General features: G+C 56.0%; 8 protein-coding genes and 2 long non-coding RNA genes across 28 annotated transcripts; 5 read left to right on the top strand and 5 right to left on the bottom strand.

The window, feature by feature from the left end:
• Positions 1–7,588: 7,588 nt before the first annotated feature.
• Positions 7,589–12,266, bottom strand: LOC311581527 (H-2 class I histocompatibility antigen, L-D alpha chain-like). Of its 2 annotated transcripts, XM_084753894.1 has the most exons (8): positions 12,131–12,266; positions 11,655–11,924; positions 11,056–11,331; positions 8,995–9,270; positions 8,751–8,867; positions 8,539–8,571; positions 8,153–8,200; positions 7,589–8,012 (listed from the first exon to the last, which is right to left on the bottom strand). In XM_084753894.1, the coding sequence occupies exons 1-8, from the start codon at positions 12,201–12,203 to the stop codon at positions 8,008–8,010; spliced, it is 1,098 nt and encodes a 365-aa protein (XP_084610020.1). In that variant the 5' UTR covers positions 12,204–12,266; the 3' UTR covers positions 7,589–8,007. The 2 variants fall into 2 exon arrangements, with proteins under 2 accessions (XP_084610020.1, XP_084610021.1); XM_084753895.1 differs by lacking the exon at positions 8,153–8,200.
• LOC311581556 lies at positions 11,863–15,513 on the top strand. Of its 2 annotated transcripts, none has more exons than XR_014773794.1 (4): positions 11,863–11,975; positions 12,101–12,356; positions 12,509–12,663; positions 12,749–15,513. It is a non-coding gene; the product is annotated as an uncharacterized lncRNA (long non-coding RNA). The 2 variants fall into 2 exon arrangements; XR_014773795.1 differs by having other exon boundaries at positions 11,871–11,975; positions 12,586–12,663; positions 12,874–15,513.
• Positions 15,514–18,724: 3,211 nt separating this feature from the next.
• LOC311582059 lies at positions 18,725–21,283 on the top strand. Of its 3 annotated transcripts, XR_014773991.1 has the most exons (5): positions 18,725–19,418; positions 19,829–20,144; positions 20,431–20,586; positions 20,986–21,057; positions 21,231–21,283. It is a non-coding gene; the product is annotated as an uncharacterized lncRNA (long non-coding RNA). The 3 variants fall into 3 exon arrangements; XR_014773992.1 differs by lacking the exon at positions 21,231–21,283 and having other exon boundaries at positions 20,431–20,497; positions 20,986–21,142; XR_014773993.1 differs by lacking the exon at positions 21,231–21,283 and having other exon boundaries at positions 20,986–21,142.
• On the bottom strand, positions 21,254–25,187 carry RING1 (ring finger protein 1). Its single transcript, XM_084754770.1, has 7 exons — positions 25,017–25,187; positions 24,790–24,917; positions 23,599–23,759; positions 23,285–23,500; positions 22,643–23,032; positions 22,025–22,298; positions 21,254–21,641 (listed from the first exon to the last, which is right to left on the bottom strand). The coding sequence occupies exons 2-7, from the start codon at positions 24,865–24,867 to the stop codon at positions 21,540–21,542; spliced, it is 1,221 nt and encodes a 406-aa protein (XP_084610896.1). The 5' UTR covers positions 24,868–24,917; positions 25,017–25,187; the 3' UTR covers positions 21,254–21,539.
• A 1,323-nt stretch (positions 25,188–26,510) lies between these two features.
• On the bottom strand, positions 26,511–28,625 carry HSD17B8 (hydroxysteroid 17-beta dehydrogenase 8). Of its 2 annotated transcripts, none has more exons than XM_084754771.1 (9): positions 28,449–28,625; positions 28,097–28,314; positions 27,896–28,012; positions 27,690–27,782; positions 27,506–27,591; positions 27,333–27,420; positions 27,104–27,146; positions 26,856–26,930; positions 26,511–26,703 (listed from the first exon to the last, which is right to left on the bottom strand). In XM_084754771.1, exons 1-9 carry the CDS (start codon positions 28,618–28,620, stop codon positions 26,687–26,689), a joined length of 909 nt encoding a protein of 302 aa, XP_084610897.1. In that variant the 5' UTR covers positions 28,621–28,625; the 3' UTR covers positions 26,511–26,686. The 2 variants fall into 2 exon arrangements, with proteins under 2 accessions (XP_084610897.1, XP_084610898.1); XM_084754772.1 differs by having other exon boundaries at positions 27,333–27,417; positions 28,449–28,580.
• An 89-nt stretch (positions 28,626–28,714) lies between these two features.
• Positions 28,715–31,691, bottom strand: SLC39A7 (solute carrier family 39 member 7). The gene is made up of 7 exons (XM_084754769.1): positions 31,024–31,691; positions 30,770–30,938; positions 30,576–30,629; positions 30,326–30,466; positions 30,073–30,216; positions 29,741–29,937; positions 28,715–29,390 (listed from the first exon to the last, which is right to left on the bottom strand). Exons 1-7 carry the CDS (start codon positions 31,426–31,428, stop codon positions 29,118–29,120), a joined length of 1,383 nt encoding a protein of 460 aa, XP_084610895.1. The 5' UTR covers positions 31,429–31,691; the 3' UTR covers positions 28,715–29,117.
• Positions 31,692–32,012: 321 nt separating this feature from the next.
• Positions 32,013–38,243, top strand: RXRB (retinoid X receptor beta). Of its 3 annotated transcripts, none has more exons than XM_084754767.1 (10): positions 32,013–32,402; positions 33,021–33,238; positions 33,735–33,891; positions 34,201–34,380; positions 35,542–35,714; positions 36,170–36,299; positions 36,440–36,572; positions 36,688–36,779; positions 37,013–37,118; positions 37,217–38,243. In XM_084754767.1, exons 1-10 carry the CDS (start codon positions 32,162–32,164, stop codon positions 37,362–37,364), a joined length of 1,578 nt encoding a protein of 525 aa, XP_084610893.1. In that variant the 5' UTR covers positions 32,013–32,161; the 3' UTR covers positions 37,365–38,243. The 3 variants fall into 3 exon arrangements, with proteins under 3 accessions (XP_084610893.1, XP_084610892.1, XP_084610894.1); XM_084754766.1 differs by having other exon boundaries at positions 36,676–36,779; XM_084754768.1 differs by lacking the exon at positions 32,013–32,402 and adding an exon at positions 32,441–32,685 and having other exon boundaries at positions 36,676–36,779.
• A 792-nt stretch (positions 38,244–39,035) lies between these two features.
• COL11A2 (collagen type XI alpha 2 chain) lies at positions 39,036–70,033 on the top strand. 10 transcript variants are annotated; one of them, XM_084754753.1, is made up of 68 exons: positions 39,036–39,163; positions 39,437–39,552; positions 41,866–42,015; positions 42,108–42,318; positions 43,277–43,439; positions 45,781–45,972; positions 46,713–46,790; positions 46,935–47,186; positions 47,395–47,457; positions 48,018–48,197; positions 50,557–50,616; positions 50,706–50,747; positions 51,887–51,949; positions 52,253–52,327; positions 52,723–52,809; positions 53,040–53,096; positions 53,235–53,288; positions 53,369–53,422; positions 53,507–53,560; positions 53,701–53,754; positions 53,922–53,975; positions 54,059–54,103; positions 54,694–54,747; positions 55,133–55,177; positions 55,377–55,430; positions 55,591–55,635; positions 55,753–55,806; positions 56,026–56,070; positions 56,264–56,317; positions 56,399–56,443; positions 56,852–56,905; positions 57,224–57,331; positions 58,200–58,253; positions 58,509–58,562; positions 58,667–58,711; positions 59,063–59,116; positions 59,207–59,251; positions 59,353–59,406; positions 59,510–59,563; positions 60,239–60,292; positions 60,635–60,742; positions 60,874–60,963; positions 61,120–61,173; positions 61,357–61,464; positions 61,588–61,695; positions 61,792–61,845; positions 61,933–61,986; positions 62,142–62,249; positions 62,625–62,678; positions 63,258–63,311; positions 63,467–63,520; positions 63,642–63,695; positions 63,959–64,066; positions 64,396–64,449; positions 64,597–64,650; positions 64,759–64,812; positions 65,258–65,311; positions 65,457–65,564; positions 65,662–65,715; positions 65,827–65,880; positions 66,064–66,171; positions 66,310–66,363; positions 66,536–66,571; positions 66,781–66,834; positions 66,947–67,214; positions 67,677–67,789; positions 67,980–68,186; positions 68,608–70,033. In XM_084754753.1, the coding sequence occupies exons 2-68, from the start codon at positions 39,471–39,473 to the stop codon at positions 68,746–68,748; spliced, it is 5,463 nt and encodes a 1,820-aa protein (XP_084610879.1). In that variant the 5' UTR covers positions 39,036–39,163; positions 39,437–39,470; the 3' UTR covers positions 68,749–70,033. The 10 variants fall into 10 exon arrangements, with proteins under 10 accessions (XP_084610879.1, XP_084610880.1, XP_084610877.1 ...); XM_084754754.1 differs by lacking the exon at positions 39,036–39,163 and having other exon boundaries at positions 39,250–39,552; positions 48,024–48,197; XM_084754751.1 differs by lacking the exon at positions 39,036–39,163 and having other exon boundaries at positions 39,250–39,552.
• Positions 70,034–95,802: 25,769 nt separating this feature from the next.
• On the top strand, positions 95,803–100,973 carry LOC311580823 (HLA class II histocompatibility antigen, DO alpha chain). Its single transcript, XM_084752525.1, has 6 exons — positions 95,803–95,924; positions 97,970–98,073; positions 99,464–99,712; positions 99,940–100,221; positions 100,304–100,439; positions 100,717–100,973. The coding sequence occupies exons 2-6, from the start codon at positions 97,992–97,994 to the stop codon at positions 100,718–100,720; spliced, it is 753 nt and encodes a 250-aa protein (XP_084608651.1). The 5' UTR covers positions 95,803–95,924; positions 97,970–97,991; the 3' UTR covers positions 100,721–100,973.
• Positions 100,974–114,035: 13,062 nt separating this feature from the next.
• On the bottom strand, positions 114,036–123,741 carry BRD2 (bromodomain containing 2). Of its 3 annotated transcripts, none has more exons than XM_084753379.1 (13): positions 123,336–123,741; positions 120,085–121,190; positions 118,813–119,116; positions 118,116–118,253; positions 117,610–117,748; positions 117,297–117,511; positions 116,830–117,204; positions 116,302–116,430; positions 115,894–116,133; positions 115,516–115,781; positions 115,125–115,429; positions 114,858–114,980; positions 114,036–114,733 (listed from the first exon to the last, which is right to left on the bottom strand). In XM_084753379.1, the coding sequence occupies exons 2-13, from the start codon at positions 120,108–120,110 to the stop codon at positions 114,597–114,599; spliced, it is 2,397 nt and encodes a 798-aa protein (XP_084609505.1). In that variant the 5' UTR covers positions 120,111–121,190; positions 123,336–123,741; the 3' UTR covers positions 114,036–114,596. The 3 variants fall into 3 exon arrangements, with proteins under 3 accessions (XP_084609505.1, XP_084609506.1, XP_084609507.1); XM_084753380.1 differs by lacking the exon at positions 123,336–123,741 and adding an exon at positions 122,065–122,221; XM_084753381.1 differs by lacking the exons at positions 120,085–121,190; positions 123,336–123,741 and adding an exon at positions 118,503–118,593 and having other exon boundaries at positions 118,813–118,951.
• Positions 123,742–124,456: the final 715 nt, after the last annotated feature.

The following is a 124,456-nucleotide window of genomic DNA, read 5'->3' as shown; positions in this document are numbered from 1 at the left end:
CCCAGCACAATTAAAAAATTAATTATAAGGTAAACCAGGGAGCTGGAGAGCTGGCTCAGCAGTTAAGAGCACTGGATGCTCTTCCTGAGGACCCGCGTTCAATCCCCAGCAACCACATGGCACCTTATGCCTGTCTGTAGCTCCCATTTCAGGGCATGAGACAGCCTCACACATGAAGCAAAGCACCAATGTACATTAAGTAAATAAACGATCTTAAAAGAAAAACCAAAGTGAGTGAAACTGGGAACATTAGCACCTCACAAGCAGAAATGTCTCCTACCATTTTGATAGTTTGTTGTTGTTGTTGTTTTGAGATAGGGTCTCTCTGTGTAGCCTTGTCTGTCCTGGACTCGCTTTATAGACCAAGCTGGCCTCGAACTCACAGCGATCCACCTGCTTCTGACTCCCAAATGCTGGGATTATAGGCGTGCACCACTACACGTGGCTTTTTTATTTTAATTTTTTAAAAAAGATTTATTTATTTGGAGCTGGAGAGATGGCTCAGAGGTTAAGAGCACTATCTGTTCTTCCAGAGGTCCTGAGCTCAATTCCCAGTCACCACATGGTGGCTCACAGCCATCTACAATAAGATCCGGTGCCCTCTTCTGGTGTGCAGGCACACATTTGGGCAGAATATTGTATAAAAAATAAATATATATCCAGCACTCGGGAGGCAGAGGCGGGCGAATCTTTGTGAGTTCGAGGCCAGCCTGGTCTACAAAGTGAGTCCAGGACAGCCAAGGCTACACAGAGAGACCCTGTCTCAAAAAACCAAAAACAAAGAAAGGAAGAAAACATAAGGGTTAGAGAGATGGATGGCTCTGTGGTTTAGAGCACCTGCTGCTTTCCCAGAGGACCCGGGTCTGCAATCCAGTTCTAGAGATCCCATTGTGGCTTCCCAGGAGCACCAGACACAGGGGGAAAAAAAAAAAAAAAAAAAAGGCAAAATACCCATACTCATAAAGCAGTAAAATAAATTTAAAAAGAAAGCATAAGCTAATTGTCATAGCCGGGTGTGGTGGTGCACACCTTTAATCCCAGCACTCCAGAGGCAGAGGCAGGTGGATCGCTGTGAGTTCGAGGCCAGCCTGGTCTACAAAGGGAATCCAGGACAGCCAAGGCTACACAGAGAAACCCCTGCTCCTGTCTCGAAAAACAAAACAAAGCAAAACAAACCCCAAAAGGTAATTGTCATGATAAATTCAGTTTGGCAGTCTCGCCTGTAAATGTTCCGGGTGGCTGCGGCGTCCGCGCGCTCAGAGCGCCCTCTAGTGCCCCCTCGGCTCCAGCACGCCACGGGTAGAAAATGCTGACTGCGCTTTGGCACACCTGGTTCCAGGATCCCTCACCGCCTTCTGCTAACCCTGTAAATGGCTCAGACCCCTCAAGCTATATTACCACACCCGAGGGTGAGAGGCTCCCGGAGCCCCTCCTGTTACATCATACCCTGACAGGAGCGACGGTTCGAGGCCAGCCCCGAGGTACAGCAGTACAGCGCCCTGCGTGGGCCCTGGGCTGTGTGGGAAGCCTTTGCCTCAGGTTTAACTCCGACCCACGCTGCTCCTTCCCCAAGTGTCTGCCTTTGCTGGGGAACACCGTAGGATGGACGGGGTGTGGCTTGCTTTGGTGTATATCCCGCCTCAGTGCCCTCTCTCCACACCCCAGGCTAGTTGGCTTGAGAAAGAGGCTCAACTGCAGAATTCGGGTGGGGTGTGTACCCCTTTAATCCCAGCACTAGGGAAGCAGAGGCTGGAGGATCGCTGTGAGTTCGAAGCCAGCCTGGTCTACAAAGAGAGGCCAGGACAGCTAAGGCTACACAGAGCGACCCTGTCTCAAAAAACCAAAACCAAAACCAAAACAAACAAACAAACAAAGAAAAAGAGAAAAGAAAAGAAAGGGGGGGGGGACGGGCTGGAGAGATGGCTCAGAGGTTGAGAGCACTGATTGCTTTTTCAGAGGTCCTGAGTTCAATTCCCAGCAACCACATGGTGGCTCACAACCATCTATAATATGATTTGATGCCCTTTTCAGCACTGTATGCATAATAATAAATAAATATTTTAAAACATAAATATATTTTTTAAAAGATTTATTTATATATATATAGTACTCTGCCTGCATGTGTGCCAGAAGGCCAGAAGAGGGCACCAGATTTCATTATAAATGGTTATGAGCCACCGTGTGGTTGCTGGGAATTTGCCCCATTCCAAGGGGCAAGTTGAAGAGGGTCCCTGAAAAAGGGGAGTGGGGAGTCGGGGGACAGAGACATGAAGAATGGAGCCAAGGCAACTCCTGATCAAGGCTCTACTTAATTTTTTTTTTTTTGAGACAGGGTTTTTCTGTGTAGCGTTGACTGTCCTGGATTCACTTTGTAGACCAGGCTGGCCTCGAACTCACAGCGATCCACCAGTCTCTGCCTCCCGAGTGCTGGGATTATAGGCGTGTGCCACCACGCCTGGCTCTAAGGCTCTACTTTATTTTAAGCAAGCAAAGACACCACAAGCTCTTGTACAAACTCCCTTCTCCCAGCGCCCTAGGCTGGCTGAAAAGAACTCACTCCCCTGAATGGTTCTCTGTCAGAATTTCCTTGTTCCTGATGCTCTACCGACTGAGGTACACAGTTCAAAGGTCAACAACTCAAAGGTCACAGCATGCAGATTAAGCACAGGATTTCTTCTAGCATGGCTCCCCACATTATTGAACTCAGGACCTCTGGAGGATGAGCCAGTGCTCTTAACCTCTGAGCCACCTCTCCAGCCCTTATTCTGAGGTTTTATTTTTAGGGCACCATGATGCAACTGTTCTCCTGACTTCTTTCTCAGTATAGCTTTTTGGTAAAACAATCAGGCTACTCATTTTGTGACCTGCCACTTTGCTCAAGGGGTCATCAGCTGTGGAGTTTTCTTTTCTTTTTTCTTTAAGATTTATTTACTTATTATGTATACAAGGTTTTGCCCACATGTACACCTGCCCACCAGAAGAGGGCACCAGATCTCATTATAGAAGGCTGTGAACAGTCAGGAGGGAGCTAGCAAATGGACCCAGGACCTTTGGAAGAGCAGCCAGTGCTTGTTCTCTCTCTCTTTCTCTCTCTGTCTGTCTCTGTCTCTCTGTCTCTAGTTTTTGGAGACAGGGTTTCTCTGTGTCATCTTGACTTTGCTGTGGACTCACTTTGTAGACCAGGCTGGCCTTGAACTCACAGCGATCCATCTGCCTCTGCCTCCCGAGTGCTGGGATGACAGACGTAGTGTCCTTTAACCACTGGGCCATCTCTCTAGCCCCTCTTCCAACCTGCTGTTCTCACAGACACCTGACCTTTCCTTACTTCCTGATCTCAGGGGCCCCCTGTCCCTCCTAGAGGGAAAGTCCCAACTCAGAAGAAACTGCTCTAGAACAGCTGGACGCTTCCAGCATTCTCTAGGCCTCGTGGTGTGGACAGACCCTGACTCTGCTCCAGGCACCTGTTCCTTATTCTTTGCAGAACTCAGAGGCATGCTCCTGCCTCAGCGCATCTGCACTGCAGGATCCATGGTCTGGAAGGAACTTGGTTCAGCACCATCGGGAAAGATTTCTTCCCAGCTTCAGATCTTTCCTCAAAGGTCACTCTCTGACTGAGCTGCACTGAGCACCTATTTCAACAGCGCTCCAAGGGCTGGAGAGATGCTGAGACGCCAAGAGCACCTTCTGCTCCTGCTGAGAACCCATTTCAGCTCCTAGCACCACCACACCCAGGGCACCTGACATCTTCTTCATATCCACAAGACTCCTGCAGTCACCTGACCACACCCACACAGATGTGCACACCTGACCACACTCACACAGATGCACACACCTGACCACACCCACACAGATGTGCACACCTGACCACACCCACACAGATGCACTCACCTGACCACACCCACACAGAGGCACACACATGACCACACCCACACAGATGTACACACCTGACCATACCCACACAGAGGCACACACATGACCACACCCACACAGATGTACACACCTGACCACACCCACACAGATGTACACACCTGACCACACCCACACAGAGGCACACACCTGACCACACCCACACAGATGCACACACCTGACCACACCCACACAGATGCACACACCTGACCACACCCACACAGAGGCACACACATGACCACACCCACACAGATGTACACACCTGACCACACCCACACAGATGCACACGCCTGACCACACCCACACAGAGGCACTCACCTGACCACACCCACACAGAGGCACACACATGACCACACCCACACAGAGGCACACACCTGACCACACCCACACAGAGGCACACACCTGACCACACCCACACAGATGTGCACACCTGACCACACCCACACAGAGGCACTCACCTGACCACACCCACACAGATGCACACATCTGACCACACCCACACAGATGCACTCACCTGACCACACCCACACAGATGTACACACCTGACCACACCCACACAGATGTACACACCTGACCACAGCCACACAGGTGTACACACCTGACCACACCCACACAGAGGCACACACACCTGACCACAGCCACACAGATGTACACACCTGACTACACCCACACAGAGGCACACACATGACCACACCCACACAGATGTACACACACCCACTGAGGTGGATTCAGTGAGAAAAGTCCCTCATGGGCTTCGGTAGTTGAACTTTGCTCCTTACTTGGTGGCTCTCTGTGTGTGGGGTGAGGTTTAAGAGTTGTGCCCTTGCTGGAGGAAGTATGTTAAGGGTGGGGTTGTGAGTAAAGATTTCATCTGCTTCCATTGTGGTCGCTCTCCTTCCTGTTTGCCACTGAGGATGTGGCTCTCAGCTTCCTGTTCCTGCCACCATGCCTGTGGCTGGCTGCAATGCTTGTCTGCCATGATGCACTCTTAAAAAAAAAGATTGGCTGGGCGTGGTGGCGCACGCCTTTAATCCCAGCACTTGGGAGGCAGAGGCAAGCGGATGGCTGTGAGTTCGAGGCCAGCCTGGTCCACAAAGGGAGTCCAGGACAGCCAGGACTACACAGAGAAACCCTGTCTCAAAAAACTAAAAAAGAAAAAAAATATTTATTTATTTATCACTTATACAGTGTTCTACTGCACGTACACCTGCAGACCGGAGGAGGGCATCGGTTGTGAGCCACCGTGTGGTTGCTGGGAATTGAACTCAGGACTCAGGAAGAGCAGAGCCATCTATCCAGCCCCATGACACACCCTTGTCCATTGGCACTGTGGTCCCAGAGATCTCTTCTGAGTTGTCTTGGTCATGGTGTCTAATTACAGCAAACTAAAAACAATAAGTACATACACAATTTTTAAAAAGACTTAAAAAAAAAAAGATACATTCTTACTCTTCTTACTGTGTGTAGCCCAGGCTGGGCTGTCTTTGAACTCCCAGAGATCCACATGCCTCTGAATTCAGAGACCTGGCCAAAAAACAAATCAAATCAAAACAAAGAAAACCCACAAAAAAATCTTTTTTTTTTTTTTTTTTTGGTTTTTCGCGGTCTCTCTTGGCTGTCCTGGACTCACTTTGTAGACTAGGCTGGCCTCGAACTCACAGCGATCTGCCTGCCTCTGTCTCCCAAGTGCTGGGATTACAGGCGTGCGCCACCACACCTGGCTCACAAAAAAAATCTTTAAAAAACAATGTTAACTGGCTGTTAGGAGTGTGTGTGAGTCGGGGCATAACCACTGAGCAGCCCTCCCCAGTGTGCGCTGCGCTCACAACAGCCCCGTCCCTGCAGTCCCCGGCACAGCTCCCAGCAGCTCACTCCACCCTCTCCTGTCCCTCAGGCCCTGCTGCTGTTCCACCCTGAGAGGGAGCTGCTCCACTGTGTGAGCTCAGGGAACCTGCAGCTTCCTGTGTGTCCTGAGTCTCACAGCCTCCTCCTGGCTCCCCAGGGAATGACTCCCTCTAGAGGAGAAGCTCCCACAGCCGCCTCCCTCTTCTGCAGAGGCTCCTTCATGAACACAACCTCAGCCAGATGCTGGTGTGCAAGTGCAGCACCCTGTCCCCTGACACTGAGGTCAGAGTCCCCTGGGCCGTCCCCTCAGCACAGCCCTCCCTCCTCTCCCATCTGCCTGTCTGACTTTTTTTTTTTTTTTTTCGAGACAGGGTTTCTCTGTGTAGCCTTGGCTGCCCTGGACTCACTTTGTAGACCAGGCTGGCCTCGAACTCACAGTGATCCACCTGCCTCTGCCTCCCGAGTGCTGGGACTAAAGACGTGCACCACCACGCCTGGCTCCTGTCTATCTTTGACTCATGATACAATTTATGTTTTCATTCATTGACGAAACCTTTATTGTGTTGAATGTTTGCTGGGTCCCCGCACTAGAAGTCCTCGTCACAAGATAAAGATGCTGCAGCATCACAAGATAAAGATGCGCATCCTGGTGATTATGTGAGCGTTACTAGTTTCAGCAAGGGCTGTGGGAACTCCTGACTAGAGGTCACAAACCTTTAAAAGAAAACTGCAGGGCCAGAACATGGAACATGGGATGAAGTAATTTCCATCTCTGTATTCCCAGAATTACTTTTTTTAAAGAAGCATCACTTTTGTGTCTGAGTTTTGCTTGACTGTGTATGGACACCGTGTGTGCGCCTTGTATCCGTGGCCATTGGATCTTTTGGAAAAGGAATCATGGCTGGATGAGATAAACCATGTGGTGCTGGCATAGCAGAGCCATCTCCCCAGCTCCTGAACCATGTATTTTAAAATGAACATCACTTCTAACTAGACCCTACTGCAAAGCCTTGAGTGGCCACTGGGGGGCAGCACCAGGGAGTCCCAGAACCAGGGAGGAAGATGGGGCCTTGGGCACAACACAGATCCAATAGGGCCTGATCCAAGAGGAACCTGTGGATGCCTCCTCTCTGCCATCCCATAATCCACGCTTTGAAACTAAAGATGGAGAGAACCTCCAGGGAGGCTGCAGGAAGGAGGCAGGTCTCAGGAGCCTGAAGTTCATCTCAGCCACAGTGTCCTGAGTGCAGGCCCTGGTTGTACTTTGTGGGGACATGAACAGGAAAACACCTTCTACTGCTGTGACACTAAAGGACCCCAAAGGACAATGGGACAGCCACCACTAGCAGGGACGGGAAAGCCTGGTCTTCCATACAAACTAAAAAGACAAGAAATAACAAAAACGCACCGGCCCTGGCTGCTCATAATCCTGGGGCTAGGACAAGGCACTGGTTACCCCAGTGTCCCTGTGATCACAGATCCCAGCATGTGGTTCACAGTGATGAGGAGAGCAGAGCCAGGAGGTGACAGAGCTAAGGAGAGAACCAGTCATCGATGACAATGGACTGAGCTCCACCTGGGCACAGCCTGTTCACACTCAGCTCCACCTGGGCACAGCCTGTTCACACTCAGCTCCACGTGGGCATAGCCTGTTCACACTCAGCTCCATGTGGGCATAGCCTGTTCACACTCAGCTCCACCTGGACACAGCCTGTTCACACTCAGCTCCACCTGGACACAGCCTGTTCACACTCAGTTCCACCTGGGCACAGCCTGTTCACACTCAGTTCCCACATTCTCATCCTGACCCACCAGATACACACAGCATAGTGACAGATTCTGGAAGGTTCTCTATCATTTATTTCTTTCACAAAACTGTAAGAATTCTCAATCCTTTAATTTACTCACCAATCAACCCTTCAGATCAAGAAAGTTAACAATCAAGTCCACATTCAGCTTTTTATTCTCAGTGGGGACATGAGGAGCTGCAGCTCAGGGCAGCAGGGAGCTGACAGGATGGAGATGTCCCCTCCTGCCTGCTGGACCAGGAAGGTTGGCTGTGGAAGGGAGCACAGGCAGTGCAGGGAGAGGGTCCTGGTGTGCAGGGCTGGGCTGGGCTCCCCACTTCTTCACATGGAGCCCATAGGATCACAGGGAGCATCAGACACTGTTGCTAAGGAGAACTGGGGGCTCTGGACGTCACAGGAGGGACCTGAACACATGGTCTGTCACTCAGTCCACTCCAGGCAGCTGTCTTCACGCTAGAGAAGGAGAGTCAGGAACAACCGCTGTGAGGACAGCATCCCAACAGCCCACCGCTCACTCAAAGGAGATTCTGGGAGTCCCTGAGTCCCAATCATGTCCACTTTGTCCCTCCCCAAATCAGGCCCCAGAGTGTCACCTTTACAATCAGAGAGAGACACATCAGAGCTCCTGCTGCTGTCCTTCCCTAGGGGAAAAAATAATTACAAGGTACAAACAGGGCTCAAAAAACTTTGCTGGGCTTGGAGAGATGGCTCAGAGGTTAAGAGCACTATCTGCTCTTTCAGGGTCCTGAGTTCAATTCCCAGCAACCACATGATGGCTCACAACCATCTGTAATGTGATCTGGCGCCCTCTTCTTGTCTGCATGTGTATATGCAGGCAGAGCACTATATACATAATAATGAATAAGTAAATATTAAAAAAATATTTTCTGGAGGGACTATCATGGGCTGGCTGAGCTCCCCATTATCTCCAGCTTCACCCCAAGAGCCTCAGGGACAAATCTGCTCCCCCAACATTTACCTGGAGCTGGAGCATAGTCCCCCGCTTTTCCACCTGTGAGAAGAGAAGCTGTGAGAGACCAGGGAAGACCCCAACCCTAGGAAGTTTCCAGAACTGACAGCAGCCTCAGTTAGAGACAGGAGCCATGAGGGTGTGCATGTATTTCCCATTAATGAGGCAGAGCACAATTCTTAAAGGGGCTGAGAGAAAACCCAGGCCCTGCCCTCTCCTACCTCTGTTTCTCCTCCTCTTCCTCACAACAGCCACCACAGCCACAATGATGGTCACAGCTCCAAGGACACCCAGAACAGCAATGATTGTCATGATGGAGACCTTGGACTCAGGAGGCTCTGGGAAGGGAAGGGAAAGCAAGGGAAGGTGAGGGTCATGACCCCAGCTCTCAGCCCTGACCTGCTCAGGGGCTGCAGAAGGCTCCAGCTTTCCCTGAGCCCAGCTCTGCACCCACACTCTCCTTACCCCATCTCAGGGTGAGGGGCTCACGCAGACCCTCATGCACCACATGGCATGTGTAATCCTGCTCCTCCCCAGAAGGCACCACCACAGCTGCCCATTTCTGGAAGGTTCCATCCCCTCCAGGCCTGGTCTCCACAAGTTCCATGTCCTGGGTCAGTTCCTCCCCATTCAGCTGCCAGGTCAGGGTGATGTCAGCAGGGTAGAAGTCCAGGGCCCAGCACCTCAGGGTGATGCCACCTTCAGGGCTAGGGTGATGGGTCACATGTGCCTTTGGGGGGTCTGTTGGGAGATTTAAGAAATCCCACGAGTGATGGGTGTGGTGGCACACGCCTTTAATCCCTGCACTCAGGATGCAGAGGCAGGTGGATCACTTTGAGTTTGAGGTCAGCCTCATCTACAAAGTAAGTCCAGGACAGCCAAGGCTACACAGAGAAAGCTCGTCTCAAAAAACAAACACTATAATTAAGGAGATAAACTGAAATCTGCAAAAATAACATTAAATCAGTGACGACACTGGACTACGTGTGTTTGAACACTTGGACCTGTCATCACACTGGTGACCTGCAGGCAGAGCTGGTCCCCTCAGCACAGAACTGCACATTTTCCTGGGGGGACTCAGAAGCTAAGAGAGGATCTAAAGGAACCAGCAGGTCAACATTTTGGTTTGTTTGTTTTGCTTTTTTATGAGATGTTCTGTAGCTTAATATACGTATTAGAAGGATGGAAGAGGAGACAGAAAAAAATTAACTTCATGTGTGTTTGATTTCATATCAAAACAAGAGATTAGTGTCAGGGGCTACATGAAGGGTGCCCCAACTGCTGCTACCACTACTGAGGCACAAACATGTGTTGGGGGATGGTCTGATGTACTTTGATGCTAATTACTGCTTACTGTCTCTGTGACTGACCTTTTGCTCAATAAAAAAATAAAAAGCCATCCCACCTGGACAGGACAGAGGAGATAGGTGGGACTAGGAGAAAGAGAAATTCTTAAAAAAAAAAAGCTGGGCGTGGTGGCGCACACCTTTAATCCCAGCACTCCGTAGGCAGAGGCAGGTGGATCGCTGTGAGTTCGAGGCCAGCTTGGTCTACAAAGTGAGTCCAGGACAGCCAAAGCTACACAGAGAAACCTTGTCTCAAAAAAAAAAAAAAAAAAAAGGCCAGGAGGGAGGAGAGAGACCTAAAGTAAAAAGGCCATGGGTTAACTAAAATAAAACAAACAAACAAACAAACAAACAAAAACCAAACACATGGCTGGGGATATGGATAAAAAATCCGGTCCAAATAAAAAACATTAACAAGCCGGGCGTGGTGGCGCACACGTCTTTAATCCCAGCACTCCAGAGGCAGAGCCAGGTGGATCTCTCTGTGAGTTCCTGGCCTGCCTGGTCTAAGAAAGTCAAGTCTATACAGAAAAACCATGCCTCAAAAAACCAAACCAAGCCGGCCGTGGTGGCGCACGCCTTTTTTTTTTTTTGGTTTTTTTTCGAGATAGGGTTTCTCTGTGTTAGCCTTGGCCATCCTGGATACACAGAGAAACCCTGTCTTGAAAAAAAAAAAAAGCAAAAACAAAAAAACCCAAAATACAAAAACACCCCCAAAACAAACAAACCACAAAACAAAAACAAAACAACAAAAAACTCCTCCCAAAACCCCAACAAACAAAAACCCAACCTGTGTCGAAAAACAAAAAACAGAGAGAGAAAGAGACAGAGAGAAGAAATGAGCCGGGCCACAAGCCTGTAATCTTAGATCTTAGCACTCTGGGAGGCAGAGGCAGGTGGATCACTGTGAGTTCGAGGCCAGGCAGGCCTACAAAGAGAGATCAAGACAGCCAGGGCTACACAGACAAACCGTGTCTTGGAAAGAAAAAGCAAACAAACAAAAACAATAAAGAAAAATAAAAGAAAAAATAAAGAAAAGACAGGAAAAGACCCTGGTGGAGCCTGCGATGCTGGATCAGGACACTGTTTCCCTAGAGACAGGGGCATCATCCCAGCTGAGGTTCTTCTTCCTCAGGACTGAGCTGAGGGCAGAGGGAGGAGGAGCCCGCGGCCCCCGCACCTGTGCGCAGCAGCGTCTCCTTCCCGTTCTCCAGGTATCTGCGGAGCCAGGGCACGCACGTGCCCTCCACGTAGGCCTTGTGCATCTCTGCCTCACCACCCTGCTCCCACTTGCGCTTTGTGATCTGCGCCGCCGCGTCCGCCGCCGTCCAGGATTTCAGGTCTTCGTTCAGGGCGATGTAATCGCGGCCATCGTATGCAGACTGATGGTACCCGCGGAGGAGGCGCCCGTCCGACCCCACGTCACAGCCGTACATCCACTGGATGGTGTGAGAGCCTGCGGGACCCCGCGGTCAGTCCGCCTCACCCGTTCTCACGTAACCACCCACGCCCACGGCCCCGCCCACCTGTTCATACGTCATCACCCACGCCCCGTGGTCAGCCCCGCCCACCTGTTATACGTCATCGCCCCGTCCCCGCCCACCTGTTCACGTCATCGCCCCCGCCCCCGCGGCCCCGCCCACCCGGGACTCCTCAAAACCGAAAGGGAAACCGTCCCGGGTCGCGTTTCTCCTCCCGAACCTCGGACTTGGGACCCGGGCGTCTCGGCCCCGGTGTCGGGACGTGGAGGGGACGTGAGCTCTGACCGCGGTCACTCACCGCCCTCGCTCTGGTTGTAGTAGCCGCGCAGGGTCCTCAGGTTCACTCGGAAAATCTGCTCCCGGCCCTTGGCTCTCTGTGTGTTCCCCTCCCAATACTCCGGCCCCTCCTGCTTTATCCACTGCGCGCGAGGCTCATATCTCGGAGTCTCCGCGTCGCTGTCGTAGCGCATGAACTCCGTGTCGTCCACGTAGCCGACTTCCACGAACCGGGGCTCCCCGAGGCCGGGCCGGGACACGACAGTGTGGAAATACCGCAGCGAGTGTGAGCCTGGGGGCGGCGCGCGGTGAGACCCCGACCTCCTCCCGGGACCCCGGGCAGGTGCGCGGGCCGGGAGGGGAGCAGGGCGCGGGGCTCGGGACGCGGGTGGAGCAGGGGGCGGAGGGTCTGGTGGGCGACGCGGGGACGCGGCTTCCCCGGTGTCCCCCCCCCCATCCTCCCCTCAGAGTCCGTTTCCCTCCCGACCCCGCACTCACCCGCGCGGGTCAGGGTCGGGGCCAGGGCGGCCGCCAGCAGCAGGAGCAGCGTGCGCGGCGCCATCGCCTCCATCTGGGATCCGGGCGCGTCTGAGCCCCGCGGGCTGCGCGGACTTTATAACCGGTGCCCGCGGCGACGCTGGTTGGTTCCCCAGGATCGCGCCGCCCAATGGGGGTGAGAAGCGCGGACTCGTCATCAGTGTCCGGGCAGAGGGAGCTGACACAGGTTAGGAGCAGAAGTGAAACTGGGCAGATGGGGAATCCCCAGCCCTGGGCTTCCCCACCCCGGACCTCAGCGCCTGGCGACTGAGACTTTGCCTGACCTTGTGCTGAGGGACAGAGCGCTGTTTGTCATGGCGTCTCCGCCTTCTCACCCAGAAGCTGTCTGGACACCAGGAGAGACCCGAGGCCAGGCTCATGTCCTTCCCTCCACCCTTCCTCTTCCTTCTCTTCAGAAGTCGGACCCTGGAGTCTTCTAGAAGAAAAACCGCTTCCGGGATCACAGTGGCTACAGCAAGCTGTTGGGGATGCAGGTGAGAGATGCTTCTCCTCAGAGCAGAGGCGCTGGCCTGCAAGCCCCACACAGACCCACAGACACCGGGCTCTGCTCACCTGCAGGGGGCGCTCACACTGCCAAGCCCGACAGCAGGAGCCTCATCTGTGAAGAGGAGACTTTGCCTCTTCCCTCAGGGTCCCTCTTCTCAGCCTCCTGCTGGACTCAGGCTCCTCCTTTGTCTTCCCAGATGATGCATCTGAGGCTCCAGGCGGTTGTGTTTCACAAGGATCTTCACCCCACGTCCTGAGACTGTCCGTGTGGACCTGGGTCACTGTCCCAGCACAGTAGACCCCCTTGTCCGCTGGGCCGAGATCCCTGTGGAGTCAAGTGCAGCTGATCCCTGTCACACTGCACTGTCCCTGTGTCCACACACTTCCCTGGTACACTTGCTCTGGTGAACCCACCACAGTGAGAGAGGAGCTGTAACTAACTGTAAAGGAGAACAGTGATGTAGTGTGGTAGACAGAGGTTATGGAGTCTGTGACCCTCGCACTGTCTCTCTGATCCTCACTCACACTTGTGAGCTGGTGAGCTGTGTGGGACACGGTTTGATAACCAAGTTGGCTCCCGAGTTCCTCAGGCCTGTGCTGTGTGGACACTGGAGAGAGAGCGGTTCTCAGGGCAGAAGGTGCCCACTGGGGATTTGAGGTTTCATCCCTGGTCAGTAGTGTTTAAAATTTAAATTAACAAATTAATAATGTCTTTGTTTCTGGGGATTTTGATTTGATACGTCCACATTGCAGCCACACATAACTGAAGAGAACATTGAGAGCAGAGGTCGGTGGGGACTCCTGCACAGAGTCACACACAAAACTGTGTGTCACCGTGTGCCTGACCAGAGCTCCAACCTGCAGTGACCTCCTCATGCTGCTGTGCACAGCCTCCCTGACGCCACTGTGACGTTTACAGCACCTGTTTCCATGAGCCGTTCATATCAAGCGCTGTGTGGATTTTCCCTGGAAACGCCATCCTCTTGGGTCTCATCCTGACTAACTGAGGAGGCAGCTGGCTTCAGGCTGCTCCCCAGAAAGCATCTCCCTCAGTTGTTCTTAGTTTATCATCTTTTTTTGAGACAAGTTCTGTCTCCCCAGATCTGGGTTTCCTGGAAGTACCTCTGTAGACCAGGCTGGCCTTGAAATAAGGCTTGGGAGTTGGTTCCCTCTTTTAGTCACGTGACTCCATGGATCAGAGTCAGGTCCTCAAGCCTGGTAGCAAGCGCCTTCAGCCTTGAGCCATCTTGATGGTCCCTGGAGAGCAGTGGACTTGACCTTCCCTTTGGAAGGTTCCTTCACTCCTAGGCTTGGCACATAGAGAGCTGGCCACCCTGACGCTAGACACGGCGTTTACTGGCCTGAAAGGTAGCTTGTCTTCTTCCTGTGTCCTTTTCTAAAAGGTTGGAAGAAGCTGAACGATTAGAAAAGTTATGAGTGGATATGAAGGGGTTTGAAAAACAAAGAGTGGGTGAGCTAGGAAACCCGGAAGTGTCGCTCAGTCTCCCTTTGGGAAGGATCGCAGAGCGGGCTGTGCAGCTGGAGGGGTCACTGGTGGAGGCTGAAGCCCTTGGGAAGCAAATAGCGCAGCTGGTAAAGGAGAAATAAAGTGTTCAGACCCGAAACTAAGAGCGGGAGTCCCCTGCTCTTGCCGCCCGCCCTGCTCCACGTACTTTCGCTTTATCACCATGAACTTTCAGTTTACGGTTGAAGGGCAGACAGTCCACCATGTTTGGCAGGCTAACCCTGCAGGAGCTTCTCACCTTGAGCCTGCAGTCAGGGTCAAGGGTCCTGGTGCCCAGCCTGCTTTTCTCCTTTGATTCTGTCCAAGACCCTTGCTCTGGATGGTGCCAACCACAGCCATGGTGAGTCTTTTCTCAGCTGAACCTTCTGGAAATGCGCCCTAGACAGCCCAGAGTGCTGTTTCCATGGAGACACCAAGTCCCACGCAGTTGACATGAAGATGGATTGGCACTCTCCTGTGGCACCTCCAGCTGTGGTCTCGTGTCACCTAACGTCTGGATGTGTTCCAGAAATCACTGTGTAAACACCATACAGTGAACTCATATGAACCTGCACGGTATGTCCTGTGTTACACAGGTGGCTCTGTGATGTATAGAACCTGTATGTCATGTGTGCCGTCAGGAGTCTCAGTAACATGGGTGTGTGAGGGTGTTGTGTATGTCATAGCGGGCGCTCTCGCTCTCTCTCTCCCTCCCTCTCCCTCCCTCTCCCTCCCTTCCTCCCTCCCTCCCTGTGTGTGTACACGCATGTGCGATCTGTGAGACAGGTTCTCACTATGTGACCATCTGACCTGGAACCCACTGTGTGGCGCAGGCTCCTCCCGCCCTCAGCTTCTGGGTTGCTAGGGTCGCACTCAGGCGCCATCATAAAGATATAATAGCCGCTTTTCAGTAAGCAGTGCGCTATAAAATGTTAAGGAAGAATGTTAAATGAGCACACAAATTACTAACAACTGTTGTCACTCTCAAGGATTATGTTCCGTGCATATTACACGTGCTCTACTTCAGTTTCTTATTCTGAATACTGTAGCTATAAGCGTCTGTGTGCGCGTGCCTGCAGTTCCTGTGGCGGCCACAGGAGGGCGCCGCACCCCGCCCACCCCGGAACTAGAGTTAGCAGCAGCTGTGAGCCTCCGCCAGGGCGCTGTCACTGGAACCCGGGTTTTCTGCAAGAGCAGCCAGGGCTCTTAACCTCTGCGCCGTCTCTCCAGCCCCACACACGTGCTGTATTTTTGCCTTGTGTTCTTTTACTTCCTTTTTGCTGTACTGGAGTGTTGCAGAAAATAAAAGGCTATTACTGTTTACTATTAATAACCTATAATTACTGTGGGGTATTTATTTAACCTGCTACCATATCAATAAAAGACACAGACGCCTGTTAGATTTTTAATATCCCTGTGCACTGGGATGGGCAGAGCCCCGCCCCCTAAACTGCCCTCATCTCCCGGCCCCACACCCAGGCCGATTGCTCTAGTGATTCCTAGCTGGGCTCTTCCCGTCCAATAACCCATGAGCACTGCGCGGCTCTGCTCTGCGCTGTTCCTCTCCACCCAGGCCACGCGCTTCTCCCCACGCTGACCCCTGGCGGCCTCTCCTCCTTCCTCCTTCCCTGTCCTGTGTTCTCCTCTCATGTCCCCTTCCCTGACCCTCCTGTCCTCCAACCCTGGACCTTGGCCCCGCCCCCTGACTTCCGCCCTGCTCAGCCAATCAGCGATAACTTGGGGCGAGGTTGCACAGCGTCATCCTGGCACACGGAGGGTTTGCTCACGGAGCAGTAAGGGGGGGGTTAACATGTGAGCACAAAGCGCCAGGCCATGCAGTGTCTCCCGAGAGTGAACCCAGGGTCTCATGCCCTCTAGTCACGTCACACCGAGCCACAAGCACCAGGCCTGGGGTGTGTGTGTGTGTGTGTGTCTGTGTGTGTGTAAATGTATGTATGCATGTGTGAGTATAAGTGTGTATATGAATGTGTGGTTGTATGTGTGTGTGTGTCTGTGTGTGTGTGTGTGTGTGTTTGTGTGTGTGTGTGTCTGTGTGTGTGTGTCGACATGAGTGTATGTGTGTGAATGTGATAGGTGTGTTTGTGTGGTGTGTGTACATGTTAACGTGTGAGACTGTGAGTCTGTGGTGTGTGTATGAGTGTATAAGTGTTGTGTTTGTGACAATATGTATTTGTGAGTGTGTGTGTTGTGTGTGTGTGTCTATGTATGTGATTGTGTGTGATTGTGTGTGTGTTGAGGATGGAGGTTACTGTGGAGTGATCCTCGTGCCTTGAGCCCACCAGGTAAGCATTTTACCACTGAGTCATCATTGCGTTTCATAATTTTTTTTCCTCTTACAACTGAGATTTTATTGGCTGAGGAGCAGAGCACACAGACATTTCAATTCTTTTTTGTAAGATTTATTTATTTAATACACAGTGCTCTGCCTGCATGTACACCTGCTCACCAGAAGAGGGCACCAGATCTCATTACAATGACTGTGAGCCACCATGCGGTTACCGGGAATTGAGCTCAGGACCTTTGGAAGAGCAGTCAGTGCCCTGAACCTCTGAGCCATCTCTCCAGCGCCCGACATTTCAATTCTTAACACAAGCACCCAGACTCTCAAGTCACACACACGCTGTGTTCACCGACCCACATGAAGAGCCGTGTGTTGTCTCTCTTTGAACTTATTCCAGTGACGTTCCAGACTCAGAACTGACAGGTTTTCCTTGAGACCTCACATATCAACCAAAAGCTCACGATCCTCAGTTCCACTGACTCACAGTTTTATGCCACAAACAGTACGTATTCAAAATTTCCTCCTTTCCAGCACATTATCACAGTTATTAGGAAAATGAACTGCCATGACCAGAGACGTTGCAGCTCTGACAGACAAGGGCCAAGGACGCCACTCTGCTAGCACCACGAGACCAGATCTAAGTGAAAATATTAATATTCCAGACACAAATGCACGACCGAGACTCCAGATTACAGTTTAGAACGCTCTGTGCGGTAGGATATAAAACTAGCCCCCTCTACGGAACGTTATGGTGACCCTGAGACAGTCACAGCCTCTCCTGATTCAGTATCCTGCTACTTTCGGGCTGTACCAAAAAAATAAAGAACAAGCAAATGATTTAACCTTTTTTTAAAAAATCATTTACAGCAGGGCATGATGGCACACACCTGTAATCCCAGCACTCGGGAGGCAAAGGCAGGTGGATCTCTGTGAGTTCGAGGCCAGCCTGGTCTACAGAATGAGTCCAGGGCAGCCAAGGCTACACAGAGAAACCCTGTCTCAAAAATCCTAAAAAATAAAGAATAGATATAAATCATAATAATCATTTACACTTTAAAAATGGGATGAAGTAGAATTTCCCCATCTCTTAAAAATGTTTCTAGAGCTACTAAAAAAACTCGCATTTAAAAAATAGTTGAGAGCCGGGCGTGGTGGCGCACGCCTTTAATCCCAGCACTCGGGAGGCAGAGGCAGGCGGATCGCTGTGAGTTCGAGGCCAGCCTGGTCTACAAAGTTAGCCCAGGACAGGCAAAGCTACACAGAGAAACCCTGTCTCAAAAAACAAATAATAATAATAATAATAATAATAATAATAATAATAATAATAATAATAATAAAAATAATAAAAATAAAAATAAAAATAAAAAAAATAAAAAATAGTTGATAAAAATATTCCTCTGGATTGCACAAGTAGCGAGTCAGGGACCACTGACAGACACGATGGATGGTCAATCGGACCTGGCTTCTTTCTCTTCTCCCTCAGAGGCTGGACTCTGGTTTTTTGTCTCTCCATTTTCTACAGGCAGATCTGCAGTTTGCTGTCAGCCACGTCAGCCGGTTTGTCCTTTGCTCCCCTCTCTGCTTTTCCTTGCACTTTCTGTCTGATGGTTCATCCATCCCGGCGGCCGTTTCCGCGTCCGCCTTGGCACGGGCGGCTTGGTCCATGGCCATGCGGGGCAGCGCTTGGCTCCGCCTTCCCCGCTCCGCCCGCGCTCACCTTCCTCCCGGCGCCGCGGGCTGGGAGAGGCGAGCGCTGCAGAGCCAGCCACGGAGCCGCGCTCCTAGCCGATCCACGAACTCTGCTTAAGGGTTTTAACGTAAAGTTTTGTTTTGTTTCTGTGTTTTGCCAGCGTTTACATGTGTGGTGCTGACAGAGGCCAGAAGAGGGCGCTGGATCCTCAGAACTGGAGCCATGGGCGGCTGCGAGCTTCCTCCTGGGTCCTCTGTGAGAGCAGCAAGTGCTCTTAACTGTGGAGTTTTCTCTCCAGCCAGCCCCCGTTTTTCTAATTTTCTCTTGGAGATGAGGTCTCACTGAACTGCGTAAACTGTCCTTGGATTCACTCGGTAGCTCCTCCTGCCTCCGCCTCCCAAGAATTGAAACCACAGCAGCAGAGAGCTCCAGGCCACAGGAGCTTTAGGCTGGGTCGACCCCTCCTCACACCCCAGAGGACCAGGAACTGAGCAGCCTCCGTATTTCATGGCATCCATCACAGAATCAGGGAGGCATCTAGCCTATTTCTACCCAGTTTCCCTCAACAGCAAACACAGGAGCTGGAGCCGGCCTGCTCTCCCACCCACTGCCTCCCCAACACGGTCTCTGTCCCTTCTGCTCCACCACAGCCTGGCCTCCTTCCTCCCTAACCTGCCCTCCTGCCCTCCAGTGAGCTCAGCCCCTCACAGCCCTCACTGGCCTTGGATCCGCCTCTCCCCTGCCTGCCTTCCAGGGAAGTGTGTCCTCTCTGGGACTCCTCCTCCTCCTCTTCTCCCTCCTCCTCTTCTCCCTCCTCCCCCCTCCTCCCTCCATGTGGGGATGCTGGCACCTGCCTGTCCCTGATTGCCCACCTGGCCTCTCTTCAGCTTGGTGACTTTGTGCCCAAGGACCTGCTTCACTCCTCCTCACCCACCGTCCTGTGACCACACCCTGGATCTGTCAATGGAGCCAGTGCTGCGCCTTCCTCTCCCTCTCCCCAGACTCTATGCAGCAGTTTCTTGGTTGCTTCTTTTTCCTTCTTGGTGTGTGTGTGTGTGTGCTTGTTGTTTGCTGAACTTGAACTCATGATTCTCACCCTCAGGAGCTGAGCTGAGGTCACAGGCCTGTCATACCCACTCGTAAAGGGAATTCTGAGTGGATTCACAGGAAGCAGAGCTCTTACTTCCTGTGCCACCTCACCTAGTCTCCCCGTTTTGCAGACAGCTCAGTGGCCTGTGCAGGCAGAGTAAGGATCCTATCATGGTCGCCTCCTCCTTCCCTCCCTCCGTCCTCCAAGGTCAAGCTGCTCTCCTGTAGACTTTCTATCTCTCTCTTTGCTGCCTCCATAGGGGAGGGCGGGGAGCAAACACCCCATGGGGTTGGTGAGCAGAGAACTGCCTCCTCCTCAGCACTGAGGTGAGCATGGATGGCAGAGTCAGGGGACACTTACCTAGGGAGACCTGCTGAGGCCACACATGCTGTCTCCAAAGTAGGGAGCTATTTCTACGAAGCTCACAGTTACACAGGGGCAGAGGAGGCAGGACGTGGGGAGGGAAGCCGGGCAGCAGCAGGATATAAGCCGCTGGGAGGGAGCGCTGGCCTGCTGGTTCCCAGCTTCCACCTCAGCATCTCTCTCCTCCCCACTCTCTACCTCAGATCTCCTGGGGTAAGGGCCCACTGCTCCACAGCCTGTGCACTGCTGGATACAAACTGAGGGAAATGTGCTGGGCGTGGTGACGCACACCTTTAACACTAGCACTCAAGAGGCAGAAGCAGGCAGATCTCTGAGAGTTCAAAGCCAGCCTGGTCTACACAGGAGTGACACAGAGACCCTATCTAAAACACAACAACAACAACAAAAGACGGGGCGCATCCAGGAAAAAGAAAACAAGGATGGACGGTGCAGAACGTCCTGCATCAAAGGGCGAGAGCATCTTAACCTCTGTGGGACCACGCGGCGGCACTTTGCCAGGTCGGCCATACTCATGGGGACTGAGGGATGGGCGGGCCGTAGCTGACAGCACCAGGGATGACAGCAGACCCAGGGAGGGTACCCAGCATCTGAGGGCCTGGTGCTTTACCTCACAGAGCCCAAGGAGGAAGGGAGGCTGGGTGCCAAGGACGGGGGACGGGGTTTGGGGGGCAGAGGGCACATTCATTTTGCTGAAGGCCTGTCCCGGCAACCCTGGGCTTGTCTGGGACTCCAGACTCTGAGCCCACACCTGGTTCCCACAGCCTTCTCCCTCTTTTCACTGCAGACAGCGGCTGTGGGGAGAAATCTTCCCTTCAAACTTCAAGGCTCAGTGGAGACTGCACCCTCCGCAGGTCGGCTGGGTCATGCTTTGGAGGGGGAAAGGATGCCATCCATGGGAGTTAACCTCTGACAGCACCTCACTATCTCAAACACATTTCCTGTGAGTGTTAAGCTTTCCTTCCCAATTGAAAAAAAAAATTTTTTTAGCCGGGCGTGGTGGCGCATGCCTTTAATCCCAGCACTCGGGAGGCAGAGGCAGGAGGGTCACTGTGAGTTCGAGGCCAGCCTGGTCTACAAAGGGAGTCCAGGACAGCCAAGTCTATACAGAGAAACCCTGTCTCAAAAAACCAAAAATAAATAAATAAATAAATAAAAATAAATAAAAAAATTAAAAAAAGAAAAAAGTATTTTTGAGACAGGGCCTCACTATGTAGCCCAGGCTAGTTCTCAAACTTACAACAGAGATCCACCTGCCTTTGCCTCCTGCGTGCCTGACTTAAAGGCATCCGCCACCATGCCTGGCTTACTTTTAATTTTGTGTTTGGGTATTTTGTGTCAGCGCACCACGTGTGTCCCAGTGACTGCAGAGGCCAGAAAAGGGTGCCCGACGCCCCGGAATTAAGAGTTACAGGTAAGCTGGGCGTGGTGGCACCCGCCTTTAACCCCAGCACTTGGGAGGCAGAGGCAGGCAAATCGCTGTGATTTCAGATCAAACTCAGGTCCTTTGGAAAAGCAGCTGGTGCTCTTCACCATGAGCCCCTTCTCCAGAGCCCCTCTTTTTTTCTTATACCCCGCCCCCTCCAGAGACACAACACAGAGAACCGTGGTTTTCAAAGAAATAAGCAAATTTGTTGTTGGTAAGAGAGCGGGGAGGGGGCCTTGCTCACCTTCCCCACCACCTGCACGGTGGGCAGTTAGGGTCAATAGAAAAGGCAGTGTGGACACAGGTCCTGTGCTGTACAACAAAGCGCAACCCAATACAGACTCTGTATAAAGCCGCTGTCCTGGCTCCTGTCCTCTGCTGGCTGGGGCATCGGGAGATGAAGCCAGCAGGGGGAGCCGGGACACAGAGACACCCCGTGGTGCCCATCCTCTGGCTTTCCCCTCATGAAGTCATTTTGGGTCCTTAGTGGGGGCGTAGCAGAGCTCTAACGGCCGGGACACCTTCCAGAACTTCTCATTCACAAGCTCCAAGGTCAGTGAGCCGTTCAGCGTCTAGGGAGGAAGTTGGAGGCGGAAATGGACAATAGAAAAGAATGGGGGGGAACCAAAGGGGTGCTGCCTGGGGAGGGGGGTGCCCACGGAGCGGGGCAGAGCCGGGTGCTGCCCGGGGGGGAGGGGGTGGGAGCCCAGAGAGCGGGCAGAGCCGGGTGCTGCCCGGGGTGGGGGGGCGCCCACGGAGCGGGGCAGAGCCGGGTGCTGCCCGGGGGGGCGGGGGTGGGAGCCCACAGAGTGGGGCAGAGCTGGGTGCTGTTTGGGGGGAGCCCAGAGAGCGGGGCAGAGCCAGGTGCTGCCCGAGGTGGGTGGGTGGGGACCCCACAGAGCGGGGCAGAGCCGGGTGCTGCCCAGGGGGAGCCCACAGAGGGGCCCATGCTCACCGTGAAAGCTCCGCCCCCGGGCGCGATGTAGATGGTGTACTGCTTTTCGCTGACACCCTCCAGGGTGGGCAGGGCAGGCTCCTCAGGACCTTCGCCTCCTGCGGCAACCCCACTCTCCCCACCACCCCCATCAGGTCCGCCCGTGTCCGAGGCGCCCCCACCAGGCCCTCCAGGCTCTGAGCTTTCCTGCTGCTGCCGCCGCTCCAAGGCGATGCGCAGGGCCAAGTACTTGGAGAGGTGATCCACTGTGGCGTTCCCAGTGGTCTTCACGTACCTGGGGCAGGAGGTGGGGGTAAGAGGACGGCAGAGTCCTCGAATGGAGAACTTTCTCCAAAACCCCTAGCTGGGGATTCGGGTAGCCCAGGCTAGCCTCTACCTTACTTGTAGCCTGAAGACCTTCAACTTCTCATCCCCCTGCCCCTGGGATTACACATGTACCCCGCCACCCTTGGTTATGTGTTGCTGGGAAGAGAACGCGGGGCCTCACATCCTTGACAAACACGCCACCAACTGAACTATGCCCCCAGGCCTGACACCCTCTTCTGGAACACGGAAAACTTTCCTTTCTGACCCTCAGATCCCAGGTGGACTAGCAGCAAAAGGCCAGGGGCTCCTCACCTCGTCTGGCAGTATTCTCCCTTCTCCACAAGCAAGGGGTGGGGCCGGAACACAAGCTCAATCTCTCCGCCTGGCTCTGGAGGGCTGGGAGCCCCAGGAGGGCTTGGGGGGCCCAGGGTTCCCCCTCCCAGGGTGCCGCCCCGGTCGCCAGAGTCTTCAGAACCAGCACCCCCGCAAGCCCCACCAGCAGCACCCACCCCTGTCCCTACACTGCTGCCCCCTGCACCCCCTCCACGGGGTCGCTTGGGGGCGGGGCCCGGAGCAGAGTCGGGGGCGGAGTCAGAGCTTACGTCCTCCCCATCCCCTTCCGCCTCCCCAGGCTCTCCTTCCCCCCCACTCATCGTGGTGGTCTGATCCGATCCAGGCATAGGCCGCCTTACACGCTGGGCCCTGCGGAAACGAATGGTCCAGGTTAGGAAGGGCGGAACTCAGGCCCTTTAGCGTTAAACTTCAGAGATGTCGCCTGTTTATCTCTCTTTGATGACTGGACAGGCTTAAAGAAGGCTCACGAGGTTAACTTGTCTGAGAACACAGGCACTCCGCCTCAATCAGGCAGCATGAGGGCAGGCCCCCCCCCTCACCCCCTACCCCCTGCCCCAGACAAGGCCTACATACAGGGAACAGGGCCGCGGGACCTCACACCTGTGCATGGCCTGCATCCGAAGGCCCTCCTCGATGCTGGAACTCAGCGCCTGCTGGTTGTGCAGGCGGCTGAGGCGGATGAGCACCCGGTCCTGATGGGCCTCGTATTCCTCCCGGCTAGGGTAGATTTTGGAGATCAGGGCATCGAAGTTGGGGTCCGGCCGCAGGGACCGCTTGGACACCAGCTTCTTGCGGCAGGTAGGGCACTCCTTGTTCCTGGGATGGGGAGGAAGGGCGCCCTGGCGGGTCAGTCCCCATCACCGATGCGCAGGCCGGCCCGCCATGCCCAGTCGCAGCCATGCCCCTCCTGGTACCCGCTCCGCAGAGCAGTGACGATGCAGTCCGAGCAGAACCGGTGGAGGCATTCCTTGGTGGTCATCGTGTTCTTCAGCATGTCCAGGCAGATGGGGCACATGAGCTCTGAGTGCAGTGACCGCGGCGAGACTGCGATCTCTGTGCCGTCCATGATGGCTTCCTGGGTCAGCAGCAGGCGGCAGTAGATGGGAGGAAAATAAATTATTTACTTACTCTTTTTCTTTCTTTTTTTGTTTGCTTTTTTGGGACAGGATTACTGTGTAGTCCTGGCTATGCTGGACTCTGTAGACCAGGCTGGTCTCGAACTCACAGAGATCGCCTACCTCTGCCTCCTTGAGTGCTGGGATCACAGTTGTGTGCCTATCGCACCGGGCTCAGGGAAAAAGACATTTAAGAATTGAGCCTTGAGAAATGTAAGGTGGCAGAATCCGGACAGCCACGCTGAGCAACCGAGGAAGATGGGAATTCTGGGATGGACGAGACGATGACTTGGGAGTTACCCGGGAACAGAAGGGACGGGTGGCTCATTTACAAGGAGTTTTGAAAGAGGACCAGAGGTTTGGTGAGAGGACCAGGGTTGGGGACGGCACAGACCTACGGCTCGGAGAATGTTTAGTTAACAGACTTCCTTATTTTTGGTTTACTTTTTTCCAGACAGGGTCTCACTATGAGTGTAACCCTGGCGGGCCTCTACAGGCTGACCTCAAACTCACAGAGATCCACCTGCCTCTGCTTCGGGAGTGCTGGGGCTACAGCAGAGCGCCACCGCACCCGGCCTCCACAGGCTCTCTTAAAGACTCTGAGAGCAGGGCTACCTGAATTAGAGTTTCGGGGTGCCTGTTAACACGGGTTCCCAGGCCCCACTGCACTGGAGTCAGAATACTGGAGGAGGGGCGGGCTCTATTAAAACTCGTAGGACGACTGCGTGGACAGTGACGAGCGGATGGCGGCGTGAGCCGGAGAAGGAAACTTCTGGCGTCTGTTTATCGTGCTTCAGTTAGGACAGTAACATCTGCGGTACCTCTCTCTGGCCCGGCTGTTTTGGGGCACTAAATCGGATTAAGCGAGGTAAGTGTAGAAGAAGTGCTTTGAAAAGATAAAAGTTGGATTGAAGGCAGAATAGTGCAGGGGGGAGGGGGGTTGGGGGAGGGCCGGCGGGCGGGCGGACGGAGGCTGGAGGTCCCTGTCACCTGCGGGGTCCGGTGCAGCTCGTAGAGACTCAGTTCCCACGTTTTGCTGGCATTCTGGGCATTCGCCGGCGTCGTCATGGTGACAGGGCGCAGACCCCCCCTCCAAGCCGGGCACGCCGGGGAGAAGTCTGCGGAGGGGAGGGAGGGGAAGGGGGACGCTGTCCGGGCCGCCCCTCTGCAGACCCCGCCCCCGGCCCCCCCTGAGCCCGCGCCCCGCGGCCCCTCACCGGGCTCCGGCCGTCTCGCTGCCCTGCCGCGGGCCTCTCCCCCCGGGGGACACCTGGCCTCGGCCACCCCGGTGCGCTCGGTCCGCAGCTGCCACTCAGGCCGCAACTCTCGCCGCCGCCATGGCCTGGGCGCCGAGGCCCGACGTCACTTCCGCCCTCCTAGCATCCCATCCCGCGACGGAGACGTCACCGCCCTCACGGCGCGGCGCGCGTGGAACCGGGTTCCCCCCTCCCCCGCGGGGCGCGCGCGGAGCCGGCCCGGTGGGTGCCGGTGCACGTGGGGAACCCGAGGGCGGAGCTCCCTCCGCGGCGCGGGCGATGATCTCCCCCACCCCAGCTTCTCTCCAGCCGGGCCTGGGGTCCCCGGCCAGCCAGCCGCGGCTGCACCTAAAAGCTGGGCGCGCGCCCCAGGTCCCGGGTGTGCGGGGACTGTCCCGCGCTCCGCCGGGCCTCTCCCCCTCGAGGTTTGGGGGCAGCGGCTCGGGACGTCCAGACGCAACTCTCGGCCGGAGCCAGAGACTCGAGAATTGCGTTTGGACAATCAGGAGCCGCGGCCCGGGGTAGGGAGGGAGGCGCACCCGAGGCGCCGGGCATGGAGACGCCACGCGGAAGTGGGGACACCAGACGGGGCGGGTCCCCCGTGTGGGAGTCGGGGAACACACGAGTGAATGTCTGGCGTGGGAAAGTGGGCAGAGCCTCTCCAGGACTCGGAGCGAAGGAGGCGGACGGGGAGGAGAGGGAGGAGGAAGGAGCAGGGCCATCCCGGTGGAGGGCAGGGAATAAGGGGCACGGAGGAAGAGACCGTGACGCGCGCCCGACCCCCGCCAGCCTGCGCTGCGGCTGCCAGGGGGTGGCCTGTCTCTGGGACAGGTTAGCAGTGGGTCCCCTCGCCCCCCCCAGGTACCCCCTACTTCCCTGTTCTCTCCTTCAGTCCGTGGCCAGTCCTTATGTGGGCGCCTGAGTCGATTAGCACGGACCCCCTCCCCTTCCTCCTCCTCTTCCCCCAGCCCCCTCCTCTCTGCTCTCCTCCAGCTCCTTTCATCGCTAGTCCATTCCCCTAATCCTGGCCCCCTCCCCTAATCCCCCCCATCCGACCCCAGGCCGGCTGCAGCTATTGTAAGGTGGAGAGAAGGGAGGGGAACAGAGAAAGGCGGGGTGGGGGGAGGGCCACCTGTTCCAAGACCCCCTTCCAAGGCCAGACTGGACACCAGGATGGGGCCAAGAACAAATCACCCTTGGGGGCCATAAGGACCCGGGGGATGGGGGGCATGACTGGTGCTGCAGAACCAATGAGAGGGGTGTGGGGACAGACACCCCCCCTCTGAAAAGACCCAGAGTGTCACGCATACACAGTGACACACGCTCTTTCCTCTCACTCCCGGCGGCGGGGGTTGCCCTGGGAGACCAGGCAGTGAAAGGGAACAATTCTTCGCAAAGGGGAGAGAGGGGGAGGTGGGGAAGGGTCTGAGGCTTGGACACAAGAAGAACCGGAGGTGGCAGGGAAGAGGATTTGGAATTTATTAGGGTCACAAGCACCCCTGCCTTCCACATTCAGCACGCCCGAGCCACACACTGCCATCCCTTTTGTAGCCTGGGAACTTAGCGTCCCCATCAGCAGGAGGCCAGGCAGTGGGGTGGGGGGTGAGCAGAGTCCAGCTTCCACGAGGCATTTACATGAAAAGACCTCCTGAGAGAGAGAGAGAGAGAGACATCGGGACAGGTGCATGGTGGTGAGATGTGTGGCCAGGCACCCACTTCTGTCCCCTTCAGCCTGCAGGGTCCCCTCGCTTTCTCACGCAGTCTGCTTTTCTGCCCGCCCTCCTCGTGAAGGTCTCATACCAGTGACTTCCACCGAGGCCCCTGTGATGTATCCACTGTCTTCAGATGCCAAGAATGCAACCACATCTGCCACATCTACGGGGTGGTGGGGGAGGGGCAGTGTGACTTCCTTAGATCAGGGTGGCTGTGCCCTCCCCTAAGCCCCGAAACCCACACCAATCAGTAATCCCTGTGCGACCTTTTCAGAGGTACTACAGATTTAAGGTTCCGTTCCAGTTCCCTCCTCAGAGGCTTCTCCCAGTGCTCACCCTCAGGGTCCCCCATGTGTCCCAATGGAATCATTGCAGTTACCTGTTAAGGAAACACGTGGGTAAAAGTTTCTTTTATGGACGTTTTTTCCCCCTTGTTTTTTCATCCCTCATTACGTAAATGGTACATGTCTGGTATACTTACTGGTTGCGCTGTGCCCAGCAATCTCCCTCAGAGACCTGCTCTGACAGACAGCCCCCCCCCCCCGCGCCCCCGCCCCCAGCCTACCTTGTCCTTCACTTTCTCTGGCATTTTCTGGGTCATGGGCGTTGCAATGAACCCTGGGAGGACTGAGTTACATCGGATCCCATGACTGCTGGAGGAAGAGTGGATGCTGACCCTGGGAAGGACACTGACCCTCCCCTCAGCAAGGTCCCCAAGGTGCCCCCGCCTTGACCCACCGTCCAAGCTCTCGGGCTGCAGTCTGTGTGAGCCCAATCACTCCCGCTTTAGAGGACGCATAATTTGTTTGTCCAATATTCCCCACCTACGGTGAATCAGAGACCGGGAGTGAGTCAGGAGTCTCTAGGGGAGCCGCTTCCCAGTGCCCATGTGGCTAGCTGGCCCAGCCCAAGTCAACCTGACCTTTCCAATGATGCTACTAATGTTGATGATGGAGCCGCGACCGCCACTGGACACCAAAGCCTGGGCTGCAGCCTGGGTGACTAGGAAAGTGCCCTGGCACGAGAGGATAAGAAGGCTAGCAAGATCAGCTGGGGTGCAGGCAGCCCTCCTCCAAGTCCTATCCTGGGCTGGGGGCGGGTGCAAGTCACAGGTTCAGAGATCACCACCTTGAGGTTGACAGCTATGACTCTGTCCCAGTCTTCTTCTGACATGTGGAGCAGAAACTCATCGCGTGTGATGCCCGCACAGGACACAACGACAGATGGCGGGCGAGCATAGCAGGCCTATGGGAGGGAGGGGGAGGCTGACACCAGAGACCACAAAGGGCCGGCCAGGGGCTCTGCGGGGCGCGCGCGGCGCTGCTTCACCTGCACTTGCTCCAGCAGGCGCCTGGCTGCGGGGCCCTGCGACACGTCGGCCTGGAAGGCAGCGTGCTGCGCGCGCGGCGCCCCGTGCTCGCTCCCCGGGCCGCCCAGCAGCCGCACGGTGTCCTGTGCCGCCGCCGCGTCCAGGTCGCAGGCGGCCACTGCGGCGCCCTCAGCCGCGAGGCGCACGCTGATGGCACGGCCGATGCCGCTACCGGCACCTGAGTGGGAGAGTCCGCGGCAGCGGGAGAACACGGGGCGCAAAGTTACTGAAACTCAGAGAACCGGGACCCCAGAGGTGGCTCTTGCTGACATGGCCGGGGCACCCCAACCCACCCTGGGGGGAACCCTGAACCTGTGACCAGGGCCAGCGCGGAGCAGAGCCGGAGCTGAGACGCCATGACGGCCGTGGGTGGGCGGCCCCGAGCCCAAGCCAATCGGAGCACGGCGGGGCGTGGCCAGCCTCGGTCGGGGTCCAACGGGAACTGCCTCAGCCTCAGGCCTTTGGCAGCGTGTGGACCTCCCATCGCGGGGGGCGTAGCCACCCACCAACCCTCGGGGACCTAGGGAATCCAGGGGACAGGGGGACCCCATTCCCCCCAAAAAGACAAAGGCTGCATGTGGGGCAGGAGATCCAAGTACTTTATTTCTGGTTACTGTTCCTCCACACCCATTTAAACAGTGATATAAAATGAATAGAAACAAAAACAAATCTGGCCCATTAGATTTTACCAAGGAATACTCCCACCCTCTACTTCCAAATCAGGACACACGATTGATGTCTACCCCGATCCAGTGCCTCCTGCGAGGTCTCCGCTGAAGCCATGGAACCAGTCAGAGGGAGACAGGCCGCAGAGCACCCTGTGTGGCATGTTGGTGCTGGCACCACTGGGTAGGCTGCCCTCACCCCAGCCTTCCTCACGGCCCCAATTATACCCCCACACTTGGTGTTGGATAGTGTCCCACACTTGGTCCCGCTGGCTCTCATGCTGTGTGGCTGTCACACCTGAGGCCCACCCCTCCCTCACTCGAGGTGGGCGATCAGCACCATCATGAGGACGCCCCCCAGCAGCCCCAGCACCTCCAGAAGGGACTGCAGTGGGGATGCCTCCCTCAACAGCTCGGGCAGCACAGACACTGTTGCTACGTAGATGAAGCCACCTGCAGTGAAGGGCAGGACCCAGCCAGGCCCCGCGCCACCTGCTGCTTCACTGCCCACTGCCCCTCCCTCGGTGAGAAGAGCACAGGCTGTGCCGGCCAGTGCTCCTACTGCGGTCAGGAGTTGCAGACGCATCGCCTGGTGGGCAGAAGAGAGAGACAAGGTCATCCACAGCTAGAGAGGTTAAGTGTCCATGATTCTGTCATCAGCAACAGGAAGCAGAGGCAGGTGGCTGCCTGGGGCCCCTGGGCAGCTAACAGAGAGTCTCTGCCTCAGGCCCCGGCTCTCCAAAAGAGCCAGGTTCCCCCCCCCCCCCCCCAAAAAAAAAAGGGTTAAGGAGAGAGTACTAGAACAGCTCCTGAGAAAGGAGGTCCTGTCCAGGCTGTCCATACGTGAAGGTCACAGTGCAACCATGCAGAGCCAGAGGCAAAGGAACCACCCCATTTCTAAGGCGAGCTGGGACCTGATGACAGGCAGTTGACACCAACCTGTTTTTTGCTGCAGCCAGACTGGACTAAGATGGCAAAGTCGCCGACCTCATGAGGCACCTCATGTAGCAGGACTGTCATTGTGGTCAGGATCCCGAGCCCTTGGCCCCCACGAAAGGAAGCACCAATGGCCAGTCCGTCTGTGAAGTTGTGTGCCAAGTCAGCAGCCAGATTCAGGTATCCAGACACACGCAGGTCTTTTGCAGAGACAAGACAGAATGGTTGAAGGCGCCATCACCTCCAGTCCCACCTGTGGCCCCGGGACTTTTCCAGGGCTGCAGCGGCACCTACAGCACCCGTCCTGTGAATTCCCTGACCCCACTCACCCTTACCTGAGCCTGGCTTTTCTTCTTCCTCCTCAGGGTTCTGAGGTTTCGCTGGGCCATCTCTGGGCCCTGTGTCTCCTCCTCTCCTTCTCCGCAAGCCCGTGTCCTTTTCTGCTGCCTCTGAGCTGGGCTGCTCCTTTGAAGGAGATCCTGAAGGAGGACGGGATGGATCAGAACACAGCTTGTTGGTGTCCTCCACAGGAGGCCTGCTCCACCACAGGAGCCTGCGTGTGCTCCGTGGCACTCAGTGTGGGCTCACCCTGTCTTCCATGTCCATGGCTCCCGTGTGCGTGACTGTGCCCGTGTCCTCCTTTTACATGTCTCACAAATTTCTCCACCACGAGGAAGGCGACAATCCCACTGAGAACCCACAGCCCCACAGAGAGGATGGGGCCCTGGCCTGGGGACAGACACAGCAAGGCGTGAGGGGATGTGGGTTCTGGACCCATCTCACGTGTGGGAGGTGAAGAGTGGGAGGCAGACCTTTCCCAGCACCCCATCTTTCTCACCACTGTGGGAGTGTCCGTGTCCTGGCTGCTCCTGTGTGTGATGAGAGTGAGGCTCTGTGGGAATAAGGGAAAAGGGCTTGAGAGATGTGCATGTGAGGACAACTGGGAAATCTGGGATCACAAATGAGCAAGAGCTCCCTTTCCTTCCAAAGAACCAAACAGCTTAAGCTTTTGAGTCCAGAGACGTCACTTACCCAGAGCATGAGGGATAAGGTGCAGGAAGGCATCACCCAGGAGGCCGCCGGAAGCAAAGCTGAGCAAGATCTGGAGCAGAGAGCGATGCCTGGGAGAGTTTGACTCCACTGGGATGAGAAAGAGCACGAAGAACGGGGCTGCCGAGATCAGCACGGTGGCCCCCAGCGCCTGTCGTAAGAATCAGAAAGCAAACACGGAGCTCCCCAACAATTCAGAGCCAGTCCCTCCTCCCCACATCCCCTGGGGGACTCACATAGGCCCAGAGCGTGACAGTGTCCAGCTGGTGCTTCATGCCTGGAGCCGCAGCCTCCCTAGAGGCTCCGTGGCCATGTTCGTGGGCATGTCTGTGTCCTCCGTGGTGGTGGCTGTCGTGGGAGTGGCCATGGCTGTGGCCATGGTGCAAATCCCCGTGTGAGTGTCCATGGTCGTGGCTGTGGGCATGCCCGTGCCAGATGCTCTCGTGAGTGTGGCCGTGACCATGGGCATGGCTGTGGCCACGGTGGAAAGCGTCGTGTGAGTGCCCGTGGCCGTGGAAATCCTCTTCCACGTCTCGGTGCGGGTCATCGTGACCCTCGTGTCCGGCCGCCAGCAGCCCCAAAGCCGCCCAGGTCAGCAGTCCCGCAGCCACCCAGTGCGGGGCCCGTGGGCCCCCGGCCATCACGCTGGCCAGAGACGCCGACTCTACTACTTATGGGGGGCGGGCGCCCGCTGTACTCCACTCGCGCCCACGGCTTGCTCAAACCCTCTTACATGGTCTCTTTATCCCCGACACCCTTCGCGGATGCAGGGCCCCCCCACCCCGCCTTCGGACGCCGCTCTAGCCTCGGGTCCGGCACCTCCACGGCCTCTCTGGGCCCTGGTCTCTATGGCCCGCCAGCCGGGGACCGGGCCTGGGAAGCGCCGTAAGGGAGCAGCAGGGAGTTCTCACCGGCTCCGGGGTCCTCTCGGTTCTCGGTTCGCTGGGAGGACGTGGCACTCACGCCTCCAGCTCCCGCGAGACCAGGAAGTCCCCTTCCGCCCGCCCGCGCCCCGCTACCTTTACCAACATGGCGGCGCCCCGGTGGCGGCGCGGCCCCGGCCCCGGCGCGCACGCGCAGAGCCGGGGTTATCTGAGGGGACGGCGGGCGAGGCGGCCGACGGACGGAGACGCCTCCTCCGTTCCCAGCCCAGGCGAGGGGGGGCGGGAGCTCGAGCCCAGACTTCCCGTCTGTACAAAGATGGCGGCCGCGCCGGGGCTGTCACTCGGCCGCCGAGCCGGGCGCGGCGCCTGACGAGCGGCGCTGCCACGGGCCGGAGCCCGCCGTCCTGTCCCCGAGTCTCCCCTCCTCCTCCTCCCCCTGCGCGTCCCCGCCGCCGCCTCTCCGGCTTCCCCGGCCCTCGGCCCCGGCGTCATGTCTTGGGCCGCCCGGCCGCCCTTCCTCCCGCCGCGGCATGCCGCGGGGCAGTGTGGGCCGGTGGGGGTGAGAAAAGAGATGCATTGTGGGGTCGCGTCCCGGTGGCGGCGGCGGCGGCCCTGGCTGGATCCCGCGGCGGCGGCGGCGGGGGCGGCCGGAGAGCAGCACGCGCCGGAGCCGGAGCCGGAGCCGGAGCCGGGGGAGGCTGGCCGGGACGGGATGGGCGACCGCGGGCGGGGTGAGTGTCCCGTGGGCCCGGCCGGCGGCGCCCCCTCCCCTGTCCTCCCCTCCCCGCGCCCCCGCCCCCTTGTTTGTAAACACGCGCCCTCTCCGTCCTGAGGCCCTGCGCCCTCCCCCGGGGCGGGGCGCGGCGGGGGAGCTTCCGCCCTCCAGGTGCGGGCGCGCGGGGCCTGCGTGCGCGTTGGCGGGCGGGCGGGCGGGCGTGGGAAGGACACCTTTCCCGTTGGGCTGGAGGACTCAGGGCGTTCGTTCGAAGGCTGAGCTTGCGCGCCGGCAACCGGGTATTATCTTCTGGGCGGCGTCTGCCCCGATTGTTCTAAGTTGGAGGCGAGGGGGCTCGCTGGTCCACCCCCCTTCCCACGTGCTTCTCCCCCACCCCCTCCCCCAGAGGTCAGCCTGGGATGACCCAGTAGCCTCCGGCTGAACTGCCTCCTCTCGCGGCTGAAATTAGGAGTGAAATTGTTGTTTGGCAACTTGGTGTTTTCTGAACTCTGGGGTTGTCGGGTGTGGTGTGGGTCAGGGAGAATTAAAGTGTCGGTTTGGATGATCAAAAGACTCACTTTCTCTTCTTGTCTTTCCTGTCTGTGTGTCTGCCTGTGTGTGCCTGCCTCTCAAGATTCCCGAAGCCCAGACAGCTCCTCCCCGAATCCCCTTTCCCAGGGGATCCCTCCCCCTTCTCCTCCTGGTCCACCTCCCACCCCTTCAGCACCTCCACCTCCAATGCCACCCCCTCCACTGGGCTCGCCCTTCCCAGTCATCAGTTCTTCCATGGGGTCCCCTGGTCTGCCCCCTCCGGCTCCCCCAGGATTCTCCGGGCCTGTCAGCAGTCCTCAGGTGAGAGGTTGTGACCTATTTATTGCCTCTGCTTCATTTACTTGTCCCCACCTTCTGGCCTCCCCCCCCCCCCAGATCTTTGCGTGAACTTCCCCATGACCCACTGACCTTTCTGGTTCTCCAATCCTAGCAGGCCTGTGGTCTCAGAGCTCTTCCTGAAGTGAACGGTCTTTTGGGGCATGCTTCTCAGCCATATTTTGAAAACAAAAATGTTAAGACCAAAGGGAATATTCTTGATGTCCTTTTCAGCTCACAGTGACTCTCTGCCCTTTTGGTTCTGTGTTCCCTCCCAAGACAACGTGTCCTTCAGGGCCACTGTGTTGTACGAGGTCCTTTCTTGGGGTCCTGCTTCAGGGAAGGAAAGCCCCTTCTGTCAGGCTGCGGTCATCACCAGTGCCCCTGGGATGGGTAGCCCAGAGTCCCGGGGGAAACAGTAGGGATGGCTTCCCTGACATCTGAGAGGTCTCCTGTGACTTCCTTATTTCCCCCACCCCAGATTAACTCTACAGTGTCGCTCCCCGGGGGTGGGTCTGGCCCCCCTGAAGACGTGAAGCCGCCTGTCTTAGGGGTCCGGGGCCTGCACTGTCCACCCCCTCCAGGTGGTCCTGGGGCTGGCAAGCGGCTATGTGCAATCTGCGGGGACCGGAGCTCAGGTATGAGCCTCAGCGCAGGTGCAGAGGAAGAAAGCACCTGGGCTGTTTACCACTGCCTACAAGGTTCCCGCGGCTCCTGAGGCTGGCCAGAGCAAGGAGCCCGGGGCACCTCTACATTCCTGTCAGATGCAGGCAGGGGCAGGAGAGGGGCTGGCACAGGGTTTCTGATCACCAAGGACTGAGTTGTCTGTACCTTTTTGGGTGGAACACAGCAAGGGTTTAGACTTTATTCCCCTGTGAGCAGATTGGCAAGGGACTGAATACGAGGTCTCCGTGAAGCTTGCTCACTGCCGCACTCTCCCCTTGTAGGCAAGCACTACGGGGTGTACAGCTGTGAGGGCTGCAAGGGCTTCTTCAAGCGCACCATTCGCAAGGACCTGACCTACTCCTGCCGCGATAACAAGGACTGCACGGTCGACAAGCGGCAGCGGAACAGGTGCCAGTACTGTCGCTATCAGAAGTGCCTGGCCACCGGCATGAAGCGGGAAGGTGAGGTCCTGCCCGTCAGGCCTCAAGCCCCAGGTCTGCCTCCCACCCTGTGGGAGAGCCTGGAGGAGGCACAGCTCTGGGATGGTTCTTTCTCTCCTCCAGGGGGCGAAGTTTGATTTCTCTTTCCTGTCCTCCTCAGCTTGGTCTTTGGTACCTTGCCCTGCTTCGGTCCTGAGTTTCTTTTTTATTTTATTTTATTTTATTTTTGGTTTTTTGGGACAGTTTTTTTGAGACAGGGTTTCTCTGTGTAGCCTTGGCTGTCCTGGGCTCGCTGTGTAGACCAAGCTGACCTCGAACTCACAGCAATTCACCTGCCTCTCTGTCCTGAGTTTCTATCTTAATGGTTGCTCCTGAGGGTTAGCCCTGTGGTGCTGTGGGCTGGCCAGCATGGTTTAGTCTTAGGGTGAGATGACCTGTCGCCCCGATGGGTCTCTGTCCTGTCCACTTCACACAGCCCCTTCCTCTCTCCGAGGCTGTGTCCGTCCTCTGCCCTCCCAGCCCTTCTTGGGATCCGGAGACTCTAACCGGTTAAGCCACAGAATCTCAGACGAGGTCAGGACTTGGTGCCCTCTTCTCTGTTTCTATCTAAACCCAGTTCCTGGAATTCTAGCAGACATTTTAGGGCTTAATGTGGTCTAATCCCTGCTTTAAAGAAGCCGAATCACAGCTTTCCCAGGGCCACACAGCAGCAGGGCGTAGAGCTTGCCGTCAGGCGAGTCTGGGTCCAGTGTGTACGTGGTCTGCACTGCTTGGGCTGAGGAGGCTATTGAGTGTCGTCAGCCTCAGTTCCTTGTCCCTAAACATGGACGCGGGAACCCTCAAGGCCATTAAGACGCTGCAGGGACTGAGTGTGCTGGCATGTATTTTAGCTCATCGTCGGCCCCATTTAAACATAGATTCTCCCCTGGCTCTTTCACGTTCTGTTGTCAGTCGGAACTGTTATTCTGCCTGTTTAGTTACGCCTGTGGTGATGGGGGAGAGAGCGCCCTGTGTGTGCTGGGCAGGCCGTCTCGCGCTGAGAGCCCTTCTGCTTCGAGTGCGTCCTAGCCTTGCATTTCTAGTCACTTCATCTCCCACGGGACACGGCCCTGAGAAGCCCCAGTGAGATTTAGACCCTTCATAGCTGGCTTCTAATTTTGCATTTCTCTCCCCACCCCACAGCGGTACAGGAGGAGCGACAGCGGGGGAAAGACAAAGATGGGGATGCGGATGGGCCTGGGGGAGCCCCTGAGGAGATGCCTGTGGACAGGATCCTGGAGGCAGAGCTTGCTGTGGAGCAGAAGAGTGACCAAGGCGTGGAGGGCCCTGGGGGAACCGGGGGTGGCGGCAGCAGCGTGAGTGATGGGGTTGACCCCTTCTCCCTCAAGATGGGGGTGGGGGAAAAGAGAGTCCAGTGTGCTTGATCTGTCCTCCTCCCTTCCTTCCACCCCCCTCACCTTGCCCTGAACTGAAAGGCCTTCCAATAACCTGAGGCGAGCCAGGTGTAGTGGCACGTGTCTATAATGTCAGCACTTGGGTGGATCTCCATGAGTTCAAGGCCAGCCTGGTCTACATAGCAAGTTCTGGGCCAGTCAGGACTCCGTAGTGAGACCCTGTCTCAGAAAGTCTTATCCTGATGTGGAGTGAAGGCTCCGTCACCACTGCTCCCATTGGACAGTCCCACATCAATGGTTTCCGTGACTGCCATGGGAGAAGCCTGGACTGCGGTGGCGGGTTTAGACGGGGCGTGAAGGTGTAAAGGCGTATCAAAAGCCCCTCTCCAGGCAGGGGCCTTACCCTCTCTCTGCAGCCAAATGACCCAGTGACTAACATCTGCCAGGCAGCTGACAAACAGCTGTTCACGCTGGTTGAGTGGGCCAAGAGGATCCCGCACTTCTCCTCCCTCCCCCTGGACGACCAGGTCATACTGCTGCGGGCAGGTCGGTGACACGTGGCCCTCCTTAGCCTCCTGGCGCTCAGGGAGCGCAGCTGCGGCCTCTGCCCTGCCCCTGTCTTCTTTGTGTTCTGGCTCCCGTGGCTGGTGTTGGTCTGCTGACCCATCGTGCCCTCTGGCCCGCAGGCTGGAATGAGCTCCTCATTGCGTCCTTCTCCCATCGGTCCATTGATGTCCGAGATGGCATCCTCCTGGCCACAGGTCTTCACGTGCACAGAAACTCAGCCCATTCTGCAGGCGTGGGAGCCATCTTTGATCGGTCAGTGGCCCTCGGTCAGGCTGGCCTGTAGCTAGAAGGGGTGGGGCTATAGGCTGGTCCGTGTCCAAGGCTGGCTGAGCTGTGACCTTTGAGTGACCTGCAGGTCCCTCTCCAGGGTGCTGACAGAGCTAGTGTCCAAAATGCGGGACATGAGGATGGACAAGACAGAGCTTGGCTGCCTGCGGGCAATCATTCTATTTAACCCAGGTAAGGGGAGGCCACCCGCCTCGTAGCCCACGGCAGCCTGGGAGCCTTTCTCTTCCAGTGGTCCCCCTCAGTAAGACCCTCCGCCCAGAAAAGCCACTTCACTGATGCCCTCCCTTCTGACCCTGACCCACAAACCCTCAGGGGCATCCTGAGGGCCGCCGTGTGCATGTCTGTCTGCACTGACTTGATTCACCTGTTGCCTCCCTCTTCCTCTTCCTCCTGTGCTATTCCAGACGCCAAGGGACTGTCCAACCCTGCGGAGGTGGAGGTCCTGCGGGAGAAGGTGTATGCGTCCCTGGAGACCTATTGCAAGCAGAAGTACCCTGAGCAGCAGGGCCGGTGAGCAGGGCTTGGGGCTGTGCGCCCCGCGGAGGGCGAGGCCGGGTGTGTCCAGGGCTTGGGCAGTGCTGGCTCACTCTCTCCCGCCCCCACCTCAGGTTTGCCAAGCTGCTGCTCCGGCTTCCTGCCCTGCGCTCCATTGGCCTCAAGTGTCTGGAGCACCTGTTCTTCTTCAAGCTCATTGGCGACACCCCCATTGACACCTTCCTCATGGAGATGCTCGAGGCTCCCCACCAGCTAGCCTGAACCCAGACGCACATGTGTGCTTCTCAGCAGTGGGGAGAACCGTGGAAGAGGACTGGAGCCTGGGTGGGGTGGGAGGGGCCAAGGGCCCAGCCAGAGCCATGGGCGGGGCGAGTGGTGCAGCGCAGGAGGGACTTCCCTAGCCTGCAAGGGATGTGGCAACACTTAATGGGGTTTCCTTGGTCTCCAAGTCAGAGGGAACCCCAGATCCTGTGAGGACTACATGTCTACCTTCAGTGGCCTTGAGTCTCTGAATTTATTGGGGTCACCTACACCATGGTGTGGGTGATTTCTCATCCTGGCCCTACGCCCTTCTCATCCTGCCTCGGAGAATGGAATGGCGCTCCCCCAGAAAGGGGTGTTGTGGGGCAGGCCCCCCAAGTTAATGGTGTGGGAGCAGGGCTCTGACAGCCTTCATCCTCCCAATCTTGTCAGACGGGGCAGGGGGAGGGGCCTGCCTCTGTCTCGTCAGCCCCTGCAGTCAGACTGAAGTGTAAAGGGGTAGTGGACATGGGGGAACCCACTGCTATTTTTAATCCCCTGCGAGGAGGGGCTGAGAGTTAAACTCAAAGAAGTACTGTACATCCCCAGGGTGGCTTAAATGCCAGGGCTGGAGGTGGCTTTGGGCAAGGAGGCCCCTCAGGTGGCCTGTCCCTGGAGCCCTGCTGCTTCGCCTTCCTCATCCCAAGGTGTCTGCGCTGTGACGGGGGTGGCTGCTTTGGGTGGCCCTTCCCTAGTCCTCAGCTCACTGGCCAGGAACAGGGGGACCTGGGGGGGGCAGCCTGTAGAGACGGTGCTGAGCTGCCTGGATTTTACCATGGATATCTTTGGGGGTTCCCTCCCCCTCTTTCACTCGCACATAAAATCGCTTTCCAGTTAAAATACCTGTGTCCTGGACTGAGGTAACTGTATGGGTAGTGGGCACCATGGTGTCTAGGTGAGGGGATATCGGGTGAGAAACCTCGACGTGCTCCCTGGATACTGCCACAGCCCGAGGTTCCCTAGGGCTGCAGAGGCGGTGCAGGGTGGGGGACAAGGCGAGCTTTGTCGGGAGGGGGAGAGGGTGTGCCAGGTCGGGGGCGGGGCTGCTTTTCAAAGGCGCCTTGTTCGAGGGTGCCCTCCCAGCGCCAGCGGGCGGCGGCGTCTAGCTCACTGCAGCTTTCTCCCGGGCTGCGCCGCAGGCTCCGGGCAGACCCGGCACTGTGCCCGCCTTTGGGGGCGCGCTGGTCTCAGCGTTACCCTCCTAGAGCGGCCAGCCGTCCCTGTGTGACCCCCTTTGGCCAGAGCCTTCCAGCAGCATCTCCTGCCCCTCATCACAGTCCTCTGCCCCCTTTCGCTGTGCTCTACCTAGTCCGGTATTTCTTTTTGGCCCATTAGCCAATATTCCCATCTCTGGCCTCCCTCCGCTCTGCAGGCGACCCCACGTCCCCCACCTTTGAGTCGCTATCTATAGCTGGGTCTATAAACACCCCACCCAGGACTGCTCTGTAATTACACGGGGCGGGATGAGGGAGGTAATTATGGAGACCTGATTACGAGTGGGCGTGGGGCGGTCACCCCGTAGGCCCGCCCCTTCTGTCCCACTGTGCCCTGAGTCCCTCCCTGGACTCTGCAGAGGGGCTCTAGGCCCCCAAGGGCGGACCATGGTGTGACGGGACCATAGGATCCTAAGAAGACATGGGGCTAGAGGTGTATTGTGTTCCCTCAAATTCAACCCAAGGGTGCACATGGGTCACTTAATCCCCCCAGAAGGAGGGCCAGCGAATGAGGAAGGCTTCCTGCCCCCACACTCCCCTGCCCAGGTGCAGATGGGGTGGGGTTTCCCCTTGCTAGCTGTGGGCGGGCAGCTAGAGGCGGGGGCTGGACCTGGGGGCGGGGGCAAGCTGGGGTCTCTGAGCTGCCAGGGTGGCCAGGGGCACACAGTAGCGGCCACCGAGGAGCGAGCAGCAGTGACAAGCAAAAAGAGGTGTCCCTGCCACAGCACCTTGCTGTATGGAGCTGGCTGCCGAAAGCTGCTGACATCCCGGGGTCCTGGTTCCGAGGCTCAGCTGGCTTCTGTCTGCTGTCAACACCAGGGCTGTCTGGAGCTCAGACCTGGCCTTCTGAGCCATGGAGCGGTGCAGCCGCTGCCACCGCCTCCTTCTGTTCCTACCTCTGGTGCTGGGGCTGAGCGCTGCCCCAGGATGGGCAGGTAAGAGGAGTCCTCCCTCCCTCCGTGTTGTAGCGTTTGCCCAGAAGGGACCTCTGATGTCTGGAGTAGGAGCCTCTGAGTCTTAAAAGATTTGGGGTGACCAGGGTTTAGGATAAAAGGCATGACACAGGTTCCTTGGAGCCAGTGTAGGACTGTCTTCTCCCTCCTTGAAATGACTGGCAGAGGTCGGGTAGTGCCAACAGCCCAGAGCTTGACTAGGCTGGATTCTCAGGCTTTGCTGATGTCGGAGTTGTGGGTACCAGGGCCGATGGTTAAAGGAAGCGGGGTGACATCTGTAGGTCAGAGCCTAGAAGGCTAGGAAAGAAGGCTACCTCCACTGTCCCATCCTTTTTAGGTCCCCCAACCCCTCCCAGTGCCCTGGATGCTGCCACGCGGCTGGCTCTAGGGAGCAGCGGGGCTGGCTGCCAACAGGACGGCCGCTGGACAGGCCAGGATCAGGTGTCTGAGGCCAGAGCCAAGTCTTTGCATTCCTGCCCCTCCCCTCCCCCTCTGGCCAGCCGGACTCCCCTGGGACCCTGGTGTCCACGGCCAATCTTTCCCTTTTCCCCCCCCTTCAGAAGGGAAAGGCTCCTCAAAAAGAGGATTTGATAACTGGATCTAAGCAGGACTGAAAGCCAGCTCTACTCTCCTGGAATACGTGTGTGTATGTGTTTGTGTGTGTGTGCGCGCGCGTGCAAATCTCCATTATTCATGTTTTCTCTGCTCAGAGAAAATAGGCAGAATGACGGCACAAAGGATATAGATTAGACCAAAGAAAAAACAGAAAAACGGAGCTCATGGTGTTTACAGAGTCTAGGCAGGGGGCTGACCAAGGTAACTGTCTCTTATTTGGGAGCTGACTGGATGGAGGAGGGACTCACTCTAGGGAGATGGGGAACGAAGAATTCCTGAGAACAGAAGACAGGGCATTCGGAGGCTCAGGGCACTAGATGGGGTGCCAGTGGGTCTAAGACAGTGGGGTTAGTATGTGGCTTGAGGTGGGCGGGCCTGTGGGCAATGAGCGTGGGGGGGGGGGGACTGTCCTCCATCGGGCTTTGGTAGAGGGTGGGGGCCTTGAGGTCTCCTTGGCCTGGGGTCTCTGTGAGTCTCTCTGTCTCTGTCTCCCGTACCACGGTCTCTCAAAGCTGCCCTTGTGTGTCAGTGTTTGTGGGGCTGCCACACTTTGGGGCCAGGCTCCTCAGGGGCGGGGGTAGGGGGGGTGGGGAGAAGGTCGCGGTTTCCTCAGCTCCGGGACTCAAAGGGCCTTTTCTCTCCTGCCGGCCCCACCTCATCCACCCCACCAGGCTCTGCTCTCCCAACCGCCCTGGCCTCTGCCCCGCCCCACACCTCTACCGACACTTTGCAAGCACTCTCCGTGGGAGTTCTCCACTGTGGAGACAGTGTGAGAAATGTGTGCTTTAGGGGGGGCCAGGCTTCGCTTTCTAGAGTTTGGGCCCAGGAAACTGAACCCTAAGGCGACCTGGCTGGTGGCCTGCAACTTGAATCTTTGGATTCAGGTGGTGGGGGACGGGGTTCCAGGTGTGGGGGGGCTTGGGCAAGAACTCGATGGCACCTACAGATGTGTGGCGTGGAGCCCTGGACCTGCTCCTGTTCCATGTGGCTGCAGCAGCTTCCCCTTCCCCCCTCCCCAAACCCATTGGCCAAGCCTTGGGGCCCAGGCGTCTGGGCCACCTTGTTCAAGTATCTCCCCCCTTAGCAACAGGCAGAGTTGCCCCTGCCCCCACCTCAACCCTCTGTCTGTAGCCACTGGAAGACCTCTCTTGTACAGCCGCCTCTGCCTCCCTGTGCCCGGGGTGATCGATTGTCCAGATGTTGTTTGTGCTAGAAACCGAGCAGATGCCAGGAAGACGGAGACTGGCAGATAGGGAAAGAGAGGGAGGAGGAGAAGAGGAAAGAGGGAAAGAAAAGGATGAGTGGTGTGAGGGAGCCAGGGAGAGCGGGTGGGAGGGTCCGACAGGTGCAGACAGGAGCCGAGGCAGAGACCGGAGCGGGGAGAGGTGGAGGAAGGAAGGAGGAATCTTAGTTGTGTTCCCAGCTGGGAGGCAGAGCCGGTGAGTTTGAGAAGCAGCTATGAGGGGGCGGGGGGAGGGGAGCAGCGGGGTGAGGGCTGAGAGGGCGTGGCAGACCTGCGTGCCAGCCCGGCTAGCCGCGTTTCCCCTCTGGGTCACTGCTTCCCATCACATAGGTCCTTTCAGGAGAATACGGGAGACCGAGTTGGAGAGCTGGGTGTTTCCTATTCAGACCCTCCCTGGGGCATGTCCTGTCCCCTGACTCTAACCTTGCCTCTCCCAGGTGCACCCTCCGTGGACGTGCTACGAGCCCTGAGGTTCCCCTCCCTTCCTGATGGCGTCCGGAAATCAAAAGGGGCCTGTCCAAATGATGTGGCTTACCGTGTCTCACGACCTGCCCAGCTCAGCGCGCCAACCCGACAGCTCTTCCCAGGTCTGGGCAGTGAGATGGGGAGGTGGTGGCAGGAGGCTTGGGATCTCTCTGTCTCTCACTCTGTCTGTGGATCTCTTTCTCTGGGGTACCAGGAGGCTTTCCCAAAGACTTCTCTCTGCTGACGGTCGTCCGGACCCGCCCTGGCCTTCAGGCTCCCCTCCTCACTCTATACAGTGCCCAGGGAGTCCAACAACTGGGCCTGGAGCTCGGACGCCCTGTCCGCTTCCTGTATGAGGATCAGAGGGGGCAGCCACAAGCTCCAGCTCAGCCGGTCTTCCGAGGCCTCAGCCTAGCAGACGGCAAGTAAGTCAGTTTGTTCTCTGTCCTGCCTGACCCACGTTGTCAGCAGAAAGTGCCTCAGAACTCCCAGTCTCTAAACTGAGGACTCTACTGGCCCTTTGGGGACACTTGGCCAATGCCTGAACTTGTCACTTCTTGACCGGGGTTTGGGTCTCAGAGTCTGTCTGCCGCTCGCACATTGAGAAAGTTACTTGACTTTTTTGAGCCTCAGTTTCTATGTCTGTGAGACAAAGACCATCACATATGACACCCCAACTAGAGAAAGCCTACAGGTGCCTGCACTATATGCACCTGGTCAGCGGGAACTGTTGCCATTCTTTCAAATTTTTAATTTAGTCTGTGTGTGGGCGGGGGGGGGGGGTGCTTTGTCTGCACATATGTCTATGTACTGTGTGTGTGCCCGGTACCCGTAACATGCCAGAAGAGGATGTCAGAACTCCAGAGACTAGAGTTACAGGTGGTTGTGAACCACCCTATGGGTGCTGGGAATTGAACCTAGGTCGTCTGGAAAAGCAGCAAGTGCTTGTAACAACCCTTCAGCCATTTCTCCTGCTTTATCCTTGTAATTTGGCTGTCCTGGACTCACTCTGTAGACCAGGCTGGCCTTGAACTCACAGCGATGCCCTTGCCTCTGCCTCCCAAGTGCTGGGATTAAAGGCCTGCGCCACCACAACCAGCTATCCTTGTAATTATTATTATTATTTTTTTTTTTGGTTTTTCGAGTCAGGGTCTCTCTGTGTAGCCTTGACTGTCCTGGACTTGCTTTGTAGACCAGGCTGGCCTCGAACTCACAGGGATCCGCCTGCCTCTGCCTCCCGAGTGCTGGGATTAAAGGCGTGCACCACCACGCCCGGCTCTTATCCTCGTTAGCATCGTCAACTCCTGCTGGCTGTGTCCCAGCCCTGTTGACCCCTGCTTTCCCTAGTCAGTCACACGAACGAATGTCTCACCCCACGATTAGGTGGCACCGGGTGGCGGTGGCTGTGAAGAGTCAGTCCGTCACCCTCATCGTGGACTGTAAGAAGCGTGTTACCCGGCCCCTTCCCCGGAGTGCGCATCCGGTGCTGGACGCCAACGGCGTGGTGATCTTCGGTGCCCACATCCTAGATGACGAAGTCTTTGAGGTAAGGGCAGCAGCTGGCGGGGAGGGTGAGTCTGGCCCACACTTCCGGCTCCAGCCGTCCATCTTCCTATGCTTAGGCCTTCATTTCTTCCCGTGATTTATTTTATTTTCTTTTTTATTTTTATCTTTTTATTTTTTCCCCATTATTTTTGGTTTCCTTTTCCTGTTTTCAGGGCCGATTTTTCTCAGTGGCCCTCAGGAGGCCCCTCATGTACATATGGCTCATGACGGTTCATTCAGTCATTCATTTGTCCCCTCTTCACCAACTCAGTCGATTCCTTCAGCCGATGGACTTGTTTATTCACCTGCCCAGTCACCCACAGGCCACCCCTCATGCGTGCGTCCACCACCCACTCATCCGCCCACCCAGCTGCACATTCACCCGGACACCTGTCACTTACCTGCCTGACCCGCTACCCAGCCACCTGTGTGTATATTCACCCACTCACCAGCTTCCCCTGCGCGACTCCTCCTCCTCCTTCAAGCCACCCGTCCGTCCATCTACCTGCCCTCTTAAACCTTCCCATCCATCTACCCACTCATCCACTCTTCTACGCACACGGACACACGCAGCAGTCCACACACCCGCATAACCACAGATCCTCCACAGACTGCACTGCTGCTCCTCTGCCCATTCACCAGCCCCCCAGCCAGCAAGCCCTTTGCCCACACATTAACCCATCCTTAGAGCTAGGCAGCAGTGGGTAACCTTTACTCTGTGCCTCTCATTCATTAGCCTGCGAGTCTGCCAGTCCACCCATCCACCCACCCATCTATTCACCCACCCATCCACCCACCCATCTATCCATCCACCCACCCACCCATCCATCCATCCACCCATCCACCCACCCACCCACCCATCTACCCACCCATCCACCCACCCATCCATCCACCCACCCATCCACCCACCCACCCACCCATCCATTCATCCACCCATCCACCCACCCATCCACCCACCCACCCATCCACCCACCCATCCATCCATCTCCACCCACCCACCCATCCACCCATCCACCCATCCACCCACCCACCCATCCATCCACCCACCCACCCATCCACCCACCCACCCACCCACCCACCCATCCACCCATCCACCCATCCACCCACCCATCCACCCACCCATCCACCCATCCATCCACCCACCCACCCATCCACCCACCCATCCACCCATCCACCCACCCACCCATCCACCCATCCACCCACCCACCCATCCACCCATCCATCCACCCACCTACCCATCCACCCATCCATCCACCCATCCACCCATCCACCCACCCATCCATCTACCCATCCATCCACCCACCCACCCATCCACCCACCCATCCACCCACCCATCCACCCATCCACCCACCCATCCATCTACCCACCTATCCACCCACCCATCCATCCATCCATCCACCCATCCACCCACCCATCCACCCATCCACCCACCCACCCATCCACCCACCCATCCATCCATCTCCACCCACCCACCCATCCACCCATCCACCCATCCACCCACCCACCCATCCATCCACCCACCCACCCATCCACCCACCCACCCACCCACCCACCCATCCACCCATCCACCCATCCACCCACCCATCCACCCACCCACCCACCCACCCACCCATCCACCCATCCACCCATCCACCCACCCATCCACCCACCCACCCACCCATCCATCCACCCACCCACCCATCCACCCACCCATCCACCCACCCATCCACCCATCCACCCACCCACCCATCCACCCATCCACCCACCCACCCATCCACCCATCCATCCACCCACCTACCCATCCACCCATCCATCCACCCATCCACCCATCCACCCACCCATCCATCTACCCATCCATCCACCCACCCACCCATCCACCCACCCATCCACCCACCCATCCACCCACCCATCCATCTACCCACCTATCCACCCACCCATCCATCCATCCATCCACCCATCCACCCACCCATCCACCCATCCACCCACCCATCCATCCATCCACCCATCCACCCACCCACCCATCCACCCATCCACCCACCCAGCCACCCATCCACCCACTCATCCACTCATCCACCCACCCACCCATCCACCCACCCACCCATCCACCCACCCACCCACCCACCCACCCATCCATCCACCCACCCACCCACCCACCCATCCACCCATCCACCCATTCGTCCACCCACCCAGCTGCACATTCACCCAGATGCCCCCGAGCTACCTCTGGATGCATGCATTGTCTTACCTGCTCGCCCATTGACTTGCCGGACCATCTGCCAGGTCACCTTGGCCTAGACTGTTCCCTCTGCCTCTGAGTTCCTCTGTCCATCTTACATCTTTTTCCCTACCTCATGTCCTTGCAGGGTGATGTTCAGGAGCTCGTAATTGTCCCAGGCGTCCAAGCTGCCTATCAATCTTGTGGACAGAAGGATCTGGAGTGTGAGAAGGCACAGGGCGATGGACCTCAGATTCAGAAGCCTCACAGAGCCCAGAGATCTCCAAAGAAGCAGCCAGCAAGACTTCATAAGCCACAGAGCCAGGAGCCCCAGCGGCAGGTGAGGGAGTCGGGCAAACTGAAACCGCAGTGTCATGGGGTGGACACTGGGCTTCTCCAGGGCAGTTCCCACAGCGTTCCATGCTGCTCCATCCCATCCTTTCCTCAGTTCCCAGTCATAACTCCCTCCTCCCAGTCATCATCCTTTTTATTTTCATTTAAAAATAAAAAGAGTCATTATGGAGAAGGCCTGGCGGGAGCCGCGTGCCGCCATGTGGTATCTTCTGCCTGTCTGCCCCGGGCTTCCCATCGCTTTCTTGAATTAAGAGATTGGGAGTCAGTAGGGAGCAGGGGAGCCCCAGGAGGAGGGGGCAGGAGAATGAAGCTGAGGTGTGGTACCCAGCGGGAGTGGTAGGGAGGGCCTAGGGGTAGAGGGGGTGGCAAAGGTGGGCGGTCTGTGGAGGTCTGTGGAGGTCTCTGGCTCACCAGGTGGGAGGGAAGCGGGTTGAAAACCTGGGCTGGGGGACCTGGGTGTCGGGGTGACAGATGTGTCCTTGGGACAGTCTGGAGACAGGAGGCTCAATCTCTTAATCATGTCTGCTTCTATCCACATGGGGAACCCACCCCCTCTTTTCTCACCCCGCCCACTCTCTCCTTCCTCACTGCCCACCTTTCCGTTCTCAACTTCACACCTGTTTCCCACCCCCCACACACTGTCTCCTTCTGCCCTCCTTCCTGAACCTCCCGCCTTCAATTCTCCCGTTGCTGCCCTGCCCCGGCTGTCCCCCTCCCTGCTCCCAGCCCACTGAGCCTCTCTACTATGACTACGAGCCCCCCTATTACGATGTGATGACTACAGGGACGGCCCCTTACTATCAGGTAACCTGAGGGCCCCTCCTCCTCTGCCTTTTCTCCCATCACTGTCTCCTGTGTTAAGCCCCCATCACACCCTAATTTCTGGGAGAGACACTAGACTATGGAGGTTCACTTGCTCACTGCCTGCCCCCTATTTCTCCACTGCAGCGTCCTCAAAGCTCCAACCGCAGGGTTCCCCCTTCCCCTAGGAGGCGTCGGACCCCTCCCCGAAAGTCTAACCCTCCTGCCAAGAGGTCAGCAGCCAGGCAGGCGCCCCTCTCACCAGCCGGGAGACCCTCTCCAGCTGGAGGCTCTGGCAAAGCCCTCCACCAGCCTCCCCCCTCCCGACACCCAGCTCGACGGGCAGCTTCCCCCACTGCCCGGGCCCCCCCCAGGACCAGAGGCAGCGGTTATCGGCAGGTAGAGCGGGGCATCTAGATCTTTGCCCCCAACTTATAGACACGGGAGACTGACTCTCCTTAAACTGTCTTCCTCAAAGGGGCCGCAAGATCTGAGATCTCCCCACCCCTCATCCCAGATCCTGGTGGGGATAGGTCGCAGCTTTGCTTTCTTTCCTGCTAAACTCTCATGGCCACCCCTACTCCTTTCCTCCTCCCCTTGGGGCTAGTACCCCACTCCAGGTGAAGAGGAAGGCGCCCTGGAGCCCAGCCCCTTGCCATTCCTTGCAGAGGTAACTTCGCCCCCAGCCTCATCCCAGCCGAGCCCCCACCCTCACAGCATCTCGACGAGCCACCCCTCCCTGGCTGGAGGGCTCTTTGTATACCCACTTAAGCCTCTTCTGGTCACTCCGGACCTGCCACCTGCTTGTCTAAATGTGGCCGTTTCTTCTGGTGTCACTGCCTCCTCACTGTATTTTGACTAGAGTGGAGTCTCCGTGTTGCGTTCAGTGGGCTTCTTTCTGTGCCATGATGCCATTCTCAGACCCGCACTCTGTCCGACCAACGCTCTCTCTTTTTTCTTCTCTCTCTGTCTTTGGTCTTGGATTCTTCACCATCATTACTGTCCTGCGTCCAGCCCTCCGGCCACCCTCCCTGTCCTCCACTGTTTCCCCCGACCACAGTCACTCCTTCCCATTCAGCCCCTCCCCTCCCCACTTGAGGGAGGAAACTTCAGTTCCAGTCACCCTCAGATCCTTTGGGCTAGAAGTCATCAAACCCTGGGGTCCAGAGGACATCTCCTCTTAGGCCTAATACCCTCATCTACCCCTTCTCCCTCCCTGTCCTTGGGAAGGAACAGACAGATCTTCAGGTCCCCCCAACAGCTGACAGTTTCCAGGCAGAGGAATATGGGGAGGGTGGCACAGACCCCCCAGCAGGGTTCTACGATTACACCTATGGCTATGGGGATGATTATCGTGAGGAGACCGAGCTTGGCCCTGCCCTCTCTGCGGAGACAGCTCACTCAGGAGCCGTAAGTGAAAGCAGCTCCTATTCCATCCTTTGCCATCGGGGGGCGCTACGTGGATTGCTTCCTGTTTGATCCTTGTTGGCTGTGAGCTACTTCCTGTTTGATCCTTGTTGGCTGTAAGCTACTTCCTGTTTGATCCTTGTTGGCTGTGAGCTACTTCCTGTTTGATCCTTGTTGGCTGTGAGCTACTTCCTGTTTGATCCTTGTTGGCTATGAGCTACTTCCTGTTTGATCCTTGTTGACTGTGAGCTACTTCCTGTTGGTTTGTCACATTCTCTTCACATGAGATGTCTGTGTTGCTTGAGAAGATAACTTCCTATTTTTTCCTGCCAAATGTCTTACCCCGTTGCCTTCCTGTAATGTAGATCCTCTGTTTGTGGCAACCATGGCAACTTCCTTTTTTTTTTGGCTACGTTATAAAAATGCTCGTCAATAAGTAACTGCTTCGTGTCCAGTTTCTGTCTGACCCCCTTGCCGCCTCTTGCTCAAAACAACCTTATGTCCATGTGGATGCCAAAGTTTCTAACTTTCTGTGTCACATTTTCTAGCCACATCTGATCTGCCTTTCCCCATCTTCTTAGCCTTGATGTTCCTCTTGGCGACTGTGTGAGCCTGGGCTAAAAGGGATTGTTTGTGTTAGGGTTTTCTTCCTGTCTTGTGGAAATTTTCTTTGACAATAAGACACTTCCTGGGTACCTCAGATTATCAAAATCATAAGAACGTCCATTGTGGACCTAGATATTTATCATGGCTGTTTCTGTGTGTCCCAGCCTTGATGTTGTGTTTTTTTTTTCTGAATCTTGCCTTTTATCCTCTTAATTCTTTTTGTGAGAGTCACTCTCTGTTTGTTTTGTGAACTTCTTTTCTCTCTTGGCCATGGTAGCCATGTTGTTTTTGAAGGTCCACTTCCTGGATTCTTTTTTTCTCGAGCGTTTCCTGTCTCTCTAACCACTTCCTGTTTGTTCGGTGTGTTTTCTAGCCATCCTGGCCATGTTTAATTTTTCTTGGCTCTGGCGTCAGTCTTGCTTCCAAGTGGGTGTCCCTTCGTTTCATCTCCTCAGTCACTTCCCAGGTTTTCAAACGTCCCTCTGTTGGCCGCCTTCCCCTTGGCTCCACTTTGTGCTTTGCAGTCATGGCTGCCCCCTTGCTGCTGCTGCCTAGCTCTGTACTCTGCGTGTCTGATGCTGCCACCCTTGCTGCCTTTGCCTTGTGCTTGAGCTGGGGACTGATCGTGCTGAACAGGCCAAGATGGAGGTGGAGGGGGGAGTCTCAGGGGCTTTGTTGAGGGGGGGGGTTGGGGTGGCGATAAATGGTCCTCACCCTCTGTCACTGTCTTTGGTCTGGCCTAGAGCTTGGGGTGGGATCTGGGGGGGGGGAGAGTGGGAGGGAGGGACCGGTGGACTTAGAGCTAGATGGGGCAGGGGAGGGAGGAGAGGCGCAGCATCCTTGCTGGGAAGGGAGCTAGGGAATTGTGCCAGTTACTTCTGAGTAAGTTTAGGTGACTGACCCCAGTTGCTGTATTTTTCCAGAATCCAGTTGAGAGGCCAGAATTTGAGATATCAGTGGCAACAACTTTCTTAATCTCCTTGATGCCTGTGTTTTGCCTGTACACACACACACACACACACACACACACACACACACACACACGGTGCCTGTGGAGGTCAGATCACACTGTCACATCCTCTAGAACTGGAGTTACAGATGGTGTGAGCCACCGTGTGGCTGCTGGGAACCAAACCCAGGTCCTCTGCCAGAACAAGGGCTCTTAACCGCTGAGCCAACCCCCGATCCCCGCTGGGCAGTTTTAACCTGTGAACCCCTTACAACTAGAAATTGGAACTAGAAACGAGCGTGGTGGTGGCGCTTACAGGTCTAACACATGGGAGGTAAGGCAGCCTGGGGTACACAGCGAGTGTCTCAAAACAAACAGCAGCAAGCCACAGATGAACGGCTGTCCGTTAGAGCTTGTGTCTCTTAATTCTCTGGAGAAAACCCCACGGCTTTTAAAATCAGACTCTCGCCTGGCTCCCTGCCTTACCCCTGCCCCCAAGAAATACGCGTACCCACTACTCGGCAGTAGGGCGAGGATGGGGGTTATCTAGGGATCCCTGGGGTCAGAAGGGACCTCTGTGACAGGGCAGGGTCCCCCAGAAGAGGAGTACTGAGGTTTGGAATCCTGAATGGGGAAAGTGGCTCTCAGGGTGGCAGTGTGTATGTGCGTGCGTGCTTGGGTGGCCCAGGGACCTGGCTTGCAGTTCGGAGGTGATCCTGTGAGTGAGGGCTGGAGTTCGGATGGGGCAGCCCTGTTGTCCTGGCTGTTCACGGGCCCCACTGGGGGTTACATGTATGTCTCCCTCAGGTTGCTCATGGACCCCGGGGGCTAAAGGGGGAGAAGGGGGAGCCTGCAGTGCTGGAGCCTGTAAGTCGCACTGGTCACAGGGCTGAGGGAGGCGCAAGGGAGGAGGAAGTAATAAGGTAGGCCTCTGACTTTGGATGTCTGACCCACAGGGTATGTTCGTAGAGGGACCCCCTGGCCCAGAAGGCCCTGCGGTGAGTGTATCATGTTAGCAGCTCCTGCAGGTGCTTTTGGGCCTGGCCTGGGTGTGTCCAGGTCTCCTCTACTCTGCAGAGTTCTTCAGTCCAAGTTCCCAGTTCCCAAAACTGCTGCGGTAGAGACCACTCCTCGGCCACGTGCCTCCTCTGCCTGATGTGCACCCCAGCCATGTGCCCCCTTCTGTCTGATGTGCACCCCAGTCACATGCCCCCCTCTGTCTGATGTGTACCCCTAAGCCACATGCCCCCTCTGATGTGTACCCCTAAGCCACATGCTCCCTCTGTCTGATGTGCACCCCAGCCATGTGCCCCCTCTGTCTGATGTGCACCCAGCCACATGCCCCCTTCTGTCTGATGTGCACCCCTAAGCTACATGCCCCCTCTGTCTGATGTGTACCCCTAAGCTACATGCCCCCTCTGTCTAATGTGCACCCCTAAGCCACATGCCCCTTCTGTCTGATGTGTACCCCAGCCACATGCCCCCTGTCTGATGTGCACCCCTAAGCCACATGCCCCTTCTGTCTGATGTGTACCCCTAAGCCACATGCCCCCTTCTGTCTGATGTGCACCCCAGTCACATGCCCCCTTCTGTCTGATGTGTGCCCCTAAGCCACATGCCCCTTCTGTCTGATGTGCACCCCAGCCACATGCCCCCTGTCTGATGTGCACCCCTAAGCTACATGCCCCCTCTGTCTAATGTGCACCCCTAAGCCACATGCCCCCCTCTGTCTGATGTGCACCCCAGCCACATGCCCCCCTCTGTCTGATGTGCACCCCTAAGCCACATGCCCCCCTCTGTCTGATGTGCACCCAGCCACATGCCCCCTTCTGTCTGATGTGCACCCCAGCCACATGCCCCCTGTCTGATGTGCACCCCTAAGCCACATGTCCCCTGTCTGATGTGCACCCCTAAGCCACATGCCCCCTTCTGTCTGATGTGCACCACAGCCACATGCCCCCTGTCTGATGTGCACCCCTAAGCCACATGCCCCCTTCTGTCTGATGTGCACCCCAGCCACATGCCCCCTGTCTGATTGTATCCCAAGCCACATGCCCCCTTCTGTCTGATGTGCACCCCAGCCACATGCCCCCTCTGTCTGTTGTCCACAACTGACTTTCCTTCTTTTGTCCCTCAGGGGTTAGCTGGACCCCCTGGTATCCAGGGGAACCCAGGCCCAGTTGGAGACCCCGGGGAGAGGGTAAGTGAATGTTCTTGGTGGGGCAGGGGTTGCAGAGGATCCATTTGTATCCCGTGGACGCTGTGTGCAGTAATCCCTTACCAGCTGGCCAAGGACTTAATTGTGCTCCCGTAACTAGAGTGTGGGAGCGCGCTCTGGTCAGAGAGGACAGTAACCGCTCTCTCCCTACATTTTTCTTCACAAGGAAGAGCATTCAGGAGAGATCTAGGCATGTCTATATTTGTTCTATAGGGAAGGATTTCAAAACCATTTCACACCCCTAACATGCTCCTGGCTCCTTTTCTCTTATTCTTTCCCGCTCAGGGCCCCCCTGGCCGGGCAGGGCTCCCTGGATCAGATGGACCCCCTGGTCCTCCTGGCACGTCCCTGATGCTCCCGGTGAGTTCTCTTCTGGGCTGCGAGACAGGTTGGGGTGAGGCTGTGGTCCCACCGAGAACTAACCCAGAAGGCTGTGGGGGGAAACGGACATGGTGGGGCCTGAAATCTCAGCACACGGCATCAGCTGAAGCCGTTGGTGATTTGGGGGTGGGAAGAGGAGAGCCTCAAGACCTGGAACCGAACGTGGACCATCTAAAACAGGGCAGGAAGATCTCATCTCTTAGGAGGCGGAGAACCAAGGGAGAGCGAGCCTTGAAGGCTACAGTGGGAAGGAGGGTGGAGGGGCAAGAGTGCCTATCCAGAGCCAGGGGCACAGCTGAGAGTTGGGTGGCGTCCCTGTCCTGACGGGTGCTTGGCCTTCCTGGAGGGGAACGCTATCCTCTGTTGTCCCTCAGTTCCGGTTTGGCAGTAGTGGGGGTGACAAGGGCCCCGTGGTGGCAGCCCAGGAGGCCCAGGCCCAGGCGATCCTGCAGCAGGCTCGGGTGAGCAGGGCTGGGGGAGACAGGGTGGTTCTGGTAGAGGGAGGTGCATGTGGGGTGGGGGGAGACGCTTGTGAGGGCCACCAGGGGGGACTGGTGTGAAAGGAGGGCCGGAAGGCTGAGAGACGGAGAGCAAAGCTCACGGGTGAAGATGGATAGAGGAAGGGCAAATCTGGGGGTGTGCTGGGGCTCTCACTTTCCTCTCGTGTCTTCTGTCCCTCTTGCTCTTCTAGCTAGCCCTCCGTGGGCCTCCCGGCCCCATGGGATACACAGGCCGCCCTGGACCACTGGTGAGTGAATTGGATGTTAACATGGCGTTTCTTTATCTGTAGATAGTTTTGTGAGGGAACCGGGTTGAGAGCTGTTTTGATTCTTCAGTGGTGGTGGTGGGATTGTGGCTTTTCATGTCACCATCTTCTCTCTCACAGGGTCAGCCTGGGAGCCCGGGCTTGAAGGGAGAATCTGGAGACCTGGGCCCACAGGTGACAACCCCCACATCTGATTTGCAGCCCAGTGTTCCTCCTCTATGCCCGTTAACCGTGCCTGTCTCTCTCCTTGCTAGGGCCCCAGAGGACCTCAGGGCCTCACAGGCCCTCCTGGCAAAGCTGGGCGAAGGGTGAGTCCTCCAGGGACGGGGATGGAGCTTGGAGCATAGAGGACCGTGTCCCCATTTGCTCTCACACATGCTTTGCACCCCCAGGGCCGAGCGGGTGCTGACGGAGCCCGTGGGATGCCGGGAGAACCTGGCGTGAAGGTACTGTGCTTGCCCTCCCGTGACTCCTGTAGCTGCCTCACCTGCTCCGGCGGGGCTCTCCAGTTTCTCATGGTCAGAGTAGGAAGGGCTTGGGTGGGAGAGGGCTGGACCCTCAGTTTGGTTTCCCCCCTTCCTCCTAGGGTGACCGAGGTTTTGATGGACTTCCAGGGCTACCTGGCGAGAAGGGACACAGGGTGAGTGTGATGGGGCTGGCTGACGTGATGGGGACCGACCTGTAGAGGGGGAGTAGGGACCTCAGAGTAAGTCAAGGAGGCTGGCAGCTCAGCAGCCTAGCGAAGGGAGCAGTATCTGCCTTATGAGGGGATCAGGGGCCCCTCTTCACTGTTGCTCCCTTTTCCAGGGTGATACGGGTGCCCAGGGCCTTCCTGGGCCACCTGGCGAGGATGGAGAGCGGGTAAGTGATGTGGTCAGGGAGGAGACTGGACCAAGAGAAAAGTCTAGAAGGCAAGGTTGATCCAATATGCTTTCCTTCTCCAGGGCGATGATGGAGAGATTGGGCCCCGGGGGCTGCCAGGAGAGTCGGTGAGTGAGGGGCAGGGAAGCCGCGGGGAGCAGGGGTGCTCTGGGGAAGCCGTGGGGAGCAGGGGTGCCCTGGGGAAGCCGCGGGGAGCAGGGGTGCCCTGGGGAAGCCGCGGGGAGCAGGGGTGCCCTGGGGAAGCCGCGGGGAGCAGGGGTGCCCTGGGGAAGCCGCGGGGAGCAGGGGTGCCCTGGGGAAGCCGCGGGGAGCAGGGGTGCCCTGGGGAAGCCGCGGGGAGCAGGGGTGCCCTGGGGAAGCCGCGGGGAGCAGGGGTGCCCTGGGGAAGCCGCGGGGAGCAGGGGTGCCCTGGGGAAGCCGCGGGGAGCAGGGGTGCCCTGGGGAAGCCGCGGGGAGCAGGGGTGCCCTGGGGAAGCCGCGGGGAGCAGGGGTGCCCTGGGGAAGCTGTGGGGAGCAGGGGTGCTCTGGGGAAGCCCTGGGGAGCAGGGGTGCCCTGGGGAAGCCGCGGGGAGCAGGGGTGCTCTGGGGAAGCCGCGGGGAGCAGGGGTGCTCTGGGGAAGCCGCGGGGAGCAGCGGGCACACTAGGGAGTGCTTTTCCTGTCACCCACTCATGCTGTCCCCTCAACACTGAATACAGGGCCCCCGAGGACTTCTTGGCCCCAAAGGTCCACCTGGCCTTCCTGGGCCCCCGGTAAGTGACACCCCAGCTTCTAGCCCAACGTTACCCCTGACCTCTCCTATTCCCACCTTTCCTAGCTACTTCCTTTCTTCCTCCCCTACCCATGGGCTTTTCCACTCCTGGATCCCACTCATTTCTGCTCTAGCTTTCCCCCAGGAAACACTTGGTAGGCCACATGGTGCAGGGCTCTGACTGTAGCCAAGAAAAACAAAAGCCCTCAGGCCCTCAGGCCCACGCCCTGCCCATCTGTCCTGGCCGTGCAGCCCTTGGGTTCACATGAATGCATGGTCTGGTGGGGCAACCGCTGTCCACCCTCTAGGATGACCAGACTTCCCAGAACCACAGGGCTCTGGCCTGGCCCCAGCTTCCAGCATGCTAACCCCACCTTGTGTTTCAGGGAGTCCGAGGCATGGATGGTCCCCATGGCCCCAAAGGGAGCTTGGTGAGTGATTGGCACCAAGGCCCCGCTCCTTTCCCTGCAAGTGCCCTATCAGGCCTTGTTCAACGCCATTTTGAACCCCTTCTTGTTTCCTGCCCCTGTCCTGTTGGCTGGCCTTGAAGATTTTGTACTATCTGTTCTGTCACCATCTTCTGACCCCTGCCTGGGCCTGGCCTGGCCCTCTCTGGCTGCTTGTTTCTAGGGACCTCAAGGAGAGCCAGGGCCTCCAGGACAACAGGGCACTCCTGGGACCCAGGTGAATGGTCCTGCCTCCCCCTCCGCCCAGCCTTAGTGACTGACTGCCACGGAGGCCTCACCCGGGTCACACTCGGGGCCTCTCTCGCTCCTGAACTTAGTGGGGATGTAGAGAGTGGCTCAGCCCGGGGCTCCCATGACTCCCCTCTCCCCACATGCAGGGCCTCCCCGGACCTCAGGGCGCCATCGGTCCCCATGGAGAGAAGGTGGGTGACTGATTCTCAGGGCATTGGGTTCTAGCGCTGGGCGAGGAGCGTTCCCCTCTCTCCTGGGACTTTAGCTGTGAAGCTCTAGTGACCATGACCTTCCTTACCATCCTGCAGGGCCCTCGAGGGAAACCAGGGCTCCCCGGCATGCCTGGGTCAGATGGGCTCCCGGTGAGTGCCCCTCAGCTCTACGCTCCCCAGCGTGCCACCTGCAAGCTCCTTGGTGGCCGTCCAGTCCCGTACAGTGTGTGCCCTTTGCTGGAGCTCACTCCTGGTGGCCACCTGTGGTTCTGGTGTTGTTAGCTCACAGGGCAGTCTGGGTGGAAGAGGAGCAAGGGCTTCTGGGAAGTTGACACAGCCAGCAGCTACATTCCCCACCTCTCCTTGCAGGGTCACCCAGGGAAAGAAGGTCCCCCTGGAACCAAAGGGAACCAGGTGAGACCCCCCATTCTTCCTCTTACCCTCAGGGCGGCTTCAAACTGGGGGGTGGGGCTGACAGTCCCTGGTCTTCCTGGTCATCCTTCCCTCTGCTCTGGTAATGTCCTAAGCCCTGTGACCTGGTGTGGTTGCTGTGTTCTGGTCCCCCGCCCCTGAGGCCCTGCTTATGTGCCTCTCTTTCCTCTTCCAGGGTCCCTCTGGACCACAGGGTCCTTTAGGATACCCAGGCCCGCGAGGTGTCAAGGTAACTGATTGCCAGGGAAAGAGAGGGGGAGATGAGTACTCTAGCCTAGGGGTCACTCTCTCGCTCCCCCCTCTATTCTAGGGTGTGGACGGAATTCGGGGCCTGAAGGGCCACAAGGGTGAAAAGGTAAGCCTTGTGCTCTTGGCCTTCACACACCTGGGCACCCCCCTCCCTCAGTGCTCCACCTGCCCTCCTCTCTCCCAGTGCTCCACCTGCCCTCCTCTCTCCTAGTGCTCCAGCTGCCCTCCTCTCTCTCTCTCTTAGTGCTCCAGCTGCCCTCTCAGTGTTCCACCTGCCCTCCTCTCAGTGCTCCACCTGCCTTCTTAGTGCTCTACCTGCTCTCCTCTCTCAGTGCTCCACTTGCCCTCCTCTCTCTCAGTGCTCCACCTGCCCTCCTCTCTCACAGTGCTCCACCTGCCCTCCTCTCAGTGCTCCACCTGCCCTATCATTTCTGAAACCCACCCTTTACCTGGATTCCCTGATCCCTCACTCAACTCCCCCAACCCTTTACCCTCTCACCTCTGTCTTTCTCAGGGCGAGGATGGCTTTCCTGGGTTCAAAGGTGACATAGGTGTGAAAGGAGACAGGGTGAGCAGAAGTTCCTCCCTACCCGATCCCCCAAACCCTGTCCTACTGATCTTCCATTTTGAGTGCTCCCTTGAAGTGGAAAGTTTTTTTCCCTCCATTGCTGTGCCCACTGTAGAGCTGGGTCCCAGTGCGATGGCCACTACACAGTCGGCCACGCTGGTCCCTCCAGGCACCATCTCTCTGCCTGTGGGAACTGCTGTCCTGCGCCACCTGCTCAGGCACCTGCCCACCCCTCCCAGCCTTGGTGGTGCCTGTCTCTCCAGTGGGGACCTACACCCCTCTCTGTCCCCACCACTCACCTCCCTGCTGTTCTCTCAGGGCGAGGTTGGAGTCCCTGGCTCCCGGGGAGAAGATGGGCCTGAGGGGCCGAAAGGACGCACGGGGCCTACTGGAGACCCTGGACCCACTGGGCTCACGGGCGAGAAGGTGATGGGGATGAGGAAGACGGGGGTTAGCGGCTTGGTCTTTGGGGCAGGCTGGACATTGGGTGCCAAGTGGAAGTCAGTGACCGATCCGAGATGCCTATTAACTGGTTATGCCTCTCTGTACATGGCGTATGCTGGGCATACGGCTTGAGGTGGGTGCGTAAGAAGTCAAGGGAAAGCCAGGTGCTGTGGCGCATGCCTGTAATCCTAGCATTGGGACGCAGAGGCAGGCAGATCGCTGTGAGTTCGAGGCCAGCCTGGTCTACAAAGCGAGTCCAGGACAGCCAAGGCTACACAGAGAAACCCTGTCCCAAAAAACAAAAAACAAAACAAAACAACAACAACAAAAAAATAAACAAAGAAAAGTCAAGGGAAAATCCTTGGTATGGCGGACACAGGGAGGACATGGGGTGCAAGTTGGGGTGAGAGTGTGGAAACGGGGAGGAGGAGGAGGGAGGCCTGTGGCCTCGTCCCCCATGAAAGTCCTGCTTCACAGATGAAGCTTTCTGCAGGTGGCCGTCAGGAAGGGCAGGGCCAGGCTGCCAGCTCCTTGTTGCAGCCTCCTGGGCCCAAGCAGGAGGGGAGGGGCTGGGCTGGTGCTCCCTCGGGAGTGGAGAGAGGTCGGGCTGGGTAGTACAGCAGTGGGTGCTAGAACTGAAGATGAGGTTGCAGGGGCCGGGCCACAGGGGGCAGGACTCAGGGGGCTGCAGATTTAATCTGGGAGGAGGAGGAGCTGAGATACAGAGATGGGTTTGGGAGGTCTGGCCCTGGAACACCAAAGAAGGCAGGGAGCCCGCAGGCTTCTGCAGGAGGATTGCTGCTAGGTGTCTAGTTCCCATGATTCCTAACTGCGTTCTGTCCTTCCACAGGGCAAGCTAGGTGTTCCCGGTCTGCCTGGCTACCCCGGACGCCAGGGTCCCAAGGTGTGGTGATGTCCCCCTTCTGTCCCTTCTTGTTGTCCCTTCCTTGACCTCTGACCCCTGGAAGCATAGACTAGCAGAGTGTGGGGTTCCCTAGAGACATTTTAGCTGACCGACTCCCATTTTATAGATAGGAGATCTAAGGTCCCCTCCTTGTTGGCCCAGGTAGCAGCGATGCTGCCTCCATGGCCTCTCTTCAGGCTCTTGGCCTTTCCCAAGCTCCCTCCGCTCACCCTCTTCTTTCTCCATCATCTCCAGGGGTCCCTTGGGTTTCCTGGTTTTCCTGGGGCCAGTGGAGAGAAAGGAGCTCGGGTAAGCTGGGGGAGGGGAGGGCGCCCAGGGAGGAGCTGCGGGTTGGAGGGGCTGCTGGGGGAGTCTCGCCTTGGAGGATGTTGGCTTGACTTTATTTTCACCAGGGCCTGTCTGGGAAATCAGGACCTCGGGGAGAACGGGGCCCCACGGTGAGTGCAAGTGGCTCAAGAGCCAAGAGCTGGCCTGTGCAGGTGGCTCAGCTGTGCATGGTGCGCACAAGCCCCGGGTTCCACCCCTGTGCACAAGCCCCAGGTTCCACCCTGTGCACAAGCCCCGGGTTCCACCCCTGTGCACAAGCCCCAGGTCCCATCCTGTGCACAAGCCCCGGGTCCCACCCTGTGCACAAGCCCCGGGTCCTACCCCTGTGCATAAGCCCCGGGTCCCACCCCAGTGCTGCATCAGCTGAGTGTGGCAATGTAGAATCTGCTAGAACCAGGCAGATCAAATGTTCAAGGCCATCCTCAGCCACACGGTGAGAGACTCCCTTTCTGCCTACCTAGGGCCCAAGGGGTCAGCGGGGACCTCGAGGTGCCACCGGGAAGTCTGGAGCCAAGGTGAGTGGACTCTTGGGGCTGGCTCTGTCTCCCGACGCTGGGCCTCCCCGTCCTTCCCTATCTCACTCCCTGACTTTGTTTCCCTCACAGGGAACATCGGGTGGTGATGGTCCCCACGGGCCACCTGGAGAGAGGGTGAGTACAGCTTGATTGCTCTGGTCTCCGTGCTCCCTGGGGAAGAAGCGTTGTCGCCTTGTCCAGACCCCGCCCTTCACTCCTCCCACCTCTGTCTCCAGGGTCTTCCGGGACCTCAAGGCCCCAATGGATTTCCTGGTCCCAAAGGCCCTCCAGTAAGTTCGCCACTGACTTGTGATCCACCTCACTTCCTTCTCCCCGCCCCCACCCCGTTCCCCTTCCCTGTCAAGAGTTCGTATGACCTCAAACCCCTTCCAGGGCCCGGCAGGGAAGGATGGGCTGCCAGGGCACCCAGGCCAGAGGGGCGAGGTGGTAAGTGACCCCGGGGTGTGGGGTGAGGGGGGCACCCAGGGGTGTGGGGTGAGGGGGGCACCCAGGCCAGAGAGGCGAGGTGGTAAGTGACCCCAGGGTGTGGGGTGAGAGTGACCCAAGGGTGTGGGGTGAGAGTGACCCCAGGGGTGTGGGGTGAGGGGGGCACCCAGGCCAGAGGGGCGAGGTGGTAAGTGACCCCGGGGTGTGGGGTGAGGGTGACCCCGGGGTGTGGGGTGAGGGGGGGCACCCAGGCCAGAGGGGCGAGGTGGTAAGTGACCCCAGGGGTGTGGGGTGAGGGGGGCACCCAGGGGTGTGGGGTGAGGGGGGCACCCAGGCCAGAGGGGCGAGGTGGTAAGTGACCCCGGGGTGTGGGGTGAGAGTGACCCCAGGGGTGTGGGGTGAGGGGGGCACCCAGGCCAGAGGGGCGAGGTGGTAAGTGACCCCGGGGTGTGGGGTGAGGGGGGGCACCCAGGCCAGAGGGGCGAGGTGGTAAGTGACCCCAGGGGTGTGGGGTGAGGGGGGCACCCAGGGGTGTGGGGTGAGGAGGGCTTGGATCCCGCTGAGCCGGCTGCCCTGGTGCTAGTCTTCCCCGGGAGTCTGGCACTTGGGGCCTGCCCCACTGCCACCCACCTTGTCCGTTCCTTGTCTGACCTCACTCTGTGGCTTTCTCCCCAGGGATTCCAAGGGAAGACCGGCCCCCCAGGACCCCCTGGAGTGGTGGGACCTCAGGTAGGTTCCCCTGGGAAAGGATGCACCTCAGACCTGGAGTCAGGGCCTCCTCCCCAGTAACGCAGCCCTGAGGACTGTTTGCCTGGCCGGGGACCCTGGGCTGCCATCCTGAATCTCATCTCCTTCCTGGGTGGCTCTTTCTTTAAGAAGTGTCCTGGCTGTGGCATAAGGTTGTCACTCCATCCTGAGGATGGTCAGCCCCACCCCCACCCCGCCCCACAATGGTCAGCAATTTCCCTGTGGCTTTGGGGGAGACTAAGGGGTTCTAGTTTGGCACTTTAGGGGATGCAGAGTGTGGTCCCAGGGTGGACAATGCTGAGCTTAGGCTGTGTCTTTCCCCAGGGATCAGCTGGGGAAAGTGGTCCCATGGGTGAGAGAGGTCACCCTGGCCCTCCAGGACCTCCTGGAGAGCAAGGACTGCCTGGAACAGCTGGAAAGGAAGGGACCAAGGTCAGTGAGGGGCGGGCAGAGTGGAGCAGGGGTGGGGGAGGGCGGGGGCTGCAAGGGCTGAGCCAGCGTGGATCCGAGGGGCTAGAGAACTCTGCTCAGGCTGTGGTGTATGACCCCTCCTTCTATTTCAGGGTGATCCTGGTCCCACTGGGGCCCCAGGGAAGGATGGTCCTGCTGGTCTGAGGGGCTTCCCAGGAGAGAGAGGCCTCCCGGGCACTGCTGTGAGTGTGACCCCAAAGCCACCAGCCTGTATGGTCACGCACCTCCTGATCCCCTTGACACTATTACTTCCTGTTTCATCTCGCCAAGCTACTCTCTCCCCAACACCCACACCTCCCAGCTGGAGTCTCACCTGTTACCCTAAATCTTGTTCACAGGGTGGACCTGGCTTAAAGGGAAACGAAGGCCCAGCCGGCCCTCCAGGCCCTGCAGTGAGTCCCGGGTCCCCAGGAGGCAGTGGGCAGGAACCAGGAAAGGGTGGGGGAGGAGCCCTGGGCCTAGGCAGAGGGAATTTGGGGTGAGCCAGATGTATCCACTTTCTGTTGTCCTGAGATCCATGGTCAGGGCTCCTGGGGTCCTCCTTCCTGGAGGGCCTGACTGCGTCTCTCTCTCAGGGCTCCCCTGGGGAGCGAGGTGCAGCAGGATCAGGGGGCCCCATTGGTCCGCCAGGGCGTCCAGGCCCGCAGGGCCCCCCTGGAGCAGCCGGAGAGAAAGGCGTCCCGGTGAGCATGGAGCAGGAGGCTGGGAGCTGAGGGGCGGTGGCTACCAACTACGGAGGCATTTTGTGGAGGGGCTTGAAGGTGAGGCTGTGCCCAAGCTGTTACCTCTTCCCTTGTTTCCTGCAGGGTGAGAAGGGCCCCATTGGTCCCACTGGCCGTGATGGGGTGCAGGGTCCTGTGGGGCTTCCCGGTCCTGCGGGGCCCCCAGGGGTGGCTGGAGAGGATGGAGACAAGGTAAGGGGACCTGCACCCACAGGTGTGTCCTGTCCTCTCTGCTGACCTTGTGACCTCTGTCTAATTTGCATATCTTCTTACTACCTTCCCCTGCAGGGTGAGTTAGGAGACCCCGGACAGAAGGGGGCCAAGGGGAGCAAAGGTGAACATGTAAGTCCCCTGGCTTTTACCCCACCCTGTGTCCCTTCCCCCCACCTGTCTTCCCTGCCATCTCTCTGACCTTCCTTTCCTCCCTAGGGCCCTCCTGGACCTCCTGGTCCCATCGGTCCTGTGGGGCAGCCTGGAGCCGCGGTGAGTGTCCCTGGGTCTCCACTGAGGCCCCCACAGACTCTAGCCTGCCTCATTCTGCCCCCCGCCCGCCCTCGTGCCTGGTGCTCGGTCTGTGAGTTTATAGATGGAGGGCACCTGACCCTTGACCTGTCATTGCATCCTTGTCCCTGCTCCAGGGAGCTGATGGGGAGCCTGGAGCTCGGGGGCCCCAGGGACACTTTGGAGCCAAAGGTGATGAAGGAACGAGAGGATTCAATGGGCCCCCGGGACCCATCGGCCTACAGGTGAGCACGGCGTGGGGCAGGGCCTGAGAGGTAGGTTCAGGGTGAGCAGCTGCCAGTCACCTGCTGCTGATTACTGGGAGGCGGTAACTGAGGACTGGGGCCCTGCTGTGGGCTGGGTGCTGTGGGCTGGATGCTGTGGGCTGGGTGCTGAGAGCTGGGTGCTGAGGGCTGGGTGCTGTGGGTTGGGTGCTGTGGGCTGGGTGCTGTGGGCTGGGTGCTGTGGGCTGGGTGCTGAGGGCTGAGTGCTGTGGGCTGGGTGCTGTGGGCTGGGTGCTGAGGGCTGAGTGCTGTGGGCTGGGTGCTGTGGGCTGGGTGCTGTGGGCTGGGTGTTTGATGAGGTGATCACCTGGGTCTTTGCTTCCTGTACCTGCACAGGGCCTGCCAGGACCTTCTGGGGAGAAGGGAGAAGCAGGAGACGTAGGACCTATGGTGAGTGTGGCCGCCCTCACCTGCCCAAGCCCACCTGCCACCCAGCCAGGCCCCAGCCTGACAGGCTACTGCAGACCTCACAGCTCACACACAGTCGTCCCCAGCCTGACAGGCCACTGCAGACCTCACTGCTCGCACACAGTCGTCCCCTGCCTGACAGGCCACTGCAGACCTCACGGCTTGCACACAGTCGTCCCCAGCCTGACAGGCCACTGCAGACCTCATGGCTTGCACACAGTCGTCCCCAGCCTGACAGGCCACTGCAGACCTCATGGCTTGCACACAGTTGTCCCCAGCCTGACAGGCCACTGCAGACCTCATGGCTTGTACACAGTCGTCCCCTGCCTGACAGGCCACTGCAGACCTCACGGCTTGCACACAGTCGTCCCCAGCCTGACAGGCCACTGCAGACCTCACGGCTTGCACACAGTCGTCCCCAGCCTGACAGGCCACTGCAGACCTCACGGCTTGCACACAGTCGTCCCCAGCCTGACAGGCCACTGAGGACCTCACGAGAGCGCCTTCTGTCCCTTCCTTCTTTCTTCCCCATCCTGATGACTTCATATCTCACCCACACAGGGACCACCTGGCCCTCCAGGACCTCGAGGCCCTGCTGGACCCAACGGTGCTGACGTGAGTCACCTCGCCCTCTGCCCCCCAGCCCCTAGACCATAAACTCTGGTCCCATCTCAGGTGCCAAGAGCAGCCCATGGCCCTGGGACCGGTGCCCTGCTGGTCTCCCAGCCAGGCCTCTGTCTCCCCTAATAATGCTTCTCTTCCTCTTCCAGGGCCCACAAGGCCCCCCTGGAGGTGTTGGGAACTTGGGTCCCCCTGGAGAGAAGGTAACTGGGGAGGAATGCACCAGTCTTGGGTGGAAGGGTTAGATTTCTCCCTGTTTTTGACTGACACATGGGATTGTCAGGGTCGGGGGAGGGGCAGGCATCAATGCTCATCTCTTCCCAGGGTGAACCAGGCGAGTCAGGGACTCCAGGAGTCCAGGGTGAGCCGGGTGTCAAGGTGAGCAGTGGTCCTGAAGCTCTGCTCTCTAATCCCTTTCGCCCTAACCATTCTCTCACCTTTCCTGTCTCTTGTCTGCCCCTGGCTCTATCTCTGTCCTGAAGGAACCCAGCCACCATTTCCTTGAAGGGCGGAGGGGCCAGGACACTCCCTGCCTCTGATGGTCCCACTGTCACCAAGTGACTGAGGGGCAGCTGAGGCTGCCTTGAGGGAAGGGACCGTCTCCCTGACCGTCAGGCCTGTTCTCTCCACTCGCTTTGCAGGGTCCACGTGGAGAGCGTGGTGAGAAAGGGGAGGCTGGGCAAGCAGGAGAGGCTGGACCACCAGGGCCTAAAGGCCCCACAGGCGACGACGGCCCCAAGGGGAACCCTGTGAGTCTGGGGAGTGAAGGGAGGGGCTCTGGGAACGGGAGACCCTGGAGCACAAGGGGGGAGATAGGGGGACAAGAACACCTTGTAATGTGGGGAGCCCAAGGATGGGGTGATGCCTCGGAGGGAGGTTGTGGAATGTGGTCTCCTGGGAACAAGGGAAGTGAGAGATCACCCAGAGTGGGCAGGATGTATAAAGACGACGAAGGGACGAGGCAGGGAAGAGGGCGCAGGCGACCCTCTGCTAAGGGTGAGGAGAGTGTGACATGCATCACGGGGCCCTGGCCAGCCTTGGGATCTGGGGTGCTGAGCTTCTTCTTCCTCTGGATTAGGGTCCTGTTGGCTTTCCTGGGGACCCCGGCCCCCCTGGAGAAGCTGGTCCACGGGTAAGTCTTATGCAGGGAGGGGTAGAGCCAAGATGGTGGCGTTTCGTTGGTTAGCCTCTGTGTAGCGGGTGGGACTGGGTCTCGAGGAGCTGGGGTTTGGCAGGGTGAGCAGAAGCTGGCCCTCCTGACTTCGCCATACCCCTTCAGGGCCAGGACGGTGCTAAGGGAGACCGCGGAGAGGATGGCGAGCCAGGGCAGCCCGTGAGTGACCTCGCCCCCCCTTCCTACTGAGCCTAACCCTTTGGGCTGTACCTGTCCCCAGGGGTCCCTTGGCTGGAACCCACTTATTCTCATGTCTTCCCTGCTTAGGGATCCCCTGGCCCCACTGGGGAGAATGGGCCCCCGGGACCCCTTGGAAAACGGGTAAGTGATGTTGACTCAGCTGCCTGGCGCCGCTTGGGTTGGCGGATGGAGGCTGGGCAGAGGCAGGTGATAGGCGGGAGATGCTGTTAATCTGGCTGTCTTTGGGGGGGGCTTTGGTCTGAGTTACTTAACTATCAAAATGGACACAGGATGAGGGACTTCTCCGAAGGCCCCGTTTGGGCTTAACCTCTTAGCTTGCTGTAGCAGCTGTGGGATGAGGGAAAGTGGCCCAGTGGCTTGTCACCACGTGCACAGAGGTTCTCTGTTTTAACTGTGGATGTGGCTGCTCCTGTCTTCACGAGCTGTGACTGGTCCTCTCTGCGTGTGCATATGTGTGCACGTTTATGTGTGTGTGTGTGCGTACGTGTGTGTATGTGCAAGAGGGCAGACCTGAGTTGAATCGGGCTGCCTACCACCTTATGATTTCCTCCCTGCTCCTCTTCAGGGACCTGCTGGCACGCCTGGTCCAGAGGGACGGCAAGGGGAGAAGGGAGCCAAGGTAACGGAGAGGCCGCCTGGGCGCTGGGGGGCTCCCCTCCTCCTTCCTCAGACTTCTGTCCCCAGATGCATCCCCCGTGCCCACCTCCCACCCTCAGACCCCCCCTGCCCTGCCTTTGAGGACAAGTTCTTTCTGTGTGTTTCAGGGGGACCCTGGTGCTGTGGGGGCCCCAGGAAAGACAGGCCCTGTGGGTCCTGCAGGCCCAGCGGGGAAGCCTGGCCCCGATGGTCTCCGGGGGCTCCCAGGCTCAGTGGTGAGTTGTGGTGTGAAGGGTGTGGGAGGAGAGTGAAGGCCATGGGTGTGTGACGGGGGGGACAATCCTGATCCTCGGGGTTCCTTCTGATCCATAGGGTCAGCAAGGCCGCCCTGGAGCCACAGGCCAGGCTGGGCCCCCAGGTCCAGTGGTAAGTGACTGGACTATGTGGGTGGGTGGGTACCTTGGAGTGGCCAGAGCTGGGAGGAAGCAGGTGAACTTGGACCCACTCTGGGGAGAATGACTTCCTGTCTCCACACAGGGACCCCCAGGACTTCCTGGCCTCCGGGGTGATGCTGGAGCCAAGGGAGAGAAGGTAAGTGACAGACGGTACCCTGCAGGGATGGCCGCCCCCCCCCCCTCCCCGCTTCAGGCCTCCATCACCCGGTCCCCAGCTGGGGCTTTCTCCAGACCCTCTGTCTGTCCCCCTGTCTTCCTGCCCTTCTTCATCTGTGGAAATTCTGTGAGCATCCCTACGACCACCTCTTCCCTGGTCCAGGGTCACCCGGGTCTCATCGGACTGATTGGGCCGACTGGCGAGCAGGGAGAGAAAGGGGACCGGGGCCTCCCTGGCCCTCAGGGCTCTGCCGGACAGAAGGGAGAGACGGTGGGTACAGGACACAGCTCAGCGCGGTCGGGCATGGGGTGGGATTCATGCTGGAGGTGGGGGTGGGAACTGGCCGTGGGGTGGAGGGACGGAGGGACAGAAGGATGGAGGGACCCAGCCTCTCCCGTGCTGTTCTAGGGTATCCCAGGAGCGTCGGGCCCCATCGGCCCTGGAGGGCCCCCTGGCCTGCCCGTAAGTGCCCCATCTCTTACCCTCACCCTCCTGCAGACCTCCCAGTTCCGTGCTGTGCCCCACAGCTCTCCCTCTCCCGTGTCTCCATGTCACTTCTGTAGAAACCCTGGGTCCCACGGACTTGTGGCTTTGTCCCCCCACTCCTGTGCTGACCCCCTCTGTTCATTTACAGGGACCCGCTGGCCCCAAAGGAGCCAAAGGAGCCACAGTGAGTGATCTCTTAGCCTTGACTTTTGTCCTCCCTGAGCTGGCTGGAACCCTGTCTCTCCAGGGCAACCGCACAGTCCCCCTTCTCGGTGGGGAAACCCCCCCCCCACTTCGGCCAAGAGACCAATTTGACAATTTGATCCTTTTTGACCTGATCCTATGCTTGGTCTTTTGGTCCCCCCCCCTTCACCTCATCAATTCCTTCCTTAGGGCCCGGCTGGACCCAAGGGGGAGAAGGGCGTGCAGGGCCCCCCAGGACACCCGGTGAGTAGGCCGGGAGGGACAGTGCCCGCTGCTCTGGCTGCCCAGCACCCTGCTGAGCTGCCCTGCTTTGCTCCCACCACGACCTCACCGCACCCTCTCTGTCTCCACCCAGGGCCCCCCGGGCGAGGTGATCCAGCCGCTGCCCATCCAGATGCCCAAGAAGACCCGCCGCTCTGTGGACGGAAGCCGGCTGGTGCAGGATGATGAGGCTGTGCCCACTGGGGGTGCCCCTGGCAGTCCTGGGGGGCTGGAGGAGATCTTCGGCTCACTGGATTCTCTGCGGGAGGAGATAGAACAGATGAGGAGGCCGACCGGGACCCAGGACAGCCCTGCTCGCACCTGCCAGGACTTGAAGCTGTGCCACCCGGAGCTTCCCGACGGTCAGCCGCAGGCAGGGGGCAGGCAGATGGCTGCTGGGAGTGGGGATCCCAGGGAAGGCGGCGGAGTGGGGTGACCATGAAGTGGTTCGTAACTGGGACTCTTACCCAGCTGGGCGAGAAGTGTCCCGGCATCTGACATGGCTCCGCCCGTTAGCCCCGGTGTCCAAGAGAGTAGACACACACACACACACACACACACACACACACACACACACACACACACACACATTGCCGCTGCACTTCACACTCCTTCCTCAGGGAGCCCAGAGTCAGTATGGAGACGCAGGCACCAACCACAGATTGGGGTGGGCTGCAAGGTGATAAGGGAAACTGAGGCTGGAGATGTGACAGGGCCGTGAGTCGGGAAGCATGGGGCTGTGGGTCTGCTGTGGGTGTTGGGGCGGAGGGAAGGAAGCGTGTGGATCAAGGAGAACCAAGGGCCTCCATGTTCCTCACCCACAGGAGAGTACTGGGTCGACCCCAACCAGGGCTGTGCTCGGGATGCCTTCCGAGTGTTCTGCAACTTTACAGCAGGAGGCGAGACCTGTGTCACACCCAGGGATGATGTCACACAGGTGCGAGCCGTTTGGCCCTGGTGCCTGCCTCTGTCCATCCTGACCTCCTTTCCTTATTGTGTGACCTTCAACCTTTGATGCTTCCATTATCATCTGTCCTTGAATCCCAGGACTGAAGCTTGGTGGTCCTTACCCTGCCTGTGGCTGCTCCCCAGAGTTGTCAGTGCCCCTCCCCCTTCTCTCTCTCCAGTTCTCCTATGTGGACTCTGAGGGCTCCCCAGTGGGCGTGGTCCAGCTCACCTTCCTGCGCCTGCTCAGCGTCTCTGCCCACCAGGACATCTCCTACCCGTGCTCTGTGGTGCCCCAGGATGGTCCCCTGAAACTCCGGGGGGCCAATGAGGATGAACTGAGCCCTGAGACCAGCCCTTACGTCAAGGAGTTCAGAGATGGCTGTCAGGTGGGTGGCAGGTCCCGGGTTTGGGCTGCAGGAAGGAGATAAGAGGGTTTCAGCAGGGCGCCTAGGGACAGCAGGGAGGAGTCCAGTGAGCTGGTGTCAGATGTAGCTGAGGGGAGGGGGCTCAGCCGGCTACTGAGGAGGGTGGGAAAAATAGGAGTCAAACTTGTATAGGCTCCTGTGTGTATGTGCACCTATGTTACGTGGAGTTACACAGGCTCATGCGACTGTGGACATCCAGATAACCTACAGAGATTATATACGCATGCCCCTGAGAGTGGGCACACACTGACCTAGCTAGTCCACACGCCCAGAATCACCTGGGTATGGTCAAGTTTCTGAGAGGAGAGGCAAGCCTGGGGCTCAGGTTAGGGGCCCGTGTCACCATGCTCACAGCGCCTTCTTCCCCTGTTCCCCTGTGAAGACACAGCAAGGGCGGACGGTGTTGGAGGTGCGGACGCCTGTGCTGGAGCAGCTGCCCGTGCTGGACGCTTCTTTCTCAGACCTGGGGGCCCCCACAAGGCGCGGAGGAGTGCTGCTGGGGCCGGTCTGCTTCATGGGCTAGGCCCTTCTCTGACCCTGACAACCAAAACCAGGTCCCACGAGGACCTCTTGTCATCTAGGGAGTCCTGGGCCAGGGTGCCTCGAGCCTCAAGTCAGGGGCAGCAGCCAGGGTGGGGCAGACCAGGGGTGCTGGGATGTCCAGGGAAAGGGTGATACCTGGGCCTCCAGCTCTCCCACTTATGATCCATTAGAGAGCTGAGACTTTTATTTAAAACACTTCCCTGTCACCCCAAATAAGTGGAAGAGAAAGGATGCTGTGTATTTTGTATTTAAAAAAAGAATTATATTAATTATTTAAAGAGTGAAAAAAAAAAACCCAAGGTAACAAAGAAGAAGAGAATTGCTAAAACCCCAGCAGATACTGGGGACAGGTGCTGCAGGGGTGGGCCGGCACCCCATCCCCCTCAGGGTTTTCCTTAGTGCCTGTGGGTGTGGCTTTGTGGGATGAACCTCTCCCGTCCACCTAGGGCACTACAAATGCTGGAATACATGGTCTCCCCTGCCTCAGGACTCCAGCTTTCTCTCCCTGGGGTGGAGCTTCCGTGACCCATCTGTCCCTGGCAGAAATGTCCTGCCACTTAAGACCAGGCCGCTCTCCCGGGGGAGACCAGACCAGAGGGCTGTGCAGGGCCCACCTCTGCCGGTTATTGAGTTACTGAAGTTCTTCGAGGCGCTCAGCACTGCCCTGGTCACGTAGCTCCTCCCTGGGCACCTTGTCACCTTCCCTGAACCTGGAAAGAAAGCCAATTTCTAACCTACGGCCAGAAGGGACTCCCAGGACCCCTCCAGCCCTGTGCCCAAGTCCCTCCTGACTGACGGTTAAACAATGTGATTGTCTCCTCCTGGGTGCGTGCTGGTACTCGTGTGGTTATTTCTTTCTCCTCCAAGCTCCGTAAGGTGCTCCTGTCCCCTAAAAGGTTGGCGCCATCCTGCACACAGGGGTTCTCCAGCGGGTCCCACGGTTTATACAGCCGGGGTGGCAAGGACAGACTCCCGAATGGATGGCCCAGTGACGTCGTGCCAGCGCTCTGGTCCCGAGTCTGCCCCCATCTCCCGCTCAAATACAGCTGCCCGCGGGCTCAAAGTTAGAAGGCGCTCTGAGGGGGTTCAGCCTAAACTCTGTGCAAGTGGGTAACTGAACTCCTTTCCAAGATGTCGGTTTCTGCACCTTTTCCAAGGCACACTGTATCCCCAGGCTTGCAATGCTGTGTTGTCAAAAGCCAGAACTGAAGTCAGACCGCCTCCATTTGCACGTTTTTTTAAATATATACATATGCGTACACACATCTTTATTCTGTGGGGGTTGTATGTGTGTAGACGCCGGTTTTTCTGCCTAGGGACTGCTGGCTCCTTCCTTCCCATGATGCTCTTCTCGGGGCTTGCGCAGTAGCTCAGGTCTGCTCTGGTCAGGCGGTCCTTGGGCACCCCAGGGGGCTTCCTGCTCTCCTCAGGGCCTTCCCATCCTCGCACAGCATTGCTTGCTCTCGTCTGTCAAGTGGAGGTTTGAGAGTCACTCCAGGGCCTTGTCCAACTGGGGCGCCTTCCTTACTGTGTGTCCAGTCCTGTCTGTACCCCACGAGATGACATGGATGTGTGTGTCCGACACTCACTGCATCCCCAACACTTCCGTGTGTCCCAGGCTGGATCACCTAGGCAGTTCCTCCTGAAGGGCAAAACCTCAGGACTTTGGACCACACTCATTTCTGATCCCAGGAGCCTCCTGCCCCTGCACAGGTGCAGATTCAGTGGAGATAAAGACCTCAGTGCAGGTGGAGACCCGGTGCAGGTGCAGATTCAGTTCAGGCAGAGACTCGGTGCAGGTGCAGAGTCGGTGCAGGTGGAGACTCGGTGCAGGTGTCTTCATCATTACAAAGTACTCAGAATAATCCTGACCCTGGCTGGGGCGTGGTAGCACAGGCCTTTACAGTCTGAGCACTGGGAGGCAAAGACAAGTAGTCTCTGAATTCAAGGCCGGCTTGATCTACACAAATGCCATGACATCCAGAGCTACATAGAGACACCTTGTCTCAAAAATGAACCAACTACCCAGAATAGTGAAGCCCCTACAATATCACTAAATCTTTTCTCCTTATTTACTCATGGTATTCCTTATTCCCTGCTCCTCACTCAAGCTTTAAGGGGCTGAAGCATGTCTGTGCGTGCATGCCTGTGTGTGTGTGTGTGTGTGTGTGTGTGTGAGAGAGAGAGAGAGAGAGAGAGAGAGAGAGAGAGAGAGAGAGAGAGAGAGAGAGAGAGAGAGAGAGAGAGAATGCCTGTGCGTGCACACCTGCACTGGCATCACCTCAGCTATCTAGTGTCACAGTGGATGCACTTTTGGGGGGTCCCATGTGCCTTTTCATGTCTCTAGCCAAGTTCCCCTTCCTCTCCCTTACCTCAGAGACATTTACCCTCCCCAGCCAGAATTATTCCCAGCAGGGCTGGGCCAGGGCTGAGGCTTGGCGAGGGCTCTCTCTGCAGCTGGTACTAAACCGCAGAGGTCACCCTCTGAGAGCACACAGGGAGTGTCCCCAAAGGTCACGTTTCCTTTCAGCTCAGACCGCTTTTCTCCATGGAGACAATGCCGCACAGTTACTCAAATAACATTTACATTTGGAAGTTAAGTCCCCAGGCCAACCCACAGCAGCCTAGTAAAGTACTGTGCCAACCAACACGGTCTAAGAGTCCACGAGCCACCCTGCCAGGTGGCAGCCAAGTGGCAGGCTCACAGCCCCTCCCTGCAGCACCTTTCCCTCCTTTCTAGGAACCTGGGGTCTGGCTCTCAGGTGAGGTGGAGCTGGGGAGAATGGGTGCCCTGGCATGTAGGCACGTGGGTGATGGCGGTGGCTCTGATGGCTTAGGACAGAAGAGGTTTCCGTCTCTCTCTCTCTCTCTCTCTCTCTCTCTCTCTCTCTCTCTCTCTCTCTCTTGTGTGTGTGTGTGTGTAGGGGAGGAAGGAGAACCAGGAAAGACAGGAGCAAGTTATCGAAGGCTTTGTGGCCCCACAGTGGGTCTTACTGGGACAGAACATACCAGCTGCTGTAGGAGGAGATGGTTCTAGAAAGATTTCAGACTCCAAGTTTAGCAGAAGCCTCAAATTAGAGGGAGGCATCCGTGTCACCAGAACAGGCAAGAATAGGACAGAATTGTGGAAAAGATGTTGACACAATCCACTGTCCTGTGGGCTTAGAGGAGGAGGAGGAACAAGGAGGGGAGGAACCTGCCCAGGGAAAGCCCTCCCTGCCTGTCACCCTCACAGCTGCCTCTTCACACCCTCACAGCTGCCTCTTCACACCCTCACAGCTGCCTCTTCACACCCTCACAGCTGCTTCTTCACACCCTTACAGCTGCTGCTTCACACCCTTACAGCTGCTGCTTCACACCCTCACAGCTGCTGCTTCACACCCTCACAGCTGCCGTTTCACACCCTCACAGCTGCTTCTTCACACCCTCACAGCTGCTGCTTCACACCCTCACAGCTGCCTCTTCACACCCTCACAGCTGCTTCTTCACACCCTCACAGCTGCCTCTTCACACTCTCACAGCTGCCTCTTCACACCCTCACAGCTGCTTCTTCACACCCTCACAGCTGCCTCTTCACACCCTCACAGCTGCCTCTTCACACCCTCACAGCTGCCCCTTCACACCCTCACAGCTGCTGCTTCACACCCTCACAGCTGCTGCTTCACACCCTCACAGCTGCTGCTTCACACCCTCACAGCTGCTTCTTGGCTTCGGGTTTCTCTTTGGGCATTCCTTGCTTATGGGTTAAAAATAATCATATAAGCCAAGAGTGGTAGTATATGTCTGCAAATCGAGAACCTGGGGAGGCTGGGGCAGGGGGATTGCTTAGCTTGAGGCTAGCCTGAGCTACATAGTGATTCTGGCTATAGTGAGAGGTCCTATCACAAACAGACAACATGAGGCGTAACAACAAAGACCATGAAGATTTAGTGATATTGTAGGGACTGCACTTGGGTCACTCCCTGGGTCTGCTGCACATCCTAGAGGGCTGTGGCCCTCACTGCTCTCTGTGGCAGATGGACCAGGCTAGGTGGGAAAGAAGAGGGGAAGGGAGGAAGGGAGGAACAAGGCCTTAGCTGCCTCACAATGAGGAAGTTCCTATGTGGAGGGACAGAGGCCCAGGCTTGGAGGGTGTGGCCCCCGTTCCTGTGAGCGGGTAGAGAGGGCTCTGAGGGTCACATGCCACTTTCTTCCTGGAGGGCTTCTGGGAGCCTCTAGTGTGTTGAGGAGAAGTGGCTTCACCCAGCTTTGGATGCTCCTGACTGTCCTGTTAATATTAGTTTTCTCATCTTCACAGCAGTTTAGTGGGGAGTGGCATCATGGGCTGACTGCTGTCTCTCTGGCTCCGAAGTGTAAGGAAGCTGCTAAGACTCAGGCAGGTCTAAGGAGAGGGGAACCAGGAAGCGAACAACTCAGTAGCTCCGGGAAGCCCCTGAAACTGACCAGATTCATAGGCCCTTCCCTTCCCAAGTGTATGTGAGCAGAGAGACGTGCTGAGGGACACTCACACATGCCAAGCTGCTGGAAGAGATACTCTCCAACCGGTCAGGCTGATGGCAAGTCACGCTGTGCAGCCCAGATTTTCCGTTTCATGAGCCATCCCACGCTGGAGTGCGTTCATGACCGTGTGGCTGCCACTGACTCCTGTAAGTAACCCCTCACCCACAGTCCACGGTAATGTCATCGGTTGCCAACTCACTGGTGCCCCGAGTTGTGCTTTGGTGGCGTCTCTTGTTGCTCCCCTTTCTGGGGTGAGTGGAGGGATGGTATCACAGGACACCCCAAGTGAAGAACGGGGAACCCCCCGGGAGCAGCCCAGATGTGGAAACAAACCAGGCCTCGGCCTCAGTGAAAGGCAGCAGAATCAGCCCCAGCCATGTCAGCCCCTGCTTATTAATTAATCTGTTCCCAAGCCGTTTGTGCCTTTCCTCCGTGTCAGTGGGAATTGCTTTTCTTTCTAGGTAGAGTCTCACTTTGTAGCTCAGACTCCCCTGCCGCCTCTACCTCCCAAGTGCTGGGGATCATAGGTGTGAACTAATGTGTCTGGCTGAGAATCTTTTAAACTTTTATTTTTTTTAAGTATTTTATTTAATTTTAATTTATGTGCCTTGGTGTGGGGGTCAGATTTTGGAGTTACAGACAGTTGTGAGCTGCCATGTGGGTGCTGGGAATTGAACCCCGGTCCTTTGGAAGAGCAGGCAGTGCTCTTAACCACCGACACATTCTCTCCAGCCCTCTGGCTGAGAATCTTAAACATCGTCTTCTGTCTAAAATGTTTTTGTCTACAGTGTGAAGTGTCCCCACACACTAGTGCTGCAACAGGTTTAGGAGGAGAGTCTGGAGAGTCACCTCATGCTGTGAGAGGTGTCTGGCAAACCTCCATGACCTGACCTCTGAGGATATGCCAGAGGAGACACTAAAGTACAGAGAGGGGTGTTCTTATAAAGGGTTTGTGTGTGTGTGTGTGCATGTACATGTGTGTTTGTGTGCACCAAGTGCACGCAGCGGATTGTGGAGGCCAAAGGGTGGATTTCTTGAAGCTGGATTACAGGTGGCTGTGACCCGCCTGATGTGGTGTACACTGGGTCCTCTGCAAGAGCAGTAAGTGCTTTTAACCACCAAGCCATCTCCCTGGCCCCAGGAAGTGAGCTCTTAAATCGCATGCATTCTTTATCATAGTGTTTCCTTTCTTTTTTTTAAAGATTTATTTATTACGTATACAGTATTCTATCTGCAGGCCAGAAGAGGGCGCCAGATCTCACTGTAGATGGCTGTGAGCCACCATGTGGTTGCTGGGAATTGAACTCAGAACCTTTGGAAGAGCAGGCGGCGCTCTTAACCTCTGAGCCATCTCTCCAGCCCCTGTCATAGTGTTTCTTTATCGGTTCCTTTTCTCACTGCTGTGACCGGAAACCCTGACAAGAAGCAACGTTAGGGAGGAGGGGTTTACCGTGGCTCACAGTTCCGAGGGGCTCAGTCCATCATGGTGGAAGAGGCGTGGCAGCTGGTCACCGCGGCCCCAGCAGTCAAGAACAGTGACAACAGACAGGAAGTGGACTGGGCTGTAAAACCACAAGGCCAGCCCTCTGGATTCCACTCCCTCCAGCCAGGCTACATGTCCTAAAGATTCTGTGAGGTCTCAACACCACCAGCTGGGAGCTAAGTGTGCAAATACGTGAGCCCGTGTGGGACATCTCACCACCAAACCACAACAGGTGGCCTCTGTGGTGCTCAGCGGCTTCTGCGTCTACCGAAGTGGGCAGTGTTTGGAATTCTGGAAGCTTGGGTCTTCTTCTGTAACGTTATTAGCTTGCTAATGGGTCTTTTACGCTTTGGGGATTTGATATCTGGAGAGCTAATGAGCCACGAAGAAACGCTTCATCTCCATCCGCCCTGAGTTCCCCAGTTATTTCATGTTCCCAATTCTCTAGCATCGTCTTTGCAGACGGTCCCATAAAAGCCACCCGGAGAGCCTTTGACGAAGATTATAAACCCAGCCTGCCCACTGTGGCAGCTGCTGGCTATTCAGTTACATTTAATTAACTTAAATTGCAATGACGTGACGACTTCTGACCTGCCTCCGCCTCGCTGTCAGACAGCAGACATTCGGCAGCAGGGATTTCTGCTGGGGAGGGTGTTCCCTTACGGCTTCGCTTGAGGTTATGGTTTAGATCTGGACGCTGGCCCAGAGTCTCGTGGATCGATGGCCGGTCCCCGACGCAATGTTGTTCAGAGGCGAGCAGTCACGAGGCTTGTCAGTGGTTTCATTATTTATTTATTTAGGTTTTTCAAGACAGGGTTTCTCTGTGTAGCCTTGGCTGTCCTGGACTCACCTTTTTAGACCAGGCTGGCCTTGAACTCACAGAGATTGGCCTGCCTCTGCCTCCCAAGGGCTGGGATTACAGGCGTGCGCCACCGTGCCTGGCTTGGTGGATTTATTCATATTTGTATTTATGTGTATGTGCATGGAGGACAGAAGACTGATTCAGACTCCAGATCCTTGGAGCTGGAGTTTCAGGCAGCTGGAAGCTGTCAGACGTGGGTGCTAGGACCTGAACCGGGGGCCTCTGGAATATCGGCAAGTGCATAACTGCTGATCAGTCTCTCCAGCCTCTGTGGATGGATTTATATATAGTTCATGGACTGTTGGGAGCTGGTGGAAACTATGAGAGGTGCGACCTAGTCAGAGGAAGAAAGTCAGTGAAAATGTGCACTTTAAAGGTAGATCTGGTTCCTAGAGCTCGCAGAGAGAGAGAGAGAGAGTGTGTGTGTGTGTGAGTGTGTGTGTGTGAGACACAGATCTTGTTCTAGGAACATTGTCTTTGAGATCAGGTCTTCCATCAATGTGGATGGAAGACTGTCACTGTAGGTTGCTGGCACCTCCTCCTCTATGTCCCAGGACAGAGAAATTATGACCTTGTAAGACAGTGATCAGAAGCTGGAGGGACGGTGGCTCAGGGGTTGAGAGCATTTGTTGCTCTTGCGAGGACCCAGGCTCAGTTCCCAGCACCCACATGGTGGCTCACGGCCGTCTCTAACGCCCTCTGCTGGCCTCAGCAGGCACCGGGCACACAGGTGGTGCACAGACACACGCAGACACTCATTCACAAAATAAAACTAAATAAACAGTCTTTGAAAAGACCAATTGTTACGAACAACTTACCTAGGCTTCCTTCCTCAGTGGTGGGAGCCCCCTCCCCCCTACTCTCAGAGGCTGAGAGGGAAGTTCAGGCTGAGACTGTGTGACCAGGCAGAGAAACCTCAGGGCAAGCACAGCATCTTACCCGCTCACCTTGTTCCTGGAGCTCTCAGCTGAGCTGAGCGAGGGAATAAAAGGGACACGTTCAGCTGTTAACACCTCCTTAGGTGGTGAGGACCCCTTCCATCCCATCACCACCCCATTCACTGCGCGTACCCCACCTACATAAGCCTGGGATCCCGGGGACCCTGTGTTCTGATGGTCAGACCCCAGGCTGGGGGGGCGTCCTCTCTCCCTACAGGACAAACTTTGCTCTGACACTGGTTCCAGTGGCTTCTAGAACTCTCCAGCATTACTTTTCTGCCTTAGGCCCTTCTGTGGACAGGAGGGTGCATGGAGGCGGGGGCAGAGGAGGGGTGGGGGAGCAGTGCGGGGTCAGGGGAGGGGGGAGCAGGAGAGGAGTGGGGGCAGAGGAGGGGTGGGGGAGCGGTGCGGGGTCAGGGGAGGGGGGAGCAGGAGAGGAGTGGGGGCAGGGGAGGGGTGGGGGAGCAGTGCGGGGCCAGGGGAGGGGGGGAGCAGGAGAGGAGTGGGGGCAGGGGAGGGGTGGGGGAGCGGTGCGGGGTCAGGGGAGGGGGGAGCAGGAGAGGAGTGGGGGCAGGGGAGGGGTGGGGGAGCAGTGCGGGGCCAGGGGAGGGGGGGAGCAGGAGAGGAGTGGGGGCAGGGGAGGGGTGGGGGAGCAGTGCGGGGCCAGGGGAGGGGGGGAGCAGGAGAGGAGTGGGGGCAGAGGAGGGGTGGGGGAGCGGTGCGGGGTCAGGGGAGGGGGGAGCAGGAGAGGAGTGGGGGCAGGGGAGGGGTGGGGGAGCAGTGCGGGGCCAGGGGAGGGGGGGAGCAGGAGAGGAGTGGGGGCAGGGGAGGGGTGGGGTCAGAGGGGGTGGCGCAGGGTCAGGGGGGCATTTGTTTCAGAAGTACCTGGGAAGGTCAGGTCCCGGTGTATAAGCACTTGGGCTTGATAGTGACCTTGAGCCGGGTACCGCCTGCTCTATGTGGATCTAGAAGGGTCTCTAGGGCAGACTCATCCCACTGTATGGTGACAGGGCTCTGCAGGCTGGGATGCCCCACGTGGCAGGTGTAGACATCGCCCCACTGTGAGGCCATCTCCAGCATGACCAGAATCTGGAAAGTCCAGTCCCTGTTTTGCATCGGGTTGGTGGATGAGACCCCAGCAGTTTCCTCCTGACTGTTCCGGGACCAGCGGGCTTGAATGCCAACCGGGTAGAAATCTGTCACATGGCAGACCAGCAGGTCACAGTGCCTCAGAGTGACGCGTGTACCTTAGGCTGGACTAGGGATGGAAAAGGAGTGCCATATGAGAGTGCGATTCAGTGGTGAAGAAGCAGACGGATCTCCGTGGGTCAGAGGCCAGCCTGGGCTACATAGTGAGTTCCAGGACAGCCAGGAACACATGGTGACACATGTTCTCCAGCTGTGAGATCTCCACTTTGTCATGGTGAGAAGGAAGCAGGGTTCATTCAAATAATTTATTTTTGAAATTAAATTTTAAAGAACTATTTATATAATTTTATGTGTATCAGTGCTTTGCCTGCATGTGTGTCTGTGCACCATGTGCACACCTGGTGCCCTCAGAGGTCAGAAAAGGGTGCTGGTTTTCTTGGAACTGCAGTTGCTGATGGTTATGAACCACCATGTGGGGGCTGGGAATTGAACCCGGGTCCTCTGGAAGAGCAACTAGTGGTCTTAACTGCTCGCCATCTCTCTAGCCCCAACTTTGGTCACTTGTATGAACTGACAATTCCTCAGTCAACTCCTTCATGAGTTGCGGTTTATGAATTAAGATGTGTCTCCCGCCGGAGTTCAGGTTAGTAGGTTTTGTGTCTGAACTCGCCATGAGATACTTTGCCTGCAGTATACAACTGACCTCTAGGGGGCTCTGGAGCTTAATCTACAGGCTCAAAGGACTCTCTACTTTTCTGGCCTAAATTATCTTACACACACACACACACACACACACACACACACACACACACACACACAGAGTGTTCAGTGTCCTAAGGCTGCACGCTGAATGGCCACTAAATATCTATGATTATTTCTAGGATCTTGTCAGTTATCCACACTAGAAACTTAGTCCAGATGGGGACAGTGGCGCACTCCTGTAAATGCAAGGCTAAATAGCTGAGGCTAAAAGAAGGAAAATCCGTAATTCAAGGGCATCCTGAGTTACAGAGCTTATTTCTCAAGGAGGGAGGGATGGAGAGATGGCTCAGCAGTTAAGAGTGTACAGAGGGTCCAGGTGCAGCTCTCAGCGTGCACACAGGCAGCCCACAGCTGTCTGCAGCTCCCAGCGTGCACACAGGCAGCCCACAGCTGTCTGTAGCTCCAGTCTTAGGGAGTCTGACACCCTCTTCTGGCCTCCACAGGCTCAGGTTCAGATGTGGTGGTGCACAGAGAGGCACACAGGCAAGCAAAACGGCACTCACAGAAAATAAAATAATTTTAAACGGAAGGAGAAAAAAAAAGAAAAAAAGTCATTTTGTTTTTTTAATTATTTATTTTAAATTAATTTTAGGATTAAGCTACAAAGGCACTTTCCTCTCTCATAATTTATACCATAATTACTATTCCTAGGATGATAATATTTCCTTATCTGCTGCTCGGACTCCAGCCTTTGCTCTTCCCAACTCTTAACACACTGAAAACACAGCTGTAACCGTGACATTTCCTACCCCAACAGCCAGACCCGTGGGGTACACACCCAGCTGTAACTCTTGAGGCTGCTGGGTGGCGAGTTCCAGTCCAGCCTGGGCTACCCAGTGAGAATGCCTCAGCAACCACCCTGGGGGTTTGGGTGCGCTTACCTGTCATCACTGAGACACCAAGAGATGTCATATCTCAGCACAGCGGAGTGCGGGTCCCTGGGCTGTGATTCCTGGGGCAATCTGCTGCGCACAGCGAGCCTGGCACACCCAGGTCCCACTGAGTCACTCAAACTCAGGCTGGGATCCAGCACCCCCTGCAACCTGGCAGCCGAGCACACTGAAGAAAAGGATGCCAGCCCACGACTGAGGGCAACCGCGTGCTTCGGACATCGCCTTACCTAGCTAGGCATCTTTTCTAACTCAGGTCCCCGTCTTCTCCTTCCCGATCTGTCCGGATTCCCACTCATTCCCGGGCGTCAAGGCTCTGCCGATGGCTGGAACTCCCGCTTTCCAAAGAGGCTTTTTTTTTTTTTTTGAGACAGGGTCTCTCTGTGTAGCCTTGGCTGTCCTAGACTCACTTTGTAGACCAGACTGGCCTCGAATTCACAGCGATCCGCCTGCCTCTGCCCCAAGTGCTGGGATTAAAGGTGTGCGCCACCATGCCTGGCCTTCCAAAGAGACTTTCAAAGACGTGTCCCCGCACGCTCTCCCGCGTCTGCGGAAGGCTCCGCCTTCACCCCAGGATTTCGCTCGCTCAGATCTCCTCCGGGTGCTCACCGGGCTCGCTCTCCCCAGAAGCTGAGGGGAAGGAGCCAGGGCTCTTTGCTCCCAGCCTTGCTAAGTCCTCCGAGCTCCGCACAGCTCACTATCGCTCACTCCAGGGGGGTCTAGTCTACCCCGCCTATCAGCTCACTCCCGCCTCCCAACCCTCCAGCTTCTGACGTCTTACCCCCCGCCCCCCAAGCTGTGGGTCCCGCTGTCTGCCTCCGTCTCTACCTCACTTGATGATCTTCTCACAGGGTCTGCTCTATGGGGTCCACTATCCACAGGACCTCACCCTGCACACCCTCCTGCACCTGTCCTTGAGCCATTGTCCCCTCTGTGTCCCCTGCACAGCCCGCGCTCCTGGGAGGTGGCACCATCTCCCCACAACCCTTGCGATTGTTCTAAGGTCCCTCTCCCTTCACCCCACAGCAGGCTGGGTACTAGGCCTGACAACGCTCTTGACATCCCTACTCAGGCCTCTGAGCGCACGTCCCCGGCCCCACGTCCCCCAAGTCTCCGCCTGCCGGTCCCCACCAATCCACCCCCCTCCCCGCCCCCGCTAGTGCAGCCCTCCAGCCTGGCCTTGCTCTCCTGGGTCTCACCTTGACTGTTCACCGTGAATCCCTGGTTCAGCTCGCAGCTGTGTCTGCACACTGTGTCCACCTCGGCCCTGTGCCGCTACGTGTAGTCCTTCTGGCTGTTCCAGAACTCGGCCCGCGGCCGCCCCAAGGCGGCGAGCGCGCGGAACTCGCCCACGGCGCTGTCGAAGCGCAGGAACTTCCCGCACTTGAAGATGCACCTCATGATGAAGCGCGGCGACCCCGTTGTTCTCCGCATAGCACTCATGCAGCGCGCGCAGCAGGTGGCTCTCTGAGGGCCACAGAGGCTGAGTCTGGGGCTCTGGGACCCCTCCCCACGCCAGCCTCAGTCCCGCCCACCCCAGGGACCCTGCCTGGCGGCCAGTGCACACCCTAACTGCTTCTCCCCAGTTTCCCTTTCAGTCTGGATCTTTAAATACTGATTAGTATTAGTATTAGTATTAGTATTAGTATTAGTATTAGTATTAGTATTAGTATTAGTATTAGTATTAAGAATTTCATACAGCCGGGTGTGGTGGCGCACACCTTTAATCCCAGCACTCGGAAGGCAGAGGCAGGTGGATCACTGTGAGTTCGAGGCCAGCCTGGTCTACAAAGTGAGTCCAGGACAGCCAAGGCTACACAGAGAAACCCTGTCTAGAAAACAAAAACAAAAACAAAAACAAAAACAAAACAAACAAACAAAAACAAAAAGGGAAAAAGAATTTCATACATGTATACAATTAGACATGATCCTATCTACCCCCACTTTCCCCTCTAATTCCCCGAGAACATCTCATCATGGCCCCGCCCTCCTCCACACTCTCTCCCCCGTCTCTTTCTTTTCTCACCTTCTCCTTCCATCTCTTCCCCCTCCTCTCTCTGCCCTTTCACTCTCCCTCCTCTCTCCCCTCCAAGTTTAATTAGTGCTGCGAATGTGTGCATGGCCGCGGGGCCGCCCACTGGAGCGCTGGACACCTGCAGTGACCGCACACTCATCATAAAGCGATGGCTGTGGAAGTGGGCGGGAGGCTGCGGATCCCAGCGTTCATACGGCGGCTCACAACGGTCGGAAACTCCAGGAGACCAAAGCCCGGGTCTGGCGTCCAGTGGCACAGGCACACTACTCAGGGTACACAAGCATACTTGTAGGCAAAACCCGGGCACAAGCACGGGCACACGCACTGGCACACACGCAGAGTGAAGCCTCGGTTTCCTCACCAGTGATGTCATTTGAAGCACACGGGACGTAACGTGCTTCCTGTTGAGGGGTGACCAGTACCTATGCAGGGTTGGGACACTGAGGAGAAGGGCACAATTCTGGGGGCTGAGTGGGGTGACACTTCACACAGGGCCACCGGGAGTTACAGAATCTTCACCACCGTGGTCCCCACAGAGGTGAAGCTGCAGGGTAGGGATGGGGCCTTGGGAGACACCGGCATCTATGTGACCCTTGTATCTGTGGGGCTCCTGCCTGACCCAGCCATCTTGGACACAGTCAAATGTCACCTCCTCAGCATCCTCCCTTTCCCCATAGCAAGGCCCTTCCCTTCTGTATTCTTGACTACTCAGGCGTACTACCATGCATGCTGGGAATGCAGAAATAAATGCATAAATATAAGATATAAAATAAGGGCTGGAGAGGTGGATCAGCAGTTAGGAGCACTGACTGCCCTTCCAGAGGTCCCAAGTTCAATTCCCAGCACCCACATGGTGGCTCACAGCCATATATAATGAGATCTGGTGCCCTCTTCTGGTGGGCAGGTGTACACGCAGGTAAAACACTGTATACTTAATAAATAAATAAATCTTTTTAAAAAATTAATTGGGGGCTGGAGAGGTGGCTCAGCAGTTGAGAACATCTGATGCTTTTGCAGAGGGCTTGGGTTCGGTTCCCAGCACCCACAGGGCTCTCACAACCACCAGTGAATCCAGTGCCCTCTTCTGACCTTTGTGGGCACCAGGCAAAGACATGGTGCACGTACAAACACACAGGCAAAGCATCCATACACCTAAAATAAGTTAAAAAATATATGAAATTAATTTTTAAAAGATGTGGAAGTGGCAGGGCGTGGTGGCGCACACCTTTAATCCCAGCACTCGGGAGGCAGAGGCAGGCAGATCGCTGTGAGTTCGAGGCCAGCCTGGTCTACAAAGTCCAGGACACACACAAAAAAAAGATGTGGGCGTGGACAGTCCAGCAGCTCTCACCTGAAGTCCCAGTGCTGAGGATGCAGAGGCAGGAGGATTGCTGTAAATCTTGGGACAACCTGGTCTAGGGGTGGGGGTGGGCACGGTCCTGGGCCTTAATCACTGAAAATTACCACAGCGAAGCCCTAGTGGGCTCCTTCCTTCCTGGACGCGCTGGCTGGGTAGCTGTTGTAAGCCCGGGAGCACCCCTCTCTTCCTTGGAGCACCCCTCTCTTCCTGGGAGCACCCCTCTCTTCCTGGGAGCCACCAGCAGTGTGGGTCAGCTCTGTGTGTCCTGCGTGAGCCTCTGTGGGCCTGTCTGTTCTTACTCATGCAGGGCAGTGGACATGGTTGTTTTCATGTTCCACCCGCCTAAAAATTAGCATCCCAAAGCAAATTCCATCTTTTTTTCCTGTCCAACAACCAGCCCCGAAGCAGTCGGTCCTGATCAGGCAAGTGGATCGGAAGATACAACGGCGGGCGTGTTTGTACCACAAGAGGGAGCTCTAAGTCGGTTTATTAACGTGTTTTGTAAGCGGCAGCCTGGGGCTGGGAGCAGCTTGGCGGTGGCGCTTGCGAGGCCTTGGGCTCTGTTCCCGGTGTTAGGATTCTGCTTCAGTCAGCCTACCTGTGACGTCATTGCCCACCTGGCACGGGGCGTGGCCCTGCCCAGGGCTACATAAAAGGACAGACCCACCTCGCGCTCGCCTCTCTCTCTCTCTCTCTCTCTCCCTCTCTCCCTCTCTCCCCCTCTCCCCCTCTCTCCCCCTTTCCCCCTCTCCCCCTCTCCCTCTCTCCCTCTCTCCTTCTCCCTCTCTCTCTCCTCTCTCTCTCTCTGGTACCCCTCTCCTCTTTGCTACTCTCTCCGTACTTACTTAATAAACCACATACAATATAATATCTGTTGCCTGGCATATTATTATTATTATTATTGTTACTACTACTACTACTACTACTTTGGTTTTTTGATACAAGGTTTTTCTGTGCTGTCCTGGAATTCTCTTTGTACACCAGACTGGCCTCGAACTCACAGACATCCACCTGCCTCTACCTCCAGAGTGCTGAGATTAAAGGTGTGCACCACCACGCCCGGTTTATTATCTTATTTTTTTAATTATTAAATTGGTGCTGTGACTCAGATATGAACCCCAAAGGTCCATTCTGTTTTCTTCACAGTGAAATCCCATCTCCCTTTACTGTCCGCAGCAGCAATTCCTTTCTCTAAGTACTCTCCTGTTCTCCTACTTCCTGCTGCCTCTGGCTGGACTAACCTGGCTGCGCTTGCCCCAGGCGAGGAAGCCTTCCAGGTCAGCTTTTCTAGACTGCCCCTGAGCTAAACCGATGCTCTCTGTCTCAGTTTGTCCCAGCCCTCGGAAGGCTAAACTTAGCCCCTAGAGCACTGGGTGTCCTGTCACAGGCATGGTCTGGGAGCTGAACCTAGCCAGGTAAAAAAGACACCACAGCACTGCTACATGGGTGGGTCATCAGAGGCGAGTGGGAACAGAGGTGCCCTCAGGGTGCCCAGGTTGCCCTCTGCAGGCCTCGTGATTGGCTCTGCTACCTGCGCACACCCTGTTTCATGGGCAGGTTAAATTTAGCCCCAAATTCCTTTTTTTAAAAAAAGATATTTATTTATCATGTATACAAATCTCATTATAGATGGTTGGGAGCCAACATGTGGTTCCTGGGAATTGAACTCATGACCTTGGGAAGAACAGTCAGTGCTCTTAACCTCTAAACCATCTCTCCAGCCCCCCAAGTTCCTTCTTAAAAAGCTCTTACACATGGCTTGGCCACTGCCCTGGCCCCTCCCCCTTTCCCACAGCAGGTCTGCCGGAGGTGCACAATTAGCTCCTTGGCTGAAAGTAATCTACCATGTTAGTTCATTAGTTAACTCGTTAGCTAGTTTAAACTATTAGATACTAGATCTCTTGTTTTTGTTTTTTGAGATAGGGTCTCTCTGTGTAGCCTTGGCTGTCCTGGACTCACGTTGTAGACCAGGCTGGCCTCGAACTCACAGTGACTCACCTGCCTCTGCCTCCCGAGTGCTGGGATTAAAGGCGTGCGCCACCACGCCTGGCCTAGATCTCTTATTTAAGAGGACAAACAGGTTTGCCTTACTCACAGACCTCAGCTTGAAGATAAACAGGCTTCAGATACCTCCCAGACCTCTTCATATGCAGAGGGGACCGAGCTTTACCTGTCAGGTCTAGGTACAGTCTGCCCTGTTACCGGACTTCTTTTTACCACTCTTTTAGCTGAAGGACAGTGACTGCTCACAGCAATTTCACTTGTATCTTAAAGCTTCTAAGAAGGTGTTTTAAGGTTGATACATTCAAGTTAAGGATGTTAGAATGTCTAAGAAAGTGTTTTAAGTTGGTAAATATAAGTTACGAATGTCTACAGGGATGAAGTTCAACGTGTCTACTGGGATGGTTTATTTCTTCCTGTTGCTCTGCTATTGTTGTATTAACTGTTCAGAGTGTTGGCGCTGATCAAAGGAGCTCTCGCTTATTAATCTAATTATGGAAAACATTGCACTATACCATCCTATCATAGTCCCAAGCACAAGATTTTAAATTTCCTTTTGTTTGTGTTTTCTTAAAAATTCTCTCTTGGAGGGGCTGGAGAGATGGCTCAGAGGTTAAGAGCACTGGCTGCTCTTCCAGAGGTCCTGAGTTCAATTCCCAGCAACCACATGGTGGCTCACAACCATCTATAATGAGATCTAGCGCCCTCTTCTGGCCTGCAGGTGTACATGCAGGCAGAGCACTGCGTACATAATAAAGAAATAAATAAAAAATCTTTTTCAAAAAGTTTTAAAATGTCTCTCATTGTGCTTAAATTATAAATATCCAGTCTTCTGGACAGCCATCTTTCATGATGTGAACTGATGCTGAAAAGATCAAGTAAACTTCCCTTCTGCTCCACAGGTTTCTGTCCTCCTCGTTACTGTTCCACAGATGTGGAAAGATCCCCAAGGCGTGTGCCTTTCCTGAGCTCACCTCAAAGAGTATTTGTGCTTTTAACACAAAACTTCCCCCCAAGCCTCTGCTATGTTGTATGTCTACCGTCTTTTCCTGCAATATGTACATGTCTGACAATGTGTGTTTCACTGCGGATTTCTTTCTTTTTCTTCTTCTTTCTTTCTTTTTGTTTTTGTGTTTGTTTGTTTTGGCTTTCGAGGCAGGGTTTCTCTGTGTAGCCTTAGCTGTCCTGGACTCACTTTGTAGACCAGGCTGGCCTCGAACTCACAGAGTCACTGCAGATTTCAAACAGTGATGACGCTAACCTGTCTAAAGTTTATCTCCCTTTGTGAACTTAGAAGGATTCTTGTAAGCTGCAGGAAATCCACCTCTCAGGTAAAACGGAAGCCAGATAAGTATTGCCAACCCACAGCCTTAGTGTCTCACCTATCTCCTCTCTCTGAGGGTGGGATTTCTCCCCTTTTCCCTGGTTTTGGGACCCCCCATAACTACCTGCTTGCCACCTTTCTGCACCCAACACCAGCTGAATCCCCTTCCTAGTTGAGTAAATGCTTCCCTTTGTCTGAGAGACCGTCGATGCCTCTCCGATTCAACATGGGGAGTAGGTAACTCAACCGTCTTCACGACTGAGGCTGGTCCTTCTCGCCGACCTCCAGCTAGGACAGTTCCCACCGGGTGAGAACTGACACAGTCACCCCCACCACCTGCTGTTTGGCCTCTGAAAATTCCTAGTGCACTAGGTAGGTGGCTGTGTCCCCGGGTCCTGCTCATCCGCAGAGCTGTGCTCTTTTGGTCACTGTCCAGTACTGAGGAGTTGCTGGAACAGTCTGTGCACCTGTTTTTAGAGTCACTATCCATTCTGGGGACACCCTGATGGACTGCTGGCTTCAGCTCCCCATGGGGAACATCCCATCACCTGCTCCTCCTAGCACACCTCTGGGACGCCTTCTGGAGAATTTCCGATCCCTACGCCCACATTGAGGGCTGCTAAGCTTACACGCCTCTGCAACCAAACTCGGACAGATCCAAAACTGAAGCGCTTTAATTATTGTCAGCGATCGGGTAAAATGGAAGGAAGGTCTTTGCTCTCCTTTCAAGCATTGCCAGCGTTGTTTCTTCCCTTAAAGCCTTGTCTCTTCCTTGCTTTCCTAAGAGTTTCTAACGTACATCTAAAGGGAATTTTCTCCCTAACCTACTAACTTTGTCTTCTGCCCATATATATGTTCCAGTGTCCTGCCAGACTTCCTACGTCCAGGACATTGTCAAATCAGCTGCCCACAGGTGCTCCAGTCCAACCTCACAGATGGTGTCAGCTGGACCTGCACTGTCCCTCCTAGCTGGACCTGCAATGCCCATCCTGGCCACAGATGTTCTCAGACCCCGGACAGCAAATCAACAGCCTGCTCTGCCAGGACCTGGCCAACATTTCAGCCTTTTAACTCCCTATCCCGCTGCCCTACTGTCAGCAGGAAGTAGTTAAGACAATTACTTCGCCCCTTATCCATTTGCAAAAGGCTGAGATGCTGTGCTCCAGACCCGGGGCAGACAGCTCCAGGTTGCCCCAGCGCTCCTCGGTCCCTATCTGCTGCAGGACAAGGCTGACATTCCCTGCTGTCTACCTACCCTGAACTTTCAGGGCAGAACTTTTCCTTCTCCTTCACTATATAATCTGGACATTTTGTTGCTATTGTTTCTCTCTCTCTCTCTCTCTCTCTCTCTCTCTCTCTCTCTCTCTCTCTCTCTCTCTCTCCCTTATATGGCTGCCAAAAGCTGCTTCCAATGAACCTACATTTATATACTTTAACTTACCTTATATAAAACAATCCAACGTTCCTCGTTTTTTAATTATAGGAAAAAGGAGAAATTTTAGGATTCTGCTTCAGTCAGCCTACCTATGATGTCATCACTTGCCTAAAAGGATAGACTCACTTCACATCTATCTATCTATCTATCTATCTATCTATCTATCTCTTGGTTTTTTCAAGACAAGGTTTCTCTGTGTAGCCCTGGCTGTCCTAGACTCACTTTGTAGACCAGGCTGGCCTCGAACTCACAGCGATCCGCCTGCCTCTGCCTCCTGAGTGCTGGGATTAAAGGCTTGCGCCACCACACCTCTCTCTCTCTTACTCCTTTACTCTCTCTCTCTTACTTCTCTCTTTCTTCCTCTCTCTCCCTGTCTCTCTGTCTCTCTCTCTGAGGTACACCTCCCCCCTCTCCATTTCTCCCCAAGCTCACTTAATAAACCTCATATGATATAATATCTGTTATCTGGCATCTTATCTTATTTCCTATTTTTCAAATCATTAAACCCAGCACAAGTAATAAACACACTAAACTAAACTAGACAATCTATCGCTTCATCTAAAAGGACATCAGGCTTTGGTGCGGTGGTGCGTGCCTGTAAGTCCAGCACTTGAGAGGCTGAGGCAGGGGCATTGCGGAGAGCTGGAGGCCAGCTTGGACTGTCATTGTAAGAAAAAGAGGATATTAGAAGCTAAAGTCTTGTCTGTCTCACAGCGCCTGCGGCTGCACTATTAACACACTGGAGGCGCCCCCAATGCACCTGACATCGGATGCTCATTAATTAATTAACTTTTCTTTTCTACCGTGTCAGAGGGTGGCCGAGGTGAACTGGGAGGAGCTAAAGCTACAGGAGGCCAGAGCTCCAGATACTGGGGGCCCAGAAGCCTGGTGTGCAGGTGCAGGAAGAGATGACTGTGGGGTGCTCTGATGTTTCCCCCAGGCCACCAGATGATGGCCTGATGTCAGAACAACTGGTTCATCCTGGTGGCCTCGGGAGGACCCGCACTGCTGGGGTAGAGGACAGAGGGGTTGGTGGGAAGGTCTTAGGGGTACTGTAGTAGCCAGACCCACACTCAGCTCGGAAGTCCTGACCTGCGTCCATGGTAGGTGTTCCTCAGCCCAGTGCCCAGGTCCCTCCCTCCTGACCCCCTTCTGTGCCCCATCACCAGCATCTCCTTGTCTGCTTGACCTACTCTGAATATAGACCCTGTCATTTATTTTTTTTTTAATTTTTCATTTACTTCATTCAATTTTTCTTTTTCTTTTTTGGCTTTTCGAGACAGGGTTTCTCTGTGTAGCCTTGGCTGTCCTGGACTCGCTTTGTAGACCAGGCTGGCCTCGAACTCACAGCGATCCGCCCGCCTCTGCCTCCCAAGTGCTGGGACTTAAGGCGTGCGCCACCCTGCCCGGCGATCTTGTCATTTTAATTCATTGGTTTTTATTCGTCCCCCTTTATCAATAAATAACGTTCTTACAAGCAAGTACAATAATTTTGAAACTTTCCCCCCCAATGCTTAACTTTTGTAAGAGGAAGCTCTCTCCGTGAAGCAGGTAAAAGTGAAATGTGTGGTGTCTGCCTCCCTCACCTCTGCTGTCGTTACTCCGGGTCCCAGATGCACCGCTAAGCCCCTCCACGCCGCATCACCCCGATTCCCAGGACCGCGAAGCACAGTTTCCACAGCTGAGCTCCTCAGGTGGCTCTCACAGCCGTCTGTGACCAACAAGGACACGTTCTCTCTCAGTCCTCAGCAAGTGCACCTGACGTCATGAAAGAAGGCTCGGGGCGCGGGGCTCTGGACTCAGGGGTTCAAATGCAGTTACTCCAGAAAGACAACGCAAAACCAGGACGCCGTATTCCAGGCCCGTCCTCGGATGCGGTAAACCTAGTGTTTTACAGCTCTTCTTGCAGCTTCTGAAAACCCACGCTCTTCTTTAGCCTCCTTTACCCAGCAACAGCCAGGTCAGCGCTCGGGCTTCTCTGATTGGCTGGCCCAGGCTTGCTGGTTTCCCGGTCTTTTTTGTCTATGCAGGCAGGCGTCAGCAGAGAGGTTTCAGAGTTTCACGGGTCCCCATTCTGCCTCGGTTCCTCATCGATGTTCTGTGACCACAGACATCGGCTGGGGATCCCCAACCTGCGCTCTGAAAAGACAATGTCCCAGACTAAAGTTGTCCTGGCTTTACTGCTGAGTCTCCCAAGATCTGGGGCCATCAGGGGGCGGGGGCGGCGGCAGGAGGCGGGGGCAGGAGGCGGGGGCGGGGAGGCCCAGGGCGGGAGTGGAAAATCATTCACTGTTTTTAGAGTGAGAGATTGTGCCGGAGTTATTTCCCTCGTGTCTCACCTTTCCTCGATCCCTTGTATGAAGCGCACTTGTTTTCAGCTTTCTCTAATAATCATAAAAACAAAAGCAGCCAGACTGGAGAGCCGGCTCAGTGCTTACGCGCACCACCTGCTCTTCCAGAGGACCTGAGTTCGATTCCAGAACCCACAGGGCGGCTCACAACCACCTGTAAGTCCAGCTCCAGGGCACCTGGTATCCCCCTCTGGCCTCTGCAGGCACTGCACACAAATGCTGCACTTATATTTATGAAGGCAAACGCTCAACATAAAATAAAAACAAATGAACCTTATAAAACAAAATCACCATTTACACCTCATGGGAGCCATCTGTGAGAATCTTTTTACCTTTCTCTGAGAGATGAAGACAGTGAAGCTAAAAAAAGGTTAAAACGTGTTCCAAAGCAGTTCACTCAGTCAAGGTTCAAATCCGTGCACAGTAACCCTGACAGCAGACTGACTTTGCACCGAGGACTTCACGGCTCGGGAAGCTGTGTTTGGATCCTAGCGGAGCATCCCGGGACCTTGTGACCTTCCTGGGATCCTTCCTGGGTGCCTGCCTTCTCCCATCAAGGGAGTGGAGTATCTCAATTTTTTTTTTTCAAATTTTATTTATCGCTGTCATGCCTGCATGTATGTCTGTGTAAGGCTGTCAAATTACAGACAGTTGTGAGCTACCATGTGGATGCTGGGAATTGAACCCGGGTCCTCTTCGAAGAGCAGTCAGTGCTTTTAACCACTAAGCCATCTCTCCAGCCCCCGAGTTTCTCGATTTTGTTATTGTGAGTCAGGTCCTCAGTGAGCCAGGTGGCCCTTATGTGGAGAGGCCTGGCTAGAGCATCTAAACCGCACTGGTGCTCTGTCTCCTCCTAAACAGCAATGGTGCTCTGTCTCTTCCTAAACAGCAATGGTGCTCTGTCTCCTCCTAAACAGCAATGGTGCTCTGTCTCCTCCTAAACCGCGATGGTGCTCTGTCTCCTCCTAAACAGCAATGGTGCTCTGTCTCCTCTTGCCGAGGTCAGGAAGCACCAAGCCCACGCACAATGTCATCCAAAGATGCAGAGATGGGAAAGACTAGAATTCACAGCACGGCCAGGTGTGGTGGTGCACACTTATAGTCCTGGTGAGCGGGAGGCTGAAGCTTGGGGTTTGGGAGTTCAAGGCAAGCCTAGGCTCTGACACAAGCAACACAGTCCGACAAACCCACAAACAAGGCTTTTAACGGCAAATACACCCTCATTCTAATTTTTCTGTTCTTGTGATAAAAATCCCTGCTGAAAAGGAACTCAGGGAGGAAACTGTATTTGGTGTGAGTGAGTCAAGGCAGGAACTCGGTCACATCACATCCTGAGTCAGAGCAAAGAATAAGCACTCGGGAGCGGAAGCAGGTGGATCTCTGTGAGTTCAAGGTCAGCCTGGTCTGCAGAGCGAGTCCAGGACACAAGGCTGTATGGTAAGAACCTGTCTCAAAACAAAACAGAACAGAACAACAAAAGCCAAAGAAGAAACTCATCCTTGCTTGCTTGCTCTCAACTAGGTTTTTTTTCCCCCCTCTCCTTTTTGGGTGGTGGTTGTTGTTTTTGTTTGTTTTTTGAGGCTCATCTAGGTTTTTTCTCTCTCTCTCTCTCCTTTTTCGGTGGTGGTGTGGTTGTTTTTGTTTGTTTTTGAGGCAGTATCTTGTTGTGTAGAACCGTAGGACTTTCTATGTAGACCACGCTACCCTTAACCTGACAGAGATCTGCCCGCCTCTGCCTCCTGCGCGCTGGGTGAGATTAACCTGTACATCCATGCCTTGTCAACTTGACATGCAAACACATGCCTTGAATCCATAGGCTTCTATCCTGTCATAAAAGCCTCATGTTAATATAAAATTCAGGCCAAGGTCTTTAAAATTTCCAATACTTCAAAAGTTATGTGCTAAACATTCTTATTCCCAAAAGGAAGAACTGGGGCATAAAACCAATCACTGCAAAGCAAAACCAAAATCCTGCAGTATAAACCCAAAATGCTTTGTGTTTGCCATTTTGGACTCACACATAATCTTCTGGGCCCCAAAGGGCTTGCGTAGTCCCAGCTCTCGCCAGCTCTGCCATCCTCGATCTCCTCTTAGGCCAGCTCCACTCGGCACCTGGAGCTCCACGCGGCGTCTGGAGCTCCACTTGGCAGGGGTCACATGGTCCTTGTATTGCCAGTATCCTTGGGTCCAATGCAGCTGAGGCTTCATTTACACTAATAGCCTCTTAGCACCCTGACACAGCATCTTGCTACTGTGATGCCTCTTTGCTTTGTTTGTTTGTTTGTTTTCTGAAAGAGGGTCTCCCTATATATCCCTGTTTGGCCTGAGGCATGCAGACCAGGCTGGCCTTGAACTCAGAGATCTGCTGCCTCTGCCTCCCCAGTGCTGGAATCTCTTCCCAGGGTGCTCCAGGGTGCTCTAGGTTATGTCAAGTTGATGATTAAGACCAACCAGCACAGCCCCCTTATTTAATGTGCACTGGTGTTTTGCCTGCATGTATCTGTGTGAGGGTGTCAGGTCTTGGAATTGCAGACAGTTGTGAGCCACCATGTGGTTGCTGGGAATTGAACCCAGGTCCCCTGGGAGAGCAGCCGGTGCTCTTAACCACTGAGCCATCTCTCCAGCCCCTTCATTTTCCTTTGAATTGAGTATTTAACTATCGTGTCTCTAAAGCTATAGCCCCAGGTCTTTCCAGCTCTTATTTTACCACTTTTCCTGGGTTATCGCCCGTTTCTGTTGCTGTTGAGAAACGCCATGGTCAAAAGCAACTTGGGAAAGAAAGGGTTATTTTGCCTTATTTATAACCCGATCAGGGCAGGGACACAGAGGCCACTGTGGAGGGATTTTTTTTTTCTATCTCCCCTTTCACTCTGTCTTATGAAGAAGATCCCTCTGAGAACACGAGGCACCCTCTGTGGGAACAGTCTTGGTGTTGCTTTTCCGTGCAAGCCCAGACACTCCTACCTGCTGGGGCCGGGGATCCACAGGGAAGAGGCGGGCGTCCGAGCCCTCCCGACTCTTCCCTCTCCATTCCAAGTCCAGAATGCTCACATGTTCATCACGCTAGTACTAATAATAGCTTGTCTTGTGTTTGCTACTTTTTACCGACTAATAAAGACTACAAGAACAAAAACTCAAACCACACAGGGGCTTCAAACTCGACTTTTATAATTCTGCAAAGAAAATTAAAAGAATTTTTAAATTAAAAGGCAAAGTTTAAAACCATTGTCAAAACACATCCTATTTAATATAATATGCTCAAGATAAAAAAATACGGAGTCACGATATTAGCACACACTGCGGGCGCGAACTCATGAACTGAAGTAAACTCAGCGACCGGCCTTAAAGAGCGCCACAGCACAGTGAGCGTTCCCCCTCAACTTTCTGTTTTCTGTGATAAAGAAATAGCACGCTCGCCCCTCCACTTCAGAAAGTTTAAACCCGATTTCACATCTGCAGCCCTAGAACCGGGAGGTGTGAGGAGAAGAGAGTCCCTCCCAGCGACGCACGCACGGCTGTGTGACCTGAGGCAAGTCACCGACCTCCTCCGTGTTTCCTCCGTTGCATCTAGGGTTGTTGTGACAGTAACATGAGTCAAATGCGTAGCCCCCCAGCAGGTGCCTGGCGCTCAGCAAGGGCTGCACAGAGGCTGCAGTCACTCCCCAGGATCCCGGCGGAGTCACGGGGTTCCCTCAGGGAGTGAGCAGGGGCAGCGCTCTGTCTGCCCCAAACCTGCACTGCCTCCTGTTTGCTGTTGCTCCTTCTCCCTGCATTGACCTTTGTTGGCCTCACCACTTACACACTAGCTCTCACACTGGTCTCACGTTTCTCCACCTTGCTTACACAGCGGACCACGTGGCAGTGGACGGCATATTTGCACAGATGCAACGGCTGTCTGGAGTTTGACAGCAGTGAGGGGTTCCACGTGGATCCTGACAGGAGGAAACTGTCCGGGGCCTGCCGGAAGTGTATGCCTTTGGCGCCCAGGAGGCTCTGCCCTCCATCAGCAGCCTGAAGAACCACGACCCAGAGACACACCACCAGGCAGGCCCCCAGTGGAGGGTTCTCTCATTTCTCCCTCTGCGTCCTGTGGGGAGGACTGGGAAGACACCCAGAACTCACCAGGCTCTGTCTCTTCCCGGAGCCTCCCGAGGTGACCGTGTGTTCCCGAAGAACCAAGTAGAGCTGGGCCAGCCAAGCCTCACTCACTGGGGTAAGAGCCCCCCCCAGCCCCCCCCCACGCCTCTGCTCCCAGGACCTGGTGCCCCAGCATCGCACAGCAGCAGCACCGTATTAACTGCGTCTCTTCATCTCCCTCGGAAAGGCAGGAGCCAGTCCAGGTGTCTGCGACAGTGGAGACTGGGGTCTGGGCCCTAGGCCTGGTGGTGAGCCTTGCCGGCAGCATCACTGGCAGTGTGCTCATCGTTGTAAGGGCGCTGCACTCCAGCTATAGCCCCCAGGCCCCGGGACAACAGTAACAGTGGAGGTAGGGATGTTAGGGTGCAGTCAGAGGGAAGAGGAGTGAGTCTACACACACTGTGCAGAAAGGAGGTGAGCGTGGCAGAGCGGTGCGGAGACCCCACTGAGAACCCAAGGCTCCTGCGCAGCCCTGAGCAGCTGCACACAGCCCGTTGTTAGCCTCCTCCCTCCTCTCCTCCCTCAGCCCCCCCTCCATTCCCACCTCTCCTTCTTCTCAGAGAAGGGAAGCCCCCAAGAAGTACCAAGTCACCCTGGTACCTCAAGTCTCAGCAGGACTAAGAGCGTCCTCTCCCACTGAGGCTTGACAAGGCAGCCCAGCCACGGGAAAGGGATCCAGGGGCAGGCAGCACAGTCAGAGACAGTCCCTGCCCCCCCCCCCCCATTGTCATGGGGCCCACATGAAGACCAAGCTGCACATCTGCTACATGCATGCAGGGGCCTAGGTCCAGCCCACACATGCTCTTTGGTTGGTGGTGGAGTCTCTGTGAGCCCCAGGGCCCAGGGTAGCTTCGGCTGCAGCTCTCGTGGTGACCTTGACCCCTCTGGCTCCCTCAGTCCTTCCTCCCACTCTTCCACAGAACTGCTCGAGCTCAGACTACTGTCTGGCTGTGGGTCTCTGCATCTGCCTCCATCATCTGCTGGATGAAGCCTCTCTGAAGACAGTTATGCTAGCCAGGCTCCTGTCTGCAAGCACAGCAGAGTATTGTTAACAGTGTCAAGGGTTGGTTGGCTCTCTCCCATGAGGTGGGGCTCAAGCTGGGCCAGTCATTGCTGGACCATTCCCTCTGTATCTGCTTCATCTTTATCCCTACTCTTTCTTTTCTTTCTTTCTTTCTTTCTTTCTTTCTTTCTTTCTTTCTTTCTTTTTCTGAGACAGGGTCTCTCTGTGTAGCCTTGGCTGTCCTAGACTCGCTTTGTAGACCAGGCTGGCCTTGAACTCACAGCGATCCGCCTGCCTCTGCCTCCCGAGTGCTGGCATTAAACCCTACAGTTCTTTTTTTGGTCAAGGTTTCATGGGTGGGTTGGTGTCCCCTCCCTCCACTGGGAGTCCCATCTGGCTACAGGAGCTGGAGAGTTCAGGCTGCTAGGAGTCTCAGCTCAGGTCATAGAGTCCCATAGAGTCCCCAGAGCATCCTCAGTCCCCGAGATGCCCCTTCTGGTTTCTGTCCTCTCTCCTGGGCCCCTCCCTCCCACTGTCATCTATGTGTTGGTACTAATGCCGCTGTGGTTTGACACTTGAGAGATGCTTACAGCTTTGCGGGGCGGGGCGGAGCAGGGTTTCTCTGTGTAGCCTTGACTGTCCTGGACTCACTCTGTAGACCAGGCTGGCCTCGAACTCACAGCGACCCACCTGCCTCTGCCTCCCGAGTGCTGGGATCAAAGGTGTGTGTGCAGCACCACGCCCGGCTAAAAACACCTGTATTTCAAATACTTAGGGTATTAAGTTCTCCGCCCACGGGATAGTGATCTCTCCATGGCGATCTCGCATCTCTCTGGTCTTCACTCTGGTCCTCAGAGGCCAAGATGCAGCCACCGTTCCACAGAGGACCTGCGGACTGTCCGGGCACGCCCCCCTCTCTTCTGACTGTGAGTTCATTTGTCCCCTAACTCTCAGGTCTAACCTGTTCCTCCACCTTCATCCACGCCATATGCAGACAGCGAATTTCCCTTCACCTACAGTTACTGTATGCGGCATGTGGGCGTATCCCTGCCCTGCAGAGCTGCATCACACGTCTGGGTTTGAACCTCTGGTCTGAGGCTTGCAGTTGTTCGCTGTGGCGGCTCTAACCATCCACCTGTCGGTTACACCCTCTGGGATGCCTGGGTTGTCTGGTCATCTCTCACGATTCTCACATGGGCCTGCATCTCTGGGAAGCAGTTACAGAGCTGGGCACGCGGCTCCTTCCCTCCAGTGTGTGCTGCCCTTCCACCTCCGCAACGCCAGAAATTTGTATTTGTTACAAACTCCACAGGCGGGGGCTGGAGAGATAGCTCAGTGGTTAAGAGCATTGTCTGCTCTTCCAGAGGACCAAGGAACCACATGGTAGCTCACAACTGTCTGTAACTCCAGGTCCAAGGATTCTGACACCTTCATACCAATGCACATAGAATAAAATTAAATGGATTAGGCCGGCGGTGGTAGCTCACGCCTTTAATCCCAGCACTCGGGAGGCAGAGGCTGGTGGATCACTGTGAGTTCGAGGCCAGCCTGGTCTACAAAGTGAGTCCAGGACAGCCAAGGCTACACAGAGAGACCTTGTCTCGAAAAACCAAAAAAAAAAAAAAAAAAAAAAAGGATTATTAAACTAACTAAACCAAACACAGCTCCACAGGTAACTCTTTGGAACCAAGGACCCAGGAGATTTCTGGATGGGGGCAAGCTCGGGAACGGTTCACTTCAGAACTTTGGCGAACAGCTGCCAGACATTTGAAGAAAGTTCTCTTTATCTGAATAGACAGTTGTTCATTTTAATTTTCTTCCTTTTTTTGAGACAGGGTCTCTCTCTATGTAGCCCTGGCTAGCCAAGGACTCTCTCTGTAGACCAGGCTGGCATCAGATGTGCCACCATGCCCAGTGTCTCTCTATTTCCTGTATTGGTTGAGTCTTTCCAGGCCAGCCACTGGCAGAGTCACCAAGAGGCAAAAGCACACTGGTCAGCCTCTGGCCAGCATGGAAGAGGGTGTCTGGGGACCAGAGGGACAAATGGAGACTCCAGGGTCCTCTGCCCACCTCACAGTAGTTGTGGGAACTTCCCGTAGCATTCTGTCAGGAGAAACATCTTCATACATCCTTTCCTTTCTTTCTTTCTTTTTCTTTTTTCTTTTTTTGGTTTTCAGAGACAGGGTTTCTCTGTGTAGCCTTGGCTGCCCTGGAACTCTCTTTGTAGACCAGGCTGGCCTCCAACTCACAGAGCTCCACCTGCCTCTGCCTCCTGATTACTGGGATTACAGGCGTGTGCCACCATGCCAGGCTGGCTTTACACATTCTTTCTTACAGGATAAAATAAAATAGTGTTTTTGAAAATGATTTACAGGTGGGCTGGAGAGATGGCTCAGAGCTTAAGATCACTGTCTGCTCTTCCAGAGGTCCTGAGTTCAATTCCCATCAACTACATGGTGGCTCACAGCTATCCATAATGAGATCTTGTAGGCAGTCATACATGCAGGCAGAACATTGTATACATAATAAATTAAAAAATATTTTTTAAAAAGAAAGTGATTTACAGATATAAAGGGATTTTTTCCTATAGTTTACTTTATCCAATCAGTTGCCCTTAAAGTTTCTTAGTGCGTTTTGCTTCATATTTTTACCCCCAAATTTGTCCAGAGGGACCTACATGGAAAGTCAGGTTCTCTCGTGGGCCAGATGGAGGCCTTGTCCCAGCAGTCACTTGTGTACATCACAGCTCTGAGGCCTCCCTGACCTTCCTCAAGCTCCTTCTTGAAGGGTGAAATGACAGGTGACTGTGGCCTCCATCCTCCACCTTCTCACCCAGACTTTTTGCTTTCTTACCCAGCAACAGACTCAGTATCTCAGAGAACTGCTCTGATTGGCTGCTTCCAGCAAGGGTCTTCCCCTAGCCTAGACTTTGTTGCTTTTTACGCCCATATTGCTCCCTTGCTCCCCACAGTGTCAACGCCCCTCACCAGGTGATGGCCATCTTTGCAGAGCTGGTCCTGGCACTCCTCACCCTGAGGATCGTCCTGAGTCCCCAGGGAGTATGGGCCACCAAGGGTAAGTGGTGGGGGGGGGCAGGGGTAGGGGGAGGAGCGGGCAAGCCTTGGGTTGGAGGAGACAGCACACACGGAAAGTATCTCCCTCTATGTTATGTGGGCAGCTCCTCCCCCTGTAGACAAATCCTGCCCTGTCACTCTGTCCGTCCACTCTGGACCTAACCGCCAGTTGAGCCAGGGTCCCCTCTGGGCTCCTTTTATATTTAGAACCCTTCTCACCTCTTCCTCTTTCCGGAGACCCGTGCCTCACCCGCCTCACCTCTACACCCTGGCTCCTCTACCACTTCCTGGCTTGCGACATGCAATTCTTGTCCAGCTTCCTTGCAGCACTCGCCACTGGGTTTCTATGTGACCTCCTGGCCCCCACACCAAAGGCTTTTGACGCCATGCTGGCTGGGCACACGACAGTCCCTCACATTTGTGTCCTAAGTGTAGGGCTCTGAAAGGGCCAGCCGAAGTGCAGCCCCAGACATCCAGGAAACTGAACACTGCATGGTATGAGGCCCATTCAACCATCACTCCAAGATGGATTTTGGGACATGAACTTTGAACTCTTGATTTATTTCTTATTTTATTGTATTTTGGTTTTTCGAGACAGGGTTTCTCTGTGTAGCCTTGGCTGTCCTGCACTCGCTTTGTAGACCAGGCTGGCCTTGAACTCACAGCAATCCACCTGCCTCTGCCTCCAAGGGCTGGGATTAAAGGTGTGCGTCACCACCGACTGGCTTGAGCTCCTGACTATGTCCAGTGTATCCCACAATGCTTTGGACCCTTCTCTCTTCCCTCTCCGTGTCTATTGGTTTATGAGACAGCCCCAATTTGTAGCCCAGGCTGGGTCTTGAACTTCTGATCCTCCTGCCTCCACCTTCTGAGTGCTAGGGTTGCAGGAGTGCGTCACACGCCTGGCTTGTGGAAAGCTGCCCTTTCCCTCACCCTGATCTCTGGGTCATAGATCTTAATGGGTGTCGATGTCCCTCACCCACTCATATACTGTCTGCCTCTGAGGGAAGCTCCCCTTAATGGAGGTCCCTAAGGAGGCGGAGCTGGTTCCTTCACCCTTCAACGCTTTCCCTTAACCATTTCCTCCTCACCGCAAATTTACCATCTTACACACAAGACCTGACAGGGTGGCAGCAGTTGCGGCTACAGCAGATGACAGAGGCCTGGAAACCCCAGACACCATCCCGGGTGGGCGGGTGGGCGGGCAGGCTCTCCTTTTCCCAGCCTGCTTTGCGAGCACTGGCCCCGCCCCCGCCCTTTCAAGCCTCTGCTAACTCTTCAAGGGTCTGCGATGGCACAACAGGATGTCCGCACACACAGGATGAGGCCGGGCTGAGTCTCGGTCAGCCACGTGACGCTCTTCCCTGCCATCCCGCCCTCACCCAATACAGCTGACCACATGGGCTCCTATGGACCGGCCTTCTACCAGTCTTACGATGCTTCTGGACAGTTCACACACGAGTTTGATGGGGAACAAATTTTCTCTGTGGATCTGAAGAACGGGGAGGTGGTGTGGCGTCTGCCTGAATTCGGGGACTTCCCACACTCGGACTTTCAGAGTGGGCTGGCCAGCATCGCCATGCTCGGGGCTCACCTGGACGTCTTGGTGGAACGCTCCAACCGAACCAGAGCCATCAGTGGTACCTGGCCCTCCCTCCACCCCACCTAACTAGGCAGGGAAGAAGGGGACTGGACAGGAGTCCCAAACCCCTCTCCAGAGTCTCCCCCATCCCTCCTGCCCCGGTAGGCACCCTCCCAGAGCCCACCTGCAGGTGGCCACAGGGGAGGAAGTGTCCCTTGATGTTGGCCCTAGTAAGGCCCAGCTGTAAGCGATGGGATTTGGCATTCAGGGCCTCATTCCTCCTAGTGCCTCCCAAGGTGACCGTACTCCCCAAGTCTCGTGTGGAGCTGGGGAAGCCCAACGTCCTCATCTGCATCGTGGACGATTTCTTCCCACCTGTGATCCACGTCACCTGGCTGCGCAATAGCCAGCCCATCACTAAGGGCGTGGCCCAGACCAGCTTCTACACCCAGCCGAACCACAGGTTCCGGAAGTTCCACTACCTGACCTTCGTGCCCTCGGCCGAGGACGTGTACGACTGCAGGGTGGAGCACTGGGGCCTGGACGGCCCGCTCCTCCAGCACTGGGGTACGGAGCCCCGTGTCCTAGCCTGCTGGCGACACCAGATCCCTTCCTGTGCCCTCTGACCCTCGCTTCCTCTCTCTCCCAGAGCCCCAGGTGCTCACTCCACCACCGGACACCGTGGAGACCCTGTTCTGTGGCCTGGGCCTGGCTCTCGGCCTTATGGGCTTCCTCCTGGGCACCGTGCTCATCGTCACACGCAGGCGCCTGCCCAGCGCCAGGAGGTGCAGCGGCCCGGGAGTCTGGGAGAGAAGGGAGGAAGGGAAGACGCGTGTGTGTGGGGGGGCGAGTTAGAGATTCTGTGGAGAGCAGGTGGGTGAGGAGCTGAGGGGAGGGAGAAGCGGGGGAGCGGAGGGGAGGGAGAAGGGGAAGGGGTAGGGAAGGGGGGGAAGGGGGTTGGGGGGGAGGGGATGAGGGGGGTAGGGGATAGAGAGGCAGGGATTTGAAGACGTGGGTGAATGAACGCGAACAGCCTTGGTCATCTGGGCTTTGCTACTTTAGATGACTTTTGAGGGAAACCCAAGAGAGATGCTGTGAGTTCCTGCCAGGCTTCTGGAAGCTTCTGCACGCTCATCAGCAGCCTACTACAGTTGACTCGGCGTGGAGTCAACCTCTTTCTACAAGTCGCTCCTTTTCTGCCCTCCTCCCCCCACCCCCACTCCCAGCAGAACTCTGTGGGGAAGGGTCAGCTGCCCTCCTACCCGAGTGCACTCAGAACCGTCCGCACCTCGGGCAGCTGCACTAAATTCTCTCAATGGCGTTGGGCGTGCGTCCTCTTCTTATGGCGTCAATACTCACAGGCGAGGGAGGCCTTAGCGTGAAGGGGGTTCTGGGTGGTGATTGGCTCAGCCATATTAGTGATGCCTTTATGCCAGCCCACCTCTGCTTTGTTTGGCCGGTGGTGTGATACTTTGTCGGTGGGCCATCTCACAGTGTCTTCTCTTGAACTCAGACTGTAAGGAAATGGGTACAGAGTATCCAACTACTGCAACCTCCCCAACCAGTGAGTTCTGTAGGGCCCTGGGAGGGGAGAGCTCACGGTGGTTCTGCTCGCTCCTACATGAACCCGCCAGCTTCCTTTTGGACCTTCCCCAGGATCCTATGAATGACAGGCAGCTGCCCAAGACTTAGGACGGCTACTTCCTTCAGTGGTGCCAACCGCATCAGGCAAGAGGGCAGCGCAGTGGATCTGTTAGATGCCTAACAACAGGGCTGGTCCAGGGCTGGAGAGGTGGCTCAGTGGTCAGAGCACTGGCTGTGCTTGCAGAGGACCCGGGTTTGATTCCCAGCACCCACGTGGTGGTTCTCAACCGTCTGTCACTCCAGTTCTAGGGAATCTGGTGTCTTCTTCTGCCACCACCCCCACCGGGCACCAGGCACGTGGCACGCACGCGGTGCACAGACATACATGCAGGCGAAACACTCAGGCAAAACACTCACGCGTATCAAATTAAAATAATAAGTAAAGTCTTGATGAAAGACAGGATGTCCACGTGGTCCTCCAGCTCTCTCTAACCACATGGGCCAGAGGATTTTAACCATGAGCAGATGGAAGATGGGCAGCCAGGTCAGTGAGCTTACAGGGTCACTCATGTCAGTCACCAAATGAACAACACAGGTCTGAGGTTTCCAAGGGGGATCTGCTGGACTAGGATCCCAGGGGGTGGGAAGGCAGCGACTGCGACTCTGTATTTCTTAGCATGTCTCGGCTGGTTCTGATGTCACTCTCAATGCTAGGATGAGGTCTGGGACTCCTGACATAGGTGCTGCCAGAGGCCTTTGGCAGGGGAACCCTGGGGCCTGAGTTGGACCAAAGGGCTTTCTGGAGAAACTGGGTGTGCTTGTCAGAAGCATCAAAGTTGACCAAGGTACAAACAGAACCAAAACTGTGGTTTTGAACTCTGAGTTTGGTCCTGTGAAAGAGGGGTTGATGTAGACTTTGCAAACTTCCCAGGAGAGAGAAACCTGGGAGAAGCAAATCGAAAACTGTTGAGACCGTGGGAAAGGTGTCTTGAGTGTGAGGTTTTGTGTACCAGCAATGACCAGGTCTTCCACAAAGGCACGGGGTGGAACACAGAACCCAGGATGGGTTTGGTCCTGTCTCCTGGGAACAGAGCTGGGGCCAGACAAACCAGCAGAACCCAGCCTGTCCTTTTGCTGGGCCACAGTCTTGCCTGGCCGCTGGCTCACAGCTCTTATGCTCACATCACACCTGTCACTGCCACCATGGCGCTGCTCCCGGTCACACTTTCAAATACTTGGAAAATTGAACAGCTTGCCAAACCGGGTGGGCATCCATCCCGTCCAGGGTTCTCAGAGCAGGAGACAAGACCCCACAGCCAGTGAGCTCCATCCAAGGTGAGGAGTTAGGTTGTAGCAGAAGAGGAAAGCCCAGCTCAGGATGACATCGCAGTTTGTCACTGCTGTTGTTCCCTCCTGCGTTCAATCCTGTAGTTAGATGGTCACCAGGGACCGCCTCTTCCTGTGCTTTCTTCCTTCCTTTCTTTCTTTCTTTCTTTCTTTCCCCCCTCTCTTTTTTCTTTTTTGGTTTTTCGAGACAAGGTTTCTCTGTGTACCATCCCTGGCTGTCCTGGACTCTCTTTGTAGACCAGACCAGGCTGGCCCCAAATTCAACAGAGATCTGCTTGCCTCTGCCTCCCGAGTGCTGGGATTACAGGTGTGTGACACCGCGCCTGGCTCATCCTGTGGTTTCAACTCCCCCCATCACCAGATGTTTTCCTCTCCCACAAAACGACAGCACCAATCGCCCCCTTTTGTCAGTTAGCCAACCCTGCCACTCACACCCCAGGTTTCTTCTTAAAAAAAAATTTTTTTTTTATGTTTATAGTGTTCTGCCTGCATGTACAGGTCAGAAGAGGGCACTGGGTCGCGTTATAGATGGTTGTGAGCCACCATGCGGTTGCTGGGAATTGAACTCAGGACCATTTGGAAGAACAGACAGTGCTTCTCACCTCTGAGCCATCTCTCCAGCACCTTCCTCCCAGATTTCTGCACTGGCTTCTTCAGATCCCCTCTATGCATAGCTTAAGAGTCGAAAAGTTAGTGTTGGGCAGTGGTGGCTCACGTCTGTAATCCCAGCACTCGGGAGGCAGAGGCAGGTGGATCGCTGTGAGTTCGAGGCCAGCCTCGTCTACAGAGTGAGTCCAGGACAGCCAGGGCTACACAGAGAAACCCCGTCTCGAAAACCAAAAAACCAAACAACAGCAACAACAACAAAAAAGCAAAAGCAAACAAATGAAAGAGTCGAAAAGCTCTACGGGGTTTTGACCAAGCCCCACCAAGTCCTTGTCCTACTGTGGCCTCATCCTCAGAGACAGCAGCTTCCAACTGTCCTGACAGACTCAGGGCCGTGATTCGCATGTGGCTGCCCACCTCCCCATAGTGCTGGGAGCTCGGTCCTCGGTGCTGGTGATGCTGAGGTGACCTTTAAGATAAGGTCAAGGGGAGATTCTTAGATCACAGTGGGTGTGGGCGTTGCTCTATGGAGAGACTGAAAAGCCCTGGTTAGTTATTAGAGGGAGGGGAGGAAGCAGCTTGATCCCCCACAGCTCTCTGTCTGGCAATGCAGTCTCTCCTCCTCCCGCAGGGTCCCTCCATGGGGGTAGCCACAGCCTTCAGGTCCTCCTCCGAGCCTGGCATCTTGCCTCTGCAGAACCAGGAACTAAATAAATTCTTTTAAAGGATAAGAAGAAGTTTGTTAGTGGAAAGTGCACTACAGAAGTCAGTAAGAGTCTCCTGTCCACACCACATGGGCTAGATGCTACATCTTGACGGATTTGTTTCTGTTTGGAACAGGGTCCCACTATGTAGACCAGGGTGGCCTTGAACTCACAGCTTCCTCTGGGATCAGAGGCATATCAGCACACCTGGCACATCTCAATTCTTTATCCTTTTTATTTCTTCTCTTTCCACTATGGTAGAGGAGGAGGAGACGGGGTTGTGTGTTGCTTTCTCCGTCACCACCTCCAACACTACCCCCACTTTCAGCAGTTTTTCTGAGGACTCTTGCTGGCTCAGGTAAACTGTGGGACCACCAGCAGCTCTTCTTGCCTCGGTGACATCCTGCTTTCCCTGGGCATTTAATTCATATTCATTTTGTTTGATTTTTGTTGTACTTGTTATCAACCAATCAAAATCCAGACAAATGCTGGATGGTGGTGGCGCACGCCTTTAATCCCAGCATTTGGGAGGCAGAGGCAGGCAGATTGCTGTGAGTTCAAGGTCAGCCTGGTCTACAAAGTGAATCCAGGACAGCCAAGGCCACACAGAGGGATCCTGTCTCAACAAAACAAAACAAATCCAGACACGTTAGCTGTCCTCCCAGGATGCACCAGTCCCTGTACACCTCCCATTCCTCGTTCCCTGCTCTCGCCCTGACTCTATTGGGACACGTGTCCCATTGGCTTCAGAGAGTGCGTGTTTTATGGGACTGGGTGGAGGAACACAGGTGGATGGTATAAAGGCCACGGATGCAAATAGTTCCTGTGAGAAGGTTAAAAAGAAGGTCTCTAATCCCTCAGCTTCTGCTTGAAAATCCAAAAGACACCTAGAGTCCTGAAACTCAGTGTGAGTCTGGGCAGCACTTTCCCTCCTCCTCCTCCTCCTCACAGGCACACCTGGGCTCCCTTCCCGACAGGGCAAAGAGCCGCCTCACACTGAGACAACTTTAACCTTATCTCTAAAACTCCCCCCAAATTATTTCTTTTTTAACTTTAGTTTTTCCGAGACAGGGTTTCTCTGTGTAGCCTTGGCTGTCCTAGACTCACTTTGTAGTCCAGGCTGGCCTCAAACTCACAGCCATCCACCTGCCTCTGCCTCCCGAGTGCTGGGATTAAAGGCGTGCGCCACCACGCCCGGCCCTCCTTTTTATTTTTTAATTTATTCTTTATATACATTACATCCTGACCAAGGTTTCCTCTACCTCCACTCCCCCACCCCCCAAAAAAGAGCGAGCCTCCCAAGGATATTGGCCAAACATGCCATAACAAATTACAATAAGACTAGGCACAAACCCTTATGTCAAGGCTGGGTGAGGTGACCCAGTAGGAGGAAAAGCGCAAGAAAAGGCAAAAAGGTCAGAGATACCCCCCACTCCTGCTGTCAGGGGGTCCCACAAGAACACCAAGCTACGCAACCATAGCATATATGGAGACGACCTAGTCAGGCCCAGTCTGGGTCTGTGATTGCCCCTTCAGTCTCCATGAGCCCCTGTGAGCCCTGCTCAGCTGGTTCTGTGGGCCACGTTCTCACAGGGAATCTCCTTAACTTCCCCCGTGGCCTCTCAGACGCCCTCTTCTTTCCCATCTTCCCCCCCCCCCTCGCCACACACACACACACACAGAGCTGGCTGTGTGGTCATAACTTCCTTTGTCTGTTTTTATCGGCAGTTCCATTCCACCTTCAGTTATGGTTCTGCTTGGTAAAGTTGTCTAGGTTGGCAGCTGTGGTCTCTCAGAACTTGAAACATATTCTGGCTTTCAGCTTCCCCTGGAAAATAAATCAGTGACTAGCTGACAGCCTCCATCGGTGTGGCCCTTCCCTCTCCAGCTCTCAAGCCTCCTCCTTTGACCACGATGGCGCAGCAGCGTTTCCTTTTCTTGCTTATTTGGCCTTCTGTCACCTCTTGTGTATGGCTGGGCCAACTCTGCCCTCTAGAGTTGGAATCTTTTCTTTTAGATTTTTTTCCCGTTTGTTTGTTTGTTTGTTTTCAAGACAGGGTTTCTCTGTGTAGCCTTGTTGTCCTGGACTCACTTTGTAGACCAGGCTGGCCTCGAACTCACAAAAATCCGCCTGCCCCTGCCTCCTGAGTGCTGGGATTAAAGGTGTGCGCCACCACTGCCTGGCTGCTTTTAGATTTTTTACTGAAGATATTTTCTATGCTTTTGGTATGGAATTCTCCTCTCTGCCCACACCTCATAGGCCTGGCATTTCATGGTGTCCTAAAGATCTCACACGTTCCTCCACTCAGGGGTTTCTCAAAATGTATCATTCCCTTAAAAAAACCCCTCTGTCAAGCGTTCAGGAGCTGGAGTCTCGTCCTCTGTGTGGCCGCTCCCACCGAGCCTGCTGAAATGTCCACTTCACTTCACTCCGGTCTCTCGTCAGGGTTTTTCTATTGAACTGACTATTCAGTTGTTTGCATCCCCTTGGAATTTATTCAGCAGCTCACTCCAGAGCTGTAAATTCTGAGTAGACGTGTAACCAATTTGTCTGAAATTTTATCTCATGGTCTCATAGGGACCATTACGGTGGGTAGGTAATTTCGGGGGGGGGGGGGACATACTGTGTCGACTTTAGCTATTTTACAAACATTTTATTCTCTTGCCTTAAACAGGAGTGAGCACCTTTTATTCCCTTCACTAGTTATTAAATACACACATCAAACCCTTTTTCTGAAACTAACTTCTAATTCTTTGATGAGGCAGGGTTTCTTTCTGTAGCCTTGACTGTCCTGGGGTTAGCTGGCCTCGAACTCACAGCGATCCGCCTGTCTCTGCCTCCCTAGTGCTGGGGTTAATGGCCACACCATCACTGCTCAGCCTGATGGCTTTTCTATGTTTGAGATTTATATTGTCAATTTCAATGAGAAAACCAAGAGGGTTAACAAAAACAAAAACAAAACAAAACAAACAAAGCCCCACAAAAACAGTAACAGCAAAAGCACAGTGTCCCCCAACTCCTACTAGGACTCCATAATCATTCCGGCTCGTCCTGCAGCTGAGCTGAAGCCATCAGCTGGGGCTCCCCTTACCCACTGTACGCTCGGTCCGTCTGTGCCTTCCCGCTTCTTAACTGTTCTTTGGCACAAATTCAATTAACTGGGCTTTGTGAAACATTCTGACAGCACACAACCGTCTGAGGCAGATTCTGTATTTAAAAGGGACGGAGGGCCAGCAGGATGGTGCAGGCGGGGACAGTCCAGCTGCCAAGTCCGGCGTCTCTACCTCCAGGACCCACACGTGCAAACACTGATTCCTGCAAGTAGTCATCTGATCTCCACAATTACCACGATACACACAAATGAATATAATAATAATAATAATAATAATAATAATAATAATAATAATAATAATAATAATAATAATAAAAAGATAGACCATGTGTATCTCTAGCCACACACCCCCAGTCCCCACCCCAACCCCAAATCTCGGTGTTTTCCCCAATCACCTCGCCTGAAGTGCTCACTTATACCAAACGACATCGCCAGAAAGTTCTGGTGCAGACCACAACTTTAAAAACCGGTCTCATCCTGTCTCGCCCATTCTATTAGGAGAGTCTCAGACTGAGGCTGACCACAGAAAGTGCCTGGCAGGCAGGTCTGTAATGCCAGCTACCGGGGAGGCTGAGGCAGCTGAAGAATCACAAGTTCAAGGCCAGCCTGGGACCTCTGCTTCAGGATAGACAGGTGCTGTAGAGGGTGGTAGCTCTTTTCTAGAAAACACATAGAGTTCAAACGCCCAGTGGACCCCTGCCCCACGAGATGCCGAGTGACGGTGCACAGCTGGGCTCTACTTCCATCCAGCTTCCCCGCTTGTGCGTTCAGGGCAGAGGCAGGCCGCCTTCATACTGCCCACTGTGGCGCCGGCCACCCCTGCCTTCTGTTTACACAGCTTACACACTTACAGCACTTACACAGCTGCGCTCTGAACCAGCGTCTGTCCCCAGTGCCGCCTTGGTGGCTCATCCCGCCCTGGACACTCAGCTGAAGACACTGGAGAGATCACAGTGGCCTTTGCTGCACAGAGAGAGGGAGTGCTGAGGTTAGCCCTTGGGCAGAGGGAGTGCTGAGGTTAGCCCTTGGGCAGAGGGAGTGCTGAGGTTAGCCCTTGGGCAGAGGGAGTGCTGAGGTTAGCCCTCAGGCAGGTGGTGGTGGTGCCTGTGACAGACTAGTGACAAAGGTCACTTGGTGGAGACAGGTCCAGAGCAAAGTCCTGAGTAAACAGAGGCTTAGAGGCCTCAGGGCTGGGCCATGGCTCTGACATGAGTGACTTGGGGGGGGTGGGGACGGTAAGGAGAGTTAACGGTAGCTGTGGAAAGTCACAGGCACAACCAGAAAATGGGAACGTGGACACTTTCCCAACTCAGGAATGGAGGACTGGGTGACACACATGTGACCTTACACTTGCACTTGGTGCACACCATGACCCTACACTTGCACTTGACATACTGTGACCTACACTTGCACTTGAGACACTGTGACTCTACACTTGCACTTGGCACACTGTGACTCTACACTTGCACTTGGCACACCGTGACCCTACACTTGCACTTGGCACACTGTGACTCTACACTTGCACTTGGCACACTGTGACCCTACACTTGCACTTGACATACTGTGACCTACACTTGCACTTGAGACACTGTGACTCTACACTTGCACTTGGCACACTGTGACTCTACACTTGCACTTGGCACACCGTGACCCTACACTTGCACTTGGCACACTGTGACTCTACACTTGCACTTGGTATACCGTGACCCTACACTTGCACTTGGCACACCGTGATCCTACACTTGCACTTGGCATACAGAGACCCTACACTTGCACTTGACACACCGTGACCCTACACTTGCACTTGGCACACCGTGACCCTACACTTGCACTTGGTATACCGTGACCCTACACTTGCACTTGGCACACCGTGATCCTACACTTGCACTTGGCATACAGAGACCCTACACTTGCGCTTGACACACCGTGACCCTACACTTGCACTTGGCACACCGTGATCCTACACTTGCACTTGGCATACAGAGACCCTACACTTGCGCTTGACACACCGTGACCCTACACTTGTACTTGGTGCACCGTGACCCTACACTTGCACTTGGCACACTGAGACCCTACACTTGCACTTGGCACACCGAGACCCTACACTTGCACTTGGCACACCATGACTCTACACTTGCACTTGGCACACCGTGACCCTACACTTGCACTTGACACAGTGACTCTACACTTGCACTTGGCACATCATGACCCTACACTTGCACTTGGCACACTGTGACTCTACACTTGCACTTGACACTGTGACTCTACACTTGCACTTGGCACACCGTGATCCTACACTTGCACTTGGCACACCGTGACTCTACACTTGCACTTGGCACACTGTGACTCTACACTTGCACTTGACACAGTGACCCTACACTTGCACTTGGCACACCGTGACTCTACACTTGCACTTGGTATACTGTGACCCTACACTTGCACTTGGCACACCGTGACCCTACACTTGCACTTGACACAGTGACCCTACACTTGCACTTGGCACACCGTGACCCTACACTTGCACTTGGCACACCGTGACTCTACACTTGCACTTGGTATACTGTGACCCTACACTTGCACTTGGCACACCGTGACCCTACACTTGCACTTGGCATACTGTGACCCTACACTTGCACTTGGCACATGTGTGATCCTAAGCTACAGGAGTCCCAAAGAGCCACCACAAGGCACTCTTGCAGTGCGTAGCTGCAGCTCTGGCAGGGTTAAAGGTTGTTCCATCCCTGGTAAAGATGCAGCATGTTCCTGTGCAGCTGCACCTTACCTGAGCAGGTAAGCAGACTGACAATGGGAAAATACACCCGGGTCTTATTTTTTTGTTTGTTTGTTTTTTGTTTTTCAAGACAGGGTTTCTCTGTGTAGCCTTGGCTGTCCTGGACTTGTTTTGTAGACCAGGCTAGCCTCGAACTCACAGCGATCTGCCTGCCTTGCCTCCCAAGTGCTGGGATTAAATGCATGTGCCACCACACCCAGCAGTTAAATTTTTTTTTTTTTTAAAGTAAGGATGAGGCTGTCTTCTGTTTTGGTATCAATCGTGGTTGAGAAACAAAAACTGGACAGGGGGAGGAAAAGGCCATTCCTGAAAGAACCCTCTCCACAATCCACCTTAACAATTATATTTTATTACAAACTTATTTAACCGAGAGTACTCACTTATAACCCAACTAACCTAAACAATAGGAAAAGGAGATTAAAGAATACAATAACAAAACCGTAAGGATATCAGTTCCCAGGAACGATTCCCTTGGTGTAATCAGCAGGATTTCTTCTGCTGGAACCTGGAGCAACTGGAACCCAGAACCTCAACCGGAGTCCAGAGCCCCGAAGCCTTCCCTCGAGTGGTTCTCTTTAGGAGTGTCTCCAAGTGGAGCGATGAACAGCCAGAACTATCCCAAGTCTCCACAGGCCCCGCCTCCTGGTTTGGCTCACATTTATACCTCCTCTCAGAATTTGTTCAAGGATGTTTTCAGCTGGTTAACAACCAATCTCCCCCACGTGGTGGTTCAACTTCTAAGGGGATAAACATCACCTGCTCTCTCACAAGTCTTTTTCTCAATCCCCCACTTGTGATCTAAACAAAAAACATGTTTATCTCTCCTTCAGGCCACCTTTCCAGGAAAGGCCAGCCATTACAGGGCTGACATTACAGGAATGTGAGTATTTCATAAATGAACGCGCTGAGTCTAGCAGTTGATTCTGAGGTGCGACTAACACCAGCAGCATTTCGTCCTAGCTCATGAGACAGGGAGATCAGCACAAACTGGGGACCGCCTTGTTACATTGTGGAGAACAGGGTTTAGTAGCCCCCTCCGTCCCAAATACTGCCTTGCAGCGTCGCCCTGTTAGAGGGAGGTAAAGCCCCTTGTTTCCCCCGCTCAAGTCAAGTACTGGTTTATCCGACAGGATCGGGCGTCCTCGCTGGGAGGAGGAACACTTACTGTATTCACACGCCAGAGACACACTGGCACTGCCGACTGTGGTCTGGTTGAGTCTAACTAGGGACGGTGGGCTCACAAATGACATGGCATGAGGAGAGCATGACAGGCGATGGCCTTGAACATGGCGTATGATCAGGAGCACTAGGCTGTAGCTCTCACCATGAACACCCACCTCTAGGATTACCACTGACTAGAATGGTGCTCAGGTGTGTCAGCACACCTGTCTATTACAGGATATATCTCAATGACACCCGGCCTAGCCACATGATGACCAGGGGTTGGGGTACAACCTATCAAGGGGACATGTTTGGGAAGTGGGTCTTTCTGGGCACGTTGAGTGTGAGCAGCGCTGAGCAGTTGGAACTCTACTAGACACTGGACTGAGTAGTCCTCAGAAATCCTGAGTTATATACAGGGGCTGTCTGTCTGAAAGGCCCGTGTACAGGCAGAGGCCTGAGGCCTCCCCAAGGTCCTCCACAGCACGAGTGAAGGCTCACGTTAAAAGCTGAAGGACGTGAAAACTTGGAAGGAGAGTGTACAGATGACAAGTGGAAGCCACAGGCGTGTGACCAACAGATGGCACCAAGAATCCCAGTCTCAGGTAAACACCTCAGGCCAGCTTCTTCTGTGTGCCCGGCAGCAAGGTGGCCACTCCAGGCTGGCCTCCCAGCGATATCCGCCTCCCTCTGCCTCCTCAGTGCTGGGATCACAGGCGTACACCACCTGCCCAGCTCACACTCCCAGTTCCAATGTAGTGAAATCAACTTTGGCCTGCTGCCTTAATCTCAGTAGCTGGAACTCTGGAAATATACACTTACGAGATTATGGCCAGGTGTGGTGGCGCACGCCTTTAATCCCAGCACTCGGGAGGCAGAGGCAGGCGGATTTTTGTGAGTTTGAGGCCAGCCTGGCCTACAAAGCGAGTCCAGAACAGCCAAGGCTACAGAGAAACCCTGTCTTGAAAAACAAAACAAAACAAAAGTGGTTATTACAACTCACACCTCACCTAAGGTTACCATGATGACCAAATTGGCTCAATTTGGTTTTGGAGACAGGGTTTCTCTGTGTCGCCCTGGCAGTCCTGGAACTCGCAGTGTAGACCAGGCTGGCCTCGGACTCACAGAGAGAGCCACCTGCCTCTGCCTCCCGAGTGCTGGGATTAAATAAAGGCGTGCACCACCCACTGCCTGGCCAAATTGTTTGGCTTGAAATGTCAGTTTTTAGAAGAAAATACAAAGGCAGCTGAAACACCTTGTTTATGGAGATCTGCCGCTCCGCTCAGGCACTGCAGGCGAGCCTTCCCTTTCCATTTTTGCTGCTTTAGCTCAATTCACCATCTCTAGCCCCCTTTCCTGATCACAGACCCTTTAAGTCTGATGTTTACTGCTGCGTAATGGTTTGCAGTGCTGGAGGTTGAGTACTTGAGGGACCAGCCCCCCCCCACCCCCCACCCCCGGCCACCCACACAGCCACTTCCTTCAAGGAAGCCTGCCCTTTAGTCCAGGCACCGGTGCAAACAGCTCTGGCTCTTGTCCTGCCAGAGGGTCTGGGGCTGGGCTGCAGGCACACACCCCCGCCCCGAGCCGGGCAGCCGAGGGCAGGACTCCAGAGCGTGGCAGGAAGAGCACAGAAGGAAATACCTCCCAGCCCAGCACTCCACTACCAACCCCAGCCTGCTTATCTGGGGATGCTTTAGAAACCAGGACGAAGAACCTAAGAAGGGGCAACAGCAGAACAGGGCGGTTGCCCTGGAGACAAACTGACCAGAAACTCTCAACAGCACAGCACAGGTTTGGAGCCCTCTATCAGGCCTGCGAGTCAGAGGACCCAGGCCTTCTCTTAAAGCCCTTTATGGTTGTGGGACTTGTTTTTAAGGTTATACCAGAAGCCAACCAGCTAAAACCTATGAGCAGAGCAGGGATGCTACCAACAAACCATTTCTAACCTCCCCAAATTAACTTTTTTTAAAAAATTATTACATACAGCATTTTGCCTGCAGGCCAGTAGAGGGCACCAGATCTCCATTTACATGTTTGTGAGCCACCATGCGGTTGCTAGGAACTTAACTCAGGACCTCTGGAAGAGCAGGAAGCCTCTTTAATCTGAAGCATCCATCTGTCCAATCCTCTCCAAATTCTTTTTCTTTTTTGGTTTTTCGAGACAGGGTCTGTGTTAGCCTTGGCTGTCCTAGACTCACTTTGTAGACCAGGCTGGCCTCGAACTCACAGCGATCTGCCTGCCTCTGCCTCCCGAGTGCTGGGATTAAAGGCGTGTGCCACCATGCCCGGCTTCAAATTATTTTTAAATCTTAAATTCTCCCTCAGAGAATTCAAACTGAAATCCTCTGTCCATTCCATTTACCTGTAGAATTCCAGTCACTACCCAGAAAACTGTTCCCGCTCAGGACTTCCCAACCTAACACCATTCCTAGGACTCTATAGGTCAGAGGTCAGTGACAGGAGTATGCTCCTCGGTCAGGTCAGCCTTAATCCCAGTTCAGGCTGAGTAATAGTAACCACTCTTTTCCCCTTACTGCCTCTGTAAACTGATGCTTAAGACTCAGGGAAGTTCAGGGAGGCCCCAATAGCCCCTGTACTGCTGCTCGGCTCCACTTCCAGGTGCGCACGCGCACACACACAGTGCAGAGTCTGCTCCTGGTGGCATCACCGTCCCTGCTCCTGTGGCCAACCATACCAAGCTCAGTGTCCCTGTTCTACAGTCCTAAAGCCCCTTCCAGAATCCACCCCCCCCCACGTTTCTTAAACACAAGGCAGACACACAGTACCTCATAACCCAAGACAACTCAGAGAACGGGTGTGCTGTGGCTGTCGTTGTCCAGCATGCCCAGAGCTCTGGTTCAGTTCTCAGCACCCCCAAAATTAAGACACAGGGGCCAACTGGGAGACATAGTTAACAGTAATGCCAGCACCCCGGAAGCCAGTGATGGTCAGCACTGTCTCCCAACAGAACAAACCCTCCCAGCACACGGCAGGCCCAACATCCCAGTCAATCTCTCCTTTTAACCACTTCGAATACAGAAACAAATCTCACTAAGATAACCAACTCAAAACTTCAATAATATTTTCTTTATTTACAAGTTAGAATCAAGAGAAAGACAGTATGGGGCCAAACGGAGAGGTGACTAAAATCCCCAGGCCCAAGTGGAGTGGAAGGAAAAGGGAAAGTAGAAAATAAAAGTCAATGTAAAAAAACAAAACAAGACCAAAACAAAACAGAGCTCCCTCTTCTTCCCCCCCATGGAGGCTGGAGGGATGACCACCACGGCGCTATGGGACCCTCTTACCGCCTTACCTAGCTTAAATAAATTAAAACCTCAAAACAGGGCCCGTAGAAGTAAACAGGACAGCTACAGCCTCAGGTGGCTTTGTGCCAGGCCTGTGCCCACGCCCGCCCACCCCCATCGTCAGCAGGAACACCACAAGGCCGTCCCCAACAGGGCTAGACAGTCCATCTTATTGTCCATGCCCCTGCGTTCCTCCCCACTGCAGAGCCAGCTCTCCTATGGAGGGGGTGAGGTGAACAAGTGTCCCAGCAAGGGGGAAGAGTAGTGGGGAAGGGTGGTTCAGGGGTCCGGTCCTGCGGAGCCTTCCTGCCCCATCTGGCCTGGCCCCTTAGCCCGAGTCGGAATCGCTGGTGTCTGAAGAAGATGAAGAGGACGAGGAGGAGCTGGAGTCTGAGCTGGAGCTGGAAGCGCTGAGCCGGGACACTGCGACCTGCTGTGTAGATGACGACTCTGTCTTCTCACTCGCTGCAGAGTAAGGGGTTGAAAATACTGACATTGTCATCTGTCAACAGAACACTCGCCCAGCCCAGCAGTCCCACGGCAGCTAACCCTGGGCTCAGGGTCAGAAGAGGACAGGGCGTGTGCTCACCTTTCTTGGGGGGCTTTTTGGTGGAGTTGAGCTGCCCACTGACGTCTTGCAAGCGCTTCTCTAGCTCCCGCTTCTTCTCCAAAGCCAGCTCCTCCTTTGTCTTCCCCACGGGTTTCCTAATAGCTGGAGGGAAAGGCCAGGACTCACTACTGCCCCAGCGCCCACACCCTGGGGCTGCCTGTCACGGAATCATGGCGCAGCCCACCCCACGCACCCCGTCTGCTGTCTTCAGGACCGCTGTGGTGAGCAGCGCTGACTGATACTCACTGTAGGGCTTGCGGGGCTTCTTCCGAAGGCAGGACAAAACATACCGCTCAAGCTCCCTAAGCGTGGACGGCTTGAGCGTTTCAAAATCAATCTCGATTTCTTCCGGATTTGAATCACGCAAAGAGGGCTCCCTGGCTTGGATGATATGTACAACTCGCCCCAGCTTTTCCCCGGGCAATTTATTGATATCCAGGCTCAACTGCCTTTTCTCATCGTAACTCATGGGCCTGCTTTCTTCTTCCTCCTCTGAATCGTAGCCAGTGGGCAGGACAGGTGGGGCGGTCTTTTGGGCCTTTTTAGGCAGCCTGTGGGCGACAGAACAACCAGTGAGCTCACTACACCCAGACTGGCCTACGGAACTAACTCCCCAGGCGGTGTCTCAAGTACTCACTTGTTGCTGCATCCTCCAGCAGTGCCAAAGCCAGGGTGGCCCAGCACAGCAGCACTGCTGGCCCCACCACCACCTGCTTTCTTAGATTTCTTGGGCTGAAGTGGGCGAGGTGCCCGCGGCCCCTTCTCATCGTCCTCAATCACAACTCGGCCTCGATGTTTCTCTGCCTTCCGCTTCTTCTTCTTTTCTTTTTTCTCTCTCTTCCGCTTGGGCTTAGATATTGGGCCCTGGGATAGGGCAGCCAGTTGTTCATGAACTGCCCGAAGCTACACAGAAAAAAAGATGAAGTAAAGCAAAATTAAGACCAAGAAACAACCAGGACCAACATAGCTCAAAGTTAGTTCCTCCTCAACCAAAGACCAAGACCTAATGACTTGCCTGCTCCTGCAGCTCTGCCAGGCGGTGGGCCCTTTCTTCCTCAGAGTCTGAACTTTCACTCTCTTCCTCTTCCTCATCCTCCTCTTCCTCTTCCTCAGAAGAACTCTCACTGCTGCTCTCGTCACTTGAGGACTCTGAAGATGATTTGGCCAACCCAGGAGGCAGGGCGGTGGAGACTGTTAAAGGCCCTGGTTCCAGCGGCTCATCTGGCATCTTGGCATAGCGGAACTCAAACACATCCTAAAAAGACAGGCAGACGCAAACTGTGTTTAAACAAATGCCCAGCCAGCCAGCACACTAGCTCCAACTTTGGATAAAGAATGAATGAGGAAATCTTGTTTTAAGTGCACAGCACAAATGAAACCTATCCCTGTAAGCAGTTACTGTGTGAGCATCAACTTCACTCACCTGTAACTTGCGTGCCATGGCCACAACGTCGTGGTCTGGAGGGTTGTACTTATAGCAGTTGGAGAACATAAGCCGCACGTCAGCAGCGAACTCCTGCGCGTCCCGGTAGTCGCGGTTCTCCATCTTCCGCTGCAGAAGGAGGCAGCATGAGAAGCTGCACAGGCAGAGACTCATCTTTCCCTGCCAACCCGACTCAAGAGCAGCCCTCTCTTCAAACACCCGGGGATGACCTTAAGGATCTGTGCCCCGGGGCTCAAGTGTGAAGTCCAAGGATTTGGGGTAGGTTTGAAGAGATATCTATGTCTAGAAAAAAACATTTCTAAGTGACCACAGCCATCTCTCCCCACACCACACTTCCCTAGCCCAGCTTTGAAGTACTGCTGAAGACACCTTCACCATAAAACAGACAAGGATTCAAAGGATGTGATCTCCTGCCTTGCACAACTTTATAAAACTATGTGCTCACAGGAGACAGGATACTGCTTTATTGATTCCTATGCTCCAATCACTGCCCCATGCAGTGGGTACCTTGACAGTGCTGAGGTCCATGGGGTGCTTAATGATGTCATGGTAATCGTGAAGGCCCAGTGCAGAAGCGTCCACTGGCTTATAGAAGGGCCAGGCATAGGCAGCGTGCTTCTTGGAGAGCAGCTCCTTCAGAATGCCACTGCAGTGCTTCAGCTGTTCTGACAGCTTCCCCTTCTTGGAGCTCTGGTGTTGCTGCTGCGAGTCAGGCAAGTCTTTTCGTGGGGGTTTGATTGGGCGGCCACTCTCTCTGCGCATAGGAGGAAGCCGTGCTGCCTTTGGCTCAAGACTCCCAGGAGGACTAGCGGGGGAACCGGGAGCCAGGATGGCTGTCGGTGTAGGGGTGGTAGTATCTGCTTTCCGCTTGACACCTTTTTTCTGCCAAAGGTGGGAAAGGAGGGACTTGGTCACTCCAGGCCCATTTCCTTTCATCCTTCTCCTCCCAGTCACCCAGACAGTCTGATGTGTACCTTGGCAAGGGGCTGAGCTGGAGGGGCTGATGACACGGCAAGGAGCGGGGGTCCAGCAGAGTGCAGGGACTTAAGAAGGGGAGAAGAGATGACTGATGGGTGGGGAATGTTGAGGACAGTGGTAGGTATTTCCGGCGGTGGTGTGTACAGGGCTGTTTGCGACACAGAAGAAATAGCAGGCACCTGGTGAGCACTGGTCAGACTGCCCTGGAGTGCTATGAAGAAAAAACCAAAGTTTCAATCGGTCTCATCTTCAGGTCCCCTGATGACTTCCAGCTTCAGGTCCCCTGTAGGGTCCCCCCCCCCTTCCTACCTGCTAACTTGGCCCCCTTCTTATGGCTGTTCTTAGGGATGGTCACCACAAGCTCTTGTTCCTCTTGTGGCATTGATGCCACTTTCTGTAAGAAGATTTTTTCCAGTGTCTGTGCCATTAGGACAATGTCATCAGTGGGCTATAGAACAAATAAACAAACGTCCATTGCTAGCATGAGCTGGAAAGAACGCACAGGCCCAGGGCGCCACATTGTCAGGTCCCCGTCACTGGTGTTTAAGGTCATAATAAACTCACCTCCCACCACCTGAAGTACAAGAGCTACAGATCCCACTTCTCTCAGTCCTCTGGAGCTTTCTGAGAAACAGGGCCACCATCCCCAAATATGAAATCTGCTCTACTTAAATGACCTTTTAATACGGGAACACTGAAGCCGCCAACTGTCTAACAGCGCCATGGAGGCCAGGCTCTCCTTAGACCCTGACAGCGGGACAGACAGCACTCCCTGCAGTGGTAACAGCCTTCTCAGCAGTGACTTGTTAACTTACCTTGTTATAAATGTAGCAGTTGGTAAACATGGTATTGAAATCCTGCATACACTCTGAGGCGGCCCAGTAGTAACTGTTTTCAAGTCTCCTCTTGATAGTACCCATGTCCATAGGCTGTTTAATAATTTTGTGATAATCCTTCCAAAAAGAGAGAGATCCTAGGTCAGGGCCATAGGAAAGTGCCTATCCTAGGGCAATTATTGACAGGAACACAGACACACACCCCACACGCACACCCTAGCCATTGTGAGCCCACACTGCGGCCCCAATTAACTATGGGTTAGGAAAGTTAGGCTAAGACTTAATTCCCACCATGAGGTCGCTAGCGCCTTTCTCTAGCCACCCACCTCCCACCCGCTCTGGACACTTCCCATCCTGTGACATTACCTCTGGGGATGGCTATCCATGGGCTGCATGAGGGAAAGGAAGAAGCTAAGAATTTGGCCACCGTGGTCCTCTCCCAACCAGGGGTGGGAATCTGTAAAATGGAGCCAGGGCACAAGAGTTAAGGAAGGACACATGGAGGGCAAACTGAGCTGCCGCGACAGCAACAAGCACAAAGGACTAAGAATCAGGAGCCCGTGGCTATCTGCCCTCAAGGGAAGGGAGCTCCCTAGGGGCCGCAGCACCTGCACTGGGTGGCCCACTCCCCACGCACACACGCCTGCTCACTCCCATGCCAAGCCAGCGTACTCACCGGCAGACCCAGCTTCACAGCGTCCACAGGCTGCCTGAACGGCCATGCAAACTGATGCTTCCACAGAGCCTTCATCACCACCTTGTGCAGGTACTGCAGCTGGTTCGTTACACGTCCTGGCTTTTTGGGATTGGACACCTCAGGGGGTGGCGGGTTGGCAGGGGTCAGTTGTAAAGCGGGAACAGAAGCCATCGTGGGGCTCTCAAATCCCTCATACAACAGAGAAGGCTTTCGAATCCTCTTCCCTGGTGCGGCTGCCTCTGGGCCCAGCCCCAACAACCCTGCATTCCCTTCCCCAGGGAGCCTGCAAAATGGGGAAGCAGAATTAGACGCGGTAACAGCAAGATGATCAAGATTAAGCAGCTAACTTGCACTGCACAGCCCTATACAAACACAGGCTTTGGCTGTCAGGAGGTGCATAGCAAAGTGAAGGGCAACCAGAAATCAACTACACTCACAATAGTTGTTGCCCATCTTTCCTAGCTCTTAAACCAGAGTTTGATGAGCATCTTGGTTAGAGCCCCCAAAATGTCACATGACAACCCCAGTCTTTTGGGGAGAGAAGGCTGAAGCAAAAGTGGGTGGAGCTAAGAAAGTGAAGCTTCACCTCGCTAGGGACTTAATGGTTGCCATGGTGGTTGAGACAGAAGCCAAAGAAAAGGACTAAACCTTGAAAAGTCGACACCTAAGAATTCATCTTGGCCATCTTTTGCAATCTGAGTTAAAAGCCACAGTAACAATCAGACAAAAGCTCCTAACCCCAAGTATCACCCGAAAAAGCATGCCAGACCTCAACCAAACACAAGTCTCCTTCAAAACACACAAACCCCCCTACAGCCAAGGTCAGCGACAGCACGGCCACTACATTAGTGTCGCTCAAGACCCAGCGCAACAGCGGGCGCACACCAGGCCAAGCGTTTCCCAAAGCCAGCGGGCGGCAGGCCGGCCGCACTGTTTACATCTGCAGAGGCGAGCGCGGCAGGCTCCGCAGCACCCTGCTCCACGCGAGCCACACACCCACCGCCACCGGAGACAGCGGCCCCGCACGCCCCACCTGTGCGGGAACCCGCCCGGCAAACCTCAGGCCGTCACCATGGCAACCGTGCGGGCACCGGCGTGGCCGGGACCCCCCACAAACAGGATGACAAATCACGGCCGGGCCGCTCACACGCACTACCTGGCCGCCGCGCTTCAAAACCGCCGCCGCCCCCCGCGAGCCCGCGCCAACAGCCGCGCCGCCCCCCGCCCCCACGCGCGCCCGCGGGGACCTACTTGTGGGGAGTCACGTTTTGCAGCATCTTGACCTCGGGGAACCGCCGCCGCCGCGCTCGGCCGCGTCAAGTCCGGGTGGCCTCGGCTCCCCTCGGCGCCCGGCGCAGCATACCCCGGGGCGCGGGGGAGGCCGCCGCCCTCGGCCCTCCGGCCGACCGTCTCCCGCGCCGCCCTCCGCTCAGCTCCGGCAGCTCGGCGCGCCCGCGGGCGGGGACGGCAGGAAGATGGCGGGGGCCTCTGCCGGCCGGCGAGCCGCGTCCACCGCCGGGAGGGAGCGGGGATCCCGTTAGTCCTCCGAGGGAGACGGACGGACACCGAAGGGCTTCAGAGAGCCGCCGCCTCCATCTTTGAAATCCTCTCGAGGGCGGAGTGGAGGGGCGGACAGGCTCCGCGGACTGGGCGGGGCCCGGGGAGCGGCGGGGGCGCCTATGGGGTCTGCACTGCCCGCCGGGACGGGCCACGGGCCGAGGCGAAGGCCATTTCCAGGCGGATGGACGTGGATTGTAATGGCGGCCCGCGGAGGCTCGCAGGCTGTGGTCGGGGCGCAGCGTCCTCCGGCTCGTCCTAGAGGCTGCTCCGCTCCAGCACGAAATGGCGCCGCCGAGCGCCGCGCCAGCGCTTTATATATAGCCGGGGGGGCGGAGCTTCGCCGCTCGCGCGCGCCACCCTGCGCGCGCGTGCCCCCGCCCCCTCCGCGCGTGCCCGCTCGCGCACGAGCCTGGAGCGGCCGAGGCGAGGAGGCAGGCCCGCCTCTTCGCGGGAGCTTTCCCTATTGGTCCGCTTGAAGGATGACGTCACAAACCCCATTTCCAAGGCGTCCATCACCCGGCTGAAGAGTGCCGCATAGAGCCAAGGCGAAGAGGAAGCCCGCCATGTCTCCGAGCCAATTGGCCGCGCCGTGGTTTGGCGAGTCCCGGGAGAGGGAGGCCGAAGGGCACGCAGGCGCCATCTCCCCGCACATCCATGTCCGACGGCGTCCTCTTGGGCTCGCAGGCTCCGGGCAGCCGCCGACCGCCCGCGGCGGGCTGGTCGCGCCATTCGCAGCTACTCACGGGCGGGGCGGGCGGGGGCGCGGGAGGCTGCTCTCGGCCGCCGCAGTGGAGAATCTGAAATGAGGAAGACGGGCGCCATCTTAGAGGCCGCGGCCTGCTTCTGGGCAGGAAGGCTCGGCACCCCGCAGTAGCCCCGCGGCGCAATCTAACATGGCTCGGCTCCGTGACCCAACGCACGAGTCACTCCCCAGAATGTCGGGACTAACCCCGACCCTCCCGAACTACACCGATCGGAAAACAAACAACAAAGTCCGCCTCAAATACCTCAACTCCCAAAAGCAGCGCGGCCAGCCGCGTGTCGCCCGCCGGCCCCGGGCAAACCTACCTCTGCAGACTCTCCCGGCGCCGGGCTGGGGAGAGCAGCGCGCGGCTCGCGGCCCCCTCTCGCCCCAACGTGGGCGCACGGACGCCCCCCGCCCCCATCGGGCCGGGAGTCCTCCCCACGGAGCGCCTCTTCCACCGGTCAGCGCCAGGGAGGAGGGCGAGCCGAGGAGGCGGCGGCGCCGCTCTGCAGCCCTCCCCCCTCCCCTCCCCCAGCCGGACGCCTCCGAGGAGGGGCAGGAGCCATTTTGGGAGCTGTCTCGCCCCCTCCCCCAGGGCGGTCTTGGGACTCTGGAAACAAGGCTCAAGTAGGAACATGCCACCAGATCCCAAGGTCAGACGGCTAAAGCAACACTGGGGCGTGCCCTTCGCAGGATAGCAAAAAACAAAAATGAAATAAAAAATGAAAAATAAAAAAAACCTCCCACCAAGCAAACCTGACCCTTGCTTCCCCATCTCCCCTTGTCATCCCGAGGAAGACTGGTGTGCACGCCTGGCAAAGCAAGCTCAAGTTGGTGAGGCAGGCTCTCCCTCCCCGAATCACAACGGGCCTGGGTCCTAGAGCTGCGGCCAGGCCACCCTCCCTCCACAGCCCTCGACCTCGAACCTCGGTCACTGCACTTAACATGGCGGCCAAGCTCTCGTCTTCTGGGCCGCAAGACTAGCGCAGACCCCGCAGGGGGCAAGTGCGCCTCGGAGGCAGAGACCCTCCACTGCCCGCCAGGGACCGGGCCCGGGTCGCCCGAGCGCGCGCGGCCCCGCCCGGGCGGCTGCGGCAATGACACAGCAACTTTAGAGGCTTCTCCCCTCCCCCTAGCGGCGCGGCCTCCCGCCTGGGCCTTCTGCAGCCGGGGATGGCCCGGCCCGGGTGGGGGTGAGGGACAACTAGGGGAGCTGAGATCGCAAGGCCCGAGAGGGGCGAGGGGCAGCCAGACGAGGCTCGCGTTTCACTGCATTCCGGAAAATCACTGCGCCCCAGCCATCCCTGCCCCCACATGAGTCACAGGGGAGGCTGCTGCTGCTGCTGCTACTTAGTAATTTGGAAAAGTAACTCTTTCCTCCTTTCCGTTCCCTCCCCCGCAGCACACAAGGAGGCAACTGTTCCAGGCAGGGGGAGGGGAGGAAGGTGGCCATAGAGCGTGCCACCCGGAGAAACCCTAAACCGTGGAGGCCGGAAGAGCATTCCAGGTCCGCAGCCTAGCCCCTGCCTCGCACCACGCTTCCCCCCCCCGAACTCCCACCCGAGGCAGGATCCCGCCTCCCGACCCTGGGGCAGGAAGACGGGGCGCGCAGGTGGGTACGGTAGGCCCCGCAGGCCGTGCCCTCGTGAAAAAAAGCACTCAAAGTCGCTAGGGGTCGAAGCAGGGCCTCCACCTCGCCATGTGACGCCGGCGAGCCTGCTCCCCTCCACACAAAGGGAGCTCAGATACGCGCCTTCGGAGTCCCTGGGGAGACAGCCAGCCGGCGCCAGGGAACGCCATCAGTTCGCAACCAGGGCTGCCAACTCCACATCTCGCGCTCCCCATGACCGACACTCCCACTCGGCCTACCGGGTCACTCGCCGAAAAGATTCCCATCTCACCTGGCTCCGGGTCCCCGTACCCCCAGGGGCCGAATGGAAGGGGGGGACACGCCACCCTCGCCCCTTTGCCCTCCAGTGGGTGCGTCGGCACGAGGTTGGCCATTCCCTTCCCCCCACCGTGGCCCTCTCGGGCTGGCCCCAGTCCACACTCCCATTGGCTGTCAGGTGTTTGAAAGACAAGTCTCCCCCCCCCCCCGGGACTTTCTCCTGAACCCCAAGAATTCTCCCCACTCCCCACCTTTGAGTTATGCATTTAAATGACACACGGCGTCCCCGCCCCAGGGGCCCCTGCTCACCTGGATCCAGGAGCCACGGGTAGGGGGGGGGCTCCAAAGTCGCCTTCAGCCCGGCTGGGGGGGAAGCACGGAATCCGGGGTGTCAACCCCCCCGGAAGCCGAGGCGGCGGCGTTGGGGGAGGGGGCCTAGCCCCCAGCCCCTCCCTTCCCTAGCCGCTGGGGGTGGGGGGGAAGCATCGGGGCCGCGCGGCCACGTCAGCACCACTCGGACTGGCTGGGCCGGGTCACGTGTCCGCCCCCCCCCCACGGCCACGAGGACGAGGCTCCCGGACGTGGCCGAGGGTCGTATACGGGGGTCCCCGGGGATGCACGGTCCAGGCCTGTGTCCCGAGACCCCAGACCTCGCCAAGGCGGCTGGCTCGCCAAGTCCCCGGCCTCCGGCGCGGCCGCTGGCCACCCGGTCCCCCCCCACTTGCCTCTCGGTACGGGTTCAGCATGGCTGCCACAGCGCCGAGGCGCGCACAGCGCAGGCGCAAGGGTGTGCCCGGCCCGGGGGGAAGGGGAGGGAGAGGCGCGGTCCGCGCGGAGAGCCGCCGTGCGCAGGCGCGGGGCGCGCGGGAGCGCGCGGTCCTCCCGGGCGGGCTCCCCGCGCGCGATGGGTGGGGCGGGGGCGCGCGGGCCTGCGCCCGGACGGCCTTCCCCACCCCCACCGCACCCCGGCGGCGGGAGCAGGTTCTTCCGGCTCCGGTCTCAGGCGGAGTCCCGCGCGGCTCCCCAGCCGTGGTCCCGGGAGGCCCGCCCGCCCGCGGGGCCCGGCTGCAGCTGCGGGGCGAGACCCCCCACCCTGGAACGGTGGGCTCCGCTGCGGTGATGCTGTGTTGGAGGTTTTGATCCGGGGGAGTTGTTTTCATCTTGATTCTTTGCTGACATTGTCTGTACTCTTGTCTTGCCATCTTGCCAGCTTCTTTAGTTTTCTCAGTCTTGAATTCATCCTTATTAACATCCAGGCTGGTAACTTAAACCGTAATGCAGTTGACTTAAAATGTGAAGCTTGCCTTTTTTTTTTTTTTTTGTCTTTCGAAGCGAAGTCTGGCTTTCCACTCATCCGCAGACCCCCTGCGCGCTCTGTGTGTGGACCGCGGCATGTCTCCTCCTTACTTCATCAGTGTCCTCTCAGTGAC

The sequence above is a fragment of the Acomys minous genome, assembly GCF_964271855.1.
Source record: "Acomys minous genome assembly, chromosome: 13".
NCBI lineage: Eukaryota > Metazoa > Chordata > Mammalia > Rodentia > Muridae > Acomys > Acomys minous.
This window is presented reverse-complemented; position numbering and strand designations above follow the sequence as displayed.

What these genes read in the sequence shown, in the direction of transcription:
- LOC311581527 (XM_084753894.1), bottom strand. Translation starts at nt 12,203, where the DNA reads ATGGAGGCGATGGCGCCGCGCACGCTGCTCCTGCTGCTGGCGGCCGCC. An exon ending in GGAGACGCTGCTGCGCACAG is followed by an intron (nt 9,271 to 11,055) that starts GTGCGGGGGCCG and finishes ATCTCCCAACAG; the next exon opens with ACCCCCCAAAGGCACATGTG. An exon ending in GGACTATGCTCCAGCTCCAG is followed by an intron (nt 8,201 to 8,538) that starts GTAAATGTTGGG and finishes TTTTTCCCCTAG; the next exon opens with GGAAGGACAGCAGCAGGAGC.
- RING1 (XM_084754770.1), bottom strand. Translation starts at nt 24,867, where the DNA reads ATGACGACGCCGGCGAATGCCCAGAATGCCAGCAAAACGTGGGAACTG. An exon ending in AGCTGCACCGGACCCCGCAG is followed by an intron (nt 23,760 to 24,789) that starts GTGACAGGGACC and finishes CTGCTGACCCAG; the next exon opens with GAAGCCATCATGGACGGCAC. An exon ending in CGGATGCAGGCCATGCACAG is followed by an intron (nt 23,033 to 23,284) that starts GTGTGAGGTCCC and finishes TCGTTTCCGCAG; the next exon opens with GGCCCAGCGTGTAAGGCGGC.
- HSD17B8 (XM_084754771.1), bottom strand. Translation starts at nt 28,620, where the DNA reads ATGGGAGGTCCACACGCTGCCAAAGGCCTGAGGCTGAGGCAGTTCCCG. An exon ending in GCAGCCCGAGAGCTTGGACG is followed by an intron (nt 27,421 to 27,505) that starts GTGGGTCAAGGC and finishes CTCTTCCTCCAG; the next exon opens with CAGTCATGGGATCCGATGTA. An exon ending in CAGAGAAAGTGAAGGACAAG is followed by an intron (nt 27,147 to 27,332) that starts GTAGGCTGGGGG and finishes TTTCCTTAACAG; the next exon opens with GTAACTGCAATGATTCCATT.
- SLC39A7 (XM_084754769.1), bottom strand. Translation starts at nt 31,428, where the DNA reads ATGGCCGGGGGCCCACGGGCCCCGCACTGGGTGGCTGCGGGACTGCTG. An exon ending in CCTTATCCCTCATGCTCTGG is followed by an intron (nt 30,630 to 30,769) that starts GTAAGTGACGTC and finishes TTATTCCCACAG; the next exon opens with AGCCTCACTCTCATCACACA. An exon ending in ACACGGACACTCCCACAGTG is followed by an intron (nt 30,467 to 30,575) that starts GTGAGAAAGATG and finishes GTCTGTCCCCAG; the next exon opens with GCCAGGGCCCCATCCTCTCT.
- RXRB (XM_084754766.1), top strand. Translation starts at nt 32,162, where the DNA reads ATGTCTTGGGCCGCCCGGCCGCCCTTCCTCCCGCCGCGGCATGCCGCG. An exon ending in GGTCATACTGCTGCGGGCAG is followed by an intron (nt 36,300 to 36,439) that starts GTCGGTGACACG and finishes TCTGGCCCGCAG; the next exon opens with GCTGGAATGAGCTCCTCATT. An exon ending in TACCCTGAGCAGCAGGGCCG is followed by an intron (nt 37,119 to 37,216) that starts GTGAGCAGGGCT and finishes CCCCCACCTCAG; the next exon opens with GTTTGCCAAGCTGCTGCTCC.
- COL11A2 (XM_084754753.1), top strand. Translation starts at nt 39,471, where the DNA reads ATGGAGCGGTGCAGCCGCTGCCACCGCCTCCTTCTGTTCCTACCTCTG. An exon ending in GCACGTCCCTGATGCTCCCG is followed by an intron (nt 52,328 to 52,722) that starts GTGAGTTCTCTT and finishes GTTGTCCCTCAG; the next exon opens with TTCCGGTTTGGCAGTAGTGG. An exon ending in ATGGCCCCAAAGGGAGCTTG is followed by an intron (nt 55,178 to 55,376) that starts GTGAGTGATTGG and finishes GCTTGTTTCTAG; the next exon opens with GGACCTCAAGGAGAGCCAGG.
- LOC311580823 (XM_084752525.1), top strand. Translation starts at nt 97,992, where the DNA reads ATGGCCATCTTTGCAGAGCTGGTCCTGGCACTCCTCACCCTGAGGATC. An exon ending in GGGAGTATGGGCCACCAAGG is followed by an intron (nt 98,074 to 99,463) that starts GTAAGTGGTGGG and finishes CACCCAATACAG; the next exon opens with CTGACCACATGGGCTCCTAT. An exon ending in CCCGCTCCTCCAGCACTGGG is followed by an intron (nt 100,222 to 100,303) that starts GTACGGAGCCCC and finishes TCTCTCTCCCAG; the next exon opens with AGCCCCAGGTGCTCACTCCA.
- BRD2 (XM_084753379.1), bottom strand. Translation starts at nt 120,110, where the DNA reads ATGCTGCAAAACGTGACTCCCCACAA. An exon ending in CAGCTCAGCCCCTTGCCAAG is followed by an intron (nt 117,205 to 117,296) that starts GTACACATCAGA and finishes CACCTTTGGCAG; the next exon opens with AAAAAAGGTGTCAAGCGGAA. An exon ending in TGGACCTCAGCACTGTCAAG is followed by an intron (nt 116,431 to 116,829) that starts GTACCCACTGCA and finishes CTCCTTCTGCAG; the next exon opens with CGGAAGATGGAGAACCGCGA.